The 143,088-nt window shown below is 54.8% G+C and overlaps 3 protein-coding genes and 1 long non-coding RNA gene across 13 annotated transcripts; 2 read left to right on the plus strand and 2 right to left on the minus strand.

Moving 5' to 3' along the window:
• The first annotated feature begins 17,014 nt into the window (after positions 1-17,014).
• On the plus strand, positions 17,015-30,860 carry LOC122382369 (solute carrier family 25 member 40-like). The gene is made up of 2 exons (XM_043367635.1): positions 17,015-17,544; positions 28,594-30,860. The coding sequence occupies exon 2, from the start codon at positions 28,633-28,635 to the stop codon at positions 29,755-29,757; it is 1,125 nt and encodes a 374-aa protein (XP_043223570.1). The 5' UTR covers positions 17,015-17,544; positions 28,594-28,632; the 3' UTR covers positions 29,758-30,860.
• On the plus strand, positions 23,113-95,263 carry LOC122382159 (transmembrane protein 47-like). 5 transcript variants are annotated; one of them, XM_043367429.1, is made up of 8 exons: positions 32,642-32,768; positions 35,080-35,096; positions 52,918-52,996; positions 84,153-84,339; positions 91,057-91,206; positions 91,958-92,020; positions 92,342-92,365; positions 94,220-95,263. In XM_043367429.1, exons 1-8 carry the CDS (start codon positions 32,706-32,708, stop codon positions 94,381-94,383), a joined length of 747 nt encoding a protein of 248 aa, XP_043223364.1. In that variant the 5' UTR covers positions 32,642-32,705; the 3' UTR covers positions 94,384-95,263. The 5 variants fall into 5 exon arrangements, with proteins under 5 accessions (XP_043223277.1, XP_043223449.1, XP_043223364.1 ...); XM_043367342.1 differs by lacking the exons at positions 32,642-32,768; positions 35,080-35,096 and adding an exon at positions 23,113-23,307; XM_043367514.1 differs by lacking the exons at positions 32,642-32,768; positions 35,080-35,096 and adding an exon at positions 32,182-32,246.
• A 12,206-nt stretch (positions 95,264-107,469) lies between these two features.
• On the minus strand, positions 107,470-113,329 carry LOC122382642 (longitudinals lacking protein-like). Of its 6 annotated transcripts, XM_043368464.1 has the most exons (4): positions 113,312-113,329; positions 109,998-110,044; positions 108,695-108,955; positions 107,470-108,449 (listed from the first exon to the last, which is right to left on the minus strand). In XM_043368464.1, the coding sequence occupies exons 3-4, from the start codon at positions 108,875-108,877 to the stop codon at positions 108,270-108,272; spliced, it is 363 nt and encodes a 120-aa protein (XP_043224399.1). In that variant the 5' UTR covers positions 108,878-108,955; positions 109,998-110,044; positions 113,312-113,329; the 3' UTR covers positions 107,470-108,269. The 6 variants fall into 6 exon arrangements, with proteins under 6 accessions (XP_043224399.1, XP_043224311.1, XP_043224225.1 ...); XM_043368376.1 differs by lacking the exon at positions 113,312-113,329 and having other exon boundaries at positions 108,695-108,892; positions 109,998-110,281; XM_043368290.1 differs by lacking the exon at positions 113,312-113,329 and having other exon boundaries at positions 109,998-110,277.
• A 16,837-nt stretch (positions 113,330-130,166) lies between these two features.
• Positions 130,167-130,523, minus strand: LOC122382898. Its single transcript, XR_006256746.1, has 2 exons — positions 130,350-130,523; positions 130,167-130,223 (listed from the first exon to the last, which is right to left on the minus strand). It is a non-coding gene; the product is annotated as an uncharacterized LOC122382898 (long non-coding RNA).
• Between the last annotated feature and the right edge of the window lie 12,565 nt (positions 130,524-143,088).

Below are 143,088 nucleotides of genomic sequence, written 5' to 3' on the forward strand. Positions count from 1 at the left end.
TGAAAACAAAGTTTTCTTGTTTTAAGTCAGTGGGCACTGATTCGCCATGCAGCGACAGCAGGGTGGTCAGAAAAAAAAATTATCTATCAAAATATTTAATTCATTTTATTTCACATGCAAAGACTAAACCAAAATACCAACATTTTTTTTGCTATTTTCTACGAGGCAGCCAATAAAAATGCTTAATATTTTGCATTTTGACGCTTCCAGTCAGCAAAGAATAGTTCTTGTGAAATACGGCCCGAATCGTGTGCCTCGTTACATGAGCGATCCGTTCCAAATACGCACTACGCTAATTCGCATCAGCTCCCCAAGAACGCATTCAGTGCACCGACTACATGAGCAAATTCGTATCAGTGACGTCAAACGGATCTAGTTTGGCTCTCGGCCCGATGCGCATTACAAACGGAATAGCATACAAATGTGGCGCACTTCCGTAGCAATAGAGGTGACTGAATTAAAAACTTACCTAATATCTTATGTCTTTTTTGCATTTAATCTGCTCAAAACATTCTCAATTAACTTAACAAAAAAAAAGTTAAACATAAAGTTGTCTTGATTTGACTCATTGAGCACTTGCCTCTCTTGATTCGTCTGTAGTGCTGTCAGAAAAATGTTTCAACTGAAAGTACTTTGATATTTTCTTTTTGGTTTTCACTATATTTATTTTTGAAAACTTGACAAAATACCGACATATTTTTTATTATTATTTCAAAAGAAGCAGATGAAAAAATACCTATTATTTTGCATTTTAATGTTTCTTTTTGGAAAGAAATAGTTCCTGTAATACGTATCTTGGTCCTATTCGCTTCTAAGCCTCTTTCCCTGCGGATTTTGTTCGGACCGCCGATTCGTATTAGCAAGTGGATACATGAGTCGGTAGTACGCTCCTGATTCGCATTAGCGGTGAATCCGATCGTGATACGTATTTGCTTTGCTCATGTAACCGCGGATCGGATCGCCGATTCGTACTAGCAGGTGGCTACATGAGTCGGTAATGCGTTCCTAATTCGAATTAGCGGATAAATACGTATTTACTGTGCTCATGTAACCCCGATAAGTGTTGAGTGTAAACTATGGCGTAGGTGTCGGACATCTTTGGACAAATGGCTGGCTTGGACATTTTTGGACGGACAATCAACGTAAGCATTGGACATTGGACGGACTTTGGACATACGTTTTCTGAAATTGACACCACTAGTAGTGATGCGGGTTTAAGCCGGCGAAAGCTTCACAAAATCACTAGCATACAGGGACCCAGGAACGATTTTCAAGTTGGGGGGAAGCCCAAAATACCAGACATGACGCATATGAAACAGTGGCGTAGTCGGGGATCCCAGGAGGCACATGTCCCCCCCCCCCCCTCATCGGATTCAGAGGACCCCTCGGGTCGGAGGGGCTCTGCGGACCAGTTTACCGCTCAGGGTCCATGCTGGCCATAGTTCGATTCAGAAGGGCCCCATAGGGCTCGGAAGAGCACCTCATGAGTCCCAAAGAAGTCACAATAATTTATCCATGAGGGTTACACGCCGGCTTCTGAAGGCTACTTGCGGCCTCTGAGGGCCCCTTGGCGGTCTCTGAAGGCCCTTTACCGGCCTCTGACGGCCCTTACCTGCCTCTGAGAATCTTGCCGGCCGAAGAGGGGCCTCACACCCACCTGTGACGGTCTCACGCTAATTCCTCTGACGGCCCAATACGACGACTGTGAGGCCCCTCACCGGTGCTTCTGAGAGCCCACAACGGCCACAAAGGGCCCTGCGGCACCAATTGGCCGCTGAGGGTTCACGCTGGCTACATTTTGACTCAGAAAGACCTCACAGATCTCGTAAGAGCACCTCATGGACCCCTAAGTAGCCACACTAAGATCTCCTTCAGGGCCCACTTCGGCTTTTGAGAATCCCCATAACGGAGACCGTGAGGACCCTCAGCAGTACCTCTGAGGTTCACACCGGCGCCTCTGAGGGCCCCACACCAGTGGTTCTGAGGGCCCACAAGGACACCACTGAGGGTCCCCACACCATTACCACACCATTAACCCGCGCCCCACTGGGGGGGGGGGCTATTTATAGCCCCCCCTCCCGTTTTTCTGCAATAACTTCCAAACCGCTTGACGTATCGACGCCAAACTTTCAGTACCTTCGGCTGCATCAATTTGACACCTTGTGTCAAAATTTGAACCTCGTACCTACCATAGGTCGGCCGGAAATGACGTCAGAGTGACGTCATGTTCGGCCGATTTCGACGCAAAACATTGAACCACGGCAATCGCTCCCAAGAGCTCAGTTTTTAAGCTAGATCCAATTTCTTTGCATGAGAGGACTCAGAATAGACTGCGCTATCAAACTGCTATCTCGGATTTTCGAAATTTTGAAAATTTCGAAAATTTTATATAATAAAATTCAAAATTTATATTTTTACATTTTTTCAAAAACTTTTTGACTTTACGAAAAAACCGGAATATATGTGATAGAACGCATTATTATGACTAACTCTAGCAAGTTTTAGCTAAATATCTTCAAAAATGGCCAAGTTATACGCATTATTGCAAAAAATTAACAATTATTAATTTTTCAAATCAATTTTTCAGCACGAATTTGTCATCGTACGCCAATATAAATAGCACCATCGTGTTCCTGAGCTCAAACTGCATCCAATAGACACATTTTTTGTTGAAAAATTTTAACTTCAAAATTTGACCTTTTTTGACCTGAAAGTGACCTGACCTGAGCTAAATTTGACTCAAAATGACCTCGAATGACACAGACGACATCAAATTCGAAATGTTTGGCCTAAATGGACCATAAATCATGTGTCACGTGACCGACGGATGATATAATATTTTCGTGACCTGTGATGACCTGACCTTGACCTGAAAATCAAAGTACAAGTTTGGTACCCTCAGAGTATCTAGAGCATCTGTTCACGAGTGTGTGAACCAAAAATGAGCCTGATCTGACTTGTAAGACGGCGGCCAGAGCCCAAAACGTGAAGAAGCCAAAATGCTAATAAATTTTACTTTGACCTGACCTGTGACGTCATCGGTGACCTCGAGGTCAATGAAATTAGGTTTCGCTCGACAGTTTTTCCGGGGCTATCAGACGCCGTTTGAATTTTGACGATCGGCCCAGTAGTTTCGGAGTTAGGAGGGGGGCTATGAATAGCCCCCCCCCCCCCAGTAGGGCGTGTTATACGCAGACCCCAGTGGGGCGCGGGTTAACCCGCGCCGGGCCGGGGGGGGGGTGTTTGAACACCACCCCCCCCCCTGCGGTTTTTCGCAGATATCTCAAAAACGGCGGCGCTCTGCGCCGCCGTTTTTGGCACACCTGTTTGTGCATCTTTTCCGCACATGTTGTGAAAATTTCAGACCCAGGTCACCTTAGGTCAGGTCACCAGGTCACGCCAAGTGACCTCACCTCAGAAAAAATAAGAATGCTCGTCATAGCTATACCGATTGATCGATTGCCTTGAAACTTTCAGCGATTGATTAGAGCAACATTATCTAGGTATAAAATGTATATCTCGGAATTTTGATATCGGTGACCTAAGGTCAGGTCAATTTTGCGACCTCTCCATTATAAGTCAATGGGAGAAAATTGAAAAGCGTCTGTTTTGCACGAACGTTATTCTAGACACTCTCAAACATAGAGATGTAGGTAAAATGGACTCACTGAACCGGAAAATGGCAACTGTGACCCCTCGTTATGTCCCCCGAGGTCATCTCAGGTCACGAACAGAATCTAACAGTTTTTCGCTAATAACTTCTGATAGAGACGTGCTAGAGCGCTGAAAACGCCTTAGTTGTGTTCGGCTCGACGTTGCGGATCGACTGATATGCAACATGACCTTTTCCGGTCAGGTCATGACCTTGACCTGAGGTCAAATTTTTAAGTTGACCTTTCAAGGTCAAATTATAGTTCATTCGACGCGTCTCGACGAGAGGAACACGATGGTGGCAAAAGTAATGTCATGACTCTTTTGAGTCAAAAGTTATTGCCTAAAAAACGTTTTTCGTAAAAACGGCTATTTTTGGAGTTTTTGCCCCCTGGAGGCTAAACCGTTGAACTGAGGTCAAATCTGAGAACATCACTCAGAAAGGTCTGTAAAAGGGCTATCGAATGCGCTTTTCCGCGGCGCTGTAGCTCTATCGGTTCCCGAGATAGCCGTTGGCAGTTTCCAAAATGTTGAAATAGTGGACATTTGACCTTTGGTGACCTCTGGTGACCTGACCTTTGACCTGACCCAAAAAATGACAGAAGTGTTTTCGTCCTTATTTTGGACGTTCTTTCGATTGCCGCTTACCGCGTGTCGCTACGTGGCCCAGGAGCCGAGTTAGAAGGGGGGTGTTCAGACACCCCCCCCCCCGGCCCGGCGCGGAATCTCAGAGCACCGGCCCGGCGCGGGTTAATGCAACCCTATATCGGCGGCTCTGAGGTACCCACACTGGGGTCTGTGAGGGTTCCACACAAGCACATCTGACGGCCACCGGCCCACCTACCTGCAACTCTGAGGGCCGCACACCGGAGACTCTGAGGGTCGCACTGGCGTCTTAGAGTGCCGTGTCGGTATCTAAGGACCCCACAGGGCTTCTGGAAATGCCGCCGGCCTCTGTGGGCCCTTGTCGGTCTGAGGTTTGCCCAAAAGTTTGTTGACGCTTTGTGCCTTCGTACAGACATTTGGGCACCAGCTGCCACCAGTGACGTCATAAAAGTATGCACATTTTGAAGACACAATTTCCAGGTATGTACCGAGCACAATTTGAAATTGAATATTTTAACGGTGAGAAATTATTAGCCAGACGATAAAGTTGCCAAAACTCACGTGAGAGCTTCGATAACGAACTTGGAGCCACACACCTTTTGAATAAAAACAAACATGCCCTGGTGGGAGGCATTTGGACCCCCCCCCCCCGCTCCTAACTCGGGCTCCTGGGCCACGAAAGGGAGGGTAAGGTAAGACTCGGGGCAAGCGGGGCAACACGGACCACCAGCCTTCCCGACTGAACCTCTGCTGTTATCTGCTGCTTTATGCACTCACTACCTATGTTTTCCTTCGTATACCAATGGCCACCTTGAGCTCAATTATTTGAGATGTTTGGTAGGTAAGTAAATGATGAATTTTAGTGGCTGTTTACTATTGGGTTCTCACCTTTGGAATGAAATATCGATAGCTTTGCTTCATTACGTTCAAAAGTAACCCTCGCATGTGTGCGGCGTTTGCCAGCGTTTAACGTGTAAGGGAGGGGTCGGTTGGAACTAGAGGTGGCAAAAGATGAAAATTTTGGGAACCAGACTCGAACCAGACCCGGCTGGACATTTCTGGAACCAGTCAGACCCGGTCTTAGTTGGAATCGGAACCAGTTGGACCCGTTCCCCAAAAGTCAATTAATACTAACCACTTGTAGGTACTAGGTAGGTATCATTAGTTGCACCATGTAAAACAGCCTATTTCCCACTGGGAATGCTCATGGGCCATGTGTACAAAGAAACATTCACTTCATATTTTGCAATAATGTGTAGTGTGCAAGATGCATAGTTTATGGTAGGTAGGACCCGGTTGGACCCATCAGAAAATTTCCAGGAACCGGTCTGGACCCATATGGGTCCAGACTGGTTCTTTGGACCGGGTCCTCGGGTCCACATTTTGCCACCTCTAGTTGGAACCCCCCTTGCCGTTCGGCCCCTGATTGAGCTAGAGCTTCGCGGAAAAAAAGAGCGTGTTGCTCGTGACGATAGGAAGCCGACGATACCCAATTTTAAGGTCCTATGTCATTGGTTGACCTTCCAGGTCAGGCCAATAGCCAAAAAGTCGGGAAAATCGGAACCTGCTAGAACTTCGTACAGTCAAGCTATTATGGGTTTTTCGGGGTGCTGATCACGTATTTCAGGTTAGTTTTGATCATAGATGATGTCTTCATGTATTTAGGCCAAGTCAAGTCAGGTCAGGTCAGATCAACCAGTGGGCGTCCTGCCGGCTATCCCGCGCCCCGTAGGGGGGGGGGGGCCGAAACGGCCCCCCTGTCCTTTTCGGTCGATATCTCCTAAACGGCTGGAGATATCGCCACCAAACTTTCAGGACCCCTCCGGGCATCAATTTTACACATTGTGACCAAAAATTTTTCCAGAGGCTATGATAGGTTGGCCACAAATGACGTCAGAGTGACGTCATGTTCTGTCATTTTCGACCGAAAAAAGACCTTCGCGAGAAGACCTGTCAGGACTACAGCTTTGAAGATACAGAAAAATGATCAAGATATAAAAGGTGTAGAATTGACAGGGCTACAAAACTGCTATCTCGAATTTTTGAAATTTTTGAGTTTTGGCCCCCAAAAATCAAAAAAGCATTTTTTGGATATATTCGCCAAAAAATCCAAAAAGTTTTTTGAGTTTCAAAAAAAACGGAATATATGTGATAGTGCCTACCGTCTTCTATCTACATACCAAATTTCAGATCGATACCTCGTTTTTTGGCCAAGTTATAGCGAAAAAACTGTTCAAAAATGATGACGTCAAATTTTCAAACTCAATTTTTGGCAATTCTACAACTCGTAGAGCAAAACGAAGACCACCATTAGACTCCCCGTGACGAGCTGCATCGAATCGATGCCCATTTTATGCAAAAATATCAACTTTGAAATTTGACCTAATTTGACCTGACCTTGACCTGACCTTCACAAAAACGTGACCTAGGCTGGCCCCAAAGGCTGCCTAACCCACATAATCGCATTTGTCATGTAAAATGGACCATAAAACATGTATCACACGACACATTCATATTGTGACCCCCGGTGACCTGACCTCGCTGTGACCTGACCTGGTATCAGTGACCTCAGATAGCAAAGTATGTGTTTGACGAACAATGTACCATCGATGGTTTTCAATAAATTACCAATTTACTCGCTTTCACAGCACATTTCTTGAATTGCCTGTGAACGGTGAAAATCTGACCTTTGACCTGACCTGTGACGTCATCGGTTTGACCTAGGTCAATGAAATTTGGTCACAAGGTAGTTCCCGGGTGGGGCTATCGAAGCCGTTTGAATTTTGAAAATCGGCCGGTAACTTTCCGAGATCTTAGGGGAGGGGGCCGAAACGCCCCCCCCCCCCCCCTACGGGTGGTAGGGTCCGCCGGTAGCCCTACGGGGCGCGGGCTATCCATACCTAGTAGGTGTCCACTACCACTGACGGCAACGTAACATGTTACGAAGGGACCAAAACTACTTCGTAAATCTTCAAATGGGTGCTAAATTCGAAATCAGCTCCAAAAACCACCCTAGAAAAATGTAAAACTCGAAAAAGTGAACCAAGATCATCAAAGGTCAATGACTTCGACCCGACCTTTGCGTGACCATGACACCCACCGTAATGCATGGGAAGAACATCATTTCACATGTTTGGACGTTTACTATTACAAAAAGACTGGAAACGCGCGGATAATGTGAGCTGACATACGCTGAATCACGATTTCGGCCAAACATGGTCTCGAGAAATAGGTCACAGGTCAAAGGTCATTTAGGTCAGGGTTATGCCATTTTGCAGGGTAGGTGTGAAATTGATCAACTTGAGGGTACTGGGAGTTTCGTCGCGATCGGTCGCTTTTTTGCACGAGTTATTCACGAAGAACCATGGGGGGTCCATCCGACTCCCCCCCCCTCTCTACACACTACACACGCGAGGGTCAAATCAAATAAGTGTCCAATGTTCCGTCGAGAAAAGGGTGAGAAAGGCTATTGTTTCCTCTCAAACAGCTTGCAGTAACTGAAGGTCATCAAAGGGCAATAGAAGAAAAGGAGAAGGGCTGGAGGAGGAGAAGTCTCCTGTTAATGAGCTCAGAACAACTCGTTGAAAAAAAAAGAAAAATGGCTACTTTTGGTAATGATTACCGTGACGCACCCTAGATTTATTGGACACAGTTGCTCTCCGCCAGCTCATTGGACTAATCTAATTGATATGAATCAAATCACCAATTACCTATCCGAGTACCGCTGGCCACTCGATGTTGAGCATTATCTATATGAGCATAAACTGATCTGCTGTCTGCCGCTGATCCAGGTATGCGTCAATTTGGGAACACTGCAGCGGACACCCGGGCGGGCTCGAAACTCTCCTCCAGCGCTGCTCGACGGTCGCATGCCGCGTGCAGCGCTCACCGGCCTGACTGTGGCGCGCGGAGCCGTATCAACACTTGCTCCCTCTTCATTCGTCCTCGGCCCTTTGAAATCATACACTGTAGCCGCGATAATGGACAAACGTTCAAATGGCTGCTTTCTTCTGCCAGAAAAGTCAAATGTCTTTCACCTGCCTCCTGCTGTTTTTTCACCATCTGCCCAATGCACATTTGCTCGTCTCATCACCAGCCACTCGGCGGCCGGGACCTCCGGCTACCCACCCGGCTGCTCGGCGGCCGGAACCTGAGCTGCGGCAGCCCGGCGGCCGGACCCTGCGCCTAGTCGGTCGGAATCTGCGGCAGCCCGGCGGCCGGACCCTGCGGCTAGTCGGCGGCCGGAACCTGCGGCTAGTCGGCCGGGACCTGCGGCAGCCCGGCGGCCGGGACCTCGGGCGGGTCCCTCTGGCGCGCCATCTCGCTCGTCTGGCGGTGCATCGCGCACGGCTGGCACAGCACGTCGCCGTCAATGTCGATGAAGCCGGTGCCGACCAGCGATGCGCCGCAGTCGACGCACGTGAAGCAGCTGTTGTGCCAGGAGCGGTTCTGGAAGGCGCTGTAGCGCCCCTCCAGGACGCCGTGGCAGCGCGAGCACCGCTTGCCGAACGTGTCTCGGTAGCAGTCTTTGCAGTAGGGCTTCTTCTCGTGTGTGCGGAACTTGCGGCCGGCCAGCGTGGTCTTGCAGACCGTGCAGAGGAAGCACTCGCGGTGCCACGTGTCGCCCTGGTACGTCAGGCCCAGGCTGGTGATGGTGTTGCCGCATTTGGCGCACCGGGAGGCGAAAGTCTGCTCGTAGCAGAGCGAGCAGTAGAGCTGCTGCTCCTTGGGCATGAACGTGCGTTGGCCGAGCGGCACGTCGCACACGCAGCACACGAAGCACGATTCGTGACAGCGTCCGGCGGCGTACTCGACGAGCCCGCTGTCGGCGGCCACCGGCAGGCCGCAGACGTCGCAGCGTGGACAGGGCGGGGGCGCCGGCTGCGAGCTGCAGTCGGCGCACACCACGCGACCCTCGCGCAGCGCGAACTGGCGCCCCTCGAGCGGCGCCGCGCACCAGCCGCACAGGAAGCAGGCCGGGTGCCAGTGGTGGTCGCCGTACTGCAGCTGACGGCTGGACGGGCGCACCGGCCGGCCGCAGCCGTCGCATGCACCCAGCGATGCACTCTCGTAGCAGGCGAGGCAGTAGGGCCGGCTGCCGTGCAGACCGAACTGCCCGTCCGCCAGTGGCGCCCCGCAGTCGACGCAGACCAGGTGCGCCCGGTGCCAGGACTGCCCGCCGGCGCGCAGAAACTCGCCGTCGAAGATGAGCTGGTCGCAGGCGGCGCAGCGGTCCTTGAGCTGGTCGCCGAAGTGGCGCACGCAGAGCGGCTGCCCGCGGTGGTGGCAGTAGAGCAGGTCGGCCAGCCGCTGTCCGCACGTGGCGCACTTGAAGCAGGCCGGGTGCCAGGCGGCGGCCGGCAGCAGGTCGGCGGTGACGGCCAGCCGTCCGGCCGGCACCTGCAGGCCGCAGCCGCCGCAGCTCGCCACCTCCCCCAGGCGCAGCACAGAGCCCTCCGCCAGCGCCACCCGGTCGCGGGCGGCGGCGAACTCGGACAGGCCGACACCGGCGTCGGATCGGCGCAGGTCGGCGGCCGGCACCTGGCGCAGCAGGCTCTCCTGGCGGAGCCGCGCGCCCGCCGAGTCCGTCCAGGGCACCTCCTCTGGCGGCGGCCAGAACTCGTCGACGTCTTCTGCGGCCAGCCCGTCCGGCAGCCAGGCCAGGCCGGCGCGGCGCGCGCGCTCCCACCGCTCGGCCGACACCGGCGGCAGGCCGAGCGCAGCTCGCATCGCCGCCTCGCGCTGCTGCGACACGGTCGGCTGCAGCGAGCCGTCCTGCTCGTCCGGTGCCGGGCGCGACCCGCCCGACCAGGGGTGCGGCGTTTCCGCGGCCGGAGACATGTCCGGGGGCGTCTCCACCACCGGCGACAGCGGCACCGAGTCGTAAATGTGTCCCTGGGGCTCCGCGACCGTCTCGGGGCCGGGCGCCTCCAGGTCCGGAGCCGCGGGGTCGGGCTCTCCGACCGGCGCCACCAGCACTTCGTCCAGGGTTTTGACGAGTATGTGCGCCATCGGTGACGACGACGGGGAGCCCGCTGGCGGCGTGCGCGAGTCGTCCTTGTCCGAGGACTTGTGGACGCTGGAGTCCTTCTTACGAAACCCGTAATGTCGCCCTGCGAACGACACGATACTTTTTCTTTTCTTCTTCTTCTCTTCCTTCGTTTTAGGATCAGCTTTACTTCCTCGTTTGACCACAGCGGGGCTAGGAACCTCTTCGCTGGCACTCTTACTCAGCTTTCTGTCTGAGGCGCTTGCTTTGATGGAAGCTGTTGCGTCGCTTCTTTTCTCATCGACGCCGATGCTGACGTCGCTCAGTTTCCTTTCCAGGCTGTCTGTAGAGAGCCCGAGGGCTCCGTCTTTGGCCGTCTCATCCACCCCCTCCATTACGAGCTGTCTGACGGTACTGTTTGGCAATGTTCAAATATCCGACGGTTAAATCGAGGACGGGTAAATAGCGTGCGAGCACACCGGGATCCCGATAGTATTCGAGTCACGTCTGTTGAAACTCTTCGAGAGTCAAACAACTTACGATTCACGTTCTTTGCTCGTCTATTTCACAACCGGCCAGCTGTTGTCCATGGGGCCAGCACGGCACAAAGTCCGCTCCGGTCCGAGCTGCAGCCACCCTACTGGCCACCGGGCAGCACCGCCGGAGCGTCCGGCACCGCTCGCAGCTCAGTCTCGTCCGGCGACAGCCACTCGCTCCGATCGCGGACTCGTAGCGCTGGTCAGCGACAGCTCCGGCGCGGCCCCCACCGCCGGCACTGCGGGCACCTGTTCCGCCGGGCGGCGCCGCGATAGCTGCCGGACCGTCGCAGCTATCGGTGCGGCTCACGGCCGGCCGATAGCGCCCGGCGTCTCACGACGTCCGGCGTCCCGTCTGGGGCTCAAGCGGCCGACCGCGCCGCGCGGATTAACGCAATCACCGGCTGTGGTGGGGGCGATAGTGACGTCCCAGGGTGCTGACAGGTGGCGGCCAGATATGCGGCGGTCCTCTAGGGATATAATAAAATCGTTTCCACTGTATTTTATAAATATACTGAAAGGCCTTGAAATCTACGATCAGAAGCACAACTTAAAAGTCCAGCAATCTGCAAATTTCGTTGCCTGCTGAGCTCGGGCGGTGTTACCCAACGGTCGGTGTTACCCCTAAAAATGTAGACATTTACTAAATGTGGAATAATGCAATTATGAACGACACTACAAGAAAACAACTGGTTGATATGTATGTAAAATTGATGCGACAATCCAATGAAATTAAGAGATTGATCGTTTAGCCAAAATTTACGTGGCTAGACCCTAAAAGGTTAAATGGGTCGGTGTTCCCCCGTCTTCCCCTACAGGTTAACCCGCGCGGGGCTGGGGGGGGTAAATTTTACCCCCTCCCCCTCGCGAATTTTTGCGATATCTCAAAAACGGCGGCGCGCAGCGCCGCCAAACTTTTAGTACCTTTTTTTTACATCAGTTTGACACGTTCCCTGAAAATTTGAGCGAAATCCGTCGGAAAAGTTTTGAGAAATTGACGTTTTAGTGACGTCATGTTCGCCATTTTCGCCTCAAAAACGGCAAAATTTCAAACGCCGCTAACATCTTCATTTTTTAAAGGAATCAAGACGTAACAAAAAAGGTTATACGTAATTCTACTTTGTCTATCTAATGGCTATCTCGGTTTTTTGAAAATTTTGGATTTTGGCCCAAATTTTTTCAAAAAACTGACTTTTTTAGGAAAATGATTATAAAATCCAAAATTTCGGGTGTATCGAAAAAACCGGAATATATGTCAGAGAAGTGTTCTATGTCCACCTACATACCAATTTTTAGAAGAATCGGTCGAAAAATGTGGGAGTTATTCAAAATTTCATGACGTCACGACACACAAAATTTTTGAAAAAAATGATTTTTTTGGAAGTTCTAGACCTCGTACGGAAACAAAAAAAGCACCATTCGATTCGCCGTGAAAAACTGCATCAGATAGACACCTTTTTAGGCCTTAACAACCAACTTCAAAATTTGACCTCACTTGACCTGACCTTGACCTGACCTCGACCTGGAATTCATCCAGAGGTGGTCCACATCACTTATTGAGTGTGCCTATTGAATTCTATGAGTAAAATGACCCATAAAACATGTGTCGCACATGCCCTTTTCTATATTTTGTTTTTTGGTGACCTGACCTGACCTGACCTGACCTGACCTTAACCTTGACCTCTGAATGATATTGTATGCAAATAATATTATTTTGGTAGCCGAAGAACACGTTTTGGGCAATCAGTCTCAGTCCATGACTCCATTCTTCGGCAACTACGGTGCAAGGCCGATACTGTAGAAACTTGCAATTTGTACCCTTGACCTGACCTTGACCTTGACCTCAAACTTTAAATTAAGTACATGTTTTTAGTTGTTCGTGATGAGAGCTTTCGATTGGCGTTTGAATTTTCCAAATCGGACCATTAGTTCGGGAGATAACAGGGGGGGGGGGGTAAAATTTACCCCCCCCCCCAGCCCCGCGCGTTCGGCTGGAGACCCCAGCCCCGCGCGGGTTAAGCTCCGTAACACGATGTACACGATCTTTGTATTATGCCTGAAACAGACTCTTCCGCAGTCAGGAAATCGCATGCGAGAGCCTATTCAAATACATGGAAGCACGCTCGCATCAATCGCACGCACCTCCCGGATGCGATTGATGCGGGAAGAATTATAATGCATTTGAATAGCCTCTCGCGTGCGATTTCCTGAACGCGGAGTCTGTTTCAGCCTTAACTGTGCGACGTCAAAAAACGTACTGAAAAATGGATTTGAAAAAATATAAATTTGTTAGATTTTGACTATAATGCGTATAACTCAGCCATTTTTGAGGATATTGGACTACATCTTTCTGCAGTAGTTCATCAGTGGATGTACTACCAAAAGTATTCCGGTTTTGTCGAAAAGACAAAAAGTCTTTGAAAAAAAAAACAAAATATATATAATTGTAATTGTATAAGTATATTTTCAAAAATGCTCAAGATTTTGAAAATCAGAGATAGCAGATTGATAGTGTATTATCAGTCCACTCATGCAAAAAATCGAATCTAGCTTAAACTTTAGCTTTTGAGAGCTTCGTAACGTGTTACGAAGGCACCCAAACTATTTCGTTAATGTTCAAATGTTGGTAAATTCGAATTCAGCTGCAAACACTAGCCTAGAAACATGTACAGCCCACCGCTGAAGCAAGGTGCAGTTTACCACCAATCTCAATAATAGATGGCTTTGACTGACGATTTTTAAAAACGGAGTGATTCAGGAGTATAGGCATAAAGCAAACGATAAACTTGCAGCTGCAAACAAGACGATACATGTAAGCTACATTTCAAGTTTCATTGTTGTCTGGCACATCATACCTAAGATACAAAAGCAAACCATAACCACGACTGAAACCGCACATTAGGGGAGAGCGGGGTGAGTTGTATCATGGACAAGTAGTATCAGAGCGAATTTCGCCAAAACTATCCGCCAGATCGCAGACTTGACGCCACTGTTCGGGACGCCGCGTTGCGCGCCGTCTTTCCGTGTTGTGCCGTCAACAAGAGTGGACGCGTTTTCGGGCGAGTAACGAAAATGTGTTTTGATGGGTCCTTAGTAAGAAATGCGTTCTTTAGGAAATATATGTTTTTGGCTTTTATATGTTGAGAGCTTTCTATTGTTTTACCACTATAAGTGAGAGTCAACATTGCTCTTAATCACAACATAATTCGTTTCGCGCAACGAAACATGGCGTATAGCGTTTCATAGACCTTCTCTTGAAATGACGCACTTGGACAAGTTGTATCAGAGTGTGGTGGGGAATGTTGTATCAGTGATACTACAACAGTGATGTCAGTGATATCAGTGATATCAGTGATATCAGTGATAGCAGTGATACTACAGTGATACGGTGATAATACATTTAGTTTCGGACAAACAGATCGCGTTATGCGCTTATATTGAAGAAATGGTTCAATGATTTTGCTATAGGGTCATCCGTACCCTTCAGCGACACCAAGAAATCGTTGATCTGCTGGCTGGAGCTGGACGTCGCTATTCAGGATACTTTTCTTGTTCTCTGGACTGTGTAGAAGTGTATATACAACGTCACACTTTCTAATCATAAACCGTTGATACATCTTTACCCACCGTGCGGTACAACTTACCTCACTAGTGAGGCGAATTGTATCAATTGAAGTGGTCCCATTTAAAGCGAGGTGTAGGCAAGATAAGAAACCTTAGCGTAACGCGCAGGAGAGTGTATGTAGACAAACGTTGAAGCTTTCCTTTGGTATAGCAACGGTCATTCTCCTTGTTAAATCTAAGGAGAAATTTGACCTAGAGTAAAAACTGATACAACTCACCTCGTTCTCCCCTACTTATGCGGTGGACTGTGCCACCAGTAAAACGCCTTTTGGGGCGACCAACTGAGCGAGCGAGAGAGTGGGCCTTGCACGTGCAAAATTGCGACGGGGTACCCCTTACTAACTTGTGCACTGCACCCCACTAACTGGTCTCTAGCGATGTGCCAAATTTGAGCGCAATTTGCCTAGTCGTTCTTGAGATCTGGAAGCGGCACCCTGCACGTGCGCACGTGCAAATTGGGTTCTAACTGACTTTTGAATGGCACACTACTAACGGCGGTCCCTAACCATGTACCAAATTTGAGCGCAATCGGTTTAGCCGTTCTCGAGATCTGGAATCGACCCCTGCACGTGCGCACGTGCAGCAGCACCCCAACTGTGGCACATGGATATGCACTGCCTAGTGGGTGACTACCTACTCGCACATGCCAACTTTCAGCGCAATCAGTCCAGTAGTTACCGGGATATTGCAATTGTTACAAAACTGACAACTCTTCGTTTGGCACGTGGCACGTGCGTAAGAGGTTACACACATGCATGGGGAATAGTCAAATACTTGGTAGAAGGAATGAAGCTACCGTATGTACATAAATTACCGCATGTAAATCGGTCAAGTGGTTGGGGAGATATAAGCTTCGCAAAAGCGTGACCACGGCCGGCCGGCCGCTCATACTCAAAAATTTCTGTTAACCTACGAAAGACTACGCTCGCTTCGCTCGCTCCGTATAATGAAAAGATTACAAACGCGCGGCTAATGCGAACCGACATATGCCGAATCGCGATTCCGGCCAAACATGGTCTCGAGAAATAGGTTACCTACAGGTTAAAGGTCATTGAAGTCAGGGTCATGAAATTTTTAGGGTAGGTGTATTAAAGGGACCCTCCCAGCTGCAAAAAAGTTAATGAATTGGCACGAAAGTGATGTCGCTAGGTTCAGAAAGAGCAAAAACAAATATTTACAAAATTTCATCGAAAAATATTCACCGCTTTTCAGATATTACACTTTTACTTTTGTTTACTTTTTTGGATCTATGCTGTTCCTATAGCGACTTTATTTGGAAGCAATAGGTAATTTGACAGCTGAAAGTGCGGCACTTGTTGCGCGCAAAGCAGCATTTACCACCGCGTGCTACCAGACGTTTTAGTAAAAGATTTAAAATCGTCAGATATGCGTTGACGTCACACACTCAGAGGGGGCATTCTAATGCATTAGCCCCTCTGAATCAAAGTGCTGAAACTTTGAAATTAGATATTTTCTATTTGAGGCATTTCTCGATCTTGAGAGAGCTCAAAGTCAAACCGGTAAGTGCAAGCCAGGGACCCGATTTTGGCTATCTCAACTCAAAACTAATGCTAAGGTGGAATGGTCACTTTAATGCGAGTGTACTGAAAGTTTCGTCGCGATCGGCCGCTTTTTACGTGAGTGATTCGCGAAAAACCGAGGGGGTAGTCCGTTCGACCCCCCCCCCCCCTACACGAGAGACGGTTGAGAGATCCAGGAGCCCCAGCGCCCAGCGGGGCGCGGGTTAACAAGCAATCAAACTGCCATCGAATCAGCCACCTTTCAAGGAATTAATATGCTGTGACAGTCTTTAAACTATTCGACATGAGTGTGTAGTCTTGAAAGCAGCAGTTTCGTTCCCGTTGGCAGTTTCCGTCGTTGCTTGAATGTACTGCAGTATTGACGGCGTGCACAGCATGCCCACTCGTTCATGCATAGCTGACTCACCTTATTTACAATTCATCATCCGCGGAATGTGCATGGTGAACGGATTACCATATTCATTGTCGCGGCCTACGCTTCCGAGAGCGGATTGAGCCGGGGCGTCGAACAATGGACGGAGGCAGTGCCTGGCTGTCGGATACACAGCGCGCCCACCCCGCCCAGGGCCCGTTCTCACACACCGCCGCTGCATGTCGGCACGGTACGCTACGCACCGCGCCGTCCCCCGCAGCCAGTGCCCCGCCCGCTCCCACACGCCGCTGCTGTCTGCACGGTACGCACCGCACGCCGACACACATGGAGAACCGGTCTGCCGCTCTCCGACACGGCCGGACCGCTCACCATCAGATGAGCGGCCGGCAGAGGCGGCCTGCAGCGGCCGCCTCTGCCGGCCGCGCGGGCCTGCAGCGCGTCGGTCGCCGCTGCCACAGCGCGGCCTGCAGTGGCCGCTCAGCGCCGGCCGCGACCACTGCAGGCGCGGCACCGCGACTCCGACCGGCGCGGCGCGGCGCGGCGGCCGGCGTGAAGCGTTCGCCGTTGACCGCTCCAGTGGCGGCAGTGCGGGCCCGTTTTCCGGCCCAGTGCAGTGGGACGCGCGGGGAGCGTTCACCGTTTACCGCTTCAGTGCCGGCAGTGCGGGCCCGTTTTCCGGCCCAGCAGTGGGACGCGCGGGGAGCGCAGTGCCGGTCCGGTCCGCCGACCAGCAGCTCGGCGCGGCGTGAGGCCCGTGAAAGTGAGCCACGGCGCGGCGGTACGGGCCGGCGGCGCCCGGTTACCGCGGAGCCCGTCCGCGCCGCTCCCCAGTGGAGTCGGCGCGCCGAGCACCTGTCGCCTCGGGCGGGGAGCGCGCCGAGCCCCGTGTGCCCGACAGAGCCCCAGTGAGCAGCAGCAGCCGGGCGCGGCGGCTCGCTGATTGACCCGCTCGCCGCCGCCGGACGCGATGTGAGGTGCAGTGGCCGTGCTTTCCGCGGTGACAGTGACAGTGACAGCGGCGCTACATCGGCGGATAGCGGTGACGGGCGAGAGGTGCCATGTGTGAGAGGTGAGCGCGGGTCCGCCGGAGCCGAGCGTCCCTTCCGTGTCCGTCCGGCCGAGCCGAGCCATGCCGCGGGCACCGTGGACCGCCTGGGAACGACTGAGACACTCCCGGAAATACGACGACCCGGTGGAGCTGCAAACCATGATTGGCGACGACCGGTAGGTGCCGCGCCGCGGCGGGAGCGCCGCCGGCTGGGGCGGGGAGCTGCGGAGACAGCGGGAGCCCTCCATGAGCTAGGAACTGGAGGGGCGGGAGCTGGAGGGGACAGCGGGAGCCCTGTGAGCTGGGAGCTGGAGGGGCGGGAGCTGGATCGGCGGGAGCTGGAGGGGCGGGAGCTGGAGGGGCGGGAGCCCTGCCAGCTGGGACGTGTAAACTGGAGGGATGTCGTGCCGGTACCATCGCTAACCGGCCTGGTGAAGTCCGTCCGTGACACCGTTAACCGTCTACCACAGTCGCAATGTGGAATCACAAATCGCTTGCAAAAGTGCAAAGTACTGTTTTAGTCAATGTTGAGCCTGTTGTGGATTCCCATCACTACCACTCTGAGCAGTGAGCAACTGAGGACGCTTAAGTTCATCCTCCCGTGTGAGGTGTAGCCGAGGAAGAAAAACAAAATACCTATGTCAAATAAAACACCTCGAAAAGGCAAGTTTAAACGTACCTGAGGCGGCGTGTGCTTCACATCCCAGATGACATCTATTCGAGGCCCACACTCATTGGTCTACATCGAATAGTAGATGCCGTACGTGAACGCGCTAACTAACAAAGATAACCGAAAATACCGAATATCATCTCAAGATCAACGACTTCATGATCCGAGTTTCTTCCCATAGGAGTCTTAGGCCATGCCCAGTGCCGACCTGTCTCCGGAAAGGTCCAGAAATTGATAAGTAATTTTCATCCCTTCATCCTTCATGGGCTACAACGTCACTATAGGTAGGTGGTTTACATTCCCTTTGCGCGCGGCTCCGCTGCAGGGTGGGGTCCGTGGCGGCAGCAGCTGAGACGGCTCCAGTGAGAACGGACTATGTAGGCATATGTACACACACGACTCGCGGCCGTGGCGGCCCTGATTCACAAACCAGTCGGAGCAGCTGCGAAACAGACGGAAAACGGACCCCGCGCCGGACCGACCATGCCAAACGGCTTACCCACAGCCGAGACTTGGCGTGTACTGAGCTTCACTGGTCCATATGTGAATAGCAGGGACGTGGACGTGGACGTGCATCCTCGTGGACCAAGGTGCCACGGGGATTCCAGCCCCCCCCCCCCAAACTTCATCGTAGCAAGATATTTTCAGTTTGCCCATTGGCTTAACCCGGCAGTTGCTGGGGTATTTCGCCACCCACCGTTTGCTGGGGGGGGGGGGGGGCGTTAAACGCCCCCAGCCGATAACTCGAGAACCAACAGGCGCAGCGAAACGCACGAGGCGGCAAACGAAAGAACGCGACGAGATGCTTCAGATGAGTACTTTAAAGTTGAATTTTGAGGTCACAGGTCGGGTCAAGGTCAGGTCAAACACCTGAAATCGGGCTTTCAGTAGCATGGACTTCAGGACTTCGCAATGGGCGCCTCTCGCCATAAACTCTGTCAAAACGGTGCACAATCCATCTTATAAGGCCTACAAGAGTGTCAGCTCCATGTAGGGGTCAGTCAAGCATAGGTCAGGGTCAAGGTCAGGTCAACCGGGTAGGCACATATGCCCGAAAATCAAAACTGATATTCGCAGCCTGTGACACATGTTTTATAGGTAATTTGGGGCGTAGAACACGATGGTGACATTCATTTAATCATATGTGTACGTGTTTGGGTCAAAAAGTTCAATTTAATAAATTCATGTATCATGGTCGTGAAGTAGTCACGAAAAATTGCCAAGATTCAGTTCAAGATTATGGAAAATGCGGAACGATAATCAATAATCGAAGATAGCCATTTGATCGATCATGGTATTGGCAGTCTAATGGCGTTTATGGCATGTCTTTATGTCTATTCTGTGATTTTATATGATTTTTTGAACATATGCCGTTTTTGGTCGAAAACTCAGAAATCATGACGTCACTAAAACCTCGATATCTCAAAAATTTTCCGACCGATTTTTTTGAAACTTTGTCACAATAAACTTCAATCAATTCCCTACAGGTACCCAAAATTTGGCGCGCCTGCGGCGCGCCGTTTTTATGCTATGGCCCGGCGAAAAAAGTGGGGGCGTTTAACGCCCCCCCCCCCCAGCAACTCGCGGGTTAACACGGGAATTTTCAAAGTCACGTGACACGTGCACCAGATTGCCCGCGGAGGGGAGACCCACACCAGAACGCAGATCACCTGGCCCACTAGAAATCCTAAAAAAAAAATCAGAATTTTTGGAACAACCGTTTTCTCGAGCATCAAGTTGTACTGATCTCAGGCAGCTTTTGCCAAATTGTCAGGGAACTCAGATTTGTTTTTCAATAGAAAAATACAATTCTAAAGAATAGTGTTTTAACTATTGACAACAAACCTTCGGTTATGAACTACCGTAGCATTAGCTATATGGTGCAACGTGTGATTCAATGATGGCCGCGACCATTAACCCGCGCCCTGCTGGGGGGAGGGGTTGAACCTCCCCCCCGTGGTTTTTCGCGAATATGTCAAAAACGGCGGCGCACACACCTTATCATGCATCAATTCTACACATGTTGTGAACATTTCAAACCAAGATCATTCAAGGTCAGGTCACTAGGTCACTTCAAGTGACCTTACCTCATAAAAGGTTTCAATTTCTACCATAGCTACACCGACTGACCGAGTGATTTTTTTCGAAAAGTCAATTAAAAAAAAAAATATAAAAATATAAATTTGGAATATTATTATATAAAATTTTCGAAATTTTCAAAATTTTGAAATTCCGAGATAGCAGTTTGATGGCGCAGTCAATTCTGAGTCCTTTCATGCAAAGAAATTGGATCTAGCTTAAAAACTGAGCTCTTGGGAGCGATTGCCGTGGTTCAATGTTTTGTGTCGAAATCGGCCGAACATGACGTCACTCTGACGTCATTTCCGGCCGACCTATGGTAGCTGCGAAGTTAAAATTTTGACATGAGGTGTCAAATTGATGCAGCCGAAGGTACTGAAAGTTTGGCGTCGATACGTCAAGTGGTTTGGAAGTTATTGCAGAAAAACGGGAGGGGGCTATGAATAGCCCCCCCTCCCCGTGGGGCGCGGGTTAACCCTATTAGTGGCAGGGGGGTTGTTTTCATCCACCCCTCAGGTTTTTCGGGAATATCTCCGAAACCGCTGAAGCTACGATGCTGAAATTTTCTGACTTTTCCTAAAACTAAATTGGGCACATTCCCTGAAAATTTCAAGTTCATAACTTTACCAGGGGCGGCTCCAGGGCACTGGGAATTGGGGGGTCCTATTCGTGAAGCGAGTCATTTGGGCGAAGATGGCACGATGCTGATGTATTATAACTGTATGCACCAGTTTTACGAACAGTGAATGAAAGGTATCATGTGATAACATATACAAAGTTATTGTGCATCCTCTTTTGACACGTTTTTGCTATAATAGGCGGATCCAGGCGTCCAAAAAGGGGGGTTATGTTTTACCTCCCAACATAGGTGCCCTGACACCGCCTATGCATGACCAATACAATTGTAGTCGTTCTCTCATAAGAAAATTGTAACATAACAAGACCATTACCACCCTTTTTAGAAACAGTACGAACAAAAACCTTATTTACTATACTTTTTGTTTACCCCCAATCTCATTTCTCAATGATCTGTATCCGCCTATGATTTTTGAAAATGCATATTTTTAGGATCCATGTGAAATTCCTGGTTCATTTTCTATCGATCGGCAAAAGTTGCGTTAAGATTGGTTCAGAAACCTGGCCGTGATAAACAGTCTAAAATGTATCTGCAATTTGCCCGTTTTTACCCCCCTCTACCCCCCTATTGACATTTTTTAATTTTTATTTTTTAGAAATGTAGATAACGTTGAGCGAAATCGAATGCCGTTTGAATTTTGAAAATCGGCCCGTTAGATCTCGAGATATCAGGGGGGGTCGTAAACAGCCCCCCCCCCCGCCACTAATAGGGGTAGCCAGGAGCCTGACTCACTTAAAGGGACCCTCCCACCTTAACATTAGATTTGAGTTGAGATAGCCAAAATGGGGTCCCTGGCTCACAATTACCGGTTTCGGCACTCACAACATCGAGAAATGCCTTAAATAGGAAATATTGAATTTCAAAATTGCAGCATTTTGATTCAGAGGGGCTAATGCTTAGGAATACCCCTCTGAATGTGTGACGTCAGCGCAGATATCTAACGATTTCTAAATGTTTGACTAAAACGTTTTGTAGCACGCTGTGGTATATGCTATTTGCGCGCAACATCTGCCGCAAACGCCGCACTTCTATGAAATAAAGTCGCTCGGAACAGCGGATATCCCAAAAAAGTAAACAAAAGTAAAAGTCTAATATCTTGAAAACCGGTGAATATTTTTCGGTGAAATTTGGTAGATATTCGTTTTCGCTGTTTCTGAACCGAGCGACATCACTTTCATGCCAATTCATAAACTTTTTTGAAGGTGGGAGGGTCCCTTTAAATCCTCCTGGGCTCTCTGAGACGCAGGACGAGGTCCTCTCACCCTCAAGCATCAAGCTTTCAAAGGCCATAGTGAGACCTTCTGAGTTCTGCTGTCGGATGGCCTCGAACAGGAAGAGGGCCGTTTGAGAGTGAGCTGAAGGTCTTGACTATTGCGAATATCCTACACAAAATGTGTGGTCTCTGCAAGCTGTTGTCCCACTTTGAGACTTTGGGAATTGGGATTGGGACAGATCTTCAGCCCAATTGTTGGATGTGTCGCCCCTTCAACTGGAGCTTTGGCTCCCCGTGTCGAGGACCTAAGACGGACAGTCCAGAGCTGCACCTCGTAGGTATTGTAATCTTTTAATGTGCCAAGAAACGTTCAAAGAGACAAAAGCATCACATCACAAGTTTTTCACTCCGATGCGGGCTGAGGGATGCCGTGATCGGAGATGGAGTGGGGACACCGGACTCCGGTCTCCGAGCGATTTTTTTTTTTAAGCCGGAGTCGGAGTTATCAAAATCAATCCCTCCGCAGCCCTGTAAGCAAGGGTACAGTGCCAGCAATTCGCATGATTCAATTTGTATAGATACGAGTAGGCATCCGCAATTTCATCCCAAAACGACAATAGACCAATTTCATTGGTCACTTTTTAAATCATTCATGGGGATATTTTTGCGGAGGACGTCAACCCGGATTCCTCGACTGGGGGGGGGGGGGGGGGGCGCCCCCCGTCTCCCCGGATTCGACGCCCAATGCCCATATGCTACTGCATCCAGCGGGCCTTCCAGCCCGCCTCCATCTGCCCGGCCTGGACCCCCCCCCCCGCCCCTTGAAATTTTGACAGATCTCCATTCTCCATCCCTGAGGGCTGAGGCCCTGATCTAGGTGCACAACAAAAACGCCAGCGAACAATCTCAGGAACGCTGAACGGACTGACCTGCCATGCTGCAAGGGCGACAGGTCGGGATCGGCGGCCGGCGGCGGCGTTGTCGTATATCATCTTCGGCATGCGAAGCATGTGATAACACGACACGACTCCTTCTCATGTTGACACTTGGCAGCTGGCCGGTTTTGCGTCAGATCGTCGGTTGTGACTTTAGTTGGCACCGTTCCGCGCCCCGCTCGCGCCCACCGTACGGCAGCGCTCCAGTCTGCACTCGGCGCCAACAGGTGGAACTGGTGTAGCGCCCGCCGTGTCTCAGGTGCGCCACAAGTGTATCGCCATGTACACAACACAGCGCGGAGGACTGGTGGGCGGACTCAGCATATCGTTCGACTCGTTTTCCACACTGTCTGAGCTTGACACTGCCTCTGTGGTCCTCGCAAATAACGCCGAAAGGGCGGACAGGTGAGAATACATCCCTCTTGCATGCCCATTTTTGGTAATACTGGCGGCGTGCCAGCTAATCCGATCCTCAAGCCTCAGCCCCCGAGGTTCAACCGTGGCCTCCTCGAAACACATATTTGATATTATTTCTTCAGCTTTTCCTTCATAGATGATAGAAATGAATCTTTTGAGGGTGGGTCCATTTCCAATTCATGAGGGTGTAAAATATCAGGAAAAAGATGGTGTTTGTGAATTGTGCTCATCATTATGTAACAGTGAACACCAACACTGACTCGTCAAAGGGGGACAATGATTGCTGAAATATCTGCTGTCAGATTGGATGTTTGATTTTTGCTTAGGTTCAGGTTTTGTAGTGCTTTTTTTGTAGGTGGCTAGCTTTTGATGTCCAAGTCTTTTTGTTCTACTTGACGTGATGACAAATGTTTTGAGACATGCGGAAATATGTCAAGTCAAAGTGGCATCGCGCTGCTTCTCTATTGAGAACTTGGGAATTTTGGAGGAGTGCCACTGAGTTCAACAGTTACCAGTTATCTTTCAACAAGCTATGAGAGCATATCAAAAGAATATCAAAGTGAGAATGAGAATGAGAATATCAAAAGATGCATTTCTAATCAATCATTGTTACCATGACCATAGACTAAACTTGATATCATAATACAGTATCTACACCTTTTTAGGCACAATTTCAAAAAGCTTAAGACTAAATTTAAAAAGCTCATGCTCATTTTGAAGTAAAACTTTTTAAATTTGGCCTGTAGCTTTTTGAAGTTGTGCCTGAAAAGGTGATAGAGTCTATGCCATGACCAATGGTGAATACAGAGTACCTACATATCAATATCAATATATGCTATATTTTTGCCTTCATTTGGGCACATGTGGCTAGTTCCCAAATCCTAAGCAAAGGCACTGCCTGAATCTTGATGATGGGCTCAATTATGTTCATCCAAATGTTCATCCATTGACAATATAGAAATTCAGAGTCAGACCTAACAGACCTAACCAACAAAAGTTAACCCCGATGATTTGGAGTGACAGGGCGCACCAGCTGCGAGGCTATATCGCAAAAGTTAACCCCACCCTCCCTTGATAAAACCTGACATCATCAATCCATGTATGGTGCTTGACTTGTTATTTCTTGTAGTTTTCAAGTAAACTATTAAATTGAGGCGATTTTTTAAACAGGGGCGTAATCACTCCTCAAAAAATGGGCTGGAAATAAACTCCCTCCGGGGGCGGCATTAACCCTCGCCGGCCGAGGGGGGGGGGGCGGGTGCCCCCCCCCCCATAGGGGTTTTTCGCGATAGCTCCGAACACGCCGGCGATAGAGAGCTGAAACTTGGCATACCTGACCTTTGATTCAAGCCGGATCTTTTGACACCAACCGCATTTGCGGGTCAGGTCAGGTCACTGACTTATGATCACATGATGTCATAAGTGAATCTCTGCACGGTCTTCAGATGTCGCAACTTCGCAACGCCCTCACTGCCAGAGGAGCTTTCACAGGGAAATGAAACTTGCAAGACCTAGTATCCATTAGGAAACTAACAACTTGTATATCTCGGATTTTTCCTAAAGGTCATATGAGGTCAGGTCATTTTCGTGACCTCACCATTATAAGTCAATAGGGCAAATTGAAAACTGCTATTCTGGCGCCGGGAACGATCTCCAACTATCTCAAGCACACAGAATCGTGATTTCATGCACTCCTTGCAAGGTTCCGTGCGTCACTTTTGCAATGTTGACCTTTCATGACGTCATTTATGACGTCATTAGGGTCATATGAATTTTTCGTCAATAGCTCCCGATCAAATTGAGCTAGCGGGTCGGGAAAGCCAGCAATGGACTCAGGAAGACCTGCAGAATCGAATGATATGCGATATGACCTCATTCGACCAACTTCGTGACCTAGGGGCGCTGACCTGACCGTGACCCGAGGTCAACACCCTACGTTGACCTCACCCAAACGAAACGTATATCATTCGACGCGCCTGAGCAAGGCGAACACGATGCTGCCAAAATCGCGGCTCTGCGGCCGTTTTTGAAGACCTCACAAAGACCTCACCCACTCAAGGGCCCCACAGTAGACCGAGGACTCTTTCAAGTGCTCAGCTTTACTCTTGAGTCTTGCTGCGCGCTCAGGGCACTACTCGTTGGCTCGGAATACTTACATCAAGCAATCACACAGGGCCATTTCGCGACTTCGATGGTTGTTTGCGATCAGAGCGTCTCACCTGACGCTCTCATGGGCTGAATTCGCATAGGCGAATCCCTTAGACTTATCGAGCCCAAAATGTAACACTTTGTGTTGGGCAGCATACAGAGCCCGCCAAAACGTGCGCACGTCCTTCATTTGCGCACGTTAAGAGTAGCAACCAAACTGTGATACCTAGCCATGGAATTATGAATCGTTTGTTTGTTTGTTTGTTTTGTTGGGTTAGGCCCTTTCGGTCGACAAGACCATTGCAGAGCCGGAAGGATGATAGGAATTAGGGGGAGACATTGGTCTGGGCAGGCACCCTATGAGTCGCCGGGGCTGAGCCCGTCCAGGGGACAGGCCACCCAGCCCCAAGGCACTCACTGCACCCGGCTACGGGGTGCGCTCCCTCAGGAGCAGCGGTGCCGCTCCAAGGGAGCAGCCCGCATGAGATAAAGTTGCCTGTCCAGCCCGGAGGGGGGTTGCGGCGTGGAGGAGAAGGATTTCAGTATCCTGAGGATAGAAGCACGGAAAGGTGTAATTATGAATCCCCCGGTTCGCACGATGTTCACCTATCGGAGACGTTTCAGCACAATTCGCCAAGTCAATGCGTAGTTATTATATGTAAACAGCAGCAATTTAAGCACCCCTGACTGAGCTATCGCCGAAATATTCGCCAGCGTTAGGGGCGAAAAACGCCCCCCCCCCGGGCCAGCGAGGGCTATCATTCCGGGGAGAGGTGGCACAGCGCCTGACGAGAGCAGCACAGACGTCGATGGAGCGTTATAGGGAGGGGCGAATCATTAAACGTTTTGACGCATTCTGGGAAGGGGAGGCGCGTAAGGGCAGAAAGGCGTCTGGGGAGGGACGGCACGTAGCGGCGGCAAGGTGCCTTGGGAGGGTGGCGCCGACTGCGATAGAGCATTGTGGGGAGTGGCGGCTTGTTGAGGGCGGCGGGGTGTTGTGGCGAGGGGCGGCACATAGTGGGCGCCAAGATACTCTGGGGAGGGCGGCAAGGCGTTTATGGAGGGCGGCACAGACGGTGGTAAAGCGTTGTGGGGAGGGCCGAGGGGCGGCACATTGGGGGCGGCGGGGTTTGTGGTGAGGGGCGGCACATAGAGGGCGCCAAGGCACTTCGGGGGGTGGGGGCACATATGGCGATAGAGCATTGGGGGGGGGGGGGGCGGCTTATTGAGGGCGGCGGGAAGTTGTGGCGAGGGCAGCACATAGAGAGCGCCGAGGTACTCTGGGGAGGGCGGCACAGACGGCGATAGAGCTATATGCGGAGGGGCGGCACATTGAGTGCGGCGGGGTTCTGTGAGGGGCGGCACATAGAGAGCTCCGAGGAACTTGAGGGGAAGTTGGTGCGGAGGGGCGGAAGGACATCTGGGAGGGGCGGCGTGTAGAGGGCACCTAGTTATTTTAGTGAGGAGCGGCACGTTGAGGTCAGGCGTATAGTGGACCGAGCAGTGCCGTTTTTTCTTGGTTTTGAAGTCCGTGAGTCCCGCAATTGCAGACTTCCTCTACCGGGGGCGGCATTTCAGCATCCCAAAAATGGGCTGGAATTTCCAGCGTTCCAGCGCGGTGGTTACGCCCATGTTTTTAAAGTTTTATGATAGAAATCAACTGCAAAACAGCTTCTTTTACAAAGCTCATTTTGTATTTTGTGTAAGCCTATCCCATGCCTCTTGCCATTGCCAGTGGGCAGTGGCTGAATAGGTACCTACCTACCTACTTATTCTTTCATGTAAGTAAATGAACTTTTTTACAATGCATTCACTATTTCTAGTCAGTGTTAAAAACTCCGGAACACTATGTTTCATATCTGCTTCATCTATTCCCAAACAGTACCACATACTTCTTGTTATAGATAACCCCCACCATTCGCCACTTCACCAGTCTATCCCCCCCCCCCCCATGGCCCGTTAGTTCCCAGAAGGCATCATATTTCCACTTGGAAAGGTATCAGTGAATCACTTCTTCGAGAGTGCATAACTAACTGCACAATTAGCAAATCTGTGCTGCTCCTGAGTCCATTTCAGCTGAGCAGTTCCATTGCTGCTCTATTGTCCAGCCGCTGCTGTTTTCCTATTGTATGCACCGCTAGTTCGCGGGACATTGAGTGGAGCGTAGACTCGACCTTTGCGCCACTCCAGCCCGTGCGGCGGCCCAGTCTCAGACGGCTCTGTGCGGCGGGTCCAGCCTCAGACGGCTCTGTGCGGCGGGTCCAGCCTCAGACGGCTCTGTGCGGCGGGTTCAGCCTCAGACGGCTCTGTGCCGGCCGACTGACGCTGTTTACCGCGCCTCCGGGGCGGCGGCTGTTCCACAAACAAACCGTGTGTGTGCCCAGTCCGGGCCCTCAGCGCCCAGTCCCAGCCCTCAGCCTCCGTGCGGCCGCCCGCGCCGGCCACCGAGACCTGAGACCTACCCTCACTGGATGACGCTTGGGACTGACAATTAACCACACGATTCTTTAGAAATAAAAGCTTAAAAAAAGCTCCAAGGACAAGATGTCGTCCTTGAACATATTTCTAGTCTAAGACTTTGTTGTGGAGACGGGTTGGTGGTATCATTTGAGATAGAAACACCAGATTGTCAGACGTTTGTTATCTGCTGTGCTTCCGTTTCTATTTTAATGCATTTTTCTCGACGCTTGAACTTGGGCTACATTTTCCGAAAACCAAAACCGTATATGTATACACTTTGCAAAGATAGCACCTTTGTCCTCACGCGACTGAATGAATGTATGGCAGAATGTGGGATTTAGTGAACACCTGCGGATATATTACGCACCGTGGTATATTATTTTTTTGTGATCCTTGCGTGCTACAGCACATGCTGCAGCTAATCCGTACCTACCATTGTACAGTTGGGTACTTTATTACCAACATTTCCTGTTTCGGTTTTAATCGACGGTGCTCGTTACCTCTGGTGGCCTTGGCGCCTCGCGCCGGGTTGTGTTGTGTACTGTCTCTGTGTCGTGTCGCCCGCACTGGACGGGGTCAGTCGGCCGGTGCCGCTGCCCCTGTGTTTGGGCGCCGGGCGGCCGGCGGCGGCGGCGGCGCGCGCGCTGATGGCCCGCTCGGTTGCAGGCCGTCCGGACGGTGAGCGGCGCCGCGGCACACACGGACATGGCGCGCCAGCCACTCAGCGTGGACGACCCGGTGCTGGGCGCGTCGGCGGCGCAGCAGATGGCCGCATCGTGCACGGGCGCCGTCCTCACCAGCGTCACCATGACGCCGCTCGACGTCGTCAAGATCCGCATGCAGGCGCAGCAGCGGGCGCGCTCGGCGCAGCGCTGCTTCCTCTACTGTAACGGCCTCATGGACCACCTGTGCATCTGTGTGAACGGTCAGAGCGGCGGCGCGGCGTCCGGGTGCGGCCCGGCGGCCGCCTGCCGCGCCGCCGAGCCGGCCGCCACCAGCTGGTACCGCCGGCCGTGCCCGCCCGTCTACACGGGCTCGGTGGACGCGGCGCTGCAGATCGCGCGCGCCGAGGGCGTCCGCTCGCTGTGGAGCGGCCTCTCGCCCACGCTGGTGTCGGCCATCCCGTCGACGGTGGTGTACTTCGCCACGTACGACCAGAGCCGGCAGTACCTGCGCGCCCGGTTCGGTTCGGCCGCCTCGCCGCAGCCGGCCTGGGTGCCCATGGTGGCCGGCGCGGCGGCGCGCGTCTGGGCCAGCACGCTGGTGGCGCCGCTCGAGCTGGTGCGCACGCGCATGCAGGCGCAGCGGATGCGCTACACGGAGTTGGGCGGCGCGGTGCGCGTGCTGCTGCGCGAGGAGGGTGTGCGCGGCCTCTGGAAGGGCCTGACGCCCACGCTGATCCGCGACGTGCCCTTCTCGGCCGTCTACTGGGCCGGCTACGAGGGTCTGAAGCTGGCCGCCGGCCAGCAGACGCCGTCGGCGCTGTTCAGCTTCGCGGCCGGCTCGGCGGCCGGCACGGTGGCCGCCGTCGTCACGCTGCCGTTCGACGTGGTCAAGACGCACTGGCAGATCGAGTTCGGCCAGCGGCTGGGCGCGCCGGACTCGGGCGGCGGCCGGCCACCGCGGCCGGGCGGTGTGCTCGCCTCCCTGCGCGAGATCCACGGGCGCGCCGGCGTGCCGGGCCTGTTCGCCGGACTGGTGCCGCGCGTGGTCAAGGTGGCGCCCGCCTGCGCCATCATGATCACCACCTACGAGGGCGGCAAGGCCTTCTTCCTCAGACGGAACGAGCGGCGTGCGCGGGAGCGGGAGGCCGCCGAGGCGCCGGTGTGATACTGGGCGGTCCGGGAACGGTCTGCGGTGTGATAGTCGGTGGTCCGGGAACGGTCTGCGGTGTGATAGTCGGTGGTCCGGGAACGGTCTGCGGTGTGATAGTCGGTGGTCCGGGAACGGTCTGCGGTGTGATAGTCGGTGGTCCGGGAACGGTCTGCGGTGTGATAGTCGGTGGTCCGGGAACGGTATGCGGTGTGATAGTCGGTGGTCCGGGAACGGTCTGCGGTGTGATAGTCGGCGGTCCGGGAACGGTCTGCGGTGCGATAGTCGGTGGTCCGGGAACGGTCTGCGGTGTGCTGTTGGCTCCCGGAAGTGGAGTCGGTCTCTCAGTGGTATGGAGGGCGGTCAGTCGGCGGTGTGGACTGTGGAGGACTGTCACTCAATAGTGTGAGGACGGTCACTCAGTAGTGTGAGAATGGTCACTCAGTGATGTGAGGACGGCCACTCACTAGTGTGGACAGTCAGCCGGCGGTGTGAGGACGGTCACTCACTAGTGTGGAGGACAGTCAGTCGATGGTGTGAGGACGGTCACCCAGCAGTGTCAGGAGTCGGCGTCGTGGGATGGTGCCGCCGCTCCGGAGAGTCCCACGAGCCGACCGCCAGCCGTGGCGACTGGTTACGGACAGACTGCCCGGCAGGGTCGGCCCGCGCGCCGCGTCTCGCTAGCTGTCCCTGTGGGAGGGACCGTATTGAGTGGCGTCTATCCCCAGGGGACCGGACGCAGTAGTGTGTTGTCCACTGAAGGACTGTCTCCCTGTGGATGGGCTGTACTCGTTGGCGGGCCGTAGGGGACTGGTGCGGGACGTTTGTCCCTGTGGGACCGAGTGCAGTGTACTGGTGTCCGTCATAGAGCGTGGCCGGTGCTCAGTGGGCGGCTCTGTGGACAGGTGTATGACGTTAATCTGTGATCCACTGCTGGCGAGCTGACGCAGTCGAATTTTTACACCCTAGTTTGTTACTATTCAGGAAGGAAAGTGATCATGGTAATGCTTGTTAGAGTTCCTGATATTAGCTGGAAACGCCATAAGACTGATGACCGTGCTCAGTTTATGTCATTATTTTACTCAATATGCAATATAAGCCATGATAGTGAACACATCTGACAGAACTGGTTTTCAGTAGTTTAGTCATCATATCGCTTCATTTGCTATTTTCGATGTCGGTATCTTTAGCGAGCTGAGTTAGTTAGTTTATTGACACTTGATGAAGACATTATACTGCCACTACGTAGTCACACAACATTCGAGTGACCCTGCTCACGCAGTCCCCTCCCAGCCCCGCTCGCCCCCCCCCCTCTCAGCCCCGTTCTAGCCCCGCTCTCTGCTGGCTGTGCCTGTCTCTCAGCTCGGCGGAGTGCAGGTGCGCCAGAATTAGCCGCATGGCGGCCCCGGCCCCGGTGCGACCGCCCGTTGTCTGTCGGTGCCGCTCCTGGCAGAGCCACCGGCGCGGCCGCCATGACGACCCCCGAGGTCAATAAACAACGGGCCCGGGCCCGCGCGGCGGCGGGGCCGGTCCCGCAGAGTGGCCACGGCGGCGTGCGGTAGCCATGGAGCGTCGAGTTGAGAGCAGCTGGCCGGGTCTAGGTAGAGTTGGGCTGGGCGGTGACTAAGGTGTTATGAGCGTCGGTTTTCTGGCACCGAATGGGCCGGCGCCTGGCACCGGTCCATGCTGCGCCACATCGGACACGGGTGACTTAATCTGATGTTTGATCGTCAATTTCAGCTTGGGAGCTGAAAATTGAGCATTTCGGTGACGAAGTTTCACATCCAATTTTGGTGGTACTAAATCTGGAAATGTCTGGCGTAATATGTCTGCCTGGTGGCGGAGAGATGTCGGTGTGCGGCGGGGTGCGCCGCTGACAGTTTCACTCGGTGGACGGTGTGCGTGCCGTGAGCGGGCGTTTGCGCCGGGCGCCGTCACCCGGTGCTGGGCGCGGTGCGGTGTGCGGCTCAGCCGCTCCCTCCCCCTCCCCCGTCCCGCCCGTCAGCCAGCTGTGGCCGCCGTACGCAGGGGCGTCAGAAGCGGCCGACGCGGCGCCGGCTGACCTGACCTGACCTGACCCGCTGCCCGGTCACGGCCGAGCGTCTATCGGCGGCGGCTCGGGACGGACGGGACCGGAGCAGGGCCGGGTCTCACCCCCCTCCCGCGCCAGGTCAGGTCGCCGATTGTCGCCTGCCGCCGGAGCTGTGGCGGCCTCGGGTGGCCGCCACTGACCGCCCGTCGGCGGCTCAGTTCGACAGGGACGCCTGTCGACGTCGGCGGCGTGCCGGCTCCGTCGGGCTTGTGCCCCTTCCCCTCAGTGCGGACTCCGCCGGGTCTGTGGACCGCCTCCGCCAGGTCCGTGGCCCCCAATTCCGTGCCGTGACTGCTCTCAGAGCGGCGTCCGGGCGGTGGCGACATCTGACGGTGCGCTGGTGCTGCCGTCCCGGAGGACGCGTCATGTTCGCACTCCATCGGCGCGTTCCGGACGAGGAGACCTTCCTTCTTACGTGAGTGCCGGCTTTGACAGCTCTCCGTCCCCATACTACTCTCATGTCATGCATAAAGCTCCCTGACCGCACCCCTCCCCACCAGTGGCGGGGTCTTCCCCTGCCCGCCCCCAGTACCAGCGCCGTCGGCCGGAGCCCTGTCGGCCTACCGTGGCGGCGCCGTTGCACACACCTGTCCGCCGGCCGGGCAGCGCTCCCGGCCGTGTGTGCATCGCCAACAAGTGGCCGCGGCCGGCCTTCAGAGCGGTGTGCGCGACGGGACCGGGTTAGGGGAGGGAACTCGATCGATGTGGGCTGGCGGCGCGCGGACGGCCCGGCACCGGCCAGTTGGACTCGAGCGGCGGCCCAGTCGGCCGCGGTCCTCGGTTGGCGGCCGTCGTTCCGCCGTCTGTCCGTCTGTCCGTCCGTCCGCGGCCCGGTGACGCTTTGACCCGAGGACGCTCGGCCACCGTCGAACGCATGGCCGATATGGTGTCGGTCCGCACCCAGCAGGTCACCTACACGTTCGCCCAGCCCCGCCAGGTCAGCCGGGGCCGGGTCCCGACCTATGGGTCAGCCAGGGCCGGGTCACGACCTCTGGGGCAGCCGGGGCCGGGTCATGGCCTCTGGGTCGGCCGGGGTCGGGTTACGACCTCTGGGTCAGCCGGGGTCGGCCGGGGCCATGTGGAGGCTGTGGGCCGTAGTCACATCCTCTAGGTAGCCGCGGTCGGTGGGGCCACGGTCACATCACATCCTCTGAGTCAGCCGGGGCAGGACCATGTCCTCTGGGTCAGCCGGGGCAGGGTCACGACCTATGGGACAGCCGGGGCAGGACCATGTCCTCTGAGTCAGCCGGGGCAGGGTCACGACCTATGGGACAGCCGGGGCAGGACCATGTCCTCTGAGTCAGCCGGGGCAGGACCATGTCCTCTGGGTCAGCCGGGGCAAGGTTACGACCTCTGGGTCAGCCGGGGCAGGACCATGTCCTCTGGGTCAGCCGGGGCAGGGTCACCTGGGGATGGACTCTCTTGGCTGGCATTATCCCAAGATGACGGTGTCGATTGTATCTACCTATTTAAATAAAGTTAGGCTCCGGCGAGTAAGAAAAAAACTAAATCACAATCCTTTCTTATTTTTCTTCAAAGATTGCTGAACTTTCTCTCATTTCACATTTTGCCAAAATGTCAGGGAACTCCGATCAGGCTCCAGGTCGCCGTCGGTCTGTCACTGCCGCGCCGTGGTCGGTTGGCCGCAGGCCGCAGGGAGCCGCGCTCCTCCCCTCACCGCCCCGCTGTCAGCTCGAGCACGGCGTCGCGCCATGTCAACAAGCGGCTCCAATACGGACGGTGTCAGCCGATGGCCAGCCAGTGGCCCAGTGGTATACCGGTCCCGGGTCCCGGTCCACCGCGCCGGTCTGGTCTGGCTGTCGGCCCTGGTCCGGCAGTCCGGTCGTGTTGGTCCTGTGGCGGTAGCTCTAGCATGTCGGTAAACCGGCGTTGGATTAGCCGCCGCTCTGGTCAGGGTATTGTAATCCAGTGGGGCACCGCTGGTCCGGTGGAACGCAGCTGGTCCTGTAGTAGTGACGGCCCGCCGCTGGTCCTGTAGTAGTGACGGTCCGCCGCTGGGCGCTGGTCCTATAGGACAGACCATCCGCCGCTGGTCCTATAGGACAGACCACCCGCCTCTGGTCCTGTAGGACAGACCACTCGCCGCTGGGCCTATAGGACGGACGGCCGCCGCTGGTCCTGTACATAGAAGTGACGGTCCGCCGCTGGTCCTGTAGTAGTGACGGCCCGCCGCTGGTCCTATAGTAGTGACGGTCCGCCACTGGTCCTGTACTAGTGACGTCCCGCCGCTGGGCCTATAGGACGGACGGGCTGCCGCTGGTCCTGTAGTAGTGACGGTCTGCCGCTCATGGTCCTACAGCACAATCCCCCGCTGCTCTGAGTCTGGTCCTATAGGACGGACCGTCCGCCGCTGGTCCTGTAGAAGTGACGGCCCGCCGCAGGTCCTACAGCACAATCCCCCGCTGCTCTGGTCCTATAGGACGGACCGTCCGCCGCTGGTCCTATAGTAGTGACGGCCCGCCGCAGGTCCTACAGCACAATCCCCCGCTGCTCTGGTCCTATAGGACGGACGGGCCGCCGCGGGTCCTATAGTAGTGACGGCCCGCCGCAGGTCCTACAGCACAATCCCCCGCTGCTCTGGTCCTATAGGACGGACGTGCCGCCACTGGTCCTGTAGTAGTGACGGCTCGCCGCTGGGCCTACAGCACAATCCCCCGCTGCTCTGGTCCTACAGGACGGACCGTCCGCCGCTGGTGCGAGGACCCCGGCTCGCTGATTAGAGTGGCCGAGTGGGCGTCCTGCGCAGTTCGGTGTCTGCTGAACGACCCTGCTGACCTTTATTCGGCTGCAGTAGCTACGAAGATGATTGATTTGTTGCGGCGCCTGCGTATTTTTTTGCCCCTGAGTGGCCGGTCGACACTCATTTTACATGAAATATGGGAAACTTCGGCTAGTAGCGAGGAGTCGGTGTACCCTATCTATGTAGTTGCGTTTACATTTTAATCTAATTACAAACATAACACAAGTACCGTCATGTAATAATATATGGGTGGCATTTCCATATAGTAAACAGGTTGTTCTGAATTTCAGAATTGGAAGGATATATCGGTGCATATGTGTACCTATACCTATTTAGAGAAACTTGTGTTTTCACATTATTTCTCCAGAAACGCAAAGTTACGTGTATCTATACCTAAGCGATTGCTATGTGTCTGGGCGCCGTATTGCTGAGCGGTGCGCTGTGTTACTGCCCGTGCTGACGCTGACGACCCATCTGACTGTGCCAGCTGCGATGGACCAGCCGGTAAGGTCGCTGCCAGCGCCCCACACCGCGCGGCGCAGTGGCTTATCCGCACGCCGCCCCACTGCACTGTCTATTGCCGAACGACTGCACGGCCGTGCACTATCGCGTAGTGACGCGTGGAAATGATGCACTCGTGCTGTAGGGAGCATGCCTATTTTACATTTGCAGTTGCGATAATGATGCCAGGTCCATGATGGCTCCGATATCGTATAATATCCTAATGCATGATATTTATAATTTGATTTGTCATCAGCTTCTCATAATGGCCTTGTGACTGAGTAGGGGAAAGTGGGGTAAGACGGGCACCTTAACCCTCGCCGGCCGAGGGGGGGCGGGTGCCGCCCCCCCATAGAGTTTTTTCGTGATAGTTCCGAACACGCTGGCGATAGAGAGCTGAAACTTGGCATACCTGACCTTTGATCCAAGCCGCATCTTTTGACACCAACCGCATTTTTGGGTCAGGTCAGGTCACTGACCTATGACGTCATAAGTGAACCTCTGCACGGTCTTCAGATGTCGCAACTTCGCAACGCCCTCACTGCCAGAGGAGATGTCACAGGGAAATGAAACTTGCAGGATCTAGTATCCATTATGAGTCCCACAACTTGTATATCTCGGATTTTTCCTAAAGGTCATATGAGGTCAGGTCATTTTCGTGACCTCACCATTACACACAGAAAAATATTAACACCGTTAGCGGTGTAATTGCACAGTACATATCTGAGCACTTGAGGAAAGTTAATTTAGTCCCTTCCCCGCTTAAGTTACTCGCGCTTCTAAATGAACACCAGGAAGAAGGTAATAGAACACTGTTAGGAGGGTTGGGTGTTTTGCTACACGTAGTAAAACACCCAACCCTCCTAACAGTGTTCTATTACCTTCTTCCTGGTGTTCATTTAGAAGCGCGAGTAATTTAAGCGGGGAAGGGACTAAATTAACTTTCCTCAAGTGCTCAGATATGTACTGTGCAATTACACCGCTAACGGTGTCAATATTTTTCTGTGTGTATATAAGTCAATGGGGAAAAATGCTATTCTGGCGCCGGGAACGATCTCCAACTATCTCAAGCACACAGAATCGTGATTTTATGCACTCCTTGCAAGGTTAGATGCGTCACTTTGGCAATGTTGACCTTGCGTGACGTCATTTATGACGTCATCAAGGTCATATTAGTTTTTCGTCAATAACTCTTGATCAAATTGAGCTAGCGAGTCGGGAAAGCCACCAAATGGACTCAGGAAGACCTGCCGAATCGAATGATATGCGACATGACCCCTTTCGACCAACTTCGTGACCTGGGGGTGCTGACCTGACCTTGACCTGAGGTCAACACCTCAAGTTGACCTGACCCGGACAAAAAGTATATCATTCGACGCGCCTGAGCGAGACGAACACGATGCTGCCAAAATCGGCGCTCTGCGGCCGTTTTTTGCGAAGTTATTCACCAAAAACTGAACCGTACCTTGGGGCACTTGACCTGACCTCAGAGGTCACCGGTTGACCTAGGACCTTAAAATCGGGTACCAATCTCTGCGTCTCGTAACGGCGCACACGCTCGTTTTTTCCGCGACACGCTAGCTCCACCAGGGGCGAAACGGCGAGGGGGGGTCGTACCCGCCCCCCCCCCCGCCCCCCCCCCCCCCCCCTCGGCCGGCGCGTATGTAGAAAACCAATAGGTCCGGCGAGGGTTAACTTTGGAGCCATTTTTCGGCCGGTGAGAAACGTCATAGAAACGGGAAACTGAGTTAAAATCTTTTTTAGACATTTTACTTCCATTTGCCAGAAGATGAGACTTAGACCTGATTCAACAAATAAACTGCGGCTATTTTTGCAAAACCTTGCAAAAACCCGTCATACCCACCCCATGGGGTAAGGCGGTCACATGGGTAGGGCAAGACGGCCATCTTCTTTCAACGACCAGCACAGCTCGCAACAAATGCCCGAGATTAGCCGCATTGATACAGTCGCTCGTTGGTCTCAAGTGCTTCGGAAATGGCAGTATACGAGATTCATGCTCGTATATAGGCCCTATATGTTCAGAAGCCATGTAGAACCGTCTTTCACATTCATTATTCGAGAATAAACTGTGCCGAAGGAATATTGCTAACATGTTTGTGAGTATCGGAATCGAATATATTCTTATAAGAAATGCTTCTTTTTTCCTACAGCAACAAAAATATTTTCACCATTACATACCCATTGGATTCATAGTTGCCCGTCTTACCCCAAACTCAATGTCAGAAGTTCAGCACAATTTTTTGTGTGGACAATTTGTTGCAGACAAAGCAAATTCGCGGTAAATGAACACTGGTTGCATATGAATGTACCTACCACAAGTGATTGCGAGTTTTTAACTCTACAGTGCTGCACACAAAAGCTTGCACAATACATTATTGATGTTTTCAATGAAATGAGTGTTTTAAAGAAATCAAAATGAAAGATTATTGACTGAACACAAATTCACCAGACGTCAATGGTGGTGTGTAGTGGGAAAGGCAATTCTGGTCCTAATTTTTCTCGCTCGTAGCGCTATTGGTTTGGTCTGCAGAAGGGGTGCCCGTCTTACCTACCCTGACCGTCTTATATACCCCACTTTCCCCTACCTATGTGGGTAGGCATATGTGTCACGACTTACAAATTAGGTACCTAGTGTGTTTCTGAATTATAAATGGACGGATAGCTGGTTTGATCAATATGTTCGGCGTTACTGTGTCTGAGCGGTCGATGCTATATGTTCATTTTTTTTTTTGTTATTAAAGCGAATGATTTAGAATATTAATTTTCCTGATTGTTTTATTTTTTTATAAAGCAGAAAAATTATTAGAATTATGTGAACGAATGGTTCAGAGCATTCACTTTCTGTTAATTTGTTCTGTGTATGGCTTCATTACCTACATCTGTAAGAGTCGAACCTCTAATAAGAGTCAAATTATTAGGTATGGACTGCAGATTGACTCTGTTATTGGGCTTGACGCGGTCGTAAACTACATAGGTACCTACTATAGTTAGGTAGGTACTTCGAGCTGCTCTGGCGGTGAATGAATCACAAAACATCAATTCACAAACGACTCTTCATGCGATCGTCTCTCGCGCTGTATACACTGGATGAATAGGAACTATGGCCGATAATTTTGGGGGGCTTCGAGACATGAGCTCACATTTTGCAGGTCCGGAAACTTGTCGGGGTCACTCCGGGCTATATTATCTTACTTTATAGTTCGTTTTTTTTTTAAGTTCGACCCTCACTGTAAACATCTCTTTGAACAAAGCACGAGAATTGGTAGCTGAATTACTGAGAAAACTCGTTGGCGCACAATGATTTTGCAGACGATCAATTGTATCAAATTTATTTCTACCTGGCTTCTTTTTCCCAGACTCGCAGCTCGGTATTTGCAGCCCCACAAGGATCGAGGAATTGTCAGGAAGTATAAGTAAACTAATTAATAAATCGCACGGCGTTTAACGTAACAGTATATCATTGGTGTTAGAAACTTATTTTGAAAATATTAATTCATATCTCCAGTACAAAGTGCGCTAACCAGTTTTCTCAGTAATTCAGCTAGCAATTCTCGTGGTGTTTCCAAAAAGATGTTTACAGTGAGGGTCGAACTTAAGAAAAACGAACTATAGTGGTTTATTTCCAAATTAAAAGCGTTGGCCATTCGGTAACAGTTGGGTGGGAGATGGCCTTGTCGACCTATATAGCTCGTCACCATTGCTGCCGGGTAGAACGGTCGCGCCGACGGTCGCGTATACACCGCAGCTGGAGCGCAGTGCTACCCGGCCCGTGCGATGCCTCGTCACTGTCACGCAACTTGCATGATTCCAACACTGACGTTTACTGCACACGTTGTCGTCGAATCTTACCGAATCCCTTCAACGGAAACCTTTTGTCCGCCGGCTCACGGTGTCAACGCATGGACGTGCTTCAGCTGCGTCTGCTGTGATAGTTCACGCCACTTTGGAAGTAGAGTAAAAGTGGCAAAGGTGTAAAAGAAGAGCTCGCTCGTAGATGTCATGTTGGACAGTTACCTTAGGTGCGGTCGTCATTGCTAAAATCGCACTTATAAGCTCATCTCCAGACGTGTTATTACCGCGGGCGTTGCGCTGATCTGCGTTGTACACTTGTATGTAGGACTTCCGGCTTCCCTACACCCCTGCACGTAGTGCACAATGCACACAGCTTGGCAACAACAGCTGTGTACGGAGCCCGCCTTGGAAAGGAACAAATCGCCTCACTCAGTGGGTAACTGCTGCACGAGTGGCGCGCTGCGTGACCAATGCCACTGCCGCACGGGGCCGCGGGGGCTCGTATATCGCTCGCAAATGGCGAGGTGACATGGTCACATTGAGGCCGCCACGGCGCCCTCGGGGACGGAAAGCTGTCCTGCAATGTATGTGCTCACGTTTCAGTTTGGTTTATTATCATTTTATGTCGAGCAGCTACGCTTGGTTTGATTTCTTTCCACTTTTTAGTCTATTTAATCTTCTGGGTTCTTAAAAGAATCGAAAAGTTGATATCCATTGCTTATCGGTACACATAATGCCGCATGTCGATCATTTGCAGGCACATCTTCAGATCTGATTAGACTCGAGGCTCGGTAGTCGGCTGCCATATCACGCCTGAAGGTCGCGATAAACACATTTTCAGATTTGACTATAGACTCTATGAGTCTCGATAGTCAGTCGCCATATCGCTCCTGAAGGCCGACCCCGGTCTGTTCCGAGCTCCGACTCGTCTCGAAGTGCCCGCCTCTAGGTCGGTGCGGTCGCTCTCGGACGCGCTCCCGTGGTGCTCCACCCTGGGGGTCGTCTGACGTCGGTCCCAGCCCCGACCGCCTTGGACTGTGACTTGGCTCCGTGACCACGGTCCGGGGACCGCCGAACCGTCACCAGCGACGCTGTCCGGCCGGCGCGGCGGTCGGCTTGTACCAGTTGTCCATCGATTCGGCTGGTGCGTGTCGGCCCGGGTAGGTACCCCCTCCTCTCCCCTCCCCAAGTCCAATGCTGCCGCCGACCTGCCGACGTGCCGACGGGCGCCGCCGGCACTCGGCTCCGCAGAACTCATCGGCGCCGCCGCGGTCCGGAACGCGCGGGGCCCGGGTCGAGGTCCGGAACGTGCGGGGGCCGGTCCGGAACGCGGGGGTCCGGGTCGAGGTCCGGAACGCGCGGGGCCCGGGTCGAGGTCCGGAACGTGCGGGGCCCGGGTCGAGGTCCGGAACGTGCGGGGGCTGGTCCGGAACGCGGGGGCCCGGGCCGCTGCTGTCCGCCGAACGTCCCGGTCCCGGCCTGTCGCCGGTAATGGGTATTGATGTCGGGGTGACGGCGCCGCCGACCGACGGGCCGCCGATGGTCCGCCGATGGTCCGCCGATGGTCCGCCGATGATATTGTGGCCGCGCTGACGGAGGGGCTGTCAGGTCGATGAAAATGGACATTGAGGCGCATAACCTCGCGGGTCCAATTCAATAAAGTGCCACTTTCCCATCTACGGCATTTTGTAACATGTAATTGTATATGATACCTGCTGGCTGCTAGTGTTGGCAAATGCGTGTCAAGAGTCAACAAAATGACTCCAGTTAACGTTAATGCGCGATGATAACCATTAGGCATTTGATAGCCGTTTCATGTAGCTGAATTCCAGTGTTCCCAAATCTTCTGCGGCATTTTTAAGACCGGGCGTTGGGCCCGCATGTGGGGGAACGTAGCAGGGCACGGCACGCTGCTTGCTTCAGTCTACTGATACCTGGTCTGATACCTGGTGATACGCTGTTTGCGTCAGTCTGCTGATGCCTGGTCGAACGGGGTAGTCCGTCCGCTGATACCTGCTCGGCCTGTCTGCCGATGCGTGGTCGAACGGGGTGGTCCGTTTGCTGATAGCTGCTTGGTCCGTCTGCTGATACCTGGTCGGTTCGTCTACTGATACCTGGTCGGACGGGTGGTCCGTCTGCTGATGCCTGCCCTGTGGCTCAGCCGTGGTCTATTGGTGTATTGGTATTGGTGTATTGGTGGCCGATCAGAGATGAGAGGCGGCCGGCCGGCGGCGGACAGCGGCTGCCGCTCTCTGACCCTGACTGGCGCGGCGGCCGCAATATTGGCCCGACGGTATCTGGCCGACCTTTGACCAGCGCAGTCCACGGCTTTTTGGAGCGTCAGATACCGAGCTCGCACGGGCGGGGCCGCCGCCAAAACATCTCACCGGCCCGGCCGTGAGCCACTCCCCATGTAGCTCCACCGGCACGATTCATTGCCAATCCGACCGGACCATCTCCATTTGGACCGGCCGTCTCTCTCTCCAGTGGAATTCGGCCGCCCCCTATAGACAGCCGGGGCCGCCCGGTCGGCGCCGCGGCCGGCGGCTGTGGCTTTGGGCGGCGCGCGGCGGACCGGCCGGCGCCGAGCGGGTGTCGGCCTGTAACGGTGCCGGCCGGAGCCCGGAGCGCGGGCCGCGGGCCGCGGAGCAGCCTCAGCGGCCGGCAGGTGGGAGAGGTGGGAGCGGCGGCGGCAGCTCGGCAGCGCCGCACAGTGGTCTCCCGACCGGTGCCGGTACAGTGGGCGGCGGGACACGCGGTGATTCGAGCCCCTGTGGCAGGTCTGAGCTCGGTGCCGGCGACTCTGGAGAGGAGACCCTGGATACACGTCGGTACCTCCGCACCTGTGAGCGTATAACGACCTTCCTGGAGCGCCTACACACAACATCGGACACCTGTGAGTGCCTCGCACTCTGACTGACCGTGCAGAGACTCTGGAACTCCGGGATTGCCAGGGACTGAGACTGACGCTGCGGAGAAGGCTCTGGGACCGTGAGACACCCTGCGGAGAGGGAGGACTCGGGAAGGAACTGACGCTGCGGAGAGGACTGTGAGGACCGAGAGACTCACCCTGCGGGGAAGACTCGGGGACTGACGCTGCAGAGAGGACTGTGAGGACTGTGAGACTCACCCTGCGGAGAAGAGTAAGGAGATCTGTGTCGGTAAGTGCGCGCACAGCCCCCAATTTGTTTGAGATCGGCGATGCCAAAGATAGGGACACTTTCGCTGCTGCACCTTCGCCGTGCTGCCCCAAAATCCGACGAATTGCAGCCATTCGTTTGGAACCGCCAGAACTGCATCACGCTCCGTAAGGCCTAACAACACTTCAGGTGCATTGCTTCAGCATTGATCAGTAGCCAATAGATCCAAGGTCTGTTCGGTTTCAGTTGTTTTTTTTTTATCAGCTTCACTTTGCTTCGGCTTTAGGTATATGGGATACTGGGATAGGAGCTGAGAATGGTTTTGACAGCTGAAATGGAGCAGTTCTTACGCTTTTAGCGTTGGGTCCCGTCGTTACCCGTATGACGTGCCTCGTTACCCGTTCAGTCAGAGGCTCCGGCCGGTGTCGCCGGCTGCCCCAGTCGCGTCGTGCCCCTGCACTGGGGGCGTGGGGCGCTCCTGCAGCGACTGCCCTAGTCGCGCCGTGCCGATGTCACTGGGGGCGTGGGGCGCTCCTGCCGCGGCTGCCCCAGTCGCGCCGTGCCGCTGCACTGGGGGAGTGGGGCGCCCCTTGCCGCGGCCGGCGCCGTGCCGCTGACACTGGGAGTGTGGCGCGTGGGGCGCCCCTTGCCGCGGCCGGCGCCGTGTGCCACCGCCCACCGGGATCAGAGGCTCTCCCCGGCCACGGGGGCGACTCGCTCAGCACGTGTGTGGGTGGGAGGTGCGGTACGGCCCGCCCCGCCCACTCGCCCCTGCCGGTGGCCCGCCCCGCCCACCGGCCCTGTCGACGGCACACCCCGCCCACCTGCCCTGTCGGTATGGCACAGCTGTCCGGTCGGGCTCCCGACAGAGACTCTGGGTCGGTCGGCTTTCACCTGAAGCATGGTGTGCCGCCCGTCACCCACTGATCCACCCACCCTCTGCCGGTCTCTCCGCCGCTCTGCCGCCTCTCCCGAGCCTCTCCCACCCTCCGCTGTTTCTCACCTAACCCGCCTATGCGACAAGGGCACCTCGACCTTACCTGTGCCCAGCACCTCCCAGCGGTCACGTGCACAGCCTTTGACCGGTCGTGTCCTTTCCTGGCGGACATCTCTCCCCAGCTGACCTCTTCTCACTGACACCGGCCGGGTCGGCCCCGGCACGTGTCCTGGTCCGTGAGACACCGGTCCCGTGAGACACCGGTCCCGTGAGACACCGGTCCCGGGAGACACCGGTCCCGGGAGACACCGGTCCGGGAGACACTGGTCCGGAGACACCGGTCCGGGAGACATTGGTCCCGGAATACACCGGTCCCGGGGAGACACCGGTCCGTGAGACACCGGTCCGTGAGACACCGGTCCGGGAGACACTGGTCCGGAGCCACCGGTTCCGTGGGACACCGGTCCGGGAGACATTGTTCCCGGGAGACACTGGTCCGGGAACCACCGGTCCCAGGATACACCCGGCTCCGTCCGAGCTCAGTGCGGTCGGTCGGCCTCCGGCGTCCCGCGGTAGCTGGGGAGCTGTTCTGGCTGAGCTGCTGCGGCGCAAACTGAGCTGCGGAGCAGGCCCCGCTCTGAGAGGACGGACGGCGCTCTGAGTGGACGGACGAGCCGTGGCCGGCGGAAAACGCCGCCTCTCGGCGACTAATTGGCGCTCAGCTGGCCGCGGAATGGGATTACCGCGCCGAGAGCCAGCCAAACAGGGTTTGTGACATTGACCTCGGCGGTACATTGAGCTGGCCCGGTGGGAATCCTCGTGTGAGTGGGAGCTGTGCTGAGAGAGCAGGCTCTGCGCGGTGGTGCTGAACTGCGTGATAGCAGCCCCGGGGGGGGGGGAGGGGAAGGTGATAGGAGGACCGGGGAGGTCACGCGCCGCCGTGCCGATCGACCCGGCGTGCCGCGGAGCAGAGCGGTGCATTTTTCATCATTTGTCGGCTGTGGCCGCCGCCGGCGTCCTGTGACAGCACGCCACACATTGATCGCGACGGCCGGCGACCTCTGCCGACTGAAGGACGCCGCCCCAACACGCCACAGCTCTAGGTCACGGGTAAGGCCGCAATTATTGTGAAAAAGTGGTCTCTCGGCGTATTCTCTTATCAGTAGCCGGACTGCTTGGATCACATCTTACCATCGTACCTACCTTCGTACCTTACGTAGAGTGCGCTCTCGGTTGCAGGGTATCGAAAAGGCTCGATTCTGGTGTGATACCTTCAGCAGAATGAGACCGGTTGAGCCACTGGCATGCGTAAGTGCGGGTGTTCGACACTGGTCGCCTGTGCCCAGGCTGTTTTTTCCGGGGCTACCGTTCTGGGACCAGACGGCCCCTGACGCAGAATGGGTCTGGAGGTAGCCAGCCCTGGGCCTTTCCTCCGAGGGGTAGAGCCGGGTGTGCCGCCCGACTGGCCAGTGTACCGTGACCTGCACTGACCGGGCCACCCCGCCGAACTGGGTCGGCGCGGTACGGACACACCCGGGCTGTGCCGCTGACCGGGGCGGCTCGGGCGGAGTCAGTAAGTACGGACTGCAGCGGCCCGGACCAGCGGGCTGCCGAGCTCGGCTGCTGAGATGGCCCGCCGCGCTCGGTGTCGCTGCAGACACACTGTGCAGAATGTCCGTCGAGTCACGAGTGGGCCTTGTTATGTGCTGCTCCTGGATGAGTTGCACGACGGTTGAACTTAATCAGCGTGCAGAGATGAAATCGCAGCGCAGTGGCGTGGATCAGCTGCTTTAGCCTTTGACCTCCTCGGCCGAGGGGGTTAAGTGCCATCTTCCAACTGGCGTTTTTTTTCGCGATGCTCGGAACGCCTTACAGATAGAGCTGAAATTTAGCATAGGTATCTTGCCCTTTACTCAGGTCTGATCTTTTTGCACCAGCTGGATTTTCAGGTCAGGTCAGGTCACTGACCTGCGATGTCGTATTGCCGCAATGATACTGCGACTTGACCTCCTTCGACTAGTTACCTGGTCTAAGCTGCTTTGACCCGGCATTGCCAGCGGCAAATGCTCATTTGTTTATTTATTTGTTTATTTATTTCATAACAACCACAGGCCGAGGCCCACATTAAGGCTGCAGTCGCAATAAAATTTCCCATCCCACCCCCTCAGGCATTCAACCCGCACTGCCCTCCCCCTACGCACATACAATCCCCTCCCAGCATACATACACATACACCAGACGCGATCACAGAAAGTAAGTAGCAAAGAGTGCTGGCTGACATCAGTCGATATCACTCATTAAAAGTGCCCTGACTACTCGCAAAGCGGAGCAGTAGCGCTCTCCAATGACATGACGGCTGGAAGAAGTCTGCCTCCGAATGCTCGTGTAAGAATTTGTTTAGTTGGTTGGGTAGTCGAATAAACAAGCCACACTTCACAGCGTTAACTCTGCCAAATGGGACATGAAAAAGGCCTGTGTGCCGAGAACGCCTAACCTGAGTGACAAGGCCGAATTTCGCCACCAGCTCGTGACAGTCAATCCGGCCGCTAAAGATAGAACGCATAAAAGTTATATCAGCCTGTGTCATGCGTGCCTTAACCCGCGCGGGGCTGGGGTCTCCAGCCGAACGCGCGGGGCTGGGGGGGGTAAATTTTACCCCCCTGTTATCTCCCGAACTAATGGTCCGATTTGGAAAATTCAAACGCCAATCGAAAGCTCTCATCACGAACTACTAAAAACATGTACTTAATTTAAAGTTTGAGGTCAAAGTCAAGGTCAGGTCAAGGGTACAAATTGCAAGTTTCTACAGTATCGGCCTTGCACCGTAGTTGCCGAAGAATGGAGTCATGGACTGAGACTGATCGCCCAAAACGTGTTCTTAGGCTACCAAGACAATATTCGTTGCATACAATATCATTCAGAGGTCAAGGTCAAGGTCAGGTCAGGTCAGGTCAGGTCACCAAAAAACAAAATATAGAGAAGGGCATGTGCGACACATGTTTTATGGGTCATTTTACTCATAGAATTCAATAGGCACACTCAATACGTGATATGGACCACCTCTGGATGAATTTCAAGTCGAGGTCAGGTCAAGGTCAGGTCAAGTGAGGTCAAATTTTGAAGTTGGTTGTTAAGGCCTAAAAAGGTGTCTATCTGATGCAGTTTTTCACGGCGAATCGAATGGTGCTATTTTTGTTTCCGTACGAGGCCTAGAACTTCCAAAAAGTCATTTTTCAAAAAATTTGTGTGTCGTGACGTCATAAAATTTTGAATAACTCCCACATTTTTGAACCGATTCTTCTAAAATTTGGTATGTAGGTGCACATAGACCACTTCTCTGACATATATTCCGGTTTTTTCGATAGACTCAAAATTTTGGATTTTATAATGATTTTCCCAAAAAAGTCAGTTTTTTGAAAAAAATTAGGCCAAAATCCAAAATTTTCAAAAAACCGAGATAGCCATTTGATAGACAAAGTAAAATTACGTATAACCTTTTTTGTTACGTCTTTATTCCTTTAAAAATGAAGATGTTAGCGGCGTTTGAACTTTTGCCGTTTTTGAGGCGAAAATGGCGAACATGACGTCACTAAAACGTCAATTTCTCAAAAATTTTCCGACGGATTTCGCTCAAAGTTTCAGGGAACGTGTCAAATTGATGTAAGAAAAGGTACTGAAAGTTTGGCGGCGCTGCGCGCCGCCGTTTTTGAGATATCGCAAAAATTCGCGAGGGGGGGGTAAAATTTACCCCCCCCAGCCCGCGCGGGTTAATTGACTGACATCTAAAGTGATTTAAAAGGGATTGGTAGTCCAGAGAAGGACACCTACCCTGTGTTTTTGCAGCTAGCCACATAAGAAAGCGGTGATTGAGACGCTCTAGGCGGGCCATGTGGGTTACAGCAGCCCCTGACCATATGACGCTGGCATACTCAATCACCGACCGGACGTGGGCGACATAGGCAGTCATCACGGGGCGATGGTCGAACCTAGTTCCGCGCATACATGGCGCGGTCTGCATGCTCCGAATGAGCAAGCCAAGCATGCGGTTAGCCTTCCTGGTCACCTCGTCAACGTGCTGGGCAAAGGTGAACTTACTGTCTAAAATCACTCCAAGGTCACGGATATGCTCACAACGCTCAAGTCGGTGACTGTCCAGAGTATACGAGTGTATGAATGGAGACTTTCGTAGAGTAAACGTGATGACCTTGCATTTGGATGGATTGAGTTTCAAGCGCCAGAATTTTGACCACTCGCAAAGGCGGTCCAGATCAGCCTGAAGAGAATCAATGTCTTTGTGATTTTTGACGCGGTGAAAAATCTTGACGTCATCAGCGTAGGCAAGACAACCATTGCTGATACATCTCGGAATATCTGCAACATAGCAGCTAAACAGAATCGGGCCCAAAATACTGCCTTCCGGCACTCCGGAGAGCACCGGCAGCCAGTCAGAGCGTTTCCCATCGATAATGACTCGCTGGGAACGCTGGTGCAGGTAGGACTCAATCCAGCCAAGAGCGGGTCCAGTGATTTTAAAGGAGTGACGAAGTGATGTCCTTCCTCAAACAAAAAGTATATCATTTGAAACGGCTGGACACGAAAACGCATTGGTGCCATATTCGACACTCTTCGACCATTTTTGGCGAAATCATAAAAAAAAACCTCTACCTTTAAGCTCGTTGACCTTGATGTACCTACCTTTGAGCTCAACTTGATGTCAGCGTTGGACCCTAAAAATGGGTACCCCATGCATTGCTGTATCTCGTTACGGCACCTTTGCTTGCTTTTTTGTCGCTGTTGCTCATTTGGGGACTAAACGGCGAGGGAATCGCACATCGTACACCCCACCCCCTCCGCCCTGGACCTTGGCATATAGGAAGGGATCATGCATGATCCTTTCCTATATGCCCCTCGCCGAGCGCATGGGCTCGGCGAGGGTTGGCGAACTTCATTTCGTTACAAAATTAAGAAGCATCCAGTGCGAGGTATAAGTAGATTAGATCCCCTCTCCGGTGCTGGCCAACCAGTCGACTGAATGTGATGCCGATTCTGAGCCGTCTCCGCGGAGTTCCACTGCGCCGAGCCGCTGCCGGTCTGCGTCGCAGCGCGGTGTGGTACTGCGCTGCCGCCAAACTTCCGGGAAAGAGCGGTCCCGAACCCGGCCAGTTAACGAGCTCGCTCTCCATGAATATAAAATGAGACGGCCGATCTCGGTAGTCGGCGGCTCCGGACCAAGTCTGCCGCGCCGGGCCGGTAGTCGGGTGCCGGGCCACGCCCGTTCTGCCACTGGGCCGGGCAATCCACGGACGCCGCTCTGTCGGAGTCCGGACACAGAGCGAGTCCGGGAAGATTCCGGGCACAGAGAGTGAGTCCACGCCGGCTCAGAGTACGCCTGGAATGCGGTCTCAGTGAGACGAATTAGCAGAGTTGGTGGATTCTCAGACAGGCTGATGCCGGGATGAAACATGTGGAAAGTTTTCATGTTGAGATGCTGGTTAAGATATGCTGCTTAAGCATTAGGTATATAGAGCTCGCTCGCTGTTTCGCAGGGATAGCTGTGGATCACCAGGCGTGAAGTGTATAGTGCTGCTTTTCGATGGATTCCAAACGCTATAGCATGTTGTTCTCAATTACAGCCAATATGCATGCAGTCCTAAGGCTATGTAAGTATAACAAATATTTTTCTACAACGGAGGGCCAGTTAAAGGTAGTGTGCCAGCTTTCTTGGACCATATGGAGTTAATGACCCGGATAAGGAGAACCGGATTTTTAGAACTTATCCATACCTTCAAAACTTATGGAAACGTCTTAAATTCTTCAAATTTTGAGTACCCCAGTGCGAAATTCGCCCCGACGGGTTGTCGGTCGTACCCCAACCACATTTCACACCACTATGAACAATAAATGCACACACTAAAATCGCTATTACCGATAGGCTCATCCAATCAAGTTTCGATAAACCCGTTCATCATCATCTCCTGCGGTTTCGAACACGCCTGTTAGGTGGCTTCTGATGCTCGTCGGGGTCGGAATTTCCAAATACGCGTGGTGCGTCGGGCCGCGCGCTCTGACTTCGGCCAAGAAAAATGCGTCAGCTGATCATTGTCATTTCTGCCACTTGCGTGTGGTGTAATGGGGTCATAACTCAAGAGACGGCTGTTTCATATCAATTATTTTACATAAAATCATATTTCAAACCACAAATTAATGTTCGACAGCCAAATTTAAGAAACAATACCAATACAGGCTTACAGTTTAAGGCTCGACATTGTGTTGTCTACGATTAGACAGCTGATAACTCATTCCCGTACGTCGTATGGTCGTAACACTATAATGACCTTTGCTTATTGTCACAAGTGCGCCGCATTCGCGATTGTTGCCCGACGCCTGTTTGCAGGTGAGCCCACTACAGTTGTTATACATATCTAAAAACCGATAAACTTTTAGGCGAAAAAGGCACTATTCCAGGCCCATTTTTGATTTTTTTTTGCGATATTAGGTAAAAACAGAAGCTTCTTATCCTAGGAAAAATAAAACGGGAAATCTTTCAAAGGTGGCACACTACCTTTAACAGTCACGTACAGTCTACAGATGTGTACCTAGTTATGTGCACATTTTAACTCTGAAGTTGCGGAATTTTCCCTTTTTGCAGTAGATAAGTCATGTCCTTGTGACTCGGCATTGTCTCTCAGCTCTCTGCGGTCTCTGGTGAGCAGGTCGGCTCGCTGCAGACCTGCCACCCTGCCGCCTCAGACGGCGCGCCCGCCGGCCACCGCCGAGCTCAGCGTCTCCGGGAACCATTCCTCCTCCCACGGGCGCCGTGCCGGTCCGGCATACTGAACGGGCTGAGAGAAGTCCGTCGGGCCGGGAGCAGTCCGTCGGGGCGGTCCGGCATACTGAGCGGGTCGGGGGCAGTCCACCGGGCCGGGAGCAGTCCGTCGGACCGGGAACAGTCTCCCGTGCCGGTCCGGCATCCTGAACGGGCTGAGAGAAGTCCGCCGGGCCGAGAGTAGTGAACTACCCACTGGGCCGGGAGCAATGTGCCGGGCAGGGAGAAGTCCGTCGGACTGGGAGCAGTCCACCGGACCGAGAGCGATCCGCCGGGCCCTGAGCAGTCCGTCGAACCGGGGGCAGTCCGTCGGGCCGGAAGCAGCCCCCCTGGTCCAGAGCAGTCCGTCGGACCAGGAGCAGTCCCCTGGTCCAGAGCAGTCCGTCGGACCAGGAGCAGTCCCCGGGCCCTGAGTTGTGACTGGTGAGCTACCCACCGGGCCGAGAGCAGTCCGCCGGGCCGAGATGGGCTGCCGATACTGGGAACCAGTTCACAGAGCCTCTGCACCGCGCCCATCAGTGCTGCCAGAAGACGGCCGTCCAGCAGGTAGGCGCAGATATGTGCCTCACACCTGTGATTCGGCGGCGAACACCTAACGGCAGTGTTGGAGTGGTGTACTGAGCCTCTGGGCCACTGATCACCTGACCACCATTGTAAGACGCTGCCCGGTGACGCCCCAGCGGGAGTGCCTGAGGAGAGTGGGTCCGGCCGGCCGTCGCCCTGTATACTCGTATGTACCGGAGCGGAGCCGCAGCTGGTCCGACCAGCCGGGCTCCTTTTTACTGCTGCACCTCTGCCTGCGCGCGGCGGCGGCTCCTTTTTACCGCCGCCGGTGCGCTGTTGTTGGTGTGACTTGTCGTCAGTACAGGCAGTTCAGCACCTGCAGGGAGCACCTGAGCAGCCTCCGGCGTCTGTTGGACTCGAGCTGAGTCATTGCGGATGCTGGAGCCGTGTCGAACCCACCCCGTCAGCCGTTGTCCCGTCCCTAACCGGAGACGTTTTGCGTTGAGCCGCGGCTCGGTGTCGGACCCGAGAAGGACCCGAGAAGGACGCTCCGCCGCCGTCCCCGCTCGGCCGCTGTAGTATCGCTCACCGTGTCGTGCTGGCTGTGACGCGGCCCAACTAGTGGCGTGTTTTGTGCGTCCATCACTCTGCAAACCCGCTGCAGCGGCTCGCCCGTCACAGAGCCGGCGCGGAGTCCTCGCAGCCGAACGGATGGGTGCTCAGCGGCCCGCAGCTGCAGGACGACTTATATTGACTGATGGACTGATAAACCGTGACTGACGGCTGTCAGACTGACGGAGAGAGCTGACACGGCTCTGTCAGTCCAACGTTGGGGCTTTCAGTCTGGCCTAGCTCTATTAGTCCGAATAAGGATTGATGGCGGAACAAGCATGGTCATGACGGCTTTATTAAACGTCTGGTACCGGTAAATGACTTAATTTGAAATGCAAGCTGTCCGTCCCTAGAGGGAGTGAGACTGAATTGGGAAGTACTTTCCTAACCACTGTTTTATTGTCGTTAACATTGGCTCCACAGTCCACACCATCAGTAATGCACGCTGATTCCTGTCTTCAGATGTAACACTTCAACACCACTGCTTATACAGTAGTAGCAGTAGTTAAAGGACGGGTCCTTTCTTTGCCAGCGGTCCTCTCCCCGTCAGCTCAGCGGACGATGGTCTAAGACTCTGGACTGTCCTAACACCGCCGTTTAAATTCCAACAGTGATCTGCGTTTATGCTCAGTTCAACGCGAATAAAATAACGACTCCACCGCGAGCGTGCAATCTGAGCCTTATCGGTTGGCTTGGGAGGAGTTATTTACGTGATGTGATGTGATGTGATGTGATGTGATGTGATGTGATGTGATGTGATGTAGCTGCTTAAGTAATTAATATTTTTAATGCTCCATGCAGAATAGATAAGCTAACAATGCTGACTATTTGATCCTCGTTCTTCGAATTGTATGTACAACTAGCATTGTGATGCATGTGTAGGTAGTGTGTGTCAGTTCATCAAAACCCCGACCTCCAAGTCTAGGAGACCCAGTCAACATCTGGGGAGTGTATGTACAGCCCACCGCTAAAGTAATGTAGGGTTTTACCAATCTCAACGGTTGGCTTTGACTGGCGATTGTTTAATGCGGAGTGATCGAAAAGAAGATGTCAATAGCTAAAGTTGCAGCTGCAAGGGTGGCGGTACATATAAGCTACATTCAAAGTTTCATTGTAGTATGGCTAATCGTTCCTAAGCTTCAGAAGCAGAACATACCCATGACTGAAACCCCACATTACTTCTGCTGTGGACTGTACCTACGGTGTAATCCCCACGGTCGGACGTCAATGCCGTTCGGTGGCCGCACTAGCATGGCCCTGTGTTGACCCTCGACTGGCCCTCCGCTGCGCCGGCCATCCGCCGGCCCTCCAGTGGCCCTCCGCCGGCCCTCCAGTTGCCCTCCAGTGGCCCTCCGGCAGCCCCCTCTGGCCCTCCGGTGGCCCTCCGCCGGCCCTCCGCTGGCCCTCCGCTGGCCCTCCAGTTGCCCTCCGATGGCCCTCCGGCAGCCGTGTGGCGCAGCGCTGACGTCACCTCTCCGTGTATGTACACGGGGCTGTTTTTTTTTCCGTGTGCTGAGTCTCGGTGTGCAGAAGGTGCCAGTCAGCTGACTGCTGCTCAGTGCTGACATTGCCACAGGTGTGTGAAGCACGAGCAGCACTGTGGCGTCACGGTAGGCAGGGCAGGGAGGACTTCCGCCGCAGAGAATTGGCTGCTGACAGCCCGAGCCGGCAGCGCCCTGACCTGACCTGATCTGACCCGTGTCTGCCTGTCTCGTTGTCTCGCTGACTTGTGGCCGCGTGTTTCTTACTCTTACTCTTGTTACAAGTGACCTGATCCTTCTCATTTTATCCCTGACCGGTGAGCGGGCCCGTCTCGTGGTATCTTTGACCGGTGACCGTCTAGCTGTGCCTTTGGCCGGTGACGTGCCTCGCTGTATCTGTGACTTGTTACCTTGACCTGTGATCAGTCTCGCTGTATCTCTGACCTGTGACCAGTGACCTGATCTGTCCCGTGTCACCTCTGATTAGTAACCTGCCCGGTCTCTGTTGCAGCGCCAGTCACGCGCCCTCTGATGGCAAGATGGCGCCCACTCAGACCATCGAGACGGTGACCATCGTCCGGCCTCTGAAGGTGAGTCCGCCCCCTCCCCTCCCCCGCTCCCACCCTCCCTCCCTCCCCCCCCCCCCCCGCTCCCCGTGCCGGCCACCGTTACCAGCCGTAATCCCCCCTGGCCGCTGTGTTTGGCCGCTGTGTATGGCCGCGCGGTCCGGTCCCTGCCTTGCTCTGAGCTCCGTGATGCGGCCGGAGTGGACACTGTCCAGTGTCCACGGAATCAGGCGGTGAAGTTAGAATTACCCACGAAGCTGGGCGTGGAGTGACAAATATCACGGATCCGGAAATCCGGAGTTAATTCTCCACGGATTCGGAGAGCGGAGCTCCTATTATCCAGGGATCCACGGATTTGTGTACGGGCCGTGCAAGTGAGATGGATCAGCAGACGTGGCCGGTCGGCTCGTCTCAGTCGGGGGTAAACTACATGACGCCGTCCGTCCGTCCGTCAGATGTCTGCGCTCAGTGGTGAGACGGCCGTAAACGAATGCGTCCGTCCGTCCGTCTGTCCGTCCGTCCGTCCGTCCGTATGCTCTCAGTGTTCAGTCTGTTGTAACAAGACATGATGGACAGGTCACGGCTGGTTAGGCGCTGAAATACATCCAAACCATAGATCATGCCAGTCCGTAGATACCGCACCGTTTCGCCCGGGTGAACCGTTCTTTCCGCTCGGGGTCATGGTGCGAGCGATAGAGGCCGGCCGTCCTGCCCTCCCCGTGTGTCCCAGGCAGCAGCTCTGAGCGATCGGCCGCCGGTGTTTATTTGGCCGTGGCGCCCGGTGTGGCTGTGTTTGGGCGCCGGCGCTGATTAACGTGGTGTTCAGGAGTGATCGAACGGTGAGCGGCGGCCTCTGGGTGTAGTGGGCCCGGCCGTCCACCGTCACTGGTCTCAGCGTTCCGTATCGACGCCACAGTACGGGTCACTGGCGACACCACAGTAGGTATGGTCACTGACGACGCCACGGCATGACGACACCACAGCAGCCGCCGACAGTCGTTGACGTGCCTCGGTGGTCCGTGTTGATACCACAGTATGTACAGTGACTGACGACACCGCAGCAGCCGCCGAAGTCTCTGGCGCGCCTCTGTGGTCCCCTAACGACGGTGCAGCCCGTCAGACGGGCAGCTGTGCCGATTGCCTACGGAGACCGCTGGAGCGTCTAGCAATAAGTACCAGTCGACTGTGCAGAGTGGGCTCGCGGCCCGTGCCGGTGCTGGTGGCCGGAGGACGGCCCGCTGCCCGCTGACCTCCCAGCACTGGGCGCTGGCCCACGGACCCACTGACTGGCCCGCTGACCGCCCGCTGACCGCCCGCCACCCGGCGCTGGCCCACCTGAGCGAGCGCTGACCGCCCGCTGGCCGGCCCGCCGCGCTGACCGTCCGCTGACCGTCCGCCTCAGCGTTGAGGCGGACCTTCAACGGACCGCACGCCGTGTTTGGCGACCGGCTTATGTTGTTCTGGATGTCGGTATTTGCAAGCGAGCTCACTCCTCTTCAATTTTCTAGGAAACTCGATGAAAAGGGATCGTACGAAGGTCATCTGCCATTATATCTCGCGTTACATGCACTGTCGCCACTGTCATTATGCCATGTCATAAGCGATGGAAAACAAGAGCAACGATAATTCCCATGCAGTTCCCTCTCCAGAAGAAGGCGCGACTTGCTGCAAAAACCCCTACGCCACCGTTCGACGGAAACTGGCGGCCGAGGAAACCGACGGCTCCTGTCACGCTGTTATCGGTGACACCCGGTCATATGGAGGGTCCTCGGGCTGGCAGAGTGGGGGTCCCCGGACGGTCAGAGTGGGGGTCTCCAGCGGGTCCGGCCGGTCAGGACGGGGTCCCAGGGGATGGGAGGGGCGCACCACGTCTCGGATAGAAGTATATGACCAACAGGAGAGCTGAGAGCTCTCGAATCGTGACGTGCGGAGGGCCGACCGACTGTAAGGAGCACTTCACTCGGATCGGCCGCCTGTAAAGGACACTTTACCTCGGCTGAGATGGCGCGCGAGAGCTTACTCTGAGGCTGGGCACAGGCTCGGATCAGTGCTCTCCACAGCCGTGTAGCGGAAGGGCTTTAGAGTAGGTAGGAATGCCGCGGCGGTGTTTTCCTTATTGGATGCAATAAGCTGTTGCGTGTCCTATAACTCTGCACAAGTCAGAGGCGGTAAGTGTGGCAGGGGAGAGATGCATCTGCAGCTAGCGGAAAATCCGCATTTTTACATTCCAAAAACAGATGGAAAACTAAGACAAATAAGCCTTAAGGCTTCGTTGTTTGAACGTGTTTTGCTTATTTTGACGCCGTATCAACCGTTTTGGAGCTTTACTTACATGGGGCATGGGATCAGATCGGTGTAAGCATTTTGTTAGTTTCACATAAAAATCAGATCATAACTATAACATTGCGACCATCACCTAATCCTGGCAATAAACTGAATGACCCTGGGGGCTCGGTGTGACCTCATCAGAAGGATCAGTGAGAACTCCTTGGGCCGTCCAGATGGGTGGGAGGCGTTATCCTGGTGCACAGGTCACACACATGATACAGTGTCTGTAGATCTTTTTACCGATATACCTAGCTCGCCGCTCACAGGCTGACTCCAGCGAGCAGCCCTTGACGGTGAATATGGCGCTGGAATGGCGTTTGTGGCGTGTCTGTAGGACGTGAGGTCGGTCGGGGGTGGCTGTGCTGCGGCTCCCGGTGCGGCACGGGGTACCGTCGCCCGGCAGGTAAGTATATCACGCGCAGTGCTGCGTGTCAGGTACCCTGCCGTGGCTGGCAATCACGGCAGTGATACAGTTGACGACCGGAGCCGACCCGCCGCACTATCAGACACGCGAGACCCCCCCCCCCCCCACCCACACACACACATAGGCGTGACGCGGGTCTGCCGTGTGGGTGGGCGGGGCGCTCGTCGGCGGCGGCGGCGGCCGGACGAACTACTGGTTACGGCTGCGTCCGCTGGCCACGGGCGCCGTCCGGCTCTGCCGGGGTCCTGTCTGTCGGCAGGTGGCGCCGCGTCGTGCACCAGGCGGCGCTGGCGCTGCGGTCAGTGCAGCGGCCCTAGCCTCCCTGGCCTCCCCCGGCCGACCCTGCTCGATCTCTGTGCGCCCGCTATACGCCCGGTATGATCGCCGCAGGGCTGGGCAGCTGTGGTCTGAGCGCTGACGCCGGGCTGGACAGCTGTGGTCTGAGCGCTGACGCCGGGCTGGGCAGCTGTGGTCTGAGCGCTGACGCCGGGCTGGGAAGCTGTGGTCTGGGAGCTGCCGCTGGACAGCCGTGGTCTGGGAGCCGCAGGACTGGACAGCTGTGGTCTGGTCTGCGGAGCCATGCCGCTGGACGACTGTGGTCTGAGCGCACGCCGGGCTGGGAAGCTGTGGTCTGGGAGCACGCCGGGCTGGCAGCTGTCCTGTGATGAGACAACTGCCCTGGGGTCTGACAACTGGCCTCTGGTCCATGCACGTGATCCGCCACGTGATTCACGGTCAGACGCGGGGGGTCGACATCAGTCCGTACCCGGGGGTGACCGCCCCCCCCCCGTCCCCTTCAGTCCGACAGCAGCAGCTGCAGCACAGCCGTGCCGTGTTTGTTCCGGTCCCAATGTCGGCGTATTTTCCGCCCGTGACGCCCCCTGCCAGCCCGACCAAACCCTCCCTCCTCCCTCTTCCTGCCACCGGTGCGCCGTGCTGGCGCGACAAGTGCTCCCCAGCAATGGGACTGTCACTGACAGTCGATTTCATTACAAATAGAATGGTGTTCTCAGTGTGGCTTGCATTTTTGTTAAAGCATACCTTTGTGATTCGGTGCGTCGTGTGACCTGTGACCTCTCTGTGCTGACCTCGCTATCCGACCTCCGACCCCAGTCGGTCCGGCCTCCGACCCCAGTCCGTCCGACCCCAGTCCGTCCGGCTCCGGCGCTGACGGCCGTGACCGGGGCCCTGGCACGGAACGGCGCGCCGGCAGCGGTCAGGGGCGGGTGCTGGTGCCGCGCGCCGCACAGAGGGGCAGGCCGCAGGTCTAGGAGCATACGGGAAACACACGGGAGCACACGGCCCGGCTGTGGTGTCTGGCCCTCCGCCCTGTCCCCTATACCTACTGGTCTGTCCACAGCAGCCACCGTGGTCACCGCTCTTCCGTCCTGTCCTTCCACGGCGCATTCAGCCGCGCAGACGCCACGCTCGGCTCTGCGTGTCGTCCGCTAACGCGGCGCGGCATAGACTGATGGATTCTCCGGTAATCGGTGCTGACCACGCGCCCGGCGCTGTTCGCCCCCCCCCCCCCCCTCCGGCCTGCTGCGAACGGCGACCGATGTGCGACAGGGACCCAGCAGAGCCGCTTACGTCAGGGAAAAATGACAGAGCCGTTTGCGCCAGGGAAAATGACAGTGATGTTCGCCAGGGAAAAACATGGGCGCGGGAACCGGGGGCAGTGGGGCAGCTTGCCCGCCCCCCCCCCCCCAACTCTGGGGGCACCCCACAACTTTGAGACGGAAAACCGTACTTTTTTGCAAATGATTTCTTTTTTGTTGAAAAAGCCAAGGGATGAAACATAATTGGCCTAAACCGGTGAGAAAAGTAGATTTGGGGATACCCTAGTTTGATCTCTATTATGGTGTACCCCTCCCCCCAGTCTGAAAGTAGTTCCCGCGCCCCTGGGGAAAAATGTCACAGCCGCGTGCGTCAGGGAAAATGAGAGTCGTGTGAGCCAGGGGAGATGGGAAAGCCACCATCGGTGATGTCGGTGTGATGAGAGGCTCGTTGCATTCTCTGGCACGGCTCTAAATACCCCGGCTCCAGCAGTGTGCTATAGTGTTGATGTTGCGTCTGTTTTGTCCAGCGACCTTGTCCCCCACTCCCGCCCTGATCTCCAGCCTGTGTCGGACTGATCTCCAGTGGCGCAGTGTGCGGCCCTGTTCCGCGCCTGTCGGATGTTAGCCGTGATTGGCCATCCATCAGCGGCCCCGCGGCGCTCCTCCTCCGTCTTCGTCAGCGGGCCGCGCCCCGCCCGCCGGGGCCCGCACCCCGCCCGCCGGGGTCCGCGCCCCGCCCGCCGGGGCTCACTCCCCGCCCGCCGGGGTCCGCGCCCCGCCCGCCGGGGCTCACTCCCCGCCCGCCGGGGCCCGCGCCCCGCCCGCCGGGGCCCGCGCCCCGCCCGCCGATAGTCATGGACCCGTCTCCACTCTGCTATATGGACCCGTCTCCACTCTGCTGTACGGACCCGTCTCCACTCTGCTGTACGGACCCGTCTCCACTCTGCTGTACGGACCCGTCTCCACTCTGCTATATGGACCCGTCTCCACTCTGCTGTACGGACCCGTCTCCACTCTGCTATATGGACCCGTCTCCACTCTGCTGTACGGACCCGTCTCCACTCTGCTGTACGGACCCGTCTCCACTCTGCTATATGGACCCGTCTCCACTCTGCTGTACGGACCCGTCTCCACTCTGCTGTACGGACCCGTCTCCACTCTGCTATATGGACCCGTCTCCACTCTGCTATATGGACCCGTCTCCACTCTGCTGTACGGACCCGTCTCCACTCTGCTGTATGGACCTGCTTCCCGCCGGCCGGGGCCCGCTCCCAGCCCGTGCTGATTCGGCACCCCACTCCGTCGGGCAGGGGAGGAGTGTGCCTCTCCCCGGTGGCGGCACGCTCGGCCGACCCCCCTAGGTGCGCCGCGGCCGTCCCCAATACCGGTGATTGACACGTGGCCGCGGCCGCGGCCGGCCGGCGGGTAATTGGATGTGGCGATGGCGGGCAGGGAGCTGCTCCGGGCGGGGGCTGACCTGGAGGGCGTGGGATGGGGCAGGCCGGGGCGGAGGGTGGGCCCGCGCAGAGTGTTCGGAGTTCGGACGTGCAGAGTGGTGAACGGGAGAGGGAAATGGGGAGACGATGCGGCATGGCAAACGGCGAAAATCAAACGCACGACTGTTTGAAGAGGAAGCACCTGCGCAATGCGCATAATAGCCAGCCCTCCGGTTATAGGCTCGTCGAGCAGTAATGGAGCTGAGTTATGGTAGTATCACAGTCACTATATGGCTTCTGGTCGGTCCGCGGCCGCTGTCCGCCGTCCGGATTGTCCGCCGCACTGGCTGTCCGCCGCGGCCGCTGTCCGCCGTCCGGGGCTCCGGGCTGTCCGGCCGGCTGTCGACTGTCCGGTGTATGCCCGCTGTCCGCCGTTCAGCCTGTGCGGGCTGCCCGCCGTCCGGGCCGGCCGAGCCGCGTCCTTTGACCGAGCTCGGCCGTCCCGGTCGACTCGTCCGATGGGGCCTGTTTGGCCTGGCACCGGCCCCGCGGACGGACGGGACAATCGATGCACCTGGAGCCGCGTCGTGTCCGACTCTGCTGGAAATACTCGGAGGTAAACACGCCCGGCTGGCGCCCCTCTGGTCAGCGGCGGGTGCCGTGCCAGGGAGCCCTGTGGCTGTGAGTCTGTGACCCCGCAGTTAGCTCACCGGGCGCTCCGGGCGGCTCCTGTGTAGGTGTATGTATATCGGCAGTCCAGGAAGCCCTGTGACCCCACAGTGACCCAACCAGGGGCTCCGGCCGGCTCCTGTGTCCAGCGGCTGCCGGTGTGGTCTGGGCAGCCAGCGTCTGACGATACGGGACTGGGCCGATACTGGTCCCCTCTGTATACCTACTGAGCATCCGGCGTCCGACGGTACGGGACTGGGCTGATATACCTACTGGTCCCCGCTGTATACCTCGGAGCATCCGGCGTCTGACGGTACGGGACTGGGCCGATACTGTTCCCCGCCGTATACCTACTGAGCATCCGGCGTCCGACGGTACGGGACTGGGCCGATATACTGGGCTGCCGTCACCTAGCGTCAGTCTCGCCTCTATTAACGACACTCAGTAAGATTGGGAGTGGTAAAATTCGTCGTGTGACCGGTGACGGTCTCCGGGCCGCCGGATGTAACTGTAGACCGACCTGTCCGCGGCCGCCGCTGTTGTCGCCGCCGGCCGCCGCGCCGGCCCGCCTGCGCTGTGCGCAGTTGGCGCCGCGCGGTCCGTCTAGCGGTGCCCGCCGCTCTGGTGAACCCGGTCACCCCGATCCGCTGCCACCTGGCACCGGGCGGCCCTCGCGGACACGGCAGACGGCAGACGGGGCCGGAGCCGGAGCCGGAGCCGGCTGCCGCCATCGCCCAGCCCCAGTGACTGGGAGGCGGACTGTCCCAGCCTTCACCCAGCCCCGGTGACAGAGGCGGGCAGCCCTCACCCAGTCGGCAGTCCCAGTGGCTGAGAGGCGGGCTGCCCCGGCCCTCACCCAGCCCCAGCCTCCCCCAGGACCTGTCCCTGACACCGCTCCAGCCCGGCGGCTCTCGGCTGTTTTCTTCCTACGTAGGTACCATGTTTGAGAGCTACACTGTTACGATATGAGGCGTCAGCATCGCGCCGAGGCGGCTCCCAGGCGATCACCCGGGCCGCCGCGGAGGGAACTAGAGCCATGCGTGACCAAAATGATCCATTTAGCGGTTAACCACGGGGTCTAGTTTGTGGTCCCAATGGGGTCCGGTTGACGACATTGCAGCGCTGCGCTGTGACGGAAGCTGAATCCACCGTTGCTGCGCCGTACAGCTATTGTGCATAGTTAGTGCACAGTTCACCGGATGTGGTGGTGCACGGTGCACCGGACGCCTGCAACGGGCCATGCGGTCGAAGGCAGCGTGTGCAATGCGCAATACAAGGGCGGGCCAGGTGACTCGGCCGAACGGGGGTCAAATTATGCTCCCCTTACCCGTGCGAACAAATAGTCGTAGAGACGTGGTATATGGGTGGAAAGCTCTCAACAATACGGATATTTTTAGCACATTTTCCATTTATGTCGAGGTGCCATAATCATTGTACGATTTCTGGAACTCATGAAATCATATCTATGTATATTGTTGTTGATATTTTTTTTAGCCGTTACTCCACTTCAACCGCATTTACCTCGGGAGTTTTCGAGTTACTTTATCTGAAAACAAGACTATGCAAGTGCTTATAAACCCTGCCTACATCTTGATGTCTTCCGTGTTTTGACCATGTAGACAAAATTACCTAGATGTTATAGTTTTGCAGCCGAACAGAAAAGGTATTAAAAAGGAATAACATCATAATTTTAGAATATTCCAGCTACTAATTTGAAATGTGAATGTTAGTTTATTATCTGCATTTTTCGGTTTTAGCCCAAACATGGCATGACATGAAGTAAATGAAACGTTTCCTTATTTAGCGGCGGATTTTGCGAAGAGTTTTACAGGGAAGGCGTAGGAACCATGTGGGTACCGCAATTTTTATGTGAAGATACCAATCATTTATGGCCTTGACCTAATCACTTCAGTTTTGTTACGTGAAGATAGCTGTAGATGAAATATTATAGCTATAAGATAGCTGACCCTTGAATGTTTAAAAGATACAGAACGGGGCAGACTCCGTCCTGCAGCGCGGCGGGGTGCCGAGCAACATCTGGAATTCCAGTATATTTCTTAAATACCGTATCGTCTTTCACCTTGTGAGACCCTATGCGTTGCGGAAGCCTCCTGCAGGTCTTTGATAATTTCCTCAGCGAATTTCTTTTCCATCCATATTTTAAAATTTTACTATTCCTATTTGGTCCGGAAGAGATCAGCGGCTCGACCCTAAAGTTGATAGGGCTCTCTGCTGCTCCGTTTGGCGCTGTGAAAAATGCGCCGAGTCCGTATCGCTCAGTTTTAAAGGCCCCCGGAGTCGGCGACCGCGACACGTTAATCAACTCGACTGCCGCTCCCAGAGACCCGAACGGACGGCCGGGGAGGCCCGGCGCCGGGGAGCCGGGGACGGTGGGCGGTGGACGGACGGTGGGCGGTAGACGGTGGGCCGGTAGGTAGGTGGTGGGTTGTGGTGGCTAGCAGGTGATATTGTCATTGGTTGAGGGTGGCTCTCTAAACGTCTAAACAGCTGCTTTCGAGTGCCGCAAGTCGGTCGTAGCTCTGTGACACTGTGACAGTGTTCAGTGGCGCGAACAGGTGACTGGCCGGCCTTAAATCCTGGCTCGGCCACCCGGACAGGACGCCTCTGTCGTCCGACTGTCAGTCCGGCTGTCAGTCCGGCCGTCAGCCCGACCGTCAGTCCGACTGAGCAGGCGCTCGGGTGGACGAACTCAGCTTGGAGCCAAACTGGGCGCCCAGCGCCGCCGGACGCCGCGGCAAAAAGGGACCGGCGCGGGAACGGAGTGCAGTTGACGTCTGACAGCGGCCGACGCGCCTGCCCAGGTCAGGGGCCGCGCGGTCGCCGGAAGCGCACTTAACAGGCGCGCCGTGGCGCCAGCGGCGGCGGTGAGAAGTCGTTAATCAGCCGCCGGTGCCCCCGGTCGGTGGCAGGTCGGGAACGGGGCGCCAGTCTCAGGTCGGGGGCAGGCTTATCTAGCTCAGGGCGCCACGGTCGCAGGTATGGAACGAGGCGTAGGAGTTGCAGGAGTCACCAGCTTTAGGAGTCGCCAGCTTTAGGTGTCGCCAGCTTTAGGTGTCGCCAGCTTTAGGAGTCGCCAGCTTTAGGTATCGCCAGCTTTAGGAGTCGCCAGCTGTGGGAGTCGCCAGTCGTGGGTGTCGCCAGCTGTGGGAGTCGCCAGCTGTGGGTATCGCCAGCTGTGGGAGTCGCCAGCCGTGGGTGTCGCCAGCTGTGGCGTCCTCCTTGTCGGTGCTGTATGGCCGATCGATCGTCACCGCGGCTCTGTCCGCTCCCGACTCTGTCCGCCGGCCGGGAGCAGTATCTTCGACTCTGTCCTGTCGGCGCGCCGGGAGCACGCATTTCTCTCCCCCTGGCCTGGTCGAACATGTGTCCCGACTCTGACCTCCTATCCCCGTCGTCCCGCCCGGAGATGGGACGCTGCACACATTTTGCTGCGTGAACTGTGAACTCCACTCTCCGATTCTGCGGAGTAAGGGTATGGTTTCTCACTCGTCCCCTTTAACAGTTTGTGCGGAGGGTTAGGTTGAGTTTATCGCTGAATGGATTCACATTTCTGTCTGACAAAGCTGGTGGAGATTTTATGGAAACTGTTTGCCTGTTTTATCTTGATCGTGGTTTTTGTCTCCCATTTTTACGTGGAAGAAGTATAAGGGATTATTTTGCCAATGCAGTGCTTTTGGTATGGTAAAGATCTAGGAGTTTATTACGGCTAATTATGCCATCTCTGGCTGTTGCTTCAAACTCACAGTCGCCGTACACGAGAGTTTTGTTTTGAGCTGAGATCACTCATCTGGACGCTGATTGTGATTGGTCTCTCTACTATTATTGAGACATGAATGATTGAAGCGTTTGCACTAAATGCGGACCGTTCTCCAGGATGTGTGCTTATTTTAAGTGGGCGGCTCCCCGGATAGCGTGTGCATGTCGGGCCAGCCCTGGGGCAGCGGTGGCGGGCCGGCTCGTTTGATCTGGGCCTGAGCGGCGAATTGCCGGCGACTGGCTCCGGGCGCGCCGGATCAGCCACGATCCGCACTGACCGACCACCTTGACAGACGGACGGCCTTTGATCAGCGGCCGGCCGGCGCTCCCGGCCACACCGTCCGGATACCTTCACCCTGACCGACTTCACGTTCCGAAATGCCGAGGTGGTCAAATTACGCGGGACGTGGCCTTTGGTGCGCGCGCGGCTCAGCTGCTAGGACCTGAGAGGGTGGCGCTCCGTCGATCGCTCGGCGTTCGCAGAGGCAGCTCCGGCGCGGTGAGCGGGGGCGGGGGCGGGGGCGGCCTCCGACGGTCCGCCGTCGTATTGATATAGTCCATGGGCGTAGGCGTGTCGCGGCTGCCGCCGGTCGCCGGACGGCCGGCCTCCCGACAGCCGCCGGCGCCACCGACCTCAGTCGGTACACACACCGAGAGCTCGGCCACCGACCCGGCCGCGGCGCGGCGCAATCGCTCCGGGCAATTTGCCGGTCTGTGCGCGGCGACAAAAACCGACACCTGGGCGCCGACTAATGGTCGGCGGTGGCGTCGCGCGCCTGCCCGGCCGCCGCCGGCGCCGGGTAAAAATACGCCGCCGCCTCTGCCGCCGCGGCCCGAGGCGTCGCCACCGACGGCCGTCGGCCGCTCCGACGGCCGTCGGCGTCGGCGGCAGAAGAGCCGAGGAGCGGTCGGTGTGAGGAGCCGGCGGCGCGCGCTCCTCCGGTGCCATGGTGCGTCCGCCGAGCTGACCGACGGCGGCCGCCGCCTCAGCTGGGAGCGGCCGCGGCAGCCGCGCGACATGCCCGGCAAACGGGTCGAGTTCCGGCCCACAGTCCTGGTCTGCGATGGGTCTCCGGAGCGACTGCACGACTCGACGCCCCGGCCGCGGCCGCGGAGCGCGCCCGGGCGCCAGCAGCAGCAGCAGCACCAGCCGCCGCCACCGCCGCCACCGCCGCCTCCGCCGCCGCCGGTGGTTCCGGCGCCCGTGTGTCCTCCCGTGTGTCCGCCGCCGGCGCGGGGTCGAGCGGACGGCGCCGATGAGCGGCGAACTCAGACTCTGCCGGCGTCCGTGCGGGCGCCGCCGGTGGCGGTGCGCAGTCCGCCGCTGGTGGCGCCGGCCGGCCGCGCCGCCGAGCCGTGGCGGCCCGGCGGCGGCGGCACCCTTCCGGCGGCGACCCGGCCGCGGCCGCGCTCCGTGCCCAACGGCGCGTACGGGCCGGCCGAGTCGCACTCGGCGCAGTGCTTCCAGTGCTCGGGCGGCGCGCAGTGTTTCAGTGACGGCGCGCGGGCGGCGGCCGAGCGCGCCCGGCGGCCGGCCTCTGTGCCCGATAGTGGCCACATGGCGGCGCGCCACTATCAGTACTCGGAGCTGACCGGCGCCAGTGGCAGCGGCGCCGGCGGCCAGCGCAGGACCTGGGTGAAGCCGGGCCGCGCCTCAGCCCCCACACTGGAGGGCGCCAACGGCCGCCGCTCGCCGGCGCGGCCGGCCGACTCGGCCAGCGCCGCCAGCCTGCTCAACCCGGAGACGGCGACGGGCCGCGAGCGTCCGCCGGCCACCGCGCTCCGCACCGCTACCTGTCTCTGCCGCGCTCAGGTATGTGGAACCACCAGCGCCCCGCCCCGCCCTGGCGCGGCAGGCGCGTGGCAACGCACCTAGCGACATCGTCATTATCTCGACCGTGACGCCGAGTCACGGGCTGTCACCGTTTCGTCTGAAAGGTCTAACCATATCACTTATTTAGGATTATGTACTGGAACGTTTTCGTATAAGCGGGTTTCTACGTACCCTCGCGGTTTTCTGCTCTTTGTGCCCCGTCATGAAGCAGTGTATGCTCCGCGTGCCTGGACGGCGTTACCTTCCGACACCGCTGAGCCCGTCGGCCGCCGTAGCGGCATCAGCCCGAGCGGCTCACGGCGCACGGCTCGCACGGCCGGCTCGGTGGCAGTCGGTGTGCAGTGGGCCAGCCCCGCCGGGCCCGCCGCTGCCACGGTACGGTCGCGGGCCTCCGGCCGGGGAGGGGCGGCCGTAACGTCATACACTGCGCACCTGCGGCGAGTCTGACGCACCGGCGCTGAAACCGGAGCGGTGCGGCGCTGCGTGCTGCTGTTTCGGTCGGAGCGGGCACGGAGGGCGCGGCGCCGCACCTATCGCCGGCTCAGCGACGGGCGTCGGCCGGCCGACGTCCACGCCCGTCGAGACGGATAACCTATCTAATCGTGCAGCTGAGTAAGCCTTACCGTTAGACCGGGGTTTTGCGCGGACCATTTCCGGCGACGAGTCCGGCGCGCGGCGGCAGGCGAGCGGAGGGCGGGGTCGTCCCCGGGGCCCGCTCGACGGCTGTCACGGCCGAGTGGTGAGCCATTGGTGGTCGCGCAGTGGTGCCGATTGACTGCCGTCCACCGTCCGGGACAGCTCGGATCGGACATTCACCCGTCACCCGGAGAGGGGGAGGGGATGGTGACCGCCCGCCGCCGGACAGCGCGGACATTCACCCGTCACCGGGGGGAGCGGGGGGGGGGGGGACTATACGCTCGCCTGCCAGCCGATGGCTCCGATCGTGGGCTGGTCTGCGCCGAACAGATCAGCGCTGCTGTTGCTGTGCACCGGTTAATCCACCGCTGGAGCCGGTATGGCGTGCTGTTAGGACGGAAAATATGGACTCGGGGACCCGTTATTAGTGGAGCGGCACTGCCACCCACCGCGTCCCTGACCTTGACACGTTCCGGCGGTATTTGGCGCCCCGAACACTGCTGGCGTGCCACGATGAGCCGCCTCCTTTATCGCGCTGACCTGACGCCGGTATTTCACCTGATAGTAGCGGCGCTTCTGACAGGAGCTCAATCTTTGGCTGTCTATGAATCACATATTTGCGGTATGTGTCACGGGCGCGTCGCCCACTGACACGCCGAATGACACACTCTGACACACATTGTCGGCGACACGTCACCCTCCCCGGTGGCGGACACATGTGTGGGGCGCGCCGTCTGTGTCTGGGCGGGGAGCGGCGGCCCGACCCCGGCCCCGGCCCCGGCGCTGGCACGTGCCGCTCGGCTCAGCATTCGCCCGCTGCTGCCAGTGCGGCGTCACGCCGCGCGAAACTGACACCCCCGGCCGACGGGCAGACAGGGGGAGGGGTGCGGGACGGGCCGGCCCAGTCCCGGGGCTTCTCTGTGTCCAGCGCGGCAGCTCTGAGCCACAGAGAGCTGTCACGGCAGCGGCTCTGAGCTGCACACAGAGCTGTGGTGACAGCGCGGCCCGCGGTACTGAACAGCCCGAGTGTTTTTGTTGGCCGTCTGTGAGGCCGCCCCATCATTTCACCGCGGGCGGTACACGGCTGTGCCGCGCAGTGCGAGGCTGGCCGGGATGAGCCGGCCTTTGTGCGGGTGTTTTGTGCACTTGTGGGGCCAGGTTTGCATTGTTTTTGCTGTAATGGTTACTTAGTTATCGCCCGACTGGGTTTATTGAATCACTATAGTGACCTACAGCGCGCACAAGGCCCGCCAGCTGTGACCTGACGCGGCTGTTGTTTTATTCCTCGGACTGCAGACCGCTGCTCTATCTGGGGCCTTATCCCGGGGAACACCTGCAGTCACACCTTGTTCCTCCAGTTGTCGTTAGTCCACGTGTCCCATCTCGCCTGCGCTGCGCCGTCAGCCGTCAGCTATAGCTCCGTGTCGGTGGGTGCAACCGGTCCCGGCGGCTGGTGGGCCGTCGGTCGGCTCAGCTCGGACGCTCGTCGATCGGCTATATGATCGGTCCGCAGGTGTCTGTCAGTACGGGCCAGCTGTGGGCGGCACGACCGCTCCGCTGTCGCTGGCAGACACAGAGCACATCCAGCAGCGGAGCCGCTGTCCTCAGCGGAACAGCTTTCCGCAGTGGAGCAGTCCGCAGCGGAACAGCTTTCCGCAGTGGAGCAGTCCGCAGCGGAACAGCCTTCCGCAGTGGAGCTGCAGGCATCCACAATCTGCAGCGCGTCACCAATCAGCGGTGCGGACGGCCGCTGTCCGCCTCGTTACTGCCTGTCGCCCTCCTGACTGCCGGCGTGCTGACTCAGTACACACAGCGGCAATGACGCCCGATTGGCGCCCCATTGACGGCCGTCGGCCGGCCATTGGCGGCCCATCAGCGGCGGGATGACGGACGGACGGACGGACGGCGCGCCGCGGACACCGCGAATAACGAGCCCCGGCCGGCCGGCCGGCCGGCCTTGGCCTCGCTCCATGAGGTCGCGGCGCAGCGCCGCGCCCATCTGTCATAGCTCGGACGGCCTCTGAGTGACCGTCCCGCCAAAAACGAGCCCCCTCAGCGCCGCCACAGCGCCCCGTCATCCCTCACTCGCGCCATTCAGTCGGCGGCGCTTACCGCCGTCACTCGTCTCACTCGGACCGCGCCAGCTCGACTTCTTTTTAGAATTTTAATCATCCACGATCCATTTTACGTGGTGGGGGTGGTGCCAGCTGCGGCGGTGCCGAGGACTTTCGTCTGCGTTCATTTTTCGGTGATATGGGTGGCCCGCTGTGGAGCTGTCTACCCGCTCCCTCCCTCCAGTTGGTCATTGCTCGGCTAGTCCATCGGGAGTCGCCTCGGGGTGCGAGCTGGTCAGAGTCTGCTCAGCGGAGTGGGGCTGCGCCGGCTCTCCGTCCGGCGTCTCGGCCAGTGTGGGTGGTTAGGTATGTCTGCTATCAGTGTATAGTCGACTACATAATGATGTTCCACTTTTCACAGGCAACTTCTTGCCTGGAGTGGTAGGCTGTGCCGCATCACATGGGCTGAGTTCACAAATTATAGCTTTGTCCCAATGCTCACAATCGACACGCTTAATTGCGTGATAAACGGCACAACTTAGCGCTCCGGTCAACTGATAGCTTCTGAGGAGTGGAACATCATTCTGTAGTCGACTATACCGTTGACTGGCAGCTACCGCCCCCATTCTGGACATTCCTCCCCTCCCCACACACCTACACACAGCCTGACGGCCGCGGATCCTCCCCGGATACAGGCGCGGATCCTCCCCGGATACAACCGCACGCCGACACGGCCGTTATCGGGTATACGTGATCCGTACTCGAGCTCAGTGGTTGAGCACCAGTGTTCGCCACGGGCCGGGCTGGCCCAACGGGCCATGGGCCGGGCTGGGCTATGGGCTGGGCCGGGCCAATAATTTGGAGGAATCAACGGGCCCTCAGCGGGCCGGGCCAACAGTTCATGAAGATGCTCACTCAATAGAGTAATCAGTAAAAGCACATGCAGCTGTAACCTGAATAAGGCATAGTTGTGTTTATGTGCAAAGATAGGAAGGTTGGACTTAGAATTGATAAATATTTCATCTTCATTTCATATGTACTCATCTGTTAACTCAGGGTATCCACATATAATGTAATATTTTGACAAGCAATTACAAATGTTACAGTCAATCTTGGTTAACTAACATATACAGTCACCCAGGATTGATTATTTGATTCTCCTTGTTAGATAAGTCAGAAAAAAGACATGTGACAATGCATATCCATCAATGATGCAACTGTACCTGAAGAACAATTGACATTTGACAACTGGGCCAAGCATTATCATCTTGGTTTCAGTCCCTACATGAACAAGTGAGGAAGGAAGGTGGAGATTTGTTCACTCTGCTAGCTTAAGTTTTTTGAGAGTGACAACTTGAGTATGTTATGTTCCAAATCCAAAACATATCAATATACCACATAATGTAAAAAAGTTAGCATTACTACACCAATTATCAACAGTGGTTGATGCTGTTCCATGAAGTTAAGTATAGTTAAGCATTAAGCAACCATTCCTCATGTAACTTACCACAGGGAAGCATGACTTCATTCTTCTGTTGTGGATATTTTCCACAATTCGCTACAAAGTAGTAAAATTAAACGTAAATAACATTTGTAATCTCCTTGAATCCTTAATTCTGCGAAATTCAATCGAAATATGCATTATGCAACTCAAAACAATTGTCTCCACTCTCTCCCCCGGGCCTTGTTAAGAACTGGATGCAATCAGCTGGCTGGCCAGCTGGCGACGTACGATAGCCTTGCGATAGCCTAAAAGGCGACAATGATGATTAATATATAGATATAAGCAAGGTAGTAGGATGAACATAAACATTTAAAATGGCTTTAAAAGATAAATTGTTAGGTGGGTATTTATTCTTTTATATTTACCATTGATACGTAGCAAGCTCTACTAGCGCCACCATGCGTCGCCAGCTGGCGAATAATCCAATTAATAATACCACGGCCCTCGCCTTCCATGCTTCACGTGTTGAGGCGAGGGTGGCGCGCTTGTAAAGCGGCGACAGCTCCAACGCAGCCATCGAAAACAGATTTGTTGTATGCAAAAATGACGTCAAATAAGAATGGTGTATGTTATTTACATACAATGCTTTATTCACGGTGACAAATGAAATGATAATAGCAAATAATGATGTATAATATATATTTATAATCGAACACTAGTTATCAGGTGATAAGCACGACACAAGAGTGGAAGTTATGCATCATAAGAATGTCATGATGATTTTATTTGATGATTATATTATTGTTTATGATATTGTCATGATCCCGGTGTGTTGTGCCTGAACGGTCAAACCCATATCGAAGCGTGCCAGTTCGATATGGAGGATTCTCGGGCTCTCTGCGAGCGTCTACTGAAGGAACGTAGTCCCAGAATTACCCTAAGAGAGCACTCAAGTAGCGAAAAGCGCAGAGTGTCTAGTGCCTGGGATGACTTCGACCATGTTGGACTGGATGGGCACGAGGATTATGTGGCGTGCAAGAAGTGCCGTACTGTCCTGCGCCACAACCCCGCCAATGGTACTTCAAGGATGACACGGCATATGAAAACACACAATGCTGGTGCTACCAGCAGTGCATCAGCAACGGGCCCTGTCCAGATGACACTCACGGGGATGCCGACTGTTCGTGGCAGTAACGTGCCTGATGGCGAGTTGCTGAAGGTCAAGGCTGACCTGGCAACTGCCGTCAGCAAATGTTGTTATATGGACATCCGCCCATTTCACGTGGTTGAAGGAGACGGCTTCCGTCATCTGGCACAGGCCTTGATCAACACAGGAGCAAAGTTCGGCAGTGTCCGCGCCGAAGATGTGCTCCCATCTGGAGTCACAGTCGGTCGATACACCAAAGAGGCTGCCGAGAAGCTTCGAAACGAATTGAGGTCTCAGTTCATGAAGGTATGATAAAAGTGTTGATATACAGTAGTTCGTCCATGATCAGTTAGGTACTGTTATTGATTAAACAGATATTCCTATATGCTGCATATTCCGCAAAGTTGTTTCTCTGCACGATCATTTTAAACGTTCATGAGATGTCAGTCATATTGGAAATTATATAATTCGGCCACTGCATTTTTATGTGTGGTTATTTAGCGAGGCCAAGGGCATATGATTATGAGAACGTTCAACGTCTTACCATGCAATTACACAAACAATCCTTTATCCTTAATGCAATCCTTTATCTGCAACAGGTCAAGACGACAATCGGAGTCACCACCGATCTGTGGAAGCAAAAGGACACCGGTGACTACTACGCAACGGTCACAGCGCAGTACGTGGACGATCAATTCACGCTGCACTCGGGAGTGCTGGCTACAAAGAGGTTCGACGAGAAGCACACCGGTGTCAACATCAGAGAATTTACAACGGACATCCTTGAGAGCTTTGGCATCGATGTGGACAAGTGCAAGTTCACGACGGACAGCGCATCAAACAACATCGGCGCTTTCCGTGCGATGGGCCTCCTCAGTTGTGCGGCGCATAACATAAACCTGGTCCTGGCACATACCTTCGACGAGATGCCAAAAGACTTCGTATACGAGACGATCGACGAGACTATAAAGAACAGCTCAGAACTCGTAACATTCATGAAGAGGAGCGGGCTTAACGCCAAACTGAACAAGAAGCTGGTGCAGCAGGTGGAGACAAGATGGAACAGCAAGCTGGCCATGCTGCGGTCCGTCGCGGAGGCACACTCCGAACTCCTCGAAGAGTTCTCCGGTAGAAAAGAAGTGAGGGATCGCCTTCTAAAGGTGGATCTTGATCTCCTCCAGGGGATCGTTAAGATCCTGGAGCCATTCAGGGAGGCCTCCGAAATCCTCCAGGCGGAGAGAGTTCCCACACTACACCTGGTCGTGAAGTGTGCAAACAAGCTCCGTCGTGGCCTCCGGCCGTGTCCAGACGATTCCCTGGACATTCAGCTTGTAAAGAAACGGCTTACTGACAACATCCATCGTCTGCGGATAGAGCCACTCCATCTGGCTGCCCATGCTCTCCAGCCCGACTGGCGCCAGAAGAGCTATGGGGACTGGGCAGACGTCCGCGAGGGCCACCGCCTGCTCCTTGCCAAAGCAACGGAGGAAGCTGCATGCTTTACTGCCGGAGAAGAAGTTCAGGAGCCTCGCCAGCGTGAAGCTCGCGCCAAGACAAAAACGTTCCTGGACAGCGATAGCGACTCTTCTGATGTGGAGTCGGTGAAAAACGGCCCGCCATCAACGCCATCCGCAGCTGTGCGCGCCAAGCGGGAGCTGGACAGCTACCTTCTGGCCCCAGGTAGTGAGGGACAGGATATTCTTAGCTACTGGCGAGGAAAGGAAAACGAGCTGCCTCTACTCGCCAAGGTGGCTAGAAGCATCCTGGCTATCCCAGCATCCAACACGTCTTCAGAAAGGAGCTTCTCTGTGGCTGGCCGTGTCATTGAGGAACGACGGACGCGGCTCGCCCCCGACTCCGTCGACGCACTCCTGTTCCTCAACAGTCAAGCCAAACGGGAGCTGTAGACGTTAAGGTCCAGAGGACCAAACTTGGCGTCTATGAGAAAACAGAGCTGTTCAAGTTCCTTCATTGTGTCAGCATTTACTTTGTCCTAGTTCATATTCACCATGTGTTGTTGAATGCGACGTTTGGGTCTGACAGGGTTACAACGAGCTTAACATTATCTGAAAACGAGCTTTCATCTCAGATGTAGTGGACTCGATCGTTCTTGTGTTTGGGTATTCAGCCGACAGGTGTGGAACATGTTTTCGACGTACACAGGGAAGAAGATTGAGTCATTTTTCGCAAACATGATCTGATAACGAGCTTCCATTTCTTAGATGTAGTTACTACTGTTTTTGTGTTTGTAATCCAGCGACACCTGCGTGAAGCACGTTTTCTATGTACTTATATAGGGCATGCAGGCTGTGTTGTTCATCCGCAAAGAAATACATTGTTTTATCAAACTTCAAATACATATTTTGTGCTGCCAAGCCAATTGATGTATATCATTAGGGATATTATTACTAAGAAACAGCACATTGATAAGCCGAGGCCCTCTCTTTGAGCCAGAAACAGGACAAGTTCACGACAATTAGTTCTGAATGATCAAAATTTTATTGCAATGTGTCGAAGTCAAATTTACGGATGGGTTCGGCATGGAGAAAGAGAGAGGTATAGATGACAAACTAAGGGCAATAAAGTGCATTTCCAGTACGGCTCCCAATCCCAGTGTTCGAGGGACGTCCACCTTTCATCATCAGAAAGTTCCGACAAAAATATCAGAAACGTTCATCATCAGAAGCGTTGAGAAAACTTGCAGCTCTATCCCATCCAGCGACCCATTCATGAAAACGCGAGTCCGCCTGCCGTCGTCCATCATACGGTCCCGAGCCCGAGCCCCAGCGGAGCCATATTGCGCAGCAACTGCGTAAACCGCGCCGTTACTGTAATGCTACGAAATTCACACCACCATAAATGTGCATGTTCTCAAACATATTACGTCAATGCAAATATTATTTTACTTGTATTTGATATCTGGATAAAATTGACAATTGTAGTATTATTTTGTATTCCTTTTGCTTCACTGTAATCAATAAATGGTAAAATCAGGTTCTTTTGTAATGTTTTGTAGATATTACGTCATTTATTTAAAACAGTTTCTTGTTTTGGTATCCCTCATTTTCTGAAGTCGTTGTGTCGTTGCATTTCCCTTGGCATTTCCTATATTTTTCTCTTGAAAGACTGAGCTGTGAGCGTATTTATTGAATGCACAAATCACGATTACAAGCTTAATTTCCCTGGCCATTGAAAAACCTAGGGGTCAGCATCTTGCACTTTATATTTTGTTTATAACTTTGGTTGTTATTATGTTGAGACAGTTGAGGTATGACAGATTGCTAATTGGGACATGGATTTACGCTGAGTGGTAAGTCACTGTATGATATATTATCCTCATGTGCGAATTTGTGTTGTACTCTCTTCTCTACTTAAGTTTTCCTGCTGCATTTCTGGCATTGTAATGGAGACAGAAAGAGACCCCAACCTTGCCTGCATGGTGGAGATCTGGTTCATGCTGTTCTCAAACTTCTGTATTAAATGACTGTTTGATCAGTCACTGGTGCTTAGCAGTATTTTGTGTTTGTTATTTTCACTTTATAGGCTATAGCTAATATTGAATTTTGAGTTCCCTTTTGCACCCTTTTGTTTTTGTCACTGCTATCCAGAATGAGTCACTGACATTCTAGGGATAGGTACCTGTATTACCAACTCTGCTGTTGGTACTTGGTATTATGTTCATTGTGATGCTTCATAGAGTCATCTATATCTAACGGGCCGGGCCGGGCTGGGCCACAATATTTTGAACATGACTGGATACGGGCCGGGCCGGGCCATGGGCTCATGGGCCTGGACCGGGCCGGGCTGGTGTATGGTGGGCCCGTGGCGAACACTGTTGAGCACCGGGTGGCGTCACCCTCCGCCCCGGCCCGCCGCACGGCAAGGCACGACGGCCGGGCGCGGTGGGCTGACGTGGCCGGGGTACGCTATCGCGCCCCGCCTGCAACCTAATTCCTACCTGAGTCGGTCGGCCGAGCGTGCGGGGGCGGTTAGTGGGGTGCGGACTGCAGCCGTGCAGCCGACTACGAGTGGTTCAACTGATATGGGCCCCACCTGGACCCGGCAGCGTCCCCTGCGGCCTCTGGTTGACTCATCTGTCGCTAGATGGCAGCAGCGGTGGCGCCTGTAGTTATGCTGTGCCGCACGACATGGAGTCTGGAATCCTCTTGTTTGATAATCATAATGTGTCACTAGATGGCAGCAGCGGCGGCACCTGTAGTTTGCTGTGCCGCACGACACGGAGTCTGGAATCTTGTTCGATAATTTGTCGCTAGATGGCAGCAGCGGCGGCGCCTGTAGTTATGCTGTACCGCACGACACGGTGTCTGGACGGCGGCATTTTTAGCGTCGTTGCCGAGGATGTTGTTCAGTGTTATGACGCACTGAGGGGCGCAGATAGGCAGTGGTCTAGCCGTTCTGATCACCGACGGTTCGACCAGCTCTATCGAGACACGCACCGACAGGCGTCGATAGTTGTCCGGCGGTGACGGAGGCGCTCCGGCCTGTATCACTCTCAGCCAGGGAACCACCGGTGAGTGACGCTGTGTACCGCTGACTGAGCCGCTGCGTACCGCTGACTGAGCCGCTGTGTACCGCCAGTATTGCTTCAGTAGGTGTGTGTTCAGTATGTGTAGGTACAGTATTTACCTACCGGCTACCGCAGTCCGTTAGGCCGGGGAACTGCGCCGTGCTCGCAGCCATAGGTCGGGATATAAGGCGGCTAATCACGCCGAATGGTAAGGTGACGGACAGACTGTAAACAATCATATCACAGATAAGCAAACACCGGTGCACCTACACACATATACACGCATACAAACATTGGCTCACGAACGCAAACAGATAAGTACGGAAGCAGCTCACTCGGGCCGCGGGACTGTGCTAATACAGTGGCGCCGGCCGGCCGGTCTCATAGCACAGTAAGGCTCAGCAGCGCGCCCTTCAGTCGCCCTCCCCGCAGCCCCGTGGTGTCCCTCGGCAGCCCGCCCCCGCGGCATTAGCAGTGTGCCGACAGCGGCGACCGGTCGGCCAGTCAGGTCACGTCGGCACGCAGCTCGGAAATGTCGGCAGAGCCGAGTCCCCGTCAGGCGTCAGACTGCAGTGCGCCGCGGGCGGTACGCGATTGGAGTGCCCGCAGAGCCGCTACTGGAGGTAGACCGCAGATGGCGTACCGTCGGCTGTGCACTGGATCTGAAAATGTGATCTCACGAAAGGGCATTCGAGGTTAACCGCATTGTCCGGCAAAGTTTATGGCACACATTAATCTGCCAGTATCCATTGATCCAGCCCTATCGTTGCCCCGCCGCTCCCCCTGCCATGGCCGGCGCCCGTCCCCTGAACGACCGTACCGAGAGACTCGCCCCGGTCGCCGTGACGCAGACAGCTCTGTCACATTCCTCCCTGACCGCCGTGACGTAGGCAGCTGTCACATCCCGCCCTGACAGCCGTCACATCCCGCCCCGACTACCGTGACGCAGACAGCTCTGTCACAGCACGGCCGGCGCCGGACAGAACATTGGCCGGCCGGGACATAGGCCGGCGGCCGCAACATTGGCCGGCCAGCACGGGGTCATTGGCCGGCGGCCGCAACACTGGTCGGCCAGCACGGGGACGCTGGCCGGCCAGCACGGGGACATTGGCCGGCGGCCGCAATACTGGCCGGTCAGCACGGGGACGCGGCCGGTCAGCACGGGGACGCTGGCCGGTCAGCACGGGGACGCTGGCCGGCCAGCACGGGGACGCGGTCGGCCATCGGCGGTAGCACGGTGACGTCACTCTGGCTCTGTGACGTCACATCTGCAGCCGCTGGGACCGGCCGGGAACGACATTCTATTATAATCTATTCTCTCTCTCTGTGGCGTCGGCAGCCGCTGGGTGTGCAGAACTCGCTCAGCTGCCCCACAAATCATCCGTCACGATACCCAAACATTGGAATTCGCTTTAATTTGGTGTTTTAGATGCTAAAGTGGATCATATATTAGGTATCGGCACCGCCTTCTGTTTATCGCAGGTCAGATACTGTTGTCGGACAATACTTACAACAAATTCTTGTTCCATTACAATAATGAGAAGGAAAGGTTCACAGGCTACCTGAATGTCCTTGTGTTGCTGCTGAAATCGTCTGGAAAATGGAAATGAGCTGTTTTCTAGAGCGTTCACGTTACACACCGAGCTCCTCAGTGCTTCAGGAAACTTCCGGCTCATTATGCTGATGATAGCGCTAATCGGGTCGTGTCTGGGACAAATTGCTCCGAATGTCTGCAATGCCGAGGACTGTGCTGCTAACTGCAGCCGAAACTGGGTACCGTAAAACGGATGGTAACTAATTACAGCCTGGTCAACATTACATTCAGCTTCGACATTTTGATGGGCGCTGACAGACCTTCCATGTGCCTACTTAGCTGCAATTTTTATACATGAGTTGTCAGAATCCTGGGAAATGCAGTTGCAAGGCCTTGCTCATTTGCGCTGTGGGACGCGATCCTTTCGATTTGTAGGCCCGTAAAGGCTGTGACTGAGTGGCGGCGCACTTTTACGACTTGTTTCGTGATGTTTTGAACGATGTTGACGGCATCAAATAATGTGATGAAACATCGAAATTCAATTTTAGAGTGCTGCAGCCCGCTGTAAAAGCGTTCTCGGTCGGCTCGGTCCGCCGTCCTCGGTGGCCGCCGCTGCGGCCGTGTTTTGACGTCTGCGGCCGCCGGCGCTGGTGCAATTCGCTGCCGGCCGCACGACCGTACAAGCCCGCGCTGTCGGGTGTCGCGACTCAGACGCCATCCTAACGGATGAAGGCATCTTTAGTGCCCAGGCAATGGCCAACGCCATCCACTGGTGTTTTTCGATCACACTCGAGCTTATATTTTTCTCCACACCGGCTCGCCTCTGGGCAAATTGAGTCACAGAGCGGCACGGCAGCGGACTACCGGTCGTTCACACTGACACGTCCTGTGCACAATGTCTGTCCGCTCCCCCTGAGAGCACCTTTGTCATCAAGGGCTACTCTGTTTTTAGAAGAGACCTAGATACCCCGACCATTGCCCATGGAGGTGTGCTTCTGGCGGTTCACCATAGCGTACCTGCGCGCCAGGTGCCGCTGCAGACTCCCCTGCAGGCGGTGGCCGCCAGAGTTGATCTCAACCACCGGGAACTGACCGTGTGCTCTTTATACCTACCACCAGGTAGAGCGCTCCCGGTGGTTGAGCTACATCGACTTGTCGATGAACTTCCACCTCCGGTCCTGCTAGTCGGCGATTTTAACGCCCATAGCCTGGCGTGGGGTTGCGACACGACTGGCACTCGTGGTCGACTTTTAGAATCTTTTATCCGCGATGAGGCGCTCTGTATTTTAAATACAGGACAGCGCACCCATTTTACAACACCCTCCGGTCAAACATCGGCTCTGGACCTGAGCTTAGCCAGCCCGCAGCTAGCTCAGCTTTTTAACTGGTTCGTCCATGACGACCCACTCGGGAGCGACCATTTCCCGGTGTGGCTGGAGCACCAGGAGTCCCCAGTAGTAGGCAGCCGTCCACCCAGGTGGAATCTTCGGAAGGCCGACTGGGGCGATTTCCAGACCGCCGTAGAGGCCTCTGTTCTATCCAGAGCCGACACCTCTGCGATATCCACAGAGGAGTTTACGTCCCTACTCATTGATTCCGCAAACGGGTGCATACCCAAGACGTCGAGCCAGCCTCGTCGTCCTCCTGTTCCGTGGTGGACCAAGGAATGCGGAGACGCGATTCGTGCCAGGAAACGCGCTTTTAGAAAGTTTGACCGGAGTGGCACCACTGAGAACCTCATCGCTTTTAAGAAAGCGCGGGCTTTTGCCCGACGCGTTTTAAAAGAGGCAAAGGCTGTTTCATGGCGCACTTACGTAAGTTCCTTAAACCGTTTTACTCCTACAACCCAGATATGGGCACGCATGAAGCGCATTGAAGGCCGGTTCAGCTCTGTTCCGCTTCCGGTTTTAAGAGTGAACAACACGGACATATCTCACCCTTCAGACGTCGCAGAGACGATAGGCCGTGCACTCTATCAGCGCTGCCGAGGAGAGTCCTCACGACCTGCACCAGCCGCCGTGGACTTCAGCACAGCTGAAAATTTCGTGTACAATGAGCCTTTCACCATGGTTGAGCTTACGTCTGCCATCAGCTCGTTGCGCAGCGTCTCAGAAGGTCCGGATGCTGTCCACAACGACATGCTCCGTCATCTCCCCGCAGTTGCCCTCGAGGCGCTGCTAGCAACCTTTAATTCGCTTTGGGAGACTGGCACCTTCCCTGAGACCTGGCGGGAAGCCATAATCATTCCTATCTTGAAGGCTGGCAAGTCGGGACATGACCCTCTCCATTATCGGCCCATCTCTCTCACATCATCGCTATCAAAGCTGATGGAGAAGATGGTCAATGTGCGTCTTAGCTGGTTTCTGGAACATCACGGTGTTTTTACAAACGCCCAGTGCGGTTTTAGAAAACACCGCAGCCCTGTGGACCACATCTTAGCCCTTGACACCGAGATACGCACCTGTTTTACTGAAAAGAAGCACCTTGGAGCACTGTTCTTTGATATTGAGGCGGCCTATGATACAGTGTTACGACACAGAATACTTTCCAAAGTACATAAGTACGGCATACGTGGCCGAATGGGTCTCTTTATCAAGAACTTTTTATCGGGTCGTCGGTTCAAAGTCCGTGTTGGCAGCCGTCTTTCGAGCAGTTTTATTCAGGAGAACGGAGTTCCTCAGGGCGGAGTGCTCAGTGTGGCGCTGTTCGCTGTGGCGATCAATGACATTGGCGACAAGCTCGCACCATCTATCGGCAAATCACTATTTGTCGATGATTTCGCGATCTGGTTTTCAGCTACGACCGCCCGTCACGTTGCCAGACAGCTGCAGCTCGCTGTAACCCGTCTGGAGAGGTGGAGCGACGACAACGGCCTTCGTTTTTCAACAACGAAGACCGTCGCTATGCACTTTTGCCGCCGCCGCTGTGACGACTTAGCCTTGGGAATCAAGCTCCATGGACAGGTGATTCCTACTCGGCCGGTGGCGAAGTTTCTTGGAATCTTTTTTGACAGTCGTTTGACGTATAGAGAACATTTTAGAACGCTTCGGGAACGATGTTTTAAATCCCTGAACGTTTTAAAATGTGTCGCCCGCACATCTTATGGTGCGGACCGCAGGACCCTTCTTCTTCTCTATCGATCGATTATACGATCGAAGCTGGATTACGCTTCCTTTGTCTATGATTCAGCGAGTGAATCCAGCAAGAAGGTCCTGGATACAGTCCATCATGCAGCACTCCGAATAGCCACCGGAGCATTCCGCACCTCGCCCAGGAGCAGCATTCTTGCTGAGGCGCACGAGCCGCCACTTTCTCTCCGCCGTCAGACGCTGGGGATGCGTTATGCTCTTAAACTACGTCAATTCCCGACGCATCCGACGTACCCGTACGTCTTTTCGCGTCACATTGCTTCATCTGGTAATGGGACGAGTCATCCATTCGGAGCACGCATGAGAGGTTTATTCTCTACATCGAATATAGCCTTGCGCGGCGTTCGGCGTATCTGGGGAACGCCTTCTCCACCCTGGAGAAACGCCCCACCGCAGGTAGACCTCTCGCTTTCCGAAGTAAAAAAGGATAGCCTGCTGCCCTATGAATCACAAACCAGAGCCTTGGAGCATATAGCCTCGTATGATGGTTTTATTTCAGTCTACACAGACGGCTCAAAAACATCCGAGGGAGCGGGTTGCTCTTTTGTCGCTGGTCGGGACACCCGCTCGTTTTCCCTTCCACCCAGCGCCTCGGTGTTTTCCTCAGAGCTAGTCGCCATCGAAAAGGCTCTGTGTTTTATTGAGGTGTCCGACGGTTTTTTCTATTTGATTTTATCAGACTCACTAAGCAGTCTGTTGGCTTTACGACGGTTTAATCCTGACGACCCGATCATTCAGGACATTTTAACTCGGCTAACTTCGGTGGAACAGTCCGGAAAAACTATCCGGTTTTGCTGGATTCCCAGTCATGTTGGAATCCAAGGCAACGAGCTTGCTGACGCCGCTGCGAGACGCGCTGCCGCAGCGCCCTACACTCGGCGATTTCCTCTGCCTGCCCGGGATTACTATCCCGTCGTACGATCTTCCATGCTCTCGCAGTGGCAGGCAGAGTGGGACTCGCGCGCGAGCAGTAAGCTGAGAGATATCAAGCCAACTCTCGAGCCTTGGTCGTCATCCATGCAAAGTAACAGACATAACGAAGTCGTCTTATGTAGGCTGCGCATCGGCCATACGTATGCCACGCATGGTCATCTCCTCCGCGGAGAAGAGCAGCCCACCTGTCGCAGGTGTACCGTGCCTCTCACTGTCTCTCACGTGCTTTTATCTTGTCCTCTCGCTGAACCGAACCGGACACGCTACCTCGGGCGCATCGCTCCGGGTACCACTATCCGCCGCTTACTGGGTGACGAGTCACCCTGGGTTTTATCCGGCAACATCTTTTCTTTTATCCGTTCGATCAACTTCCAAGTGATATACTCGACCTGACCCCAATCCAACTAGCCCTCTCTAGTCCTTTCATCTAGTCAGTTGTCTAGGACGACACCTTTGCGCTGTTTTATCTTACCTTGCTATTTTATATCGAGTCTTACTTTCTAGTCTTAGTATCTAGAAGGTTCTTTCTTGTGGCACACTTGTTTTATTAGTACGACGTTATGGGCGCAAAATGACCTTAGCAGTCGGCGCGCCCTAAAGCCTCAATCAACAACAAGAGAGCAGGCTGCGTCCCGGTCCCGTGTCGCTGCCGTTGCCATGGGAACGGGTCGCCGCGGACGTGCCGCCGATCCGTGTGCCCTGGACTGTCGTCAGTTATTATTGTCCCGCCACCGGCGCTGCTGTGCCCCGCCGCCGGCGTCTTGGTCCGCCGCGCTGCTCCCAATTCCAACATTTCCTGCAGGATGGAGCTGTCTAGGCGCCGCCCAGAGGCGAGAGGAGGACCGAGTGGGGCGGAATGAGGACCATGTGGGGCGGGATGAGGACCGTGTAGGGCGAGATGAGGACCGTGTAGGGCGGGAGGAGGACCATGTAGGGTGGGATGAGGACCGTGTAGGGCGGGAGGAGGACCGAGTAGGGCGGGAGGAGGACCGTGTAGGGCGGGAGGAGGACCGTGTAGGGCGGGAGGAGGACCGTGTAGGGCGGGAGGAGGACCGTGTAGGGCGGGAGGAGGACCGTGTAGGGCGGGAGGAGGACCGAATAGAGCGGGAGGAGGGAGGAGGATCGAGCAGGGCGGGAGAAGGACCGAGTATGGTGTGGCGGAAGCGTGCTGGGGCTCTGTGCCACCTCCCCACCTCCCTGCACTGCCCTGGGAGCCGCTGTCCACCTCCTTGCCTCCCCGCAGCGGGCTCTCTGAGCCGCTTCCCACCTCCTCACGGGGGCTCTCAGAGCCGCCGGCTGTCCCGATCGCCAATCGGGGCGGCTCGGCGGCGTGTTTGTCTGACGAGCACCGGCTGATTGGCCGGGTCAATCAGCAGTCCGCCGCAGCTCGAGCGTCGCCCCGTGGGAGCGCCCTGTCGGTGGGGCTCTGTCCGCTGACACGGCGACACCGCGCTGTCCGTACTACTCTACTCTGACACGGTGTCAGTGCGGGGTACTCTGTCCTATAGCCATACCGGCGTGCTGAGCACGGTACCGTCCTGCAGGTCGGCCGGGCCGCCGGGCCCCTTCCTGAGACCCCGCCGGACCGAGCCCGTCTGGTCAGCCCGGGAGATGCTCCCGTGTCGGGAGCCCGACCGTACCGTACCGTCACCGCGAGCTGCTGTGGCGGCCCGACCTCGTACATTGGCCCGGAGCGCCGGGACCGGACAGCGCCATGTCGCCGCTCTAACGGCTCAGTTATAAACAACGGCTATTGCTTTCGAAGTGCTGCGCCGGAGCCAGTTTTCCGCAATTCAGCTTGTTTATGAAGGCAGTGGAAGGACGGCTATCGGCGGAATGGTACAGCTATCTGTTTGATCTGGGACGTTAAATTTCGATAATGTGTCGGTGTGTCGCCATTTGTGGAGCGCTGTCGCCGTCCTGTGGCCGAGCCGCCACTGGTCGACCCCAGGGATCCCGGTCTGCCGCCGGCGCGGTAATGTCGGCCCCAGGGATCCCGCTCCGCCGGTAATGTCGGCCCCAGGGATCCCGCTCCGCCACCGGTGCGGTAATGTCGGCCCCAGGGATCCCGCTCCGCTGCCGGTGCGGTAATGTCGGCCCCAGGGATCCCGCTCCGCCGCCGGTGCGGTAATGTCGGCCCCAGGGATCCCGCTCCGCCGCCGGTGCGGTAATGTCGGCCCCAGGGATCCCGGTCCGCCGCCGGTGCGGTAATGTCGGCCCCAGGGATCCCGGTCCGCCGCCGGTGCGGTAATGTCGGCCCCAGGGATCCCGCTCCGCCGCCGGTGCGGTTATGTCGGCCCCAGGGATCCCGCGGTTCGCCGCCGATGCGGTAATGTCGGCCGGCTCGGGTGCCATTCCCGGGCTGAGCCGTGTGTCATCAGGGCTCACAATGTCGGCCATTGTGGTCCCTCTCACACCGCCCGGCGATGCGTCATCGACACCATTAGCGCGTCTGCCGGACGCCGGCGGATAGATGCCGTATAGATGGCCCTTCCGTAGATAGACGCGGTATAGAGGACCCTGGACCACCCGGTACATAGACGCGGTATAGAGGACCACCCGGTAAATAGACCCGGTATAACTAGAGGAACCTTCGGCGGATAGACCCTGCACAGAGGGCGCTCCGGCGGATAGACCCGGTATGAAGGGCCCTCCGGTAGATAGACGCGGTATGTATAGAGTGTCTGCTGTGAGACCCATGTCTGCCGGACGGTAGCGGATAGACGCGGATAGAGGCGGCTTGTTTTGGTGGGATGGGCCCGCGTCTACCGGACGGCGAAAGAGAGGTGCGTTGAGGGCGGGGATTGGCCCATCCGCAGAGGGATCACCTCTTCCTCTTGTATGTACATGCATCTGCATCCTGTAGGAATTCGTTTCCCATGCTTCTGAATAAAATGTTGTTTCTTGTCCTCTCCTTCGAGGTCGTACACGTCGTACAGTCAGACAGTAAGCAGGGGCCGATGGTAAGAAATCTGTCCAGCTCCGTGCTGAGGGACCAGCTGGATGGGTGGCCGCGCCAAACCAAATCAACTGCGGAGCTCACTTTGCAGGTGTGCGCCATTGCGCTCGCTCATTCGTCGTTCCAACGGCGTCCATAAGGGTAATGTCCTGATATTCAAGTTTTAATGCAATTTTGATGCAGTGTTGTCCTGTATCGCAGACGATGGCGTATATCTGACCGTACATGTGTCCGTGTATCTGACCACGTCTCTGTTCATGTCTGACCATGTGTCTCTGTCCATATCTGACGCCGTGTCTCTGTCCATATCTGACGCCGTGTCGCTGTCTGTGTCTGACGCCGTGTTTACTGTCTTAATCCGTGTTCCTATCCGGGTTCCTGTTCGTGTCTGACGCCGTGTCTCTGTCCGTGTATCTCTCCATGTCTCTGTCCATATCTGACGCTGTGTCTCTGTCCATATCTGACGCTGTGTCTCTGTACATATCTGACGTCGTGTCTCTGTCCGTGTATCTATACATGTCTCTGTCCACGTCTGGCGCCGCGTCTCTGTCCGTATCTGACGCCGTGTCGCTGTCCGTGTCTGACGCCGTGTTTACTATCTATCCGTGTCTTAATCCGTGTTCCTATCCGGGTTCCTGTCCGTATCTGACGCCGTGTCTCTATCCGTATCTGACGCCGTGTCGCTGTCCGTGTCTGACGCCGTGTCGCTGTCCGTATCTGACGCCGTGTCGCTGTCCGTATCTGACGCCGTGCCCCTCCGTCCGCGCAGGTGATTGCGTTCATCTGCGGCCTGATCGTGCTGCTGCTGATGGCTCTGGCGCTGGCCTCCAGCGACTGGCTCATCAGCGACGGCTGGCGGCAGGGCCTGTTTGCCCACTGCACAGAGGAGGACGCCGGCCGGCCACTGCCCTTCGACCTGCCCTTCGAGCCCGGCTGCCACCGCGCCAGGGATGTCGGTACGTCTGCTGACCCGACCTGACCTGACCTGACCCCGTCCCGGCCACACAGTGCAGCTGCGACTGGCTGTGGCCGCGGCCGGCCGGTCCCAGCGCGGCCCTCGAGGGTCGCTCGGCGGAACCAGCCGAGCATCGCCCCGGGCGGCGCCGAGGCCGGTCATCAGTTGTCGTCTGCTCGACTCTCTGCCCGGTCCCTCTGTCTGCCTCTCTCCCTCTGCCCGGTCCCTCTGTCTGCCTCTCTCCCTGGCCGGCGCGCCTGCTCCCCAGCCGACCCAATATCGGTCTCGAGCGCGTCGCCTGAGGCTGGCGTTGAAAACGAGAGTCGGCCGGCGACCGACTGCCAAACAATGCACCGCCATCGACCGACTCCCCGCGCCGCCCCGCCCCGTCCCCGCGGCCCACACACACACGCGCGCCGGTCCCTGACCGCCCAGCGCCGGCAGAACCCGATCAGAGGAGACTGAGAGTGGCGGAGCGTGGCCCTCGACCCCAGCGCCGCCCCCTGAGTCCCCCTGAGTCCCCCCGAGTCCCCCGAGTCCCCCCGAGTCCCCCTGAGTCCCCCTGAGTCCCCTGTGTCCGGTGGTGACGGGCTGGTGGCAGCGGCCTGCGACTTGGGACGGCCGCCCCGGCACCAAAATAGCGCGCCACTGCTGTTTCCAGGGAGCGCTGCTGTGAGAAGTTGTCACGCCAGTCGGGCGGCGGCCGAACAGGTCTCTCGGAGTCCTCGGAGCGGCCGTGCCGCGCCGTCCGGCAGCCGGCCGCCCTGCAAACGGATGTCATTATCTGGCTGGAGTTGCGCCGTCTTCTGAAAACATGCTTGGGGGCACCCCGCATCAATCGTGTTCAGCCGGTGCCGGGGGCTGTGATATAGTTGGCAGGTCAAGGCTTTAAACGCCGCACAGGTGGAACGGTTTTGACACCCGGACCGCTGCAGGTGATCATGGTGTGACGCAGCTGTGACCTCGCTCTGCTCCTACTGTGACCTGACCCCTCCCTGCACCCACCGTGTCGGTGCCGCCGCCGCTGACCGCCGCGCCGCGCCGCGCCCGGCGGAGGCGGAGATATTCATGTATGCGGCGGCGCGCCTTCGCTGGGAGCACGGTCTGCCGTGGCCTGCCATCGATCGGTGCCGGCCGGGGCGGCACTAATCACCCCCTCCCCCCCCCCCCCCGCCGGTGACGGCCAGCCGCCGCTGACGACGCAGGCCGTTTTTCTGCCGACCGGCCGACTCTGGTCCGACAGGCCTCAGCCAGCGCGGCGTTCCGCCTGATTACCGAGCCGCCGCCGGGCCGCGCGTCTCGGCAACCCTGGAGATCCCGCTGCCGAGCTGGGCGTCTCGGCCACACTGGAGATCCCGCTGCCGAGCTGGGCGTCTCGGCGACAGTGCAGCTCCGGCAGCCGGACCGCGCGTCTCGGCGACACTGGAGATCCCGCTGCCGAGCTGGGCGTCTCGGCCACACTGCAGCTCCCGCCGCCGGGCCGCGCAGCCGGGTGACGACTGGATCCCGTCGGCCGCCTGTCCTGATTAGCAACTGACCCGACGAAACGCTCCCGATACCAGTTCAGACCAATTCCGTCCCAGTTCAGTCAGTCCGGTCCCAATGCAGACGACCAATACCGTTCCAATTCAGACCAAGCCAGCCCTATGTCAGACTAATGCCGTCCCAATCCAGACAAACCCCGTTCCGATTCGGGTCAATCCTGTTTCATCAGACTAATCGCGTCACATGTCATGGATCAATGCCGTCTCAATTGGCCAACTTCCTTCATTGTCAGACCAGCCCCGACCCATTTCAGACCAACCCCGACCCATTTCAGACCAATCTCGTCCCATTTTAGACCAACCCCGACACATTTCAGACCACCCCGACCCATTTCAGACCATTCCCGTCCCAGTTTAGACCAATCCTGTCCCATTTCAGACCAATCCCTTCCCAGGTCAGACCAATCCCGTCTCAGATATAGTCCAATGCCTTGTCAGTTCAGATCGCGTCGCCTCAGCCCGCGCCTCTGCCGGGCACTCATCCCCGTCCCATGGCTTAGAGTTGCATATTCTCTGCCATTTTCCTTTTACTGTCATTTTCTGTGGCACTCAACTGCCACCTCGTAACTGGTCCGCTCTCATGCAGCTTTTAGTCCGCTCCCTCTCATCTTCCGTTCCACTCCTACAGCCCGATATCATCCTACCCTCATTCGACTTTATCTCGCATGACGCATCCTTTTATGAATACTATATCACGCTCGTTCCGCCTTATATTACGTCCTATATTAATTCTCATCACAGTTACATTCTTATCTGGCCCACCATGGCCCGCACCCTCCCACTCTGACCCATTGGTGAGCTGGTGTCCCGGGGCCTCTCGTCTGCTGTTCGCCCGTCTCCCTCCCTCTCCCTCTCCCTCTCCCTCTCCCTCGCCCAGTGGCTGGCTCCGGCACTGTCTGACGTCGGACGAATGGCAGCAGCGGGCGACTATGCTGAGATCGTCCCACTCCGGCGGCGGCGCAGACAACACGCCGGGAACAGACAACACGCCGAGAACAGACAACACGCCCGCAAAGATGCCGGGACGATGTTTTGACGGAATCGTGGCTTGTCCGTCGGACTCTGCGCTGAATGTAGATGGCCGTTAGGGACGATGCGGGATGTATGTATGTGAGATGATGCCTGCAGTCAGACGCCATATTGTGACGGTACAATTCAGGCTTTCACAATGCAATCCTATTTCCCGCAATGGCTTCTGGTAGAAGCGGTTAGGTACTACGGCTTTAGCAACGGAGTTGTACACTTGATACCGAGTTTTTGGTAAAGCAACCAAACAAACGCCATTTTGACAGATGCCTATTTAAAAGCTGATTTTTTTATGCCCGTGTATGGGAGACGGGAGAGCACTGGACTAATAGGGTCATTACCCATAACTCGCCAGTCAACTTTGAAAAGGTGTACGTGCCTACAAAAGACACTTTATTGTCCCATGAAACTTCAGCAATTGCTAATAATAGATTGTATTCGTTTTTCATGTTGATTTGTGATACTGTTTTGTTTTGAAATATTGTTCATCCATTCAATTTTGAATTAGGGCTCGCCGAGGGGTCAGGGGACAAATGTTGGCAGCTGGGACAGTCAAAGAGATGTGGCGCCATTGGTAATATTCTTTGCACTTTGGAAATAATCAAAAAGTGCAAGTCACTTCTGTGCCTAACATAGAAAGAAACCTTGTTATAAATTAGAAGCACACAAAAGAGCTCCTCAAACCTGCATTTCATGCGCGTCTTACAGTAATTTGTGTCAAAACTCTAATTTGTTCATAGTTTCAAATTAATGATAATGTGCCATTGTGTAGCCTTAATTAACAGCCAACCTTATGGTCCTGCCATCATGCTCCTCGACAGTCGTGGACACCATAGGACCGCATTACGATAGCAATATGTAGTCGTTTCAGTTCTGCCCAAATCACCATTTCGACTTCAAATGCCATCTAATCTCGCCAAATGCTCGTTTCGCCAAGGGATGCGTGCGCCTGGGATATGGGTAACATTGTATTAAGTACCCTAGCTCTGAGGCCGGCTTTCCTTTACGTGGGAAATCGCCGCGGAATCAAGTAAATATTGTTTCCCTTGGCGTTTCAGTCAATATCATATCGGTGCAGTTTATTTGCAGCTAAAACTGTTTGGTGTACGCCTGAAACCCGGACTGGCAGCCGCCCTCTAGGCTCTCAACTATTCGAGTTCGATGCGTGCCTAGGTAGCCAGGGCTTCTAAAGTGTAACAAAAAATCGATGATGACTGCATGATGCCTCGTCGTTGTATTCAAATTAATCTGCAGTACTCCCTCGAATTAAGGCTTGGACGTCGTGTGTTGTTAAAATCTGTTCGTAATCTGTTAATGCTGCTTCATTAAATTCCTGCTCTAGTTATGAGACAAATTGCCAAAGAAACTGACGTTTCTTTCCAAGACCCATTTGATGTCAAAATCCATTCATCACTGTGTTCATCAACGAAAACATGTTACAAAGAGCAGGCTGGGTGCGGGTTAAAGTGAACCTGTTGTTCCGGCGAAGCAATGTAAAATGCATAAATGCTGGGGTGATGCGACTCCTGCTCTTGCCGGCGGTGTGAGGCGATCGTACCGATTTTATCGACTCTCTCCCCTCCGGTGCTTCGGTATCGATATAAGGACGGGTTCGAGTGTCGCGGGCTCGGGTGCCGCTGGCTGACCAGGGACGGGCTCGGCTGCCGCGGGCTGATACAGGGACGGGCTTGGGTGCCGCGGGCTGATACAGGGACGGGCTTGGGTGCCGCGGGGCTGATACGGGACGGGCTTGGGTGCCGCGGGGCTGATACGGGACGGGCTCGGGTGCCGCGGGGCTGATGCAGGGACGGGCTCGGGTGCCGCGGGCTGATACAGGGACGGGCTCGGGTGCCGCGGGGCTGATACAGGGACGGGCTCGGGTGCCGCGGACTGATACAGGGATGGGCTCGGGTGCCGCGGGCTGATACAGGGACGGGCTCGGGTGCCGCGGGCTGATACAGAGATGGGCTCGGGTGCCGCGGGCTGATACAGCTGATACAGGGACGGGCTTGGGTGCCGCGGGCTAATACAGGGACGGGCTCGGGTGCTGCGGTGTCCGTGCGGCGGACTCTACGGCCCGTAGCGCGGTTCGAACGCCGAGCTCTCCTGAACTCGCAGCTATTGGTCTCACAGGCGGCCACAGTATTCACGACTCAGCGAACGGGACATCACAAACTTCTTAAAGGAAAGTAAATGCCACAATGACTTGCGATGCTTATCGGTCAAGTTTTGCAAACTCGAACTGCGCAAACACTTTAATACGTTTTCATTCCAGCCTCCCGGAGCCAATCCCATCGTGGAAATGAATTCTTGATTTGGAGGTTAAAAGTATCAGCAGGTGCAAGTGGCGATTCTTTGGCGGGGCAAAACCTGTGTTTGGTGACAAAATTGGCTCCACTCTTTTGGCCTGCCGCCGCCGGAGACGGGCGCTGTCGGGATGAGCCTGCTGGGAGCTGGACTGTGATATAAGTCATCACACTGACTGGGTGAGACTGGCGCCCCGAGAACAAAACACTCTCGCCGGGGAGACAGTGGGGCGCGGCTGGGCTGAGCTCGCGCTGAGCGGCGGGTCTCTGAGGCCGGCGGCCGGCCTCCGGAGCAGAGTCGGCCCCGTTACCCACTGATCGATCCGAGGCCGGCCGACACTGCGGGGCGGGGGGAGGGGGGTGGGGGCGGCGCGGCCGACGGGCGCCGCCGCCGGAACGCGGGGCAGGGACGGGGAGGGTGGGACGGGACGGGACGGACAGGGTGGGACGGGACGGACAGGGTGGGACGGGACGGGACGGGGCGGGGACGGACAGGACGGGGCGGGGCGGGGACGGACGGGGCGGGGCGGGGCGGGGACGGACAGGGCGGGACGGGACGGAACGGGGCGGGACGGGGTGGGACGGACAGGGCGGGACGGGACGGGACGGGACGGGACGGGGCGGGGACGGACAGGGCGGGACGAGACGGAACGGAACAGAACGGAACACAACAGATTAGGGTGGGATGAGAAGGGATTGATCGACGTATTTCATGCCGAGGACTTGTCAGTGCGTGAAAGATGCTGTTAGCTGATGTGTTCTGTTCCTTCCTCCAGCGTCAGGTCAGTCCTTGACTGACCAAATATTCAGCAGGACCAGGAACATTGTGCTCGGTACGGGGACCCGCAGTTGCTACTGTACAACGACCCTGAGTAAATTGTCTTAGCACACTCACAGGGAACAAAAATAAGCTGTCAGAGTGCACGCACATAAAACCTCAGCTGCTCTTGTACAGGGACCGGCAGTTGATATCAATGTTATCGGTTGTTACTGGACTGAGTGGACAGGACAGACGGCTAGAGTTGGGGTTCGTGTAGGTACAGTAGCAACTGCGGGTCCCCGTACCGCGGCGTACTATTCACGTTGCCCGGTTACTGTTGAGCGTAGACGGCTTTAGGTATCTTTTGCTCAGTCTGTCTGAGAGTACCTACTATCCAGTATTCCACACAATTTAACCGAAAAAGGTCCTGAGTGTTGTTCAAATTGGTCAATTTTGACCTCTCGTCTCTCCAACCACTGGCACCTGCAGAACTTCTTCAATTCCGCGGGCCGTGGTTTCAGTCACTGCTTTCCTCGCCTGCCTCTCCATCGGCCCCTGCGCCTCGGGGTGCCTACGAGCCTCAATCGGGGCTCTCTCCTGGCACTTTTGTCCACAGCTCCTGGGCTATTCCTTATCGTCACTGATGCAGTTATCGCGGTGCGTATTTCGACTTAGGCCGTCCAGTGGCTGACCACTGCACGGCAAGGGCTGGTGACTGGCGAGTGGCCGGTCACGATACGTGAAGACGTCTCGCAAAACTGCTTTCTAATAAGGCTTATTTTTTACTTAGTTATGATAAATACAGGCTGAACTATTAACTCATTTATTCACAAAGCATCATGTTTAACGAAAAAGTAATAGCTGCATTAGTGTTTTAAGCACTTGCATAAGCTGCATTCCATATTTGGAATTATTGTGTCAATAATAATGCTAACAATAATTTCTCATCAGAATGTGAGTTTTCAGATATATTTTGCTTTTGTAATGTTATCGGGTCCCATGATGTTTTGGACTGGACGAGTGACCAATCAACGGGTCCCGTGCAATGACCTGACCTGCCCGTGCCCCGCGGTCCGCTGCAGCGTACATCATCGTGTCGGAGGCGCTGGCTATCTGCTGCATGCTGCTGGACGCGTTCGCCACGCTGATGGCCGGGCTGGGCCTGTGGAGCAAGGACACCAACAAAAAGTACCGCTATTACCGCGCCGCCGTCTACGTCATGATCGTGGCCCGTGAGTACAGCGGGGGTATAGTGGCAGGGCGGCCCGGGGACACTGACGGCCCGGGGAGGGGCGGCGCAAACGGCCCGGAGAAGGGCCACACTGACAGCCTGAGGAGAGACTATACTGACAGCCTGAGGAGAGACTATACTGACAGACCGAGCAGAGGCCGCGCGGACGGCCCGGGCGGGACGCGGCACCGGCTTCCCTGGCGAGGTCTGAGGGAGGTGTCATCTGGGGGACGGGAGGGGGGGCGTTGCGTCATTTCCGGGGCGTAGCCTAGTGTCCGTGGTAATGACACGCCTTATTACCATCCTCTTCTCTCCCTCCATCCTGACGCATAAGTGGCGTTCATGCATAAATGAATATGTATACAGCTGTACCACCTCGGGAGATAACATTGACCGACCTGTCAGAAAACACTCCGGAATCCCAACCGGTTAAAGACTATTCATGGATCAAACAAGAGTAAATATAATGGACTGGTTCGAATTCCCCATTCGTGACCGGCTGGTGACCGCTCGTTCTCTGTCGGTCGGCAGTCATCTCAATCCTGATCGCGCTGGTCGTGTACCCGGTCTGTCGTGTACCCGGTCTGTCGTGTACCCGGTCTGTCGTGTACCCGGTCTGTCGTGTACCCGGTCTGTCGTGTACCCGGTCTGTCGTGTACCCGGTCTGTTGTGTACCCGGTCTGTCGTGTACCCGGTCTGATCGCTCTCTGTCTGTCGTGTACCCGGTCTGATCGCTCTCTGTCTGTCGGCAGTCATCTCCATTCTGATCGCGCTGGTCGTGTACCCGGTCTGCTTCGCGCAGGAGCTGGAACAGAGTGAGTACTGGGCAAGAGAGAGCGAGTGGAGGACCGAGAGAGAGAGAGAGAGAGAGAGAGAGAGAGAGAGAGAGAGAGAGAGAGAGAGAGAGAGGGGGGGGGAAGGGAGGCAATACGAGTGAGTGCTCGGGGATGGGAGAGAGCTGCAGGGAACGGGGCTGCTCAGGGACGGGCAGAGGAGTAGCATCTCAAGGCCGGCCCCAGCCAACCTCTGCTGCATTGGCTAGCGAACGGAGCTTGGCACCGAGAAATGTGTGTTTGCTGTCTCCATCCTATGTATATCGATAATCGGGAGACTCACTCTGTCCCGTCCGTCGACAGGCTACCAGCAGAACAACATAGCAGGTAGTGTCCGCGAGCTGCTCCGCTATTCACTGCATGAGACGCCTACAGCTCACTGACTCCTGTCTCAGACCTGCGGGACGGCCCGGTTCACCTGTCCCAGACCTGTGCGACGGGACGTTTAGGCCTCTCCCTGTCCCGGGGCGGGCCGGGTCAGCCTGTCCCCGTCCCGAGCCTTAGGCCCGGTTCACTCACAACTGTCACCAGGGTCCGATCCCCTCGCAGTCTGAGGAGAAACAAGCTTCAGTCTAAAGCTGACAGGAAGGAAGCGTACTCAGGCTGTTTTGAATAGGGCTACTTAACGCAACACTTCAGCTAGCTTCATTACCGAACGGGAGCAAACGCAAAATTCTAGCGAACAACTGACTATGGTAAACGCTGAGACGGCCTATATTTGTACAGGTCAGCTGATAATCATAGCGTCATCATAGCGGTGAACATCATCATGTTTTCTGTTCACCGAAAGTGCGATTTCCGCTACCAATATATGCTTCGTCCAAATACAAATACATTACAACATATGTATTAGTTTATAAGCAGAAAAGATTTGGTAACCATACGGCATATGCGAACTGCGAAGCCTAATTGCCACGCTGAGTTCGTGGGAACTGCATTGCTTCAAAGCCGTGTCATTTCGGAATGCGACCACCTGGCCACAATCGATGGCCACGGCCTTGGGGTTCGCTCCAAATCAATGCGTCTACTACCACCATGCTGAATGCCGCGTCTAGCTGTGGAATGAAGGCGCCTTGACAGCCATACTGCGCTTCCGAGACTGAACGGCGGCGACTAGGAAGTAGTTCCGATATCTGCCGATAGATGGCAGCAGCGACGAGCGCCTGAAAGCATGCTGTGCCGCAGTGCTCCGAATCTGAAACGGACCGCGCCGTGCGTCCGGCCCAGTCCTGAACCCTTCCTCCGTCACTGACCAATGCTGTCGGATATCCTGTACGCTATTTGAGCACTCAGTAATTTTGAGGCACTCGACCTCTATTTTTCGATCTACTCGATCAGTGGCGTCCGAACTCCGAGCTTTGGTGCATTATGAAATGGAGTTTTCCTCATGATTGTGGTTTGCTGTACTTTTGTGATGCGTGTTGTACTTCTGGTTCCGCGTAACCCATAAATGGCTGCTTGAACCTTTTTTTGCCAGCGTGATTAGACTATTTCACATTTTTATGGCGTACGGAAAGCATGCTATTCAATGACATTGATGCTTTATAATTCAGACATTTCGTTTTATTGATTTGCCTCTGAAATATGCATTGTCCTGTGCCGTCTCACGCTTTATTGAAATAACCACAAGGAAAGCAGTCTGTGACAATGCACCCTATCCGAGACTGCACCCCGTGTTCACGAGTGGAGTCCTATGGAGGCTGTTCTGTCCCTGTATAGTGTACCTATAACTGCCCAATGCTATCGATTTATGAGATCGTTTGGTGGTTGTCTTATGGAAATCAGGTACAGGGAGTGCAGGACGCTTCGATCACTGTGGTTTGTTTTTATTTCTCCGAACGCGAGCAATAAGGCTAATTCGTTCACTGAATGAACTGGGAATTATTCCTGACGTTTGCTGACGCTCCTCGTCACATGTTACGAGGCGGGAGCGGCGTCTTGTGGACCGGCCTAGACCCGCTCCCAGTGGTGGCCTAAATTCTATATTCTATATGTGACCTATCTGAGTGTAACCTGATCCTCTCCCGCCGAACTTCAAATATTTGTCGAACCTTGCTCAACTGGTAACTAAGATTCATTACCTTAGCACGTCAGTGCCCTGACGCCGTATGCCGCGCCGTTCCTCTGTGCAGCGCGTGGTGAGCTGACCTGACCTGACCTGACGTGACCTGTGGTCGGCAGGTAACCGGACCGTCTGGGAGTTCGGCTGGGCGTACGGCGTCGGCTGGGGCGCGGCCATCTTCCTGTTCGGCGGCGTCATCCTTCTGCTGTGCGACAAGGAGTCGGAGGAGATCTACTACAAGGAGCGCACCATCCTGCACGACGACCGCGCCAGCAGCGCCTGAGAGCTGGACGGAGAGCGCTCCGCCAGCCACCTGCAATATCTAGTCGGCGGCACGGCGGCCGGGCGGGCCGGCCGCGGCGTCCGCCGTGCCCGGGAGGTGTCCGCGCCCTGCCGTGCTGAACAGACGGAAGGCATTTAGTGGGAACTGCTGTCGTGGGCGCCGTGCTGGGAGCTCTGCTCAGACCGCTGAGTCTGGTCAGACCACGGCCGCTGAGTCTGCTCAGACCGCTGAGTCTGGTCAGACCGTGGCGCGGAGTCTGTTCAGAGGCGGCCGCTGAGTCTGGTCAGACCGCGGCCCGGAGTCTGTCCGTACTGCGGCCATGTCGGCCGCGGTGCGTGTCCATGTAGCCGGCGCGCGGTGCCTGTGATCCAAGCGGGTTGTGCCGGGGAATACCGGCCCCAGTGCCGCCCACTGAGAGCGGTGCCGTCAGAGGGCCCCGAACGACGCTCCAGCCACCAGAGCGCGGCGCCGAGGCGCCCCATTATTTCACATTGCTAGCGGACTATTCACGCTTTATTGAACGTTAACTGATGAGATGAGCTAGGCAGCTGCGAGTGTTATGTGGCCAAATCCGCTACTTTGGATGTTACGCGAGTGTTTTCTCGAGAAGTGTGCGCGTTTCTGTGCGTATGGGCGCGGCAAGGCGCTCTTTGGACGCGAGAGGGCTGATGTTTTGGACGTGAGGGGCGCTGCGCGGCGACCGCTGCGGTCCGCGCGCCGGCGCTGTTTTCATATCATCTGCGATGGTGTGCGGGGTGCCGAGAGGCGCCGCCTGTGCGCCGTCGGACGGGGCGGCCGGTCACCGAGGGCCGTACCGCCGCGCTGTCTGGTGACGGCGCCGGCGGCCGGACGGCCCGGCTAATACACGCCTCGACGAACAGCTGACTGTGCCGGGCGGCTCGGCGGGCGGGGGTCCCACCTCCCGGCGATCGGGGCTGAACGGCCGCTGGGCTGATGGGCCAGCGAACGAGAGACGACCGGCCGCGGCTCGCCAAACGACTAAAGACAGGCATCCACTCTGTCCGATCCTATAAGCGTGAATGCTACGTGCAGAGGGCGCACACAACTGCTGCTCTCCCTCTCTGCATAGTCGGAGGTGAATTTAATAGGCGCATTAAACTCCAATTCACTCCAATTCAATTGGCTACTCCATGGCCAATTCAACTTGCCATGGAGTCGAGGGCATAATTTCATCGCAATCTTTTCAAAGGAACGAACCACTGAACTTGACCGACCACTCAAAAGGCACTTATTCTAAACGTGTTATTCAGAATGTCAGACAATAGGTAAATGCGGGAACCATCAAATTTTCACTAACAAAATCAAATAAGTGAATCAGTAAGTACCAAAACAGTCTTATAATTAGATGGAAAAGACTTTGTTTGTCTTGACAGTTGGTAGTTCAAACAGAATAGGCACCAGCGTCCCGGAGGTTCAATACCGCTCACCGACCCGGTGCATTTGCAGTGACACAGTCTATTACCCGCCGCTACAGTCTATTACCCGCCGCTAATGGGCACGGCCAACTTCGGGACAGCTCGGCCTCAGCCGGGCTGACGGACTCGGGATAGGTATGAGAACGGACTGACCGGGGCTGGTGCGGCCTGGTCGTACCGACTGGACCGGACAGTACGGACTGGTCGTACCTACTGGACCGGACAGTACGGACTGGTCGTACCGACTGGACCGGACAGTACGGACTGGTCGTACCGAGTCACCGACTGGACCGGACAGTACGGACTGGTCCGGACAGTACGAACTGGACGTACCGAGTCACCGACTGGTCCGGACAGTGCGGCCCGGACGTACCAACTGGACCGGACCGGACTGGTCGCACCGACTGGACCGGACAGTACGGACTGGTCGTACCGACTGGACCGGACAGTACGGACTGGTCGTACCGAGTCACCGACTGGACCGGACAGTACGGACTGGTCCGGACAGTACGGACTGGTCGTACCGACTGGACCGGACAGTACGAACTGGTCGTACCGACTGGACCGGACAGTACGGACTGGTCGTACCAACTGGACCGGACAGTACGGACTGGTCCTGCTCGTCGGTGAAAGTACGGACTGGTTCGGCTCGTACGTCATTTGTACGGACTGGGTCAGCCCGTAGTCAATAAGTACGGACTGGTTCAGCCCGTAGTCGATAAAAACGGGCTGGTTCGGGCCGTACGTCATTTGTACGGACTGGTCCGGCCCGTAGTCGATAAGTACGGACTGGTTCGGGCCGTATGTCATATGTACGGACTGGTTCGGGCCGTACGTCATACATACGGACTAGTTCGGGCCGCACGCCATATGTACGGACTGGTTCGGGCCGTACTCCAAATGTACGGACTGGTCCTGCTCGTCGGTGATAAGTACGGACTACGAGTCCTGCCTTCCCCACCGCGGAGCACACTGGGGACGTCCGGGCAAATTCCTCGTCGCCGTCCATCATATATGTAGGACCTCTAGCCTAGCCGAGCCCAGTCCCGGAGCCCTCGGTCAGTCTACCCTGAGCTCAGTCCCGGCAGTCTACCCTGAGCCCAGTACCGGAGCCCTTGGTCAGTCTACCCTGAGCCCAGTCCCGGAGCCCTCAGTCACACAGGGCCACCGGCAGCTGAGTCCAGGAGCCCTCGGTCGGTCACAGGCTGCCCTGAGCTCAGTGCCGGAGCCCTCGGTCACACAGGGCCACCGACAGATCAGTCCTGGCCCTGGGCCAGGTCTCAGCAGCAGGGGCGGTGGCGTCGCCAGCGACATCTGCAGAGCCTGCGAAACCTCACGCCCACAGACCCCCGGCTGGGTCGTTCGGCAGAGCGAGGGACGCTCTATACACCGAGCCAGTGCCCGTACAGCCATTTCCTCTGCGGAAAACCTTGTGAACTATCGCAGACACCATGACGGTACGAGTCAGGACGTCCGACGCCCCCCCCCCCCCCCGACGACGCCCGCTTCACCGTGACTAACGCTATATTCGCTGCCGTTTACTAACAGGCATTGAAAACTTCCGACGTGTAACTCATTTTTTTTTTGATGTTGGACGTGGGTAGTTACCAAATACGGTCCGCTCATTTCTAATTCAAAGGCGCGCCTCCAAACCTTTACAAATGCAGTCGTCGGCCAAGGTGCGTTTAAAAAAGCAGAAATAGGTCAAGTTAACCCGCGCCCTGCTGGGGGGGTGTTTGAACACCCCCCCTTGTGGTTTTTCGCGAATATTTCAAAAACGGCGGCGCGGAGCGCCGCCGTTTTTGGTACACCTTATCATACATCAATTCTACACATGTTGTGAAAATTTCAGACCAAGGTCATTCAAGGTCAGGTCACCAGGTCACTTGAAGTGACCTCACCTCATAAAAAGTTTCAATGTCTGTCATAGCTACACCGAGTGACCGATCGCTTTGAAACTTTCAGCGATTGCTAAGAGCAATAGTATGTACAAAATGTATATCTCAGAATTTTGATATCGATGACCTAAGGTCAGGTCAATTTTGCGACCTCCCCATTATAAGTCAATGGGAGAAAATTGAAATGCGCCTCTTTTGGACAAAAGACATTATAAACACTCCCAAACACCGAATTACAAGTGGTTTAGATACACTGAACATGAAAATGGTGTCCGTGACCCTTGTTTATGCCCTGAGGTCATCTTAGGTCACGAATGGTATCTAACAGTTTTTCGCAAATAACTTTTGATAGAGGCATGCTAGAGCGATGAAAACGCCTTAGATGTGTTCAGCTCGACGATACGGATCGACTGATATGCAACATGACCCTTTCCGGTCAGGTCATGACCTTGACCTGAGGTCAAATTTTCAAGTTGACCTTTCAAGGTCAAGTTATAGTTCATTCGATGCGTCTTGACGAGAGGAACACGATTCCGGTAAAAGTAAGCTCGTACAAGGCTTGGGTCAAAAGTTATTGCAGAAAAACTGTTTCCGAAAAAAAATCGGCTATTTTTTCAGTTTTTGCCCCCTGGAGGCAAAACCGTTGACGTTAGGTCAAATCTGAGAGAATTACTCAGAAAGGGCGTTAATAGGGCTATCGAATGCGCTTTTCCGCGGCGCTGTAGCTCTATTGGTCCCCGAGTTATGCGTTGGCTTCTTGGAAATTTTCGACATTCGACCTGGAAATTGGCGAAATTTTGCCTTCAATGACCTCTGGTGACCTGACCTTTGACCTGACCAAAAAATTGACCGAAGTGATTTCGTCATTATTTTTTACGCTCTTTCGAACGCCGCCTTCCGCGTATCGCTTCGTGGCCCAGGAGCCGAGTTACAAGGGGGGGGTGTTCAAACACCCCCCCCCCCCCCCCCCAGCAGGGCGTGGAAATCCAGGACCCCCAGCCGGGCGCGGGTTAATCGCGTAAAGCAAAACGGGTGCGATCCGTCTTTACTGTTTACACCATGCTTATTTAATTATCCATTTGTTTTTCCTATTGTAAAACAGGGAACAGTGAAAAAAAGCATGCATGAATATCATAAAATAGGTATTTTAAAGGCAAAATTTTTAATTTTCAATGGCCACTTTCTTATTACGTACATGTACCTACTAATGTGCACCTATTGATCCCCTCACCGCATTCTTACCAAGATCATCAAAGGATCAGGAAGTTGCTGAAAAAAAAACATATATAGAAGCCGAGAGTTCCCTTTAAACGCTAGGGCGGCGGTTGTTTGTGATGTCTGTGCTTGGACCGTTACACAGCTGGCCTAACTATATGCTACCGTGCCGAGAGTCCGCGCGCTCCTAGCCGCCGATAACTGGCCTCAGCCACACACCTGTCCCTTCCACCGATAACTGGCCTCAGCCACACACCTCCCTGTCCTAGCCGCCGATAACTGGCCTCAGTTACACACCTCCCTGTCCTAGTCACCGATAACTGGCCTCAGTCACACACCTCTGTCCCTTCCACCGATAACTGGCCTCAGCCACACACCTCCCTGTCCCTTCCACCGATAACTGGCCTCGGTCACACACCTCCCTGTCCTAGCCGCCGATAACTGGCCTCAGTTACACACCTCTGTCCCTTCCACCGATAATTGGCCTCAGTTACACACCTCTGTCCCTTCCGCCGATAACTGGCCTCAGTCACACACCTCTGTCCCTTCCACCGATAATTGGCCTCAGTTACACACCTCTGTCCCTTCCGCCGATAACTGGCCTCAGCCACACACCTCCCTGTCCTAGCCGCCGATAACTGGCCTCAGCCACACACCTCCCTGTCCTAGCCGCCGATAGCTGGCCTCAGCCACACACCTCTGTCCCTTCCACCGATAACTGGCCTCAGCCACACACCTCCCTGTCCCTTCCACCGATAACTGGCCTCGGTCACACACCTCCCTGTCCTAGTCACCGATAACTGGCCTCAGTCACACACCTCTGTCCCTTCCACCGATAACTGGCCTCGGTCACACACCTCCCTGTCCTAGCCACCGATAACTGGCCTCAGCCACACACCTCCTTGTCCTAGCCGCCGATAACTGGCCTCAGTCACACACCTCCCTGTCCTAGCCGCCGATAACTGGCCTCAGTTACACACCTCTGTCCCTTCCACCGATAATTGGCCTCAGTTACACACCTCTGTCCCTTCCGCCGATAACTGGCCTCAGTCACACACCTCTGTCCCTTCCACCGATAATTGGCCTCAGTTACACACCTCTGTCCCTTCCGCCGATAACTGGCCTCAGCCACAAACCTCCCTGTCCTAGCCGCCGATAACTGGCCTCAGCCACACACCTCCCTGTCCTAGCCACCGATAACTGGCCTCAGCCACACACCTCCCTGTCCTAGCCACCAATAACTGGCCTCAGTTACACACCTCCCTGTCCTAGCCGCCGATAACTGGCCTCAGCCACACACCTCCCTGTCCTAGCCGCCGATAACTGGCCTCAGCCACACACCTCCCTGTCCTAGCCGCCGATAACTGGCCTCAGCCACACACCTCCCTGTCCTAGCCACCGATAACTGGCCTCAGCCACACACCTCCCTGTCCTAGCCACCAATAACTGGCCTCAGTTACACACCTCCCTGTCCTAGCCGCCGATAACTGGCCTCAGCCACACACCTCCCTGTCCTAGCCGCCGATAACTGGCCTCAGCCACACACCTGTCCCTTCCACCGATAACTGGCCTCAGTCACACACCTCCCTGTCCTAGTCACCGATAACTGGCCTCAGTCACACACCTCTGTCCCTTCCACCGATAACTGGCCTCAGCCACACACCTGTCCCTTCCACCGATAACTGGCCTCAGCCACACACCTCCCTGTCCTAGCCGCCGATAACTGGCCTCAGCCACACACCTCCCTGTCCTAGCCGCCGATAACTGGCCTCAGCCACACACCTCCCTGTCCTAGCCGCCGATAACTGGCCTCAGCCACACACCTCCCTGTCCTAGCCGCCGATAACTGGCCTCAGCCACACACCTCACTGTCCTAGCCACCGATAACTGGCCTCAGCCACACACCTCCCTGTCCTAGCCACCGATAACTGGCCTCAGCCACACACCTCCCTGTCCTAGCCACCGATAACTGGCCTCAGCCACACACCTCCCTGTCCTAGCCGCCGATAACTGGCCTCAGTCACACACCTCCCTGTCCTAGTCACCGATAACTGGCCTCAGCCACACACCTCCCTGTTCTAGCCGCCGATAACTGGCCTCAGCCACACACCTCCCTGTCCTAGCCGCCGATAACTGGCCTCAGTCACACACCTCCCTGTCCTAGTCACCGATAACTGGCCTCAGCCACACACCTCCCTGTTCTAGCCGCCGATAACTGGCCTCAGCCACACACCTCCCTGTCCTAGCCGCCGATAACTGGCCTCAGTCACACACATCCCTGTCCCTTCCACCGATAACTGGCCTCAGTCACACACCTCCCTGTCCTAGCCGCCGATAACTGGCCTAGGTCACACACCTCCCTGTCCCTTCCACCGATAACTGGCCTCAGCCACACACCTCCCTGTCCCTTCCACCGATAACTGGCCTCAGTTACACACCTCTGTCCCTTCCGCCGATAACTGGCCTAAGCCACACACCTCCCTGTCCTAGCCACCGATAACTGGCCTCAGCCACACACCTCCCTGTCCTAGCCGCCGATAACTGGCCTCAGTCACACACCTCCCTGTCCTAGTCACCGATAACTGGCCTCAGTCACACACCTCTGTCCCTTCCACCGATAACTGGCCTCAGCCACACACCTCCCTGTCCTAGCCGCCGATAACTGGCCTCAGCCACACACCTCCCTGTCCTAGCCACCGATAACTGGCCTCAGCCACACACCTCCCTGTCCTAGCCGCCGATAACTGGCCTCAGCCACACACCTGTCCCTTCCACCGATAACTGGCCTCAGCCACACACCTCCCTGTCCTAGCCGCCGATAACTGGCCTCAGCCACACACCTCCCTGTCCTAGCCGCCGATAACTGGCCTCAGCCACACACCTCCCTGTCCTAGCCGCCGATAACTGGCCTCAGCCACACACCTCCCTGTCCTAGCCGCCGATAACTGGCCTCAGCCACACACCTCACTGTCCTAGCCACCGATAACTGGCCTCAGCCACACACCTCCCTGTCCTAGCCACCGATAACTGGCCTCAGCCACACACCTCCCTGTCCTAGCCACCGATAACTGGCCTCAGCCACACACCTCCCTGTCCTAGCCGCCGATAACTGGCCTCAGTCACACACCTCCCTGTCCTAGTCACCGATAACTGGCCTCAGCCACACACCTCCCTGTTCTAGCCGCCGATAACTGGCCTCAGCCACACACCCCCTGTCCTAGCCGCCGATAACTGGCCTCAGTCACACACCTCCCTGTCCTAGTCACCGATAACTGGCCTCAGCCACACACCTCCCTGTTCTAGCCGCCGATAACTGGCCTCAGCCACACACCTCCCTGTCCTAGCCGCCGATAACTGGCCTCAGTCACACACATCCCTGTCCCTTCCACCGATAACTGGCCTCAGTCACACACCTCCCTGTCCTAGCCGCCGATAACTGGCCTAGGTCACACACCTCCCTGTCCCTTCCACCGATAACTGGCCTCAGCCACACACCTCCCTGTCCCTTCCACCGATAACTGGCCTCAGTTACACACCTCTGTCCCTTCCGCCGATAACTGGCCTAAGCCACACACCTCCCTGTCCTAGCCACCGATAACTGGCCTCAGCCACACACCTCCCTGTCCTAGCCGCCGATAACTGGCCTCAGTCACACACCTCCCTGTCCTAGTCACCGATAACTGGCCTCAGTCACACACCTCTGTCCCTTCCACCGATAACTGGCCTCAGCCACACACCTCCCTGTCCTAGCCGCCGATAACTGGCCTCAGCCACACACCTCCCTGTCCTAGCCACCGATAACTGGCCTCAGCCACACACCTCCCTGTCCTAGCCGCCGATAACTGGCCTCAGTCACACACCTCCCTGTCCTAGTCACCGATAACTGGCCTCAGTCACACACCTCTGTCCCTTCCACCGATAACTGGCCTCAGCCACACACCTCCCTGTTCTAGCCGCCGATAACTGGCCTCAGCCACACACCTGTCCCTTCCACCGATAACTGGCCTCGGTCACACACCTCCCTGTCCTAGCCGCCGATAACTGGCCTCAGCCACACACCTCCCTGTCCCTTCCACCGATAACTGGCCTCAGCCACAAACCTCCCTGTCCTAGCCGCCGATAACTGGCCTCAGCCACACACCTGTCCCTTCCACCGATAACTGGCCTCAGCCACACACCTGTCCCTTCCACCGATAATTGGCCTCAGTTACACACCTCTGTCCCTTCCGCCGATAACTGGCCTCAGCCACACACCTCCCTGTCCTAGCCACCGATAACTGGCCTCAGCCACACACCTCCCTGTCCTAGCCGCCGATAACTGGCCTCAGTCACACACCTCCCTGTCCTAGTCACCGATAACTGGCCTCAGTCACACACCTCTGTCCCTTCCACCGATAACTGGCCTCAGCCACACACCTCCCTGTCCTAGCCGCCGATAACTGGCCTCAGCCACACACCTCCCTGTCCTAGCCACCGATAACTGGCCTCAGCCACACACCTCCCTGTCCTAGCCGCCGATAACTGGCCTCAGTCACACACCTCCCTGTCCTAGTCACCGATAACTGGCCTCAGTCACACACCTCTGTCCCTTCCACCGATAACTGGCCTCAGCCACACACCTGTCCCTTCCACCGATAACTGGCCTCGGTCACACACCTCCCTGTCCTAGCCGCCGATAACTGGCCTCAGCCACACACCTCCCTGTCCCTTCCACCGATAACTGGCCTCAGCCACACACCTCCCTGTCCTAGCCGCCGATAACTGGCCTCAGCCACACACCTGTCCCTTCCACCGATAACTGGCCTCAGCCACACACCTCCCTGTTCTAGCCGCCGATAACTGGCCTCAGCCACACACCTCCCTGTCCTAGCCGCCGATAACTGGCCTCAGTCACACACCTCCCTGTCCTAGTCACCGATAACTGGCCTCAGTCACACACCTCCCTGTCCCTTCCACCGATAACTGGCCTCAGCCACACACCTCCCTGTCCTAGTCACCGATAACTGGCCTCAGCCACACACCTGTCCCTTCCACCGATAACTGGCCTCAGCCACACACCTCCCTGTCCCTTCCACCGATAACTGGCCTCGGTCACACACCTCCCTGTCCTAGCCGCCGATAACTGGCCTCAGCCACACACCTCCCTGTCCTAGCCACCGATAACTGGCCTCGGTCACACACCTCCCTGTCCTAGCCGCCGATAACTGGCCTCAGCCACACACCTCCCTGTCCTAGCCACCGATAACTGGCCTCGGTCACACACCTCCCTGTCCCTTCCACCGATAACTGGCCTCGGTCACACACCTCCCTGTCCTAGCCGCCGATAACTGGCCTCAGTTACACACCTCTGTCCCTTCCACCGATAACTGGCCTCAGCCACACACCTCCCTGTCCTAGTCACCGATAACTGGCCTCAGCCTGTCCCTTCCACCGATAACTGGCCTCAGCCACACACCTGTCCCTTCCACCGATAACTGGCCTCAGCCACACACCTCCCTGTCCCTTCCACCGATAACTGGCCTCAGCCACACACCTCCCTGTCCTAGCCACCGATAACTGGCCTCAGCCACACACCTCCCTGTTCTAGCCGCCGATAACTGGCCTCAGCCACACACCTCCCTGTCCTAGCCGCCGATAACTGGCCTCAGCCACACACCTCCCTGTCCTAGCCACCGATAACTGGCCTCAGCCACACACCTCCCTGTCCTAGCCGCCGATAACTGGCCTCAGCCACACACCTGTCCCTTCCACCGATAACTGGCCTCAGCCACACACCTCCCTGTTCTAGCCGCCGATAACTGGCCTCAGCCACACACCTCCCTGTCCTAGCCACCGATAACTGGCCTCAGCCACACACCTCCCTGTCCTAGCCGCCGATAACTGGCCTCAGCCACACACCTGTCCCTTCCACCGATAACTGGCCTCAGCCACACACCTCCCTGTTCTAGCCGCCGATAACTGGCCTCAGCCACACACCTCCCTGTCCTAGTCACCGATAACTGGCCTCAGCCACACACCTGTCCCTTCCACCGATAACTGGCCTCAGCCACACACCTCCCTGTCCTAGCCGCCGATAACTGGCTTCAGTCACACACCTCCCTGTCCTAGTCACCGATAACTGGCCTCAGTCACACACCTCCCTGTCCCTTCCACCGATAACTGGCCTCAGCCACACACCTCCCTGTCCTAGTCACCGATAACTGGCCTCAGCCACACACCTGTCCCTTCCACCGATAACTGGCCTCAGCCACACACCTGTCCCTTCCACCGATAACTGGCCTCAGCCACACACCTCCCTGTCCCTTCCACCGATAACTGGCCTCAGCCACACACCTCCCTGTCCTAGCCACCGATAACTGGCCTCAGCCACACACCTCCCTGTTCTAGCCGCCGATAACTGGCCTCAGCCACACACCTCCCTGTCCTAGCCGCCGATAACTGGCCTCAGCCACACACCTCCCTGTCCTAGCCACCGATAACTGGCCTCAGCCACACACCTCCCTGTCCTAGCCGCCGATAACTGGCCTCAGCCACACACCTGTCCCTTCCACCGATAACTGGCCTCAGCCACACACCTCCCTGTTCTAGCCGCCGATAACTGGCCTCAGCCACACACCTCCCTGTCCTAGCCGCCGATAACTGGCCTCAGCCACACACCTGTCCCTTCCACCGATAACTGGCCTCAGCCACACACCTCCCTGTTCTAGCCGCCGATAACTGGCCTCAGCCACACACCTCCCTGTCCTAGCCGCCGATAACTGGCCTCAGTCACACACCTCCCTGTCCTAGTCACCGATAACTGGCCTCAGTCACACACCTCTGTCCCTTCCACCGATAACTGGCCTCGGTCACACACCTCCCTGTTCTAGCCGCCGATAACTGGCCTCAGCCACACACCTCCCTGTCCTAGCCGCCGATAACTGGCCTCAGTCACACACCTCCCTGTCCTAGTCACCGATAACTGGCCTCAGTCACACACCTCCCTGTCCCTTCCACCGATAACTGGCCTCAGCCACACACCTCCCTGTCCTAGTCACCGATAACTGGCCTCAGCCACACACCTGTCCCTTCCACCGATAACTGGCCTCAGCCACACACCTCCCTGTCCCTTCCACCGATAACTGGCCTCGGTCACACACCTCCCTGTCCTAGCCGCCGATAACTGGCCTCAGCCACACACCTCCCTGTCCTAGCCACCGATAACTGGCCTCGGTCACACACCTCCCTGTCCTAGCCGCCGATAACTGGCCTCAGCCACACACCTCCCTGTCCTAGCCACCGATAACTGGCCTCGGTCACACACCTCCCTGTCCCTTCCACCGATAACTGGCCTCGGTCACACACCTCCCTGTCCTAGCCGCCGATAACTGGCCTCAGTTACACACCTCTGTCCCTTCCACCGATAACTGGCCTCAGCCACACACCTCCCTGTCCTAGTCACCGATAACTGGCCTCAGCCTGTCCCTTCCACCGATAACTGGCCTCAGCCACACACCTGTCCCTTCCACCGATAACTGGCCTCAGCCACACACCTCCCTGTCCCTTCCACCGATAACTGGCCTCAGCCCACACCTCCCTGTCCTAGCCACCGATAACTGGCCTCAGCCACACACCTCCCTGTTCTAGCCGCCGATAACTGGCCTCAGCCACACACCTCCCTGTCCTAGCCGCCGATAACTGGCCTCAGCCACACACCTCCCTGTCCTAGCCACCGATAACTGGCCTCAGCCACACACCTCCCTGTCCTAGCCGCCGATAACTGGCCTCAGCCACACACCTGTCCCTTCCACCGATAACTGGCCTCAGCCACACACCTCCCTGTCCTAGCCACCGATAACTGGCCTCAGCCACACACCTCCCTGTCCTAGCCGCCGATAACTGGCCTCAGCCACACACCTGTCCCTTCCACCGATAACTGGCCTCAGCCACACACCTCCCTGTTCTAGCCGCCGATAACTGGCCTCAGCCACACACCTCCCTGTCCTAGTCACCGATAACTGGCCTCAGCCACACACCTGTCCCTTCCACCGATAACTGGCCTCAGCCACACACCTCCCTGTCCTAGCCGCCGATAACTGGCTTCAGTCACACACCTCCCTGTCCTAGTCACCGATAACTGGCCTCAGTCACACACCTCCCTGTCCCTTCCACCGATAACTGGCCTCAGCCACACACCTCCCTGTCCTAGTCACCGATAACTGGCCTCAGCCACACACCTGTCCCTTCCACCGATAACTGGCCTCAGCCACACACCTGTCCCTTCCACCGATAACTGGCCTCAGTTACACACCTCTGTCCCTTCCACCGATAATTGGCCTCAGTTACACACCTCTGTCCCTTCCACCGATAACTGGCCTCGGTCACACACCTCCCTGTCCTAGCCGCCGATAACTGGCCTCAGTTACACACCTCCCTGTCCCTTCCACCGATAACTGGCCTCAGCCACATACCTCCCTGTCCTAGCCGCCGATAACTGGCCTCAGTCACACACCTCCCTGTCCTAGCCGCCGATAACTGGTCTCGGTCACACACCACACTGTGGTAACAAAGCATGTATTGAGGACTCGTGGTGTCCTGAGAGTTTCATACGACCACAGAGCGGTACGCCGCGTAACATCGTATCACTGTGGCGGCACTTAGACTCGCCCGGCCACCGACCGTTGGCTATAGTACGCAGACTGCACCGCGCATCTAGTGAGCATGGGAAACTGGGAACTCAAACACACACACCAAACAAGAACATCAATGGCCAATGGAGGCGTCCCTCGACTGATAGACGCGTGAAATTCATGCAGGATAATCAAAATGTGGCATACATTATGAGCAGTGAGCACGCAGTTTGCTTGGTTGACATTTCCGTGAGTGATATAATGCTTGACGCCAGACGAAATGGGGCACTATGTGCCGGATGATGGGATAAATGAGCACAGCTTGCACTGGGGTCCAATAAGCTGTCCATTCCAGCAGGGCCCGCGCCGAAACAGGCGGCCGTCGGGCGGCCCTCAGCGATAGGGGGATGTCTGAACGCTGCTATTCTGATCACTGCTGCCAGCCCTCCGACCACTGCTGTACTGAGCTCGGCCCTCCGACTGCTGCTGTCGGCCCTCCGACTCCCGCCAACAGTTCTCTCCGCGGGTATCCAGCACTCACAACAGAGGGTAGGTACCGCCGTGGTGCAGCATGTAACAGCGCCGCCAGTACCCGGCCGGCGGCCACCCCAGCAGCGTGTGTCCGCTCTGCCGGGCGGCCCCGCCCCCGCCCCCGCCCCCGCCCCGGTCGTCGGGCGCACACCCCGCAGTCCTCGACCGCCCACGGCGGCCCGCCGCCCGGGCCCCGCTCACTTTTTGTTGACATCGATGAGCCCCTTGACCTTGAGTTTGTCGGCGGTGCTGAGGAGGGCGGGCAGCTGGTCCTGGCCGACGTTCACCTCGCCGGCGTACATGAACTCGAGGATGGCCTGCAGGTGGCCGAACGGCACGTCCTTCAGAATGATGATCGGGTGCTTGGACGGGTTCTCCTGCGCATCGGACGGCCCAGTCACCACAGAGCGACACACGGAGACGGGGTGATACTTGGGTAACATACGGGGGCACCGGGCGAGTGTAACAGTACTAGGGTAACACACGGGGACGGGGTGACGCTTGGGTAACACACGGGGATGGGGTGGACCTTGGGTAACACACGGGGATGGGGTGACCCAGCATATCAGGCCCATAGACAAATCCAAAGTCCCTGCCAAGACCTCCCGAGTCCCGGACCGACCTCGAGCAGGTTCTTGAAGAAGGGCGAGCAGGCGGAGAGGACCATTTTGTGCGCTTTGCACGTCTGACCCTCGCAGGCGATCGTCACGTCCAGAAAGTTTTTCTCTGTGCGCAGGTGTTTGAAGGAGGACACCATGTTGGTCTGGAAGTCGTTCCATCTCAGGCAGTACTGCTGGCTGGCCATGGCGGCTGTGGGCGGCTGTGGGCGGCGACGGGAGGCAGTTGTACGATGGGCGCCTGATGTCCGGCCGTCAGCTGCGGCCTACGGGTGGCACAAACACAGGAAACTCACATAGTAAATAGGGCTGACAGTTGGCTGTTCATATCTCGTGGATAACCAGGCATTCCTTTCAGTGGTGCAAAGTAGCCCACAGTACTCAAACATTTGACTTTTATTCAAATCATGAAATGCAGCAACAGTAAGGGTGGCAGCCCATTGCTTTGAAACATGGGGCTGGAATACCTACACCCTTCATTCAGGTGTAAATCAATGAACACTACATTCTAGTGAAAATAGCTTATGGACATTGTTTGGCTGAAATATAAGCTTAGCACCATATCTGAAGTCTGAACAGAAGCCAGTTTTATTGACAAAAAAAAAATAGCCACCTGCAGTTATTTTTTGCCATCCCCCCAAATTTTGTAAGCCATGCTGGAGAAGTGGCTACTGATGCGAAAAATGAAATGACCTTAAAATTGGGTGTCATTGGCTTCCTCTCGTGACGGGCAACACGCTCGTTTTTGCCGTGAAGCTCTAGCTCCATCAGGGGCCAAACACAAGGGGATGGGGGTCGTACCCTTGTGCCATTGGACTCAAAATGGCCTGTGCCGGCGAGGGTTAAATAATTGTTAAGCTATGGGGCAAGAGAAAAATACAGGCACCCTTAGAAGTCAAGAGCCAATTATAACAATAATACTTCCTAAATGATAAAAAAACCATGGTCAAACTACTTAGAAGATTGAGATTAAGAAATTCAAGCAAAGAGAAAGCAAAACAGGTGTAAAACACTTCAAGCAGCTCGTATTCTACAAGGTACAAGGTTGAATATCTTGAAGAATCTTAAGAAAACCTTTGTGTGACGTCCGCTCTACTAATGCCGAAGGCAAGGCCCTATATACCAGGGTATATAGAACAACCTATATGCCGCCGAAGTTCGATACTAGCGTCTAACCCAAGACCGTCTCAATCTGTAGTAGGTAGGTGCCAAAGCTCATATAGAACTATAGAACTCTATAGTACTGACGGTATATACCAGGGTATATTGAGTGTATACTGTATATACTGCCTTGGTACTACTACTGACCTTTTACTTTGTTACCGGCTGTCTCTTGCTGTCTTCTCAATTCAAATTAATATATTGGTTTATGGCCCCTTGGCCGTAATATCCTGGTAATATCTCCAGTCTCCAATGGTACGCACTTGGTACGCACGGCTTGCGCACGGCACGGAAAATTTCTTTTCACTAGCAGCATCAACAAGTAAGCAAAAAATACACGAATATCTTTGCGGCTCGCATGACAGTTTGCAATAGCAGGCGCGGATTGGTCCAGCTTCTGTGACGTATTTGAGGGTGTCAGGACCTGGCGCCTTGGCCCAATGGCCTCAATCGTGGACTAGGGCGTAAGGGACTAGGGCGTAAGGGACTAGGGCGTGGACTAGGAACTAGGGCGTAAGCAGTAAGCACGGCGTAAGTTCCGCTAGGTGCGAAAAGAAATTGATTAAAATAATGTGACTAACAAGGTATTCAAGGCCTCAGTGCTACGCTTCATAGTCTTCACTTAGTTCCACGTAAAGAAAAAAACGGAGCGTGGCCTGGGTCATCTTGTGAAAATAATTATACAATACAAGTAATACACTGAATACCTATATGCATGATATTTTATACCGCATCTTACAGAAGGAGGCATTCAGTGTTCCAATAATAACAAACAACAGTCACTTTCAATAGATTTGCTTCAGTCAGCATACATTCCAATGGTCCACTAGGATTCGTGTAGGTATACAAAGATATAAAATGAAGAGTCATCGGACGCAGACCCTGTTTCCCACCAATGCAGCGCGGGGTTGCCGCTCAGTCCGTCCTGGAAGACAGGCCTCTGGGCTGCGCTGACGGTCACCCCGGTGCCAGTTCACCTCCCCCCTCTCCTCCTGGCTCACTACAGTTGGGCAGCGCCAACGCCAGCTGTTACACAGCAGCCCGCAGGGCGCAGGGAGGTCATATTCCGTATCCGCCGGTGACCTCGACACTGGCTCCTGTCATGTAGGAGGCGCGGTCAGAGGCCAGGAAGGCGGCCAGCTCGGCCACCTCCTCGGGCCGGCCGGGCCGACCGAGCACGATCAGCGGCACCAGCAGCTTCATCACCTTCTCCGGCACGGCCGCCACCATCGGCGTGTCGATGAAGCCCGGCAGGATGGCGTTGCACCGGATCCCCTTCCGACCGAGCTCCTTGGCGGCCGTGCGTGTGAAGCCCTCCACCCCGGCCTTGCTGGCCGCGTAGTTCCCCTGGCCGATGTTGCCGCCCTTACCAACGATACTGGCGATGTTGACGATCGAGCCGCCGACTTTGGCCTCGATCATGGCGTTTGAGGTGAGTTTTGTCACCAAGAACGTGCCCTTGAGGTTGACGTCGACCACCCGCATGAACGTCTCCACGCTCATGTCTTTGAGCATACTGTCAGCGGTGATTCCGGCGCAGTTGACGACGCAGTCTGCCGGCGCGCCGTAGCGGTCCCGCACGCCGCGCACCACGGCCGCCACCGACTCCTCGCTCGTCACGTCCAGCGGCACGCCCACGTGCTCGGCGCTCGCCAGCAGCGCGGCCGTCTCCTTGGCCGAGGCCTCGTTCAGATCTGCGGCCACGACGCGGGCGCCCTCTCGAGCCATCACCTGGCAGACGGCCCGGCCGATGCCGGAGCCGCCGCCAGTCACCAGCGCCAGTTTACCAGACAGCATCGCTCTGAAACAGAAGTGCGTCCAGTAGGTACAGCCCTCTGCAAACTGCGTGGTAGTTATTCTTTTTTCGACAAAACCAAGAATAACGCGAATGCTATGCTATCGGACACTCGGAAATTGTAACAGCAAGACGCGCCAGACTCTGCACTCTGTTCCGTTGTCACTGAACCAGGGACAACTAAACCAGTGACAGCTGAACCAGTGACAACTGAACCAGTGACAACTGAACCAGGGACAACTGAACCAGGGACAACTGAACCAGGGACAACTGAACCAGTGACAGCTGAACCAGGGACAACTGAACCAGTGACAACTGAACCAGTGGACCACTGAACCAGTGGACAACTGAACCAGTGGACAACTGAACCAGTGGACAACTGAACCAGTAGACAACTGAACCAGTGACAACTGAGCCAGTGACAGCTGAACCAGTGACAATTCTGAACCAGTGACAACTGAACCAGTGTGACAACTGAACCAGTATGACAACTGAACCAGTGGACAACTGAACCAGTGACAACTAACCAGTAGCCCAGCAAGCAATTTTACTCCGGGCCCAAGCAGGCTGAAGTGCAGCTTGCCCAAGATTTTTAGTCGGCCTAAAGACGGCTATAGCGACTAGCGCTTGGACTAAAGTCGGCTAGCGCTTGGGCTAAAGACTAACCCCGCCTTCGATGTCTCTCGGACGACGAAGATTCTACGTCGTCCGGCCAATCACGTTCCATAACCGCAGCCGAGCCCCCGCTGACCTTGACGGGATTGGCCGGACGACGTAGAATCTTCGTCGTCCGAGAGACATCGAACGCGGGGTAAAGTCGGCGTATGACACAAAAACGCCGACTAAAGCCCATGCTCTGCCGGAGGTATGCCCTCTGAGCCTCTCGGCGAGCTCAGGACAGCCGTTGTTTAGCCCTAGTTGTGCGACGTTTGGCGTAAGCCCGATGTAAGCCCGAGCAGTGAATCCACTTTTATATACCGGAGATTCCTCTGGGCCCAGGCGGGCTGAGCTCTGCCAAGCCCACCGTTGCGTGTCCTGTCTGTCCCGAGTTAGGCCATCAAAGTGAATATTATTTATGCGTTGCTAACTATTCGGGCGTCCCAGGTGGGCGTGGGCGTAACGGTTACCATTCGCGACCACCAGGCTCTGTCAGCCCTGTCAGCCGTCTTACGGCTCTCGGACGGACACTCTAAAAGATCGGACACAGATCAATTGGCAGACCGGCAGATTGGCACAGACCGTCCGTCCAGCCACGCGCTACCTTATACCCATACAGCGCAGTACGACATTAGTTGTCCACTGGTGACTGGTTCAGTTGTCACTGGTTCAGTGGTCCACTGGTTCAGTCGTCCACTGGTTCAGTTGCCATACTGGTTCAGTTGTCCACTGGTTCAGTTGTCACTGGTTCAGTTGTCACTGGTTCAGTTGTCATACTGGTTCAGTTGTCACTGGTTCAGTTGTCACTGGTTCAGTTGTCGCTGGTTCAGTTGTCGCTGGTTCAGTTGTCACTGGCTCAGTTGTCCCTGGTTCAGTTTTACTGGTTCCGTTGTCACTGGTTCAGTTGTCCGCCTACCGTCCGAGAGACATCGAACGTGAGGTAAATGGACCGGAACGATCATACCCCTTCTGGCGTCATGGAGGCTGCCATATGCCAAAGGTTCGGTTTAAAGGGACCCTCCCACCTTAACATTAGTTTTGAGTTGAGATAGCCAAATTGGTGGCCATGGCCTGAAAATACCGGTTTGGGCATTCACAACATCGAAAAATGCTTTAATTCGGAGATATGGAATTTCAAACTTGCAGTTTTCGGATTCTAAGGGGCTAATGCATTGGTATGCCCCCTTAGAATTTGTGACGTCAGCGGAGATCTAACGATTTTTAAATCTTTTACTAAAACGATTGGCAGCACGCGGTGGTATATGCTGCTTTGCGCGCAACAAATGCCGCACTTTCAAATAAAGTCGCTAGGAACAGCGGAGATCCCAAAAAGTAAACAAAAGTAAAAGTCAAATATCTTGAAAACCGGTGAATATTTTTCGATGAAATTTGGTAGATATTCATTTTTGCTCTTTCTGAACCGAGCGACATCACTTTCATGCCAATTCATTAACTTTTTTGAAGGTGGGAGGGTCCCTTTAAACGCTACACAAATTACACGATACATTTGCAAGACGTTGGAACAAGCCGATTGATTGAAGGTACCAAAGTTTGGTTATAAAACTGGAACGAACATGGTAGCTAATGAGAAACCTACTTAACACTAAGCTCGTTCGTTAACAGCCTTCCAGCAAGCCAGCACAATAAAAGTTTCAACCACTTGCCGCTTCACTTAAGTCCACTGTCCAATACCGGTAGCAACGCGCATTTCTCGGAAACAAGGAATCGCCAAATGAATTTGGAAGCCTTAGAAGTGATTTTCATAAATGACGCAGATAAGACAACAATTGCGCAAACAGACATGAAACCAAGGCTATAAACCCATGAAACAGAATAACCTCGTGGGAGCCTGACCGCGGGATCATCGCATTGCAGTTCAATGGCGGAAATCCAAGCGAAGGTGGGATCGCTTAGGAGTTAGAAATATTGAAAAAGAAGACGTGACAAAAGACAGATCAGATAATGAGATGGCAAAATCAAATTTACATTCAAATAACACCATCAACGAGGAAACTGGAAACAAGATCATGGTTGCCTGCCATTTGATGCGATAGTATTGTTTGATTTTGGGGGGAGAGCATTCAGCACGCAAGGCTATATCAATATAAGTTTCAGCACGGGAGCATTCTAGGCTAAAGGTAAGCATCAGTGTAGTCAGCATAGTAGGTACAATGCCTCTGAATTTAGGCGATGAGACCGGAGCAGAAGGAGGATATTACCTAATTGCCCAGGCCCTTTTGCACCCTAGGGTCAAAATTGATATCCACCTAGAACATTGGGAACCTAACATTAGGGCAGATGTAGCACAAGCAGGCATATGCTGTGGAATGAATAAAGTTGCTATAGGCTTGCGCCCATGGTGGGCTTCAAGCCAGGGACCTTCAGATTTGAAGTGTGTCCATGCTGCTGTGACATGGTGACCAACAGTTTTTTACCCTCTCCTCTTCTTGCTCCTGCTGTGAGCTGGTCCCCCCTCTCGCAGCACCTGGATTCGCCTCTGTGGATCTCCCCAGGCTGTGAAATAATGCCAATAAAGAGTCAAGCCTTAAGTGACTATCCACTTCACAGCATATGCCCGATTGGGGCTTGTGCTACATCTGCCTTACCAATGCTGAACATCATTCATACCATCATTTAATGCTTAAAAATCAGGTGCACCACAAGCAGAAATAAAACCTTATCTATCCTGACATAACCTTACCTAATGTAACATAGGTACCTAATGAAAGGCCTGTCCAGGCATGGGTTGAAATTGATTGATGCCCAGAGGGGTCCTGAGAGTCTAGTGACCATGTCTGCAGTACTTCAGGAGATACCAATGGAAAAGGAAGGAGCCGTTTTGCCCCCACCCCCACCCCTACCCCTCTGGGCGCGGGTAAACGTGCGCACGTAGCTACGCACTGCCGGTCCCCCTCACTGACTTCGGCTGGATATGGTCTGCAGGCTGCAACCGACTGCAACAATCCGGTCGGCCGCGACTCGAACCACGGACTTCTGAAACCGGGACACGTGCTGTCACCGCATCGAGTCTAACTTTCCACCCATTGAGTTTGGGAACCGGCATTCCGTCATGTGACATTCCTTTGGGTAGTTTTTACTACCCAAAGGAATGGCTTCTCCTTCGGAATGCACTGACGCCTAGGATCGTGTCCCCCCAGGTGGGGTGATGGCGGCGTGCCACGTGCTGCAGCAGCCGCCGGTGGTGTCCGTGCTGCTGGAGCTGCTCACCGTGCCGGAGCTGCACGTGGCGCGCCACGTGTGCCGGCTGTGGCGGCTCGAGGCCGACCGCCGGCTACGGCGCACCACCCTGCACTGGGACTTCTGGGAGGACGCCGCCGCCGCCGCCGACCCCGCCGCCGACCCGGCGCTCGGCCGGCTGACGGCCTTCCTGGCGCGCACGCTGGCCTCCTGCCCGTTCGGCGCCGGCCACGCCCTGCTGTTCGCCGGCTCGACGCGGCGCGGCCAGTGCACCGGCCTGCTGCCGGCGGCGGCCGACTTCCTGCGCCGGGCGGCCCCGCAGCTGCACCTACTGGCGTTCGACTCGCACAGCATCAACTACGACAACTGCCGCGTCATCGGCACGCCGCTGTCGGCCGGTGCCGGCGTGCGCAAAAACTTCCGCCACGACAGCAGTGCGTGTGTGGGCGTGCTGCTGGTGGCGGCCGGCGCTGCCGAGCTGCGCGCCCAGCCGCTCTACGAGGAGCGCGACCGAGCGGCGGCCGTGGCGCGGCTGGCGGCCGGCGCGGCGCCGGCGCGCGCCGTCCTCCTGCTCTGCGCCGGCTACACGCTGTACCGGTGCGGCCAGCGGCTGCTGCTCGACCTGCTGCCCGGCTGCGGCGCCGACGTGGCGCTCGGCGGCGGCGTCTCGTCGGGCCCGGGCCTGTTCCCCGGCCGCGCGCCGCTCGGTGTCATCACCGTGGCCGGGTCCAAGGTCCGCGCCGTCAGCCGCGTGCTGCATGGCGCGCGTGACGAGGCGCGCGCCGCGCAGTTCGTGGCCGACCTGCGCCGGCTCGAGTTCCCCACGAAGCACACCGTGGCGCTCGTGTTCGCCAACTGCGTGCACCGCGAGTCGCACTTCACCGACGTCGAGTGCCGGCTGTTTCGGCGCGCCTTTCCGACGGTGCCCGTGTTCGGCTGGGGCACAGTGCGCCAGGTGGGACACGAGTCGGGCCGGCCGCACCGGCGACACGCGCGCATCAACCCGTACGCCATGAACCGCAGCGTGGTGTTTGTACTGCTGCACATCCCTCCCGGGTAGCGCGCCGCCGTCCGCTGCGCCTGTACCCACGGACAGGCGCGCGGCGCCGCTCGCCGGAGGACCCCGCTATCCACGAGTGCACAACGTATGCATTTAGCTGACATGGACTTTGAGGGATGATGAGGACCACAATGAAGAAAGTTCCCAAAGTGTGCAAATACGAGTAGTGACAGACTCAACGAATCTGAGAGTTGAGACCAACCTTTTATAGATATTTCATCCGCATCATGTGTTTTTACTATTTTACACGATCGCGCCATTTTTACGCACTATATTTGTGAAGCGACTTGTTGCATTGTTGCATATGATACAAGCTCTACAAATGACAGAAGTGTAGGTACCTTTATTTTTGTACTGTCTTTTCAGGGTTGTGAAAAGGCCGTGTGCTCGCCGTCTCTGTTCCTGTATTGTGTATCATCTTTTAGTGCGCTGGTCATGTCATTATCTGGGTGTCTTGGTACAACATTCTGACACTACGCGCGATGGCACTGTCTGAATGGGATGTGAGTCTGAACCGGGGACTGAGTGCCGTTTGAGCCGGGGTGGAGTGCCGTCTGTACCAGGGACGGAGTGAAATGAGTGCCGTCTGTACCAGGGACGGAGTGAAATGAGTGCCGTCTGAGCCGGGTAGAGAGTGAACTGAGTGCTGTCTGAGCCGGGGTGGAGTGCCGTCTGAGCCGGGGTGGAGTGCCGTCTGTACCAGGGACAGAGTGAAATGAGTGCCGTCCAACTCTGGGCCGGGGACAGAGTGCCTCTTCACTTCCTTGTAGCACGTCTGAGCTAGGGAAAGGCGCCTGAGACAGAAAGGGCTTCCACGTGCTTCGTGGAAGGCCACCTGCCGTCCTACCTCCGTGGCCGTGCTCCTGACCGCGCTCTAAACCGTGCTCTAATTTAACACCGATTAGTAGCATCTCGCACGTTTCCTTTTGGCCACTGCCAGCCACGGGGGGCTCAGTGACTGTGCTGCGGTTTTTCACTCATGTCCGCTCTTTGTTTCCACTCCCAGTGTTTTTTTTTTCTGTGTGTGGGTGTTTTGTTACGGTTATTGATCGTGGCGAGATAGGAGAGCGGATGGGTCCGCTGTTCCACATTTCCGTGGTGTTCGCGGGCTGTGTGACGTGACGCTGTTTGCTGATTGGACAATGGAAGGCGTGACAGTCACATTGAGACACTCGGTACCAGCTGGTCTTACTGAGCTGCCGCGACGGCTGCTAAGGCGGCGAACCATGCGCCGCGACTCTGCAGGCTGTGATCCAGCTCTGGGAGCCACCAGGTGTGGTCTCTGGTCAGTAGGTGTACGCTGGTACCTCTGCAGGCTGTGATCCAGCTCTGGGAGCCACCAGGTGTGGTCTCTGGTCAGTAGGTGTACGCTGGTACCTCTGCAGGCTGTGATCCAGCTCTGGGAGCCACCAGGTGCGGTCTCTGGTCAGTAGGTGTACGCTGGTACCTCTGCAGGCTGTGATCCAGCTCTGGGAGCCACCAGGTGTGGTCTCTGGTCAGTAGGTGTACGCTGGTACCTCTGCAGGCTGTGATCCAGCTCTGGGAGCCACCAGGTGTGGTCTCTGGTCAGTAGGTGTATGTACGCTGGTCAGACGTCCGTGTGCTCCTCCCCCTTAGCTACAGTGTCCACGATGGTCAAGTGGAACTCAAGGAGCTGGACAATACACATCTTACTTTTTAGTTAAGTGCGTGTTTAACCCACGCATGTGTAGGAGGGTCGGATGGACCCCTCCCCCCATGGTTTTTCGCGAATAACTCGCGCAAAAAGAGGCCGATCGCGACGATACTTTCAGTACCCTCGAGTTGATCAATTTTACACCTACTCTGAAAATTTCATGACCAATGACCTGTGACCAGTGGCGTAGACGGGGGGGGGGGCAATGGTGGCCATGGCCCCCCCTTTCCGCCCAGCCGCCCAAATGGCGCCCCATTTAGCGCCAGCTCGGCTGATGCCGTTTTACAGAGGGAACATGAATTGAAAGTGATGTGCAGGCAGGGATCGAACTCAATACTTTTTTTTTGGGGGGGGGGGTGCCCCAGGGTATATTTTAAGGCACTTACTGCGTCCCATTTTGGGACGCAGCCCCCTCGCTTTGGGACGTAACCCCTGCTGATTTGATCCACTGCGTCCCTGCCCTGTGCCCTATCCGGTTCCCTGACCTGTGCCCTGCTGTCTGCCCTGACCTGTAGGTACCCGGCCTTCCCTCTAAAATGTCCTGTGCCATGCCCTGTAGCCTGCCGTGCCCTACTTTCTGCCCTCCTCAAAGCCCTACTCTGTTCCTTGCCCTGTGCCTTAGTCGTAGCACGTGCCCTATGCTCAACTTTGGGACGCAGTAAAAATTTGTTAAAATATGCCCTGAGGTGCCCGGACACGCCAATGTGTAAGCGTCTATCCCCGGCCGCTGGCGTCAGAGGCAAACGCCGAACTCGGAGCCAACCAAGCGTGTATCCAGCACAAGCAGACAACAAACAAATTGAAACGCCCTAGAAAGAAAAGACAAACAACTGTCACAATCCCGACACATACAAAGCCGGCACGAAATATCAAAACCCGTTATTAGAGAATGTGAAATAAAATAAACAGTAATTATCACGAAAGTTGAAACCCACCCAGGGGTGTCGATTTTTCAAAATGGTTGGGGGTGCTCAACCCCTGCACCGGGTGAAAGATTGTAGCTTTGCCATGGGGCACAACCGTACCTACAAGGCATGGTTGTGTATCCCCATAAGGTACTGATAATCCCGGGATTTCCACTAATATTTCCCAAAGGTTGAACGTTCTTCAAAATCATTCTGCTCGTCCTAGTACTTGGCTACCTCATTACATAAACATCTTTCCGAAAAAAAACGCACATTTGCCGGCAGCTCGGCAGCAGCCCCGACACCTCTGTAATAAGGTGACAGAAACCGATGACCGCGATTAGCACCGGTGCAGCAGCCCCTGCGGTCCGCAGGGGCGGACATTGCGCGGGAGGCAACGGTATAGCTACGAGGCTCTGGCGTTTATCAGACGATCACAATAATCGCTGAAAAAAATAACAGGTGATTGCAATTCGATATTCATGGGTTTACGATTTTCCTCAGTGGCGTAGCCAGGTGGGCCCGTGAGCCCCCCCCCCCCCCCCGCCCCATCAGGTTCAGGGGCCCATCGGATTATTCGGGCCTGAGGGGCACTGCGGCGCCAATTGGCCACTGAGGGTCCACGTTGGCTATATTTGGACTCAGAAGGGCCCCACAGGGCTCGTAAGAACACCTCATGGGCCCAAAAGTACTAACATTAAGATCTCCATAAGGGCCCCAAGCCAGCCTCTGAGGGCCACTTGCCGGCCTCTGGGGGTCTTAACCGGCCTATAGGGGGCCAGCTCTAGGAGCTGCACACCCGCCTGTAATGGCCCCACACCCATTTCTCTGAGGGCCCCTATAACGGCGACTGTGAGGGCCCTCACCGGCGCCCCTGAGCGCCACACCGGCGTCTCTGAGGGCCCCAACTATGGCTGTCTGGTCCCTTAGATTGAATTTGTTAGTCCAGTTTTGGGTGAAACCAGTTATTGGTGAAACGGATTATTACGGATATTTTTTGGAAGTTTGGCTGCAATACGGGCCATGGGTGGGCCGGATTCTGATATTCAAAGAAAGGCGGATAATGGGCGGATCTGGATATGACTTGCCGGATATGGGCCGGGCCGGATCCTAAAAAGCCTATCCGTGAAGTGCTCTAGCCCCACACCCCTAACTCTGAGGCCCTATACCAATGCCTTTAAAAACCCTACATGGGCGGTTCTGAGGGCCCTTGACAGTTACCAGCGACCCTGACGGCCCCACACAGGTGACACGGAGGGTCCCAGCGGCGTCTGAGCGCACCATGCCAGTCTCTGAGAACCCCACAATGCTCCTGAAGGCACCGGTGACCTCTTGATATCTTCTTGTCGGCCTATGAAGGATCCGTTCCGTAACAGCAGTTCTGAGGGCCCAACGCGCGCCTGTGATGGCCCTAAGGCCCTAAACCAGTGTCTCTGAGAGCCCCCACACCGGCGCCTCCAGTCCGACGGCCCCACATTGCCATATCTGAGGGCCCCACACTAGTGCCTCTTAAGGCCCTATATCGGCGGCTCTGAGGGCCCAACATCGTAGCTTCTGAAGGCCCCACAAGTGCGCATGTGACGGCCACCCTGCCACCGGTGACATTTGAAGGCCCCACACCGGCGACTCTGAGGGCCCCATCAGCGCCTGAGCCCGTTCCGGTCTCTAAAGATGACCCCACAGGGTTTCTGAAGGTACGAGTACATACCACCGGCCTCTGATGACCCTTTGCCGGCCTCTGAGGGCCCGTCGCCGGTCTCTGGAGCCCCCTGCCGGCTTGTAAAGGGTACGCGCCAGCAGCTCTAAGGGTCCGACACCCGTGTACGACGGACCCACACCATCTTTGCAACTTAACGTTTGTTTTCGCCCTTCTTCTTAAATCTAAATTTTCTTTTCTTTACATCTTTATTTCATGCCTTGTATATTGCGTAATTGTTTTATTTTTAGTAGTGAACTACTGCAGAACAATTATTTTCTTCAAGCAGAGTTATTGAGGGACAAAACAATTGGGGGTGCCCGGAAAACCATTGGGGGTGCTCATTTGAGCATTGGGGGTGCTGCAGCACCCCCAAAGGTATACAAATCGACACCCATGAACCCACCGTTCAAGCAGGCGCAATCCAAGCACATCTCGATCCTCGCCATGTCGCGGCGCACCGAATCCCCGCTCTGGACGCGACGGGGGCTCAACGGAAATTCGGCTGCTCTCTCATTGGTCAGAATAAGCGATTACCTGATTGGCTCTCGCGTGGCGCGCAGCTACATCATTGGACAAAATCATTACAGGAAGTCTAAAACTCTTCGGATAAGAAATATGACACATAACTAAAGAAACATTGGTACCGAACAATATTAAATAATAAAATAGTCATTACAAATCAGTATCATAACTAAATAGCACTAAACACGCGACAACAAACCAAGGACATTATTGCAGCACAGGACGAATTTAGAGTTGCGACTTTCACTTCTGGTAGGCCCAGTATCCGCTCGCATAACATGTAAGCGGAAATCCGCTTACACCCTTCCTCCCTAACGCGAAGAAACTTCTCGATTATTTACACATACAATACAACGCATCGACCTACGAAAACGGAACTTTTTTTTTTTAACTGGACGGCTAAACATGTTCGGTCTCAACTGAATAACTCCGTATTGCAGCTCAGCTCGTGCGCTTCTCCATTCGCTAGAGAACTACCTAGGTGCCCATTGTACAGAGGTAACACTAAGGCTCGCTTGCAGCTGTTCTTACTACGATAGGAATCTCAAGTCAAGTTATCGCCCAATGTCATTGCCTTTCACCCAGTATTAAACATTAAAAACGACAGCAGCACACAGCAGCTCTGTGTGATAGGTACCCACAACGGAAAATCACGGCGAATACCTGTCGGGAGGAATGACTACTCGTGTTGACCTACGCAATTCGGGACTGCGCATATCTGCGGTAACCTGCAGGGGCGGTTCTCCCATATAGGCAAGGTAGGCAATGCCTACGTCAATTGCCGTCTCCCCTGCGTCTAAATCATCCCTATATCGTGGCTTTTGTTTGCTTGATTGCTTTTGTTAAAAATCTTTTGTTTCTCGTTTTTCAAAATGCGTTGAAACGACAGAGAATTTCCTAAACTTTTCAAAAAACGTCACATAAAGATCGTACTATAAGAACCTTGACGAAAACCTTTGCCTAAGCTGTGCCTACCTCGTCCTACTAGATTATCGACTATTGCCATGCTGAGGCTATTGAGCCTTTTGGTGGAAAAGGTCTAGATGGTCGGCACATCGACTACACTGTAAACCAAATCTACAAGTTGGCTCCTTGTTACAAGTTTGGTTCCAATTCGCATAGGCGTCACCTTGTCGATACCTTGTCGATTCACCAACCCCAGGCTTGTTGGCCACCAAACTAACAGTTTGTTTACAAGTTTGGTTCCAATTCGCATAGGCGTCACCTTGTCGATACCTTGTCGATTCACCAACCCCAGGCTTGTTGGCCAACAAACTAACAGTTTGTCTACAAGTTTGGTTCCAATTCGCATAGGCGTCACCTTGTTGAGTACTAGTCTGGGCCTTGTGGACCTACCAACTTCTGGATAGGCATAGTCGTTTCCTTGTCGGTTCACCAATCCCTGGTTTGTTGATGAACTAGCCTAGCCTTTGACTGGGCATTGCTAGCTTACAAATTGTCAACAAGTAAGTGTACTAGCACTCTGTTCGAACTTGCTCTTCCTTACAATCGCTTTGTTTGCGTTGATACTTGATAACCTTAAGAACTTACGATTCGCGTTCGTTTTCAATTGCCACGATACTGATTCAGGAAATATTTTCTATACGGACAGGTTATTTTTTGGCTGGAAGTGGTGCACAAAACCATGACTGGCATCAGTTATTGCTCATGCTCAAAGGCTTGCGCTGACAAGAAACGAAATACTGATGGGTTATATAATCAATGAATGCATACACCACATCCATTCGGAATTGTCTCCAGTCAATAGTATTAATTACGTGACCGTAATAAATACTATTGACTGGAGACAATTCCGAGTGCATATTTCCGAATGGATGTGGTAAGTGCATGAGGTAGGTATACCCAGTAGGTAATACCTATCGTGCACCGTCAGCATGAAGCAAGAACTGCTGCGTATGTGGAAGAACATGATTTTGTGCACCGCATCAAGCCAGAAGTACCTATAACATGCCCGTATGACGAATATTTCCTGAACATTAAGCATAACAATCATGGCAGTTGCACGATCACGCAGATAATTCGAATAAATCATGATCGCCAACCAGATTAGCTTTTACAGCCCATATGTGTCTATCAGTTAAGTTAAAAATACAAAGAGTTGAATTAAAGGCAAATCAATGTATTTATATATAAAAAACACCGACCGCAAAACATCTGCTCACATGTGCATGCACAGGTCTGGTCCACTTACATTGCGCGCGCAGGGGAAGGGAGGCGTTTCGACCGCGGGTATAGGCACGATTAGTGCGTCCCGCAGGCCAGAGGGGGCCTCACTCACAGCACGAACACCACAGTTCACAGATTTCACTTTTTACTGCACAAATGCTGGAACAGCCCTCGTCGCTGCTCCAGGCTGCACGGCGGCCGCGCGACAACTGCTGGTTCGAAACCGCCGCGCCGGGGCCCGCTAACGGCTGGCGGCGACCGCTGATTGGTCCGTCAAGTCTGACGTCATGGGCGCAGCTGACCATGTGTATGCTGACCAGCTGACCAGTACAAGTTAGGCGCCGGTTAAATAACCATGCGGCAACAAGTTTCCAAAACTGGTTAAGAAACAAACGTTGAAACAAATGTAGAGTTGGTCTGGATACTGAGAAGTTGGTGTGCATAGTAACTATTGACTCGTAGTTGTCACCTGACAAGCAATGCACCAGACAACGGCTTGTTTAAAAAGTATCAGTTGGTAAACATACCAAGAGATGATTGGTTATATTACACAAAACTTGTCAATTTGGTTTACAGTGTAGGTGCTACCTTCTAACTCTCAAACCTAACTTTTTAATACGTCCATTTATCGTAAAATAAAGCACTTTGTACTTTTTCAATTTTTATCATAAGTTCAGCGTACGTAGCGTTGTTATGCTTGTTGTGTTATTCTATTGTTCCTTAAAAATTATATTGAACGAACTAGACTCCTACTGAGAGACTAGTTTGCCTCTGGCGGCAGACGTGTAAGCTCTAGTTAAGTTGATGTTTTTTGTAGATGACGCTGCTGTCGCTGCTTGACGCATCCCGACTAAGCAATAAGGCTGTCTCCCCCTCCCCCTTTTACCTATTCCGTATTCAGCTTTTCTGCCTTACCTACCAAGTGCCTACCTACTTTCAATAGGTCAGCGCCGCCCCTGGTAACCTGAGTGTTCGCCACGTCGGGCGGCACCTCTGCTGCTCCAGTCGGAGCTGAACCTGCTATCGGTTCTGCGACTCCCTCTGGCGTCTCACGTGTCTCACGCGCTGTCTCTGTCTGAACTGGGGGTGTCTGCGGGGCGAAAGATATGGCGAACGGATTCAGCAGGGACAGGGCCGGCGGTCCTGAGTCGTCAAGACTAGCGGCGTCAGCTGGTTGGCAACTAGGCCTACCTTCACACTGCGCACCACTTACCCTCTGATTGTCACTGACACCATCCATCCTCCTTCGGCCTGTCGGAAAGGTCACGCCTGCTGCTGTCCCGACAGCCGGCTGTGGTCTCGCGGCGGGGTCCGCCCGTGAGACGGACGCTGTCGGTGCGGTCACCGGTGACTCACCTTCTCCGGTATCCACTCGAGGCTTCAACCTGTTGTGGTGTACGATGAGCGTAGACCTAGCTCCTTCTAGTCTGATCCTATAGTTCAGAGGACCGACCTGATCTACTACTACTGCTCTCTTCCAAGGACGCAAAAACTTATAATACTGACCGCGCGGAACGATTCCCTTGTGCAGATACACTTTGTCTCCAGGTAGGTAACTATTCTCATTTAGCTTTCTATCATAAATCTCCTTGTTCTTCTGATGACTTCTGTTCGAGTTCTCTAGTGCTACTTTGTGCAGAGCACGCAGATTGGTCTGCAGCCTCTCTAGATACTCCGTGATGGGTCGGGTCCTGCACCGAGTAGGACCGGCGTACTCGGCATCGGCGGGCAGCCTTGGCTCCCTGCCAAAAAGTACGCAGTACGGTGACACGCCGAGGGAGCGGTGCACCTGACTGCGGAGCCCGAGCATCAAAAGGGGCAGGTGGATGTCCCAGTCTGAGTGCTCGTGATCCTCAAGGAATTTAGACAGCATACCAAGCACAGTGCGATTGATTCTTTCACAGATTGAATTACCCATCGGATGGAATGCCGTGGTATGTGACTGCTCTATCCCCAGTAACTGGCACGTGAGCTTCATAACTTCCCCGGTGAAGCAGCCACCCAAATCCGAATGGATCGTCTTTGGCACCCCATATCGAGACACAAACTCTCTGACAAACGCCTGAGCTACCTCAGTCGCCTCTTGTGTCTTCAACGGAATACACTCTACAAATCGCGAAAAATGATCGATAACTACGAGCAAGTGTCTGTGCCCCTGCGACGTCACTGGCAGGCCAGACAAAATGTCGAGCGCTACTACCTCCATGGGCGATGAGGCTGGCAGCTGGCCCAGGGACGCTCGCGGGGCGGGAACCGGCTTGTTCCGCTCGCCGCAGCGGTGACACGACTTACAGAACTTTTCTATATCTACAGCCATGCCGGGCCACCAGAACCTTAACCTAGCTTGCGCTAACAACTTATCACTAGCGAAATGACCTCCCGTGGGTCCGGCGTGCAGAGAAGTCAGCGCCCCTGAGATCAGACTCTTGGGCAGCACTACCTGTAGCTGATCAGAATCGCCAGGCCTTCTTCTGTACACGCGGAACAGAACTCCGCCCACCAGTCGCAATCTGGACCACTGCGACAAGTATTTGCGACACGACTGGGGTAGATCCTTAGCTTTAGGCTTGGTTCCCGCGGAGACGCACTTCGATATTTCCGCGATATCCTCATCCTTGTCTTGCTCCGAGCGAATGTAGCTGGTCGACCAATCGTCTGACCTTACCTGAAAGCAGTATTCAGTCTCTGGGTCCGTCTGACATGACTGATCAGTCTGCTCGTCTGGTCTGCGGGAGAGAGCGTCTGGCACTGTGTGGAGGGCGCCTGGGCGATACTCGATGGTGAAGTGGAACTGAGACAAGATCTGGAACCAGCGGGCAAGCATGCCAGTCGGGTTGCGGAAATTGAGCAGCCATCGGAGACTCGCGTGATCACTCCGTACTTTAAATTCCTTACCTTCCAGGTACGCAGAAAACTTTTGCACGAAGATCACTACCGCTAGCAGTTCTTTCTGAGTGGTACCGTAATTCATCTGCGATTTTGACAGCTTCTGACTCCCATACGCGATCACTTTCTCCACGCCACCCTGAACCTGTAGCAGCACGGCGCCCGCCTGGGTGTCAGAACTATCACAATCAAGAATAAAAGGACCTGCGTCTCGGCTGAAATCGGGCAGCGTCAGCACTGGGGCTTCACTGAGGGCTTTGCGAAGCCGGTCGAACGAGAACTGCGCCTCCTCTGACCACTGGAACTTCACGTCTTTCTGCAACAGCTTGAAGAGCGGTGCAGAGATGCTCGCAAAATTTTTGACAAATTTGCGCATGTAACCAGCCAGCCCTAGGAATGAGGAGAGCTGCTTGGCTGTCCGCGGAATCGGCCAGTCGCGCACTTTGCTCACACGGTCGGGGTCGAGAGACAAGCCACTCTCATCCACCACATGTCCCAAGAATTTGACACTCGAACGGAACAGGGAGCACTTTTCCAGATTGATCGTGAGACCGGCTCGGTGGAGCCTGTCTAGAACTAGCTCGAGCTTCTCAAGTGTCTCCTCGAACGTCTTACCACCCAAACAAACATCATCAAAGTAGGAATGACACGTGCCCTTGGGAAGATCGCGCAAAACAATATCGAGCATGCGGGCGCAGCTAGCCGCGGCACCATTGAGTCCCATCGGGAGCCGAAGGTGCTGCCAAGCGCCGAACGGGGTGACGATAGTCGTTTTAGGACGATCCTCTTCTCTCACACCGATTTGAAAATAACACTTGCGAAGATCAAGCACACAGAACATTGAATTTCCACCCAGGGAATCTAGAATCGTGTCTATTCTGGGGACAGGATAAGCAGGCATCTTAGTCACAGCGTTAACCTTTCGGAGGTCAGCACAGATCCGGACTCGTCCATCTTTCTTTGCGACAAAGCATGCAGGACTACTCCAATATCCATTCGACTCTTCCAGAACCCCTAGATCCACCAAGCGTTGTATCTCGGCCCTTACCTTATCCTCCAGGAATGGTGGGACGCGATGGGGTGCTGAACGTATCGGCGGACTGTCACCTGTGTCGATGTGATGCTCCACCGCGGATGTGAAGCCCAACCGACCATCAAACATGTCACTATATTTGGTCAGCAGCTCGGTCACCTTCTCCTTCTGCTCCTTACTGAGGTCTGTGTCTGACAGGTCTATCTTTTCACGCCAATTGGGATCTGCGTCACCTGAAGGGACTGGAAACTCAGCCACGCCCACTTCCAGTCTACCGATCTCCGCACGCTTGGGGATCGTGACCGGCTCAGTTGTAATGTTTCTCACAATGCACGGAACACTCTGACCGTTTACCTGCACCATGGAAGGAACCAACTCGAGTCCCGGGACTTCAAGCAATGGCTCGCACAGTGCTGGCCCTCTGAAGTCGACGTTTGGAACAAAACCTGGAAAGAAGACCTCGTGTCCGGCCGGAACCGCGATGTCTCTCTGACAAATCACCTTACCCACCGAGAAGACTGACGCGGAGATGGTTCTGACCATTTTCGCAGAGCTGAGGATCAGCTGACTCTTGGTGAGATCCAGAACACACGGGCACACGCCAAAGAACTCCAATCCCAACAAAACAGTGCAGTCAATCTGATCCGAAACATAGAATGGAACCACCACTACTTCTCCAGCAACTTTAACGGCAATCTGTGTACGACCGATCAGTGGTAGGGGGTCCCTGCTAACCGTGTGTGCCACTGTGGCCGTAGTGAAAAGGGGAGGGGCCTTGGGGAGCACATCAAAAACGGATTTGTGAATGATATTAATGCTGCTGCCGGTGTCCAGCGTCACTGAACACGTCACACCTCCCACATCAGCGTCAAATGTCATGTCAGCATTCAAGTGGACTGTCCTCTCACCTGCTCGGGCTGCAACGATTGGGCCATCCGGGGCGGCTGAAACGGCTGCGGCCGCTGGTCCTGTGGTTTGGCATCCCACTGATGTGGACCTGGTCCCCGCTGGAACCCTGAGACTGGGGTCCGCTGCTGCTCGGGTCTGGGGTCGGGGCCGGGCCCAGCCCGCTGGGGGTTTACCTGCTGCGTGCACATCCGGGCCAAGTGTCCTTTGGTCCCACACACATGACACGGCAGGTGCCTTTGCCGACACCGCGCCTGGTTGTGACCGGGCCTCCCACAACAGAAGCAAGTACGGCCGCTGCTGGACACTGGGGGAGAACGAGCGCTTACCTGCGGACGCTCCAGTCTCGAGAGTTTCAACTCCAGCTCCTGAACTTTCCGACGAAGTAGGTCTGTCTCGTCTGTGGCCGCTACCTGCCGAACCGTTTGGCTCGCTGCCACCTTCGCGGCGCATGAGAGGTTTCTCACCTTTGCCACCGCACTGTCGAACGTCTGGATGCCCTCGCCTATTAGCGCTTGTTGATATGTCGGTGGCAGTGATTGGAGGAAGTAATTGTACAGCAAGGGGTCATGATCGGTATGTCGGGTGTCGGGAAATGCGCGACTGACTAGCCCTCGAAGCTTCACCACAAAAGCATCAAGGCTGTCATCTGTTGTGAGTCTCAAAGACCGGAGCTGGACCTGTGCCTCGACTTTGTCGCCGGAGGGGAAAGCCAGTTCCAATCTCTTGCACGCGTCGCCTACCTTCTTCTTGCACTCGGTCGGGAAGGCATCGTAGGCGTCCCTCGCAATGCCTGACAAGCACAGAGGCAGCAGAGCTACTTTTTTATCGTCATCCCATCCTTGTAGGACTGCAAACGTGTCAAAGTCCGCGATGAAACGAGAGACACTGCCCTTACCGGCGAAAGACGGCAGACCGACCGATAGTGACTGCGTCGCCATGCTGAATGTCAAATTTGGCACACTTCCAACGGAAAAAAAATCGGTGATGTAAGGGGAACCGCAGAGTCGTTAATACGGAAAGTAATTCAACAAGTTACGCTAAAATTGAATGCTCAAATTACTGCGAGAAAGGCGATGGAAAGGACGTTTTACAATGGAAAAAGAAATCGTAGAGCCAGTATTACCTCGTTACAGTGAGACCGCAACACTTTACCAGCAAGCAACATCACACCTTCCCAAACCAAGCACATACATGACACACAGTATCAATGAAACACCCTTGTCACCACTCATATCCCCAACCACCAAGTGTTTATGTCCACGTCAGCCCAGTTTGGCACACCTCAGCTTCAAATGTCCACGTGCGTCTTCATAAGGGGGGGGGGGGGGGGGTAGTGCGCGCATTGTCACCGGAGAATACCACGCACGGCGTCCTCTGCAGGGGGGGGGGGAAGCACTTGAGTCTCCGGGGGGTCAGAAGGTGCTCGTGTCCGCAACAGGGGGGAGTGCACTCGTCCCAGTCTCCATCGAGAGTGGCCGGTAGTCCTCGGACCGCGAGGCAGGATTACCCGCTCCAACAATGGTCAAAGGGCGATCGCTTAGATCGGGTGACACAACCGTTCAGGCACATCCCGCTATCGGATTCAGGCACATCCCGCTATCGGATAAGTCCGAACTGGATAGGTCTCACCGGCGTGTAGACGCTGAGCAGTCAGCTGCCGCGCTCGGAGAATCCTACTGACGCCAGATGCAGGCCGTCAAGCTTAGGCCGTCGAGCTCAGAGCATCCCACCGCTGCCACCAGATGTAAGCGTCTATCCCCGGCCGCTGGCGTCAGAGGCAAACGCCGAACTCGGAGCCAACCAAGCGTGTATCCAGCACAAGCAGACAACAAACAAATTGAAACGCCCTAGAAAGAAAAGACAAACAACTGTCACAATCCCGACACATACAAAGCCGGCACGAAATATCAAAACCCGTTATTAGAGAATGTGAAATAAAATAAACAGTAATTATCACGAAAGTTGAAACCCACCGTTCAAGCAGGCGCAATCCAAGCACATCTCGATCCTCGCCATGTCGCGGCGCACCGAATCCCCGCTCTGGACGCGACGGGGGCTCAACGGAAATTCGGCTGCTCTCTCATTGGTCAGAATAAGCGATTACCTGATTGGCTCTCGCGTGGCGCGCAGCTACATCATTGGACAAAATCATTAGGGGAAGTTGGGGCAATGCCGGAGTTGGGGCAAAGCCGAAATTCGAGATATTTCGAAAACTGTAAGACATGGATGCCACCTGTCAGTGATGCTCTGAAGCTTAAGTGACTACAATTATCGCATGTTTGTTACGAGTCGTCATTCGGAATACTTCGACTGTGAGGGCGCCAAGAGCGTTTTCAAGGTACGTTTCCCTTGTACTACATGCGCCTTTGAAGCTGCATCTTTTACTCATTATGCTACCGTTTGTCTGGCCAATTCGGTCAAGTAATCTTTAGCATGTCTTTGCATAAGTGTGCTGCCTATTTGAAATTTATACAGCACGTTGAAAAGTTATGGGCCTGCAAATGAAAGTATGGCTGGCTGGGGTAATGCCGAAAACGTGCGATTACGCACGTGTTAAAAGCACGCTACGTGGACTTTACTGCTGTAGAATAGCAACGCGTATTTTTAGTCACACAAATTACACTTTCAACCGACACAACGGCCTGTTACCTATAAGGAATGATTTACCTGGCATTTTCTTATTATATCACACAATTATAACTTCCAGTGTGCACCGCGTCCTCAAGCTCTTGAAACGTGTGTCAGCTTTGATGAATTCTGGATAAAGTTTGAGATAAAATGGCAAAACATCAATGTCGGCATTCCCCGTAGATCATTTCTCCCATTTTCGGCTTTTCCCGCAGCCCGGGGCAACGCCGAAAAAGTCACTTCTTTGATATTTTTAGTTTGTGCGCTTAACGGTATGCGAATTCATCAAATGCGCCTGGTATGTTTGAAAGGCAAAAGACTGGCCTCTCGAATGACGCCAACAAGAATAGCGTATGTTGTCTACCTTGCGTGCTACGGGCGTCAGAAAAAAAGTCTTCGGCGTTCCCCCAACTTCCCCTACAGGAAGTCTAAAACTCTTCGGATAAGAAATATGACACATAACTAAAGAAACATTGGTACCGAACAATATTAAATAATAAAATAGTCATTACAAATCAGTATCATAACTAAATAGCACTAAACACGCGACAACAAACCAAGGACATTATTGCAGCACAGGACGAATTTAGAGTTGCGACTTTCACTTCTGGTAGGCCCAGTATCCGCTCGCATAACATGTAAGCGGAAATCCGCTTACAAATGTTCTCCAGGGCACCCCCAAATAGGACCTGAGCCCCCCAATGTTGAAGGGTGCCCCTCTGGAAACCAGAATATTCCGAACCCCAAGGGTAGCTAGCGCCTCTGAAGAGCCGCTGGCACCCACTTGAACGGTCCGAAACAGTCGCCCCATTAAAGGTTGGTGGCGCCCCTCCAGAGCACCCGGCGCACCTCTGAAGTTCACAGCTCCCCAGTCTACCCCATCCAAGATCGATGGCGTCCCCTGAAACCACTGGCGCCCCTCTAAAGCACCAATATTCTTTTCAAGATCACAGTCGCCCTATCTGAGATCAATAGTGCCCTCAAGATCCACTAGCCTTGAGACTGAAGTCATCCCGCTTGAGACTAAAGTCGCCCCATTCAAACCCATATGACGCCCCTCCAGGGCGCGTGCTTCTGAAGATCACAGTCGTCCTCATCTGAGGTCGCTGGCGCCCCTCAAAGGTCACTGGCGCCCATCTAAACGGAGATTACAGCTGCCCCATCTTAACCCTCGCCCCGTTGAGGGGAGAGGCATTTTGTCCCCCCCCCCCTGTGGTTTTTCCTGAATAGCAAGAAAACGGCGGCGCGCAGCGCCACCAAATTTTCAGTACCTTCCCGGGCATCAATTTGAAACCTTCACACCGAATTTCAAGTCTTAGATCACCTTAGGTCAGGAGTTATTGAGGTCAAACTGAGGTCATGTTCGAGCAAAAAACATGCAATCTTGAAACGCTCACCAAATTTACAGTTACCAAGTAATTTCAAAGTTCTTTATATGGTCTAGTAGAAAAAAAGCGGTGCTACAAAACTGCTATCTCGGATTTTAAAAATTTTGGGTTTTTGACCCCCAAAAATTCAAAAAATTGTTTTTTTGAGAAAAACAAAAAATAAAAAAATCCGAATTTAAAAAAAAATGAATACGTATGATAGGCGTGTTTCTTTTTTCCAACCAAAGGAAGGCGCTATACCCGAAGATGCTTCTTGGTAAACAAACCAAACAAAAACAAACATAACCTAACCTCACCTGACCTAACCTACAAACCTACAACCTACAACCTAACCTACAACCTAACCTACAGACCTACAACCTACAAACCTACAACCTAACCTACAACGCGCCAAAAAGTTCGGCCGGCGGCGGGGATCGAACCCTAGTTATTAGATCACGAGGCGAGTGTGCTCACCACTACACCACGCAGCCAGCTGGCCGGTGAGAGGTGTAAGTCACCTTTCAATGACGCAATGGGATATTCTCCGTATAGCGCCTTCCTTTGGGTGGAAAAAAGAATTACGCGTATGATAGTCCCTGTGCTCTTCTATATACATACCAAATTTCAGATCGATATCTCGTTTTTTGGCCAAGTTATAGCGAAAAAACTGTTCAAAAATGATGACGTCAAATTTTTGAACTCAATTTTTAGCGATTCTAGACCACGTAGGGCAAAACAAAGACCACCATTGAACTCCCCGCGACGAGCTGCATCGAATCGATATCCATTTTATGCAAAAATATCAGCTTTGAAATTTGACCTAATTTGACCTGACCTTGACTTGACCTTGACCAAAACGTGACCTAAGCTGGCCCAAACGTCTGCCTGACCCACATAATCGCATTTGTCATGTAAAATGAATGGACCATAAAACATGTACCTATCACATGACACTTTCATATTGTGACCAGGGGCGTCGCCACGGCTCTCCAACTTGTACGGACACATTCTGTCAGCCGTAACGCTCGTCAGAGGTGTGAACCCACGCGGGCCCGTGGAGGGCATTTTTCGTCCTCCTCCCCCCACCCCGGGCGAATAGTTGCGATAGCCCCCGAATGCCTAGGGGCTTCGGAAAAAATACAAACACATTTTTGATACCTACAATAGGGTAGATGGCAGTTCAGCGACCCCGAGCTGCGGTTTTTATGCAGAGTTCTTCGGCAAAGAAGGTGGTGCCAACGCATTAGTCATATCAAGATGCGTCGAATGACATATAGTTAGGTTGTTTGAAACGGTCAAGTCTTATGTTGACCTCATGTGACCTCGAATGGCCTTTGGTTGACTTTTGCACATGATCAGTCTCATTTGCTGTATTTGAAGTCGCTGGTCACGATTTTGTCATTTTCTTTTGCTCTAAGCATTCATTTAGTTTAGTTAGAGCCTCAGGATGACAATTGACAAAAGTCACAGAATTATTATGGCTGACGTATCAGTGAATTAGTCTAAAGAATAATACAGAGTGTAACGAAATCATCCGCACACCTTTCTTTTAGCTGTAATTAAGAAACAAACAACCTGAGGTTGTTTCCCTTTGATGATGATATATCAAAGCTACCTTTAATAACATCATATCTAGAAATACCTAGAACATTCCAGCTACTGGGTTTTTAAGCACAGTGGGTTTGATGTGGACCGACGCCGTATTAGTATGTGCCTACATACAGTTGCTCTGTCCTGTGCCGGATGTCCCCTTATTCACCTCTTGCTGGACAAAAGTCCATAAGATCTCGATGGAATTAGGATGAAAACTATTTCCAAGCCGTAGTTCGTTAGTCCAGAAGGATAAGAGGCGTCATTTCTCCCGGCGTTACTTCTCATTCTCCTACGGACTAATTTGTCTGACAGGATGTTGCTCCGGTAATACTTGTCAGTCGTCATTGATGGTGGACTCTTCTGTCAATGTGTTGGTCAATGCACAGCTGGAACATCGCACAGCAGTTGAATATGCTCCAGATCTGGATCTTGGCCGGATGTTTAACGCCGGTGACGGCCGGGACGTTTGAGTTACTGGCAGCCAACACAAGGCCGCTTTGACGGTTCAAAAGACAGTACAGCGCGAATAGCTGCCCATTTCACCACACCATTCCTTGCTTGTGTGTTCCTTCGACCAGTGGATGCGTCTTGGCGTGAGGCTAAAGGTGGCGCACCGGCTATTTTCCCGTCAATTTCGTTGTCTTTTTCAGTTTGATGAGCAGAAGAACCAAGGTAAGGGGCGGATAGCGGTGGGTCATGATGTGGGCCCTCTTATCATCGGTCATGAATTCAAGTCAATCTGCGTTGGCACAGGGTGGCTTTTGCGGTCGCAGCCAGGCTGAGTTCACCAATCAAGTCCCAGCTTATTACGCCTCAGGCAGATGTGCAGTTGGCTGCTGCTGATGTCCATGGAGCTGCTGGCAGACCAGCTTCAGGCTCATTGCCGCAATACCACAAACATGCTTCCTAATACAAAAGGAGAGTGTGCTTTCTGTCCATTGCTTGTGACGAAAACTAGTTATCAAATGAACCCGTCCTCGACTAATTACTCAGAGCAAGAGTCATCTGGCAAAGGTGGGTCTTTGCTTAGTTGAGAGCCGATACCGGAGGCACTTATACAGCCAGTATTCCCGCCAGTGGCGTACGCACATACAGGACATTCCGTGCATGCCCTGTCCCTTTGGCTCATCGTCCCCGGCGCCCTCAGTGACTGGCGCCCCTCTGTCCAGTGTTGGCGCTCCTCCAGTCGATAGCGGCGCGCTTCTAGTTGATGGCGAAGCCCCTCTGTCCAGTATTGGCGCTCCTCTGGTGATAGTGGCGCCCTCCTAGACGATATGGTGGGCCGGTGGCGCCCCTTTGTCCAGTATTGGCGCCCCTCCAATCGATAGCGTCGCGCTCCTAGATGATGGTGGGTGGCGCCCCTCTGTCCAGTGTTGGCGCCCCTCCAGTCGACAGTGTCGCGCTCTTATGTAGATGATGGCGGCGCCCCTCTGTCCAGAGTTAGCGCTCCTCCAGTCGATAGCAGCGCGCTTCTAGATTATGGCGGCGCCCCTCTGTCCAGTATTGGCGCCCCTCCAGTCGACAGTGTCGCGCTCCTAGATGATGGTGGCGCCCCTCTGTCCTGTGTTGGCGCCCCTCCAGTCGACAGCGACGAGCTCCTAGATGATGACGGCGAACCCTCTGTCCAGTCTTGGTGCTCCTCCAGTGATAGCAGTGCCCTCCTAGATGATGGTGGCGCCCTTCTGTCCAGTGTTGGCGCTCCGGCTCCTCTGGTGATAACGGCGCCCTCCTAGACGATGGTGGCGCCCCTCTGTCCAGTGTTGGCGCCCCTCCAGTCGATAGCGGTGCGCTCCTAGATGATGGCGGCGCCCCTCTGTCCAGAGTTGGCGGCTGGCGCTCCTGCAGTCGGTAGCGGCGCGCTTCTAGATGATGGCGGCGCCCCTCTGTCCAGAGTTAGCGCTCCTCCAGTCGATAGCAGCGCGCTCCTAGATGATGGGGCGCCCCTCTGTCCAGTGTTGGCGCCCCTCCAGTTGACAGCGACGAGCTCCTAGATGATGACGGCGAACCCTCTGTCCAGTCTTGGCACTCCTGCAGAGATAGGGTGCCCTCCTAGACGAAGATGGCGCCCTTCTGTCCAGTGTTGGCGCTCCTCTGGTGATAACGGCGCTCTCCTAGACGATGGTGGCGCCCCTCTGTCCAGTGTTGGCGCCCCTCCAGTCGATAGCGGTGCGCTCCTAGATGATGGCGGCGCCCCTCTGTCCAGAGTTGGCGCTCCTCCAGTCGATAGCGGCGCGCTTCTAGATGATGGGGCGCCCCTCTGTCCAGTGTTGGCGCCCCTCCAGTCGACAGCAACGAGCTCCTAGATGATGACGGCGACGGCTCTTTGTCCAGTCTTGGCGCTCCTTCAGTGATAGCGGTGCCCTCCTAGACGATGGTGGTGACCCTCTGTCCAGTGTTGGCGCTCCTCCAGTCGATAACGGCGCGCTCCTAGATTATGGCGGCGCCCCTCTGTCCAGTGTTTGCACTCCTCTTGTCGATAGCGGCGCTCTCCTAGATGATGGCACCTTCCCGGCTCACTGGTGTCCTTCTGATCAGAGGGCGCCCTCCCGGCTCACTGACGTGCTTCTGACCAGAAGGCGCCCTCCAACTCACTAGCATGCTTCTTATCAGAAGGCGCCCTCACGGCTAATTGGAATGCATCTTCTCAGAGGGCGCCCTCTCGACTTACCGGCATGGTTCTGTTCAGAAGGCGCCCTCTCCACTCACCGGCGTGCTTCTGATCGTAAGGCTCCCTCCTGACCCACTGGCGTGCTTCTGATCGTAAGGCGCCCTTCCGACTCACCGGTGAGGTACTTGTTATCAGAGGACAGAGGTCGCCCCACCGACACACTGACGTGCTTCTGATCAGAGGGCGCCCTCCCGGCTCACTGGCGTGCTTCTGGTCAGAAGGCGCCCTCCGACTTCATGAGTATGGTGTCAGTTATGGGATATGTAGAAATGCTGCAGCTCTAGTCTCTGAATAGCTCCCATGAATAGCTCCTACGGAGTACGGAGTAGCGCCGATAGATAAGAGTAAAGCCGGCTCTCAGTGAGGAAATTATATTGAATGTAGCAATGCACATGACACCAGTAATACAAAATAGCAACGGAACAGTGATGCAACGCGCACCACAGACTCACCCAGAATGCTCGGCCGCGACACTTTCACGTTCGCAGTTATGAGCTATGTTCGTACCGCACGTGTACCGCTGCCTGAGGCTGATCAATGTGTACGCATGTACAATGTCAGTTATGTTCGTTCCGCACGTGTACGAACATAACTGACACATTCAAGTTTCAGATATGTGGCGCCCTCCTTGTTGTTGGCGCCCTCCTTGATTGGCGCCCTCTCGTCCAATGCCCTGGTCCTTCGCAAATTCCTGGGTACGCCACTGATTCCCGCTTCTAACATCAGAAAAGAAACTGTACGAACAGATATGACTAACAAATATATGTGCAGATAATTTCGTTACACCCTAAATGCTAGTAGTAAATACTCTTGCGTGACATTGACTTTGGGGCTGCCTTGGATCGTAACTTTACCCTAAATAGGGGACTGATAAGCGTTAAGCTACTTCAAAACATGTGCAAAGACTGTTTTGCAGTCGTCGAAACTTGTACGGACATTCCGTACAAGTTTTCGGGCCTTCCAAAACTTGTACGGACACTGTCCGTAGTGTCCGTAGTGGTGGCGACGCCCATGATTGTGACCCCCCAGTGACCTGACCTCTGTGACCTGACCTGGTATCAGTGACCTCAAATAGCAAAATATGTGTTTGAAGAACATTTCCCCATCGATGATTTTCAATGAAATGCATTTTACTCGATTTTAAAACGCATTTCTTGAAATGCCTGTAAAAGGTGAAAATTCGACCTTTGACCTGACCTGTGACGTCATCGGTTTGACCTAGGTCAATAAAATTGGGTCACAAGGTAGTTCCCTGATAGGGCTATCCAACGCCGTTTGCCGCTTATCGCTAGGTTGCGTGGTTCTCGAGATTTTAAGGGGGGGGCAAATTGGCCCCCCCAACGGGGCGCGTTGCTCGGCAGAGCCCAACGGGGCGCGGGGTAACCCTCGCCCTGGCAGAGCATTTTTCATAACACAGCCTGGCAGGGGGGGGGGGGGTCGATGCGACCCCCCTCGCGATTGGCTTCTATGGCACCTAGAAACACCAAATTTGGTAGGTAGGTGGGCCCCCTGGAGTTTTCGCCCCTGTGCAAATTTGGTTGCACTAGGTCAATATTTACGGGGTTTTGGGGGGTATGAATGTAAAAATTTCGTTAAAAACAGGTCAAAAGTTTTTCGCTTATAACTTTTGATCTAAATAAGATAGAACAAAAAGAAAAGCACCAGTGAACTCAGCACGTCAAGGCGCGTCGAATGATATACGTTTTTCCTTGCCCCGCGCCCCGTAGGGGGGGGGGGGGCGAAACGGTACCCCTGTCCTTTTTCATCGATATCTCCTAAACGGCTAAAGATATCGCCACCAAACTTTCAGGACCCCTCCAAGCATCAATTTACACATTGTGACCAAAAGTTTTTTCCAGAGGCTATAATAAGTTGGCCACAAATGACGTCAGAATGACGTCATGTTCTGTCATTTTCGACCGAAAAAAGACTTTCGCGAGAAGATCGGTCAGGCGTACAGCTTTGGAGATACAGAAAAAATGATCATGACATAAAAGGTGTAGAATAGACAGCGCTACAAAACTGCCATCTCGGATTTTTGACATTTTAGAGTTTTGACCCCAAAAAATAAAAAAAAAACTTTTTTTATATATTAGCCGAATAATCCAAAATGTTTTTTTGAGTTTCGAAAAAACCCGGAATATATGTGGTAGTACCTACCGTCTTCTATCTAGGTACATACCAAGTTTCAGATAAATGCCTCGTTTTATGGCCAAGTTATAGCGAAAAACCTGTTCAAAAATGATGACCTCAAATTTTCAAACTCAATTTCTGGCAATTCTAGACCTCGTAGGGCAAAACAAAGACCAACATTAGACTCCCCGTGACCAGCTGCATCGAATCGATACCCATTTTATGCAAAAATATCAACTTTGAAATTTGACCTAATTTGATCTGACCTTGACCTGACCTTCACCAAAACGTGACCTAGGCTGGCCCAAAAGGCTGCCTTACCCATATAATAACATTTCTTGAAATGCCTGTGAACGGTGAAAATCCGACCTTTGACCTGACCTGTGACGTCATCAGTTTGACCTAGGTCAATGAAATTTGGTCACAAGGTAGTTCCCCGGTGGGGCTATCGAACACCGTTTGAATTTTGAAAATCGGCCGGTAAATTTCCGAGATTTTAGGGGGGCCGGGTGGTAGGGTCCGCCGATAGCCCTACGGGGCGCGGGTTAAGTGTACTTAAAGTTTTTCTTAATTGGTTACCTATTAACCCGGCAGTTGCTGGGGTATTTCGACACCCACCGTTTGCTGGGGAGGGGCGTTAAACGCCCCCAGCCGATAACTCGAGAACCAATAGGCGCAGCGAAACGCACGAGGCGGCAAACGAAAGAACGCGACGAGACGCTTCAGCTGAGTACTTTAAAGTTGAATTTTGAGGTCACAGGTCGGGTCAAGGTCAGGTCAAACACCTGAAACGGGCTTTCAGTAGCATGGACTTCAGGACTTCGCAATGGGCGCCTCTCGTCATTAACTCTGTCAAAACGGTGCACAATCCATCATATAAGGCCTACAAGAGTGTCAGCTCCATGTAGGGGTCAGTCAAGCATAGGTCAGGGTCAAGGTCAGGTCAACCGGGTAGGCAAATATCCCCGAAAATCAAAACTGATATTCGCAGCCTGTGACACATGTTTTATGGGTAATTTGGGGCGTAGAACACGATGGTGACATTCATTTTATCATATGTGTACGTGTTTGGCTCAAAAAGTTGAATTTAAGAAATGCATGTATCATGGTCGTGAAGTAGTCACGAGAAATTGCCAAGATTCTGTTCAAGATTTTGGAAAATGCGGAACGATAATCAATAATCGAAGATAGCCATTTGTTTGTTCATGGTATTGGCAGTCTAATGGCGTTTACGGCATGTCTGTATGTCTATTCTGTGATTTTATATGATTTTTTGAACATATGCCGTTTTTGGTCGAAAACTCAGAAATCATGACGTCACCAAAACCTCGATATCTCAAAAAATTTCCGACCAATTTTTTTTTTGAAACTTTGTCACAATAAACTTCAATCAATTCCCTACAGGTAGGGTAGCCTGGGGCAAGACGCCCCATATAATTTATTTTGCTGCATAAATTTTGTCCCACATCACCTGGAAGGCCAAATTTGTGCTCAATGCGTTCTTTGGACATTTTACTTTCAATTGCACCCCTCAAATTCATTCACTTATGATCGGACTCCAAGCTAGGAAGTGATTTGTGAAGCAACTGCAAATGGGGCATTTTGCCCTAACCCCAGGGCACAACGCCCCACGGCCTGGGGCAGTAGCCCCATACTTTAGATTACAGATTTAACCTGGTACCCAGTAAACATGCCGACGTCGGCCCGACGTCGGCCGACGTCGGGGTGACGTCGGCAACTCGGCATCGGCATGCCGACGTCGGCCCGACGTCGGGCCAACCTCGGCACGACGTCGGCTGGATGTCGGATATGCCCGCATGTACCGACGTCCAGCCGAGGTCCAGCCGACGTCGGACCGAGATCAATTGCTGAGGTCCAGCCGACGTCGGGGCGACGTCGGACCGACATCGGCCGCTGTTTTGACCGTTAAAATAATATAAAATACATGTTTCATGTTTCATAAAGAGCTTCTGTATTCAAAATATCCTCAGGAAACTCAAATCTTCCTCCACGCCGCAACCCCCTGATCCGGACTGGACGGGAAACTTTATCCCATTTGGGATTGCCCGTAAGCCGAGCTCGCCCGTAGCCGGGTGCGGTGAGTGCTTGGGGGCTGCTCGGCTTATCCTTTGCAGGGACGTAGCCAAGGGAGGGGCGGAGGGGGCGCCCGCCCCTCCCTTGGGGTTTTCAGGAGGCCCCCCGAAGTTGGCCTGAATCCTTTCAGCCTAAATCCAACGTGGGCCGAAGGCCCACGTTGGCCAAAATCACATCGGAGGCGAATGAAATTCACGCGGGAATCTAAAAAATGACGTCAGAACAATCAGGGCCCTCTGACCAGCCCGACAAGTGACAGCTAGGGTCCTTCTCATCTCCTGTGAATAACCACTAGTGTCTGTGTCTGACCGCTTGGGCCCCTCTGACTCCTCAGTAGAGAGGAGGCCCTCTGTGGGTAGGAGGCCCTCTGTGGGTAGGAGGCCCTCTGTGGGTAGGAGGCCCTCTGTGGGTAGGAGGCCCTCTGTAGAGAGGAGGCCCCCTTAGAGAGGAGACCCCCTGTAGAGAGGAGGCCCTCTGCAAAAAGGAGGCCCTCTGTAAAAAAGAGGCCCTCTGTAAAAGGGAGGCCCTCTGTAGAGAGCAGGCCCTCTGTAAAGAGGAAACCGCCTGAAATCAGAAGGCCCTTTGAAGAGAGGAGGCCCTCTGTAGAGAGGAGATCGTCTGAAGAGAGGAGGCCCTCTGTAGAGGAGGACTCCCTCAGTAGAAAGGAGGTCCTCTGTAGGTAGGAGGCCCTCCGTAGAGTGAAGGCCCTCTGAAGAGAGGAGGCCCTCTGAAGAGAAGAGGCCCTTTGCAGAGATGAGGTCCTCTGTATAGCGGAGGTCCTGTGTAGAGACGAGACTCTTTGAAGAGAGTAGATATAGATAGATATAGATTAGATATATTAGATATATTAGATAGATATAGATTCCTATATAGATAGGAAGCCCTCTGTAGAGAGGAGGTACCTGTAGAGACTAGAGAGGAGGCCCTCTGTAGAGAGGCTGCCCTCTGTAAAGGAGGCCCTCTGGGAGAGAAAGACACCCTCAGCAGAGAGGAGGCCCTCTGTAGATAAGAGGCAATCTGTAGAGAGGACGCCCTCTGTAGATAAGAGGCCCTCTGTGGGCAGGAGGCCCCCGGTAGTCAAAGACAGCGTCTTATATTAAGTACATAGAGTGGAGGCCCACTGTAATCAAATTACCCTCTGGCTTCTGGTCTCTGCTACTCTCTATAGAGAGTTCTCAGTTCGCACTATAGTGAGAACAGAACTCAGGAAACTGTACATAATACACTCCCAACCGCGTCGCCGCCCACCATAGGAAGGGACAGGGGCTCTGTAAGGAGGAGGTCCTCTGTAAACAGAAGGCCCTATCCTATGTAGACAAATTAGTTGTATAAATGCGCTCAGAGGAATCATGCGGGGTGCCGTCAACGGTTTTGCCGTCAACGGTTTTATGTACCTGCAGTGGGCAAAAACTGCCAAAATAGCCGATATTTTCGGAAACCAGTTTTCGGCAATAACTTTTGTCTCAAAATTGCACGAACTTCCCTTTACCAGCATCGTGTTCCTCTCGTCAAGACGTGTGGAATGAACTATCAATTGACCTTGAAAGGTCAACTTGAAATTTGGCCTCAGGTCAAGGTCATGACCTGACCGATAAGGACTAAGTTCCATATCAGTCCATTCGTATCGTCGAGCCAAACACAACTAAGGTGTTTTCATCGCTCTAGCATGCCTCTATCAAAAGTTATTCGCGAAAAACAGTCAGATACCATTGGTGACCTGAGATGACCTCAGGGTTATAAAAAGGGGTCACGGGTGCCATTTTCATGTTCAGTGTGTCAAAGATAATTCAGTGTTTTAGAGTGTTTATAATGACTTCCGTCTAAAAAAGCTACTTTCAATTTTAGGTCGCAAAATTGACCTGACCTTATTCCATCGATATCAAAATTCCAAGACATAGATTTTGTGCATTTTGTCGCTCTTGTGCATTTGCATCTCTGAAAATTTCAAAGCGTTTGGTCACTCCGTGTAGCTTTGGCAGACATTGAAACTTTTTATGTAGTGAGGTCATTTGACCTGACCTGGTGACCTGACCTTAAGTGAACAGGGTCTGAAATTTTCACAACATGTGTAGAAATGGTGTAGGATAAAGTGTGCCGCGCCGCCGTTTTTGAGATTTTCACGGAAAACTGCAGGGGGTGTTTAAAAACCCCCTAGCAGGGCGCGGGTTAATGCATAAACACAGCAGCCCATTTCTGTAATATAGGCCTGTGGCTGTGTTGGTATTT

Source organism: Amphibalanus amphitrite, unplaced genomic scaffold, assembly GCF_019059575.1.
Source record: "Amphibalanus amphitrite isolate SeventyFive unplaced genomic scaffold, NRLGWU_Aamphi_draft 000001F_arrow, whole genome shotgun sequence".
NCBI lineage: Eukaryota > Metazoa > Arthropoda > Thecostraca > Balanomorpha > Balanidae > Amphibalanus > Amphibalanus amphitrite.

Excerpts from the sequence above, each read along its gene's own strand:
- LOC122382369 (XM_043367635.1), top strand. The coding sequence starts at position 28,633 with ATGGCGCGCCAGCCACTCAGCGTGGACGACCCGGTGCTGGGCGCGTCG.
- LOC122382159 (XM_043367171.1), top strand. The coding sequence starts at position 64,184 with ATGCCCGGCAAACGGGTCGAGTTCCGGCCCACAGTCCTGGTCTGCGAT. Across the intron at positions 64,979-84,152 it reads CCTGTCTCTGCCGCGCTCAG|GTGATTGCGTTCATCTGCGG; the intron begins GTATGTGGAACC and ends CCGTCCGCGCAG. Across the intron at positions 92,021-92,341 it reads CGCGCAGGAGCTGGAACAGA|GCTACCAGCAGAACAACATA; the intron begins GTGAGTACTGGG and ends GTCCGTCGACAG.
- LOC122382642 (XM_043368464.1), bottom strand. The coding sequence starts at position 108,877 with ATGGCCAGCCAGCAGTACTGCCTGAGATGGAACGACTTCCAGACCAAC. Across the intron at positions 108,450-108,694 it reads TCTTCAAGAACCTGCTCGAG|GAGAACCCGTCCAAGCACCC; the intron begins GTCGGTCCGGGA and ends TCCGATGCGCAG.